We start from the raw sequence: 144,179 nt of genomic DNA on the forward strand, positions 1-144,179 counted from the left end.
TGCTGTAAAAAGAGTTAATCTGGATGTAAATAATAACTGATGATACGTTGACAACTCCTGTCTTGTGCCGAGGAGCTGTTTCTCAATCGGCACTGCACTCCTCTCCTACCCAGTTCCTGAGAATGTCGCATGAGGCTGGGTCTGCAATGCACGGTTTGCCTGAGGATGCATGAGATGTAGTTCGCTGATTTGTATTCCTCTGCATAGACACACTTTGCTCCTGTCCGCTAGGGGACTGCGGCTCTTGGTGAAGCAGGGCTGCCCCCACTCTGAAGCAGCTCCTCCAGCAGCAATGGGCAGGTATACAGCGCCACTTCAAGCGAACTCCGGGCTGGGGTTCACAAAGCAGCCGCTCTGAGGCATGATCGTCTCCAAGGGGCGGAAACCAGGCAGCAGCATCTTCTGTGAGTTTAAGTTACTCCATTTCAGTGCGAGCTGGTTTAGTTGTGGGTCCAGTGTATTGACAGCTACAGAAGACCCCTATTCACTGTGGGAGGAGGTAGGGCTGAGTTCATGTTAACGGAGTTCACGATAATGTTGCCCTTTTTTCTAGCGAGGAAGCGCCAGGATTGTGCGATTCTCCTTAAATCGTTTGGAAAATCTCAGTTTACTGGCGAGTTTTGCATCTGAGTTCTTAATTTCACGGATTCTCCTGGGATCCTGCTCTGAGCTACTGTCTCTTGTAATCATTTGCCCTTTCCAGTAAATGCTGCCATTCCCCTGCACTCCCTTCCAACTTTCTCCCTGTCCCAAATGAGCTCAGATTTTAAGTGAGATCTTTTGTTGAGAATGTATTCATCTCTGGCCAAGTGAACAGGGTCTGCTGAGCTCTCCTGAAATTTGTATCCGAACCCCAATTAGAAAGATCTGTGAGAGGCTTTATCATTAATTTTCTCTATCTCTGGTTTTCCTCTGTGTTCCATTTCTGACAGTGAGACTTGTAGCATTAAACAAAAATAATATTTAATCAGGACTATTCATTTCTCTAATTAATAAACAGTTCCAAATACCAATTGCAGTTTTGTAGTAAATGCTACTGTAAGCGTAGGGAGCACAGAAGAAGCATTTTCTCTCACTGTGCTTATAATTTACTGAACTCAAAATGAGGCCAGCAAAGTGATTGTCCATAACCCCGTTTCTAGTCCCCTGAATTGCTGGATGCTACAGATGTCCATGCATTGTAATAGTGCTGCTCGGGGGCAGACTGAGCTTCTGTGACCTGCAGCGAAACAAATTCAGTGTTCTCTCCACCTACGCTATCCATCCCACCTCTTTGTCCTTCCGCCCTTGTGCTGTTCTCTCTAATCACTCGCTCCACACCCAATATTGGTCTCAAGTTCTACGTTGTCTTTTTGTTAAGCTCCACAGTTGTGTTGCTACATTACCACTCTCTGTCAACACAGATGGTGTTGGCCAGTTGTCAGGGCAGAACAGAATCAATTGGGAACATTCAAGTGCTGGAGACAGCCCTCTCCCCTGTGAAGGGTTGATTTGAATTTGTGCCAAGTACAGCACAACTATTCTGGAACCTCCCTGTTTCAGTGGGAATGTCATTTTGGGGTTTGTAGTGAAAGTAATTTTCACCATTGCAATGTTGTGCGGAGTTGTTGCATTGATTAGTTTTGGTGCAGTCTACTTTATGATGTGAATTGGAACAATCTGTCTGATAGTGCGTGTTTCTCCTCCCATCCATCAGTGCACCTTCCTACTGTTTCTTCCTTTCAGATTAAAAAAAAGCAACTTCTCATTAAGCTGCTCAGAGAATTTGCACACCTTTAGAGAAGGCAGGACTTGAACCCAGGACTCCTGGCTCAGAGGTAGGGACACCAACATTATGCCACAACAGCCTCATATTAATTAACCTGCTTGTTCAAATATTTTATTAAGACCCCCTTTAACTCCTTAAGACCACAGGAACTAGGATCAGAAGGAGGTCATTTAGCGTCTCAAGCCCATTGTGCCATTCAACAGGATCATGGCTGATCCAACATGCTTCATGTCCACTTTTCTGCCTTTTTCCCATAATCCTTGATTCCCTACTGATCAAGAATTTATCTTCCTCAGCCTTGAATATTGAGTCTTAATAGCCTTTTGTAGTAACAGACATTCTAATAACCTTTGGTCTGAAACGTCCTTCAAACCTCCCCTCCAGGCTTCTCCTCCCCTAATTTAGCGGCTGCCTTTTTACTTGATACCATGTATTCTTTCATCACCCACCCCCTAAAACCCACAGACATCCCAAGAACAAAAAATTTCATGACTTATGACCAAGAAAGGTGTTTTCTAACACAGGAGAAAGGAAATTCCAACAAGAGTGGCAGAGATTCCTACTCAGCCCTGCTTCATGTGTCATGGTACCCCTCCAGGTAGAGGCTAGTGACCTGTTACAGGAAAATGTGGCTGTGGAAACACTTTGTAAACACACCCACTATCTTCCTTATGCACAAATTGATAAGTGAAATGAAATCTCTGTGTATATTGCCTACAATTTCCACAATTTTTGTCTACAATTTCAGCTTTCTGCCTTATTTCCCTATAGCCCTACTTTTAACAAACTTTATAACACAATCCCTAAATCTCTATTCCTTTGAAAATGCTTATGTATAATTTAGCTCTTCTCTTGTTTTCCCGTTTATCTACATCGTGCTGTTTAAGCCCACTAATTGCCTCCTGTCCTATCCTATCGAGCCTCTCCTGTGGTATTCTTTCTCAGAGTTGATCCCCTGATTTTTGTCGTTTGTAATATTCCTTCCATATCTACATGCCAGCCATTTATGTTTAGGGAAAGCACATGGGTCCTAGCAGATTCTTTCGATAACTTTGCAATCATCCATTTCCTTCATTTCTCTGCCTTTTCATGTTCTAACATTCTATTATCCAAGCTACCTTGGGCCTTTAATTCCACTGTAAACCTCTTGCTGGTATTTCAGCACATTTTAAGAAAGTTCATGTCTACATTAAATTGTGTTCCCTTGACCATGTACCCAAGTAATTGTGTCAATAGTTATCATAACCTGATTTATCTTGAACTCGCCTGACAGTTCAGTCTTGAATGCAAAATCCACAGTGTATCTGATCCAAGGAAATCTATCTTCCTATCTATGTTGAGATCAGATCAGCTTTAGTTCCTGCTGGGTGGAGAGAAAATAGTAAAACCTACTCCTGGTTGCTACCCTGTGGGCACTGCTGCAATGTCATTGTGGACCTTTGGGACTGGTTAAAATTGAGTGTTAACGATCAGGTTTTGAATGAGTTCCAGTCAGGCCTGTGGTGCTAAATGAATCAGGTTCAGCTGAAATGTCTATTTGGAAGAATCATTATTTTGCTTGAGCCTCATTTATGAGTCGTGGTTTTTGAGGATGAGCTCGCTGCCTGTGGTATTATACCAGATGCCAGTCAGTGCCATCAATAAAGGAGAATAAAAGAATCAAAGGGGAGAAGGGAAAAGCATTATGAGTAGCTGGAAAAAAGACTGTGGACAGTGTTGATTGGTTGGCATGTGAACTCTGATTGGTGGAGGCATTGCCATGAGGAATGCAGTAGTTAATGATGATTCAGAGCACTGCAGTAGTTTAGACCAGGGAACAGGGTGGTGTGTTGAAGTGGCAGGAAACTGAAAACACAGGATTCATTTTTACAGACACAGCATAGATGTTCCACAAAGCAATCATCCAGTGTGTGTTTCATCTTCCCAGTGCAGAGGAGCCCACATTGTGAGCAGTCCATAAATAGACTAGATTGAGTGAAGTACAGGTAAATCATTGCTTTACCTGAGCCTGGATAATGACAAGGGAGGAGTTGTTACACTTTCTGTGATTCCATGGGAAGTGCAGTGGGGAAGGTGCTGGGAATGGAGGAGGAGTGGATCAGGTTGACCTGGAGAGAATAGTCCCTGTGAAATTCTGACAAGGGAGAGGAGGAGACGATGTGTCCAGTCATGGCATCCCACTGGAGGTGACAGAATTGGCAGCTCATGGTGCGGAAGCTGGTGGGTGGAATGTGAGGAGCAGGGGGTCTCTATGGGTGTGGGACAGAAGAGAAGGGATGAGGGCTAGTGCAGGAGATGGATTGCACACAGCTAAGAGCCCTGTCGATTATTGAACCCACACTATATGAATATACTTCAATCAACTTCTCATTTTTCTTATTTTACTGCAAGTGCTCCTCGTACAAATGCGAGAGTTCACAGCCATTGAGTCTTTTCATCCAAGATCCCCAATTACAGGAATGGTTTAAATGACACCTTCTTGTTTTAAGCTCACCTGCTGATTTACCTTCAAATAAACTGTAACACTGAGAGCTGGAAAGATACCAGGGACTGTTAACTAAGCTCAGCATGTGCATACTTAAATAAATTTGTTTTATATAGCAATAAACAAGGGTTTTATTGCAGATCTCCTGAGCGAGGGAAAATAGCAATTCTGAATATTTGACTTGGTAAATGATGGCGAGACTTCATTTGTTCAGGGTGTGGTCACTCCGACTGGTAATAAAGTAATAACACTGTACAAATAAAACAACATAAGGGGGTTATTTAGACCGGAAACATTCAACAAACAAATAATTTTCAAATTCCGGCCATCTGTCTGATATGTGATATTAAATCTGGACCACTTATCAGGCGGAATAACCTGTGGGAAATCACTGTGCCAATTAATCTCTTTGAGGAAGTTTCTATGATTCAATCTTTTTCCTTTCTCTGCAAGTTTAGGTAATGACCATTTCTATTCCATAGCTGAAAGGCCAGCGGTGTCAGTGACAGTGTCTGTTGATGATGCTCACTCTCTGAGTTCAGGAAGCTGTAGGTTAGAGTTTAATTCCTGAGGCAAAAAGCTCCAGCTCGACACTCCTGGTCCAATACTGAAGGACTGCTATGGGAGCAATCAAATATGAGCAATCAAACTCCCTTTAAAGGGGAAATGTAAAAGTTTCCACAGTATATTTCCAAAATGGAGTTCATCCAGAGGTCAATATTTATCCCTCAGTCAAATTAGCTGGTCATTATCACATTAGTGTTTGTGGGAGCTTGCTGTGCTTGAATTGGCTGTTGTGTTTACTGTAGTATCCCAGATTAGTAGCTTGGTTTGTGGGAATAATGGACTGGAACATGTATCCTGCTAGTCCACAAAGCTGTGCCCTAGGGATATTGGGCAAAGCTTTATGGAAAACCATTACATTTAATTTTAATTGTTGTACACTGTGTTATTTTCAGATAGTTGATGCAAAGAAGACATACTTGTTGTGAAATAGAAAATAGAAATTAAAGAGCTTCAAACAATATCCACTCAGCAACTTGTATATTCCATGGCATTCCCATTGTGTGAATGGTTTTATTTTAGCAGCTGTCTGTCTAAGGGAGTGTGGAGAGGTGTTTGGGATGATTTCTATCTTCACAATGGGAAACGGTTCAATAAGAGCATTGAAACCCGAAGAAACTACCACATCCCCCACTCTGGAGATTGTGAAGAAGCTCAGAAAGAAGATTCACAGCCTCGAGGAGGAACTGAGGAGAAAGGATGATCAACTGAAGCAAAAATCAGAGAAAATAAAGTTCCTGGAGAAAGAGCTGAAAGGAAAACTTTCCCAAATCGACAAACTGCAGGATGCGATTGGATATAACACAACTCCCCTGGCTCCCACTGTCAGCCAGCATCAGAAACTAGTCAGTGTCATAAATGAGGGGCCAAAACGGTTCGCACAAGTGGCAACAGAGATTCACCGACGGCTCAAGGCCAAAGAGGGGGTGTCTGCAGAGCCAACCTCTCGGAATTATTACTGTCACAACGTTCAGAAATTCTCCATTGAACAGGTTCGGGTACGGAAGGACTCCAGGTGAGCAAACTCCGGGGAGCACATGCTCACTAAGCACTCAGACCTGGGTTTGGTGCACGCTCCCTATTTAAATCCTACTCTGTTCATGTCTAAACCACCTTATCAATTTACCCCATTTATAATCTCAACCCAATTGTAGTCAGTGGTCAATACTTGAGGATATGGCAGAGGGTTGTCCTGGAAAGCATTCATCACTCAACCCGCATGATGAAAACACATTGTCTGTATTTGATAGATTGCTGCTTGGAGGAGCTTGCTGTAGGCATTTGGCTGCTATGTTTTCTGCATGACAGTGTGTGACAACATTTCAACAAGTATTTCATTAGCTGTGAAGCACTCTGGGGTGTCCAAGGTTGTGACTCACTGTAGAACAGAAAAGGGAAAGAAGGAGCTTGAATTTCTAAAGTGTCTGTCACAACCTCAAGACATCCACAACAACAATTTTCCAGCCAATGTGATGGCCGACAGAGTGAACACTCATTCAGTGTGTTTGCAAATGATGAATGTTGGGCTGTTTCCTTCCAGGAATGTATAACAGGAATACCATGGGTTTACACTGGTCACCATCTCTCTTCCCACATCAGTATGAGTTAGTAAAGAACCTCCACCCCACATTGCATCAGGGACAGGAGAAAGGGGAGATAGAGTCAGTTACTAGCTGCCCCCACCTGACTGGCAGTCTGGGAACAAATCTTCAGTTCCCTCTCTAAGCTGACAGTGAGTCAAGGTGCAATCGAATGAAATTCTCCAGCTAAAAGAAAGAAACATGCTGGAGGTTAAGGATCAACCCAACAGAATAATGTAGCCTGTGTGTTGTGACAAAGTGTTGAACTGATCTGCACAGCAAAGATTAAGAGACAGGTGGTTCAGTGGGTGCTGCCCTTTCTATTGAATCACAGGCTTCTGACTTCAAGTTTCTCTCCGATGCTTCAGGTCAAAAATCCATGCTGTGTTCTGATCCCAGCTGATGTTACGACTGGACAAGTCAGATCCCACAATACAATCTAGCTCGATGCACCGTATTTCCTTGTTATTTAGGTTGGTGGTGATTCTCTGAAATATGGAGGAAAGGGCTTTAGATTTTCTTTAACCATTGTAAGAAATTAAAACAAGCTATTGAAATAAGAACAGTTTGAAAGATCTTAGCTCCCACGCTCAATAAAAAATGTCAGTTATTCCATAATATCATCACTTTATAACAATTCACATCCAGGAAAATTATCCTTCCGTGACAAAATTTTAGGGTAAACTGTACTGTTTCTCTCCAGTTCCATCCTGTCACTATGAAGCCTTCTTATCTGAATATTCACAAGATTTTCCCAATCTTTTAATAATCTGCAGATTTCTAATTCGCTACACTTTATGTTGAAGTTCTACACCAAGATAAGCATGCTTTACCTGTGCTGACCTAACCTTCATTTTAGGAAATAAACTATATTTTCCTCCATTCTGACTCAGGTCTCCTTGAAATCTGTCCGAAAAGCTTTCAGCCTCCGGATTTTCTAAGCTAACTTTGGAAGCAAAAACAAGATAAAGCCTTTCAATGTTTATACTCCTTGTCATAAATCCAACACTTTAAACAATTTTCCATTGACACATGAAGAATTTTGAGGTCATCTGCTCTCTGACACATATTGGATTAGTTGACAGGTCTGGAAAGGACTCTGTCTTTTTAAAGCCCTTCACTAAAGCCACAGCACACATATGCCACTAGTTTCAAAACCCAACTTTGAAGATAATGTCAATTAATATTTAAGTAACACACTGCCTGCATTGCAGCTGGCATTCCATTGCAGTAGTGGGGGTTGGCTGCATTGTCAGAGATGATGTCTTCTGGAAGAGATGTTAAGTTGAGGGCCCAGCTGTTTCCTCCAGTGGATGTAAAAGATTCCATTGCCATATTCCAAAAAAGAGCAGAGGGAAGCCATGGTATCCTGTTCTTCAACCCTTAATCAACATCCCAAAACAAAAGTGATCTGGTCACTATCACATACAACAAGGTGTAGAGCTGGATGAACACAGCAGGCCAAGCAGCATCAGAGGAGCAGGAAGGCTGACATTTCAGGCCTAGACCCTTCTGTTGCTGGGCCTGCTGTGTTCATCCAGCTCTACAGCTTGATATTTCAGAATCTCCAGCATCTGCAGTTATTACTATCTCTGGTCACTATCAAATTGCTGTTTATGGGAATTTTCTGTGTGCATTTCAGCTGCCACATTTCCTACCTGATAAGTGTCATTGGCTGGAAAGTGCTTCGAGATGTGCGTTGGTCATGAAAAGTGCTGTATAAATGCAAGTCTGTCTTTTCTGATAATCAGAATGGTGATATGTTTGGCAGCCTAAAGAAACTGATCACGGATGCAATAATGCGCAATGACTTCCTGAAGAAGCTGGAGTCCCAGCACGTGCGGGAGATTGTAGAATGTATGTACGAGAGGAGCTACCAGCAAACAGACCTTGTCATCCAGGAGGGGGAGCCAGGAAACCACCTGTATGTTCTGGCAGGTGGGTGTGAATGTACTGGTGATCGGGCCATTCAGGTGTACCCTGTATCTGGTGGCTCCTCGAGGGAACATGTGAGCAGGTTCCAGCTGATGTGGTGGAAATGAGAAACACTTTCATCTGTGTTTCTTCATGAAGAGCAACTCACAGTTCGGCAGACTGAGTAAAGGGAGTGAGGAATTCCTGATGAAAGGGTAATAAGGCTTCTCCTACAGGAGGGTCCACACTGTGTTATTCCCTTCTCCCCACCCCCTCATCCCCTCTTCCTATCCCCCTCCCCTTCTCCCCTTTCTCCTTGAGTAAGCAATTATCCTGCTCACAATGTGTCAAGTGAATTGCAACGTGAACATTCGGACTGAGTTCTTTTTGAAAACTGCTGGTAGTAGCTGAAAAATATGAGACTGCTTCCCACTGCAAAATATTTCTGTGCAGCCAGGACTAATTCAGCAGTGGTGTGGGAAGTGGCAGAGATTATTGGAGAAGATTCTTAATGTGCACACATTACAAGGAGAGGTAAATTACTGGGTGGGGTCACAGTAAGGGGTGAACTAATGAAGTCTAATTCAGGCTGGCAATGAGGAGCGAGCTGTTTTCTGGACTGAGAAAAGTGGAGAGGTGCAGAGAAGATGTTTTCAAGTGTAAACAAGAGCAGAATTAGAGGTTATCACTAGCTCTTGATACATCCAATATGGAATCCTGGAGAAGTGTCTTTATACAGAGAGGGGAATGGGAAAGAACATGGAATTTGCCTGTCTGGTGTGTTGGGTGGATAGTGCTGATACATTTATAAACAGATAGGAGGAAATCCCTGAGTGATGAGTGGAAGGATATGTGGAAGAGAGCTAGGGAGAGGCTCCTCTAGAGTGTAAAACACCAGCATGGAGCTGAATGGCCTCTTGCTATGCTGGGAGATTGTGCGTCAACACATGATATGCCATTATTTAGTGCCAGGGTCCTAGGTTCGATTGCAACCTTGGGCGACTGTCTGTCTGGAGTTTGCACATTCTCCCTGTGTCTGTGTGGCTTTCCTCTGGTGTTGTGGTGCCACAGTCCAAAGATATGCAGGTTAGATGGATTGGCCATGAGAAATTGCCCATAGTGTCCAGGGATATGCAGACTACGTGGATTAGCCATGGGAAATGTAGCATTACAGGGATAGGATGAGAAGGGTTGGTCTGCATAGGATGCAGATCAGATATGTGGATTAAATGGGCTGAATGTCCTGCTTCTACACTGTCAGAATTCTATGATCATTACTTTTTGACAAGAATAACCAAATTCCAATATTGCTAGGTGGTTTCAGGTGCATCCAAAAAAACTACAATAAAAGCAAATAAAGAAATCATGGGGCTTCCACACCCACTTTCCTCTCTCAGTCTAGTGTGCGGTGATCAGTGCTTAATAAAGTCAAGGTGTTTTGTTGTGAATGAATTTTCACTTTGTTTTTTCAGATGGGATTTTGGAAGTTATGCAAAATGGCAAACTATTGGGACAGATGCAACCTGGGACAGCCTTTGGGGAGCTCGCAATCCTGTACAACTGCAAGAGGACAGCTACAGTTAAAGGTAATAACAACTGCTCCCGAAAAGGGTTTGTCTTTCTGTCACCCCATCGATCTCTCCGCCTGAACATTCACCAGTGGACTGTAGTTACCGAATACAAACCAACTGTTCTGAGTTTCTCAAATATCCAATTGCAATTTCAGCACCAAAGACCAAACAGAAATGTTTTTGTGAGGCTGAAAAGCTGATCCCAACCTCAACAATGTGTGTGTGTGTGTGTGTGTGTCTGTGTGTGTGTGTGTGTGTGTGTCTGTGTGTGTGTGTCTGTGTGTCTGTGTGTCTGTGTGTGTGTGTGTGTGTCTGTGTGTCTGTGTGTGTGTGTGTCTGTGTGTGTGAGTGAGAGTGTGTGTGTGTCTGTGTGTCTGTGTGTGTGTGTGTGTGTGTGTCTGTGTGTGTGTGTCTGTGTGTCTGTGTGTGTGTGTCTGTGTGTGTGAGTGAGAGTGTGTGTATGTGTATGAGAGAGATTCCTACATATCTGAATCTTTATTTAAATATCTGTCCATAAATGACATCGCTTTTTCATGAACGGTACACAACAATGTAAATTTCTCACTCCCTGAGTTTTCCCAGCAGTGCTAGTGATTGAATTCTCACCAAAACAAAGTTAAAATTGCAATTGTCCCCTGGTTACCTTCATTGAGAGAGTTCTCCCTGTGCTTGAGTAGAATATTGACTTCATTCTGAAGAAATGCCATCTCAAGGTGACAAATTGACTTAACTGAGCTTTTTTGTGTCTCCATCACTGGGGACAGACTGAAGTCATTTTGTCTTGGAATAGTGATAGGAAGGGATGTAAGGATTCCTTTCCCAGTACTATCACTGAACACCACAACCTTGTGTGAAACCCCACACAAGGTTTGTCTTTTATATGTAAAAGTGGAGGCTCAGCGCAGATATTTTGGGCCAAATGGCCTCTTTCTGCACTGGAATGATGCTGTCTTTCTGTGAAGTGTAAGCTGGTCCAGACCTGTGTGATTTTTTTCAGCTGTGACAGAGTCTTGGATTTGGGTCCTGGATCGCCAGGTTTTCCAGAGCATCATGATGGAGACAGCGCAGGCGAGAAACAAGAAATATTTCAACTTTCTCAGCAGGTGAGGACACTGAGCCAACCAGGTTACTGATGCCATGAGGCCGGTATTGGTTGAGATTGGGTGCTGGTCCCACCATTAAACTGGTATAGATTGTGCACTGGATGCAATGACTATTACCTTATATACTCTGTAGATAGCTATAGATGCCTGTAAACATCTGTTGATACCTTCAAATACCCATAGATAGCTGTAGATACTTACAGATACCTGTATGTAGCTGCACTTAGCTGTAGAACCTGCATATACCCGTATAGAACTTGCATGTACCTTTAGATACCTGTAGATTTCTTTAGATACCTGTAGATGGCTCTAGATAACTGTAGATGCCTATCCATACATTTTGATACTTGTAGCCATTTGTCAATTCCTGTAGATAGCTATATATAGCTGTAGACAACCGTAGATGGCTGCAGTTGGCTGTAGATCTCTGTAGATATCTGTAGATGGCAGTACTCCTTCTTCCTGAGGACTTTGAAAGCAGCAGAAACTCTATTTGGACTTCACTAGTGCAAACTGAAGACAGAAAACTGATGGAACCTTCAAAGACTACAACTGCCTTGTTCACAAATTGGCCAAGCTGTCACAAGGTCCAATAACAAAGAGCTAAGTATCTTATTCTCCATCCTTGGTGGTCCCTGAGCAGGGAGCAGAGTTTGTGTTTATGCATGAGGTGAAAGAACTCCATGCTGACTGTTACAGTATGAGCCAGTGCAGGCCCTGAGCAGTTTCTGATGAAGTAGCTTCTAAAACAAAAATGTGCTCTCTTTCTCACCCAGTGTTTCCCTACTGAAGGATCTGCCTGAAGAGAAATTGTCCAAAATTGTAGATTGTCTGGAAGTTGTGAGTACTTTGTAAATGTATTTTCCTAAATTAGATAATGCCTCAGAACACATTTTGTTACAGAACTCAGTGTGATTGAATGGTTGTGCATGATTAAAATTACAGTTCCTCTCATTTGATCTGTCAAGGGACAACCTGATGGCGAGACAGTAATCTGAGATTTTAATTGACTAGGTGCCTGTTTTATTCATGTCCTCTGAAAGTAGGAGGATGCTATTGGAAAGATAAGAATTTCACTGTTGACTGTCTACTGTCCTTTTCAAACCCAGAGACCACGGGCTTGATCTGAAATCTGTGTAACTGGGTGGATTTGGAGTCATTTCAGGCTGTGGCATTATCTTTCCTGACATCAGCTGGGAGTTGTAGGACTTTTGTTGGGCTTTTGAGTCTTGTGTTACTGTCACAACAGGACGGCATATTTGGATGACTGAACTGATCAGAGAACTGATGGGATCAGAATCGTTTTAGTTTCAGTTTTGCTCGGATCGTCACTAAAACTGCATAACATCAGGGGCGCAACTGCCTATCTGTAGATGGATCATTGGCCGTTTTTAATGCATTGGGAACACAGTTTATTTTTGATTAAGATCTGTTAAATCTTATTGTTAATGTCTGTTGGGTTTCCCAGTTGCCATCAGAGCACCCAAGAGGTCAAGTGCAGCATCTGGTCTCCATTCATTCTGCCTGTGTTTACAAAGCGCTGAGAGCCACAGACGCTTGTTTTGCATCTCTCAGTTTGACAAATCATTAAATCATCATTAATTTATGTCACAGTAGCATCACATGCCTACAGGTAACAGCACAGCATTATAGTAATGGCTGCTTCCAATGTCAAGCCAACAACTTGACTTGGTGAAGAAATTTAAACTCATTCCTCTTTTTCGTAAATATGATCATGGGATGAGGGCAGCATTGGCTAAGCCAGCATTTATTGCCGGTCCCTAATTACCCAGAGGCCAGTTAAAAATCAACCACATTGCTCTAGATTTGGAGTTACCTGTAGGCCAGACCAGATAAAGCAGGCAGATTTCTCTCCCTAATGGACATGAGTGAACCAGATGGGTTTTTACCACAATTGACGTGGGTATATGATCACCACCAGACCAGCTGTTTAATTCCAGACTTTTAGTGGATCCAAATTTCACTGTCTGCACTCGTGGTTTTGAAGACATGACCCCGGAAATCAGCCTGGGACTCTTGATTGTGAATTCAGCAATAATGCAGTAATCCTCTCTGGAAGCTGTAATCAGGTGAAGAAAGTACACCAGGCAAAGTGGAAAGGTGCAGCAGGAAGATCAGAAAATTATCAAGCAGGTATTCAATAAACTTGTTGCTGGACAGCATGGTGGCTCAGTGGTTAGCCCTGCTGGCTCACAGTGCAAAGTCTCCAAGTTTGATTGCATCCCAGGGTGACTGATTGTGTGGAGTTTGCACATTCTCCCTGTGTCTGTGTGGGTTTCCTCTGGGTGATCTGGTTTCCTCCTGCAGTCCAAAGATGTGCAGGTTAGGTTGATTGGCCATGCTCAATTACCTTTGGTGTTCAAGAATTTGTAGGTAAAGTGGGTCACGCATGTGGGGGTCTGGTACGGGGCTAGGTTAGGGTGGAACGCTGTTTAGAGGATTGGTGTGAGCTGAATGGCCTCCTTCTACACAGAGGAAACAAACAGCATCAAATGCCGCCCCTTTTTTCAAACACCATTAGAAAACAATAACACAAATGAAGTCTCCATCAGTTACTTACCATCGGTGTGAAACTTGTCAGTCAGAGATTTGTTTACCAATCAGAGATTTATTTACCAATCAGAGATTTATTTATCTTCATTACATGGCTTTCAGTTTAAAGCTTATTTTCAATGTCTGATCCCAGTGTGCAACCTCTGTGTCTCTGATAGGATTATTACGATAAAGGAGATTATATCATTCGTGAAGGAGAACAAGGCAACACCTTCTTCATCATTGCGAAAGGAAAGGTAGGGAGCTTGTTGACAGTTACCAGTCAAGTTTCAGAGTTTCCTACAGTGATGTTGCTTCAAGCATTGGTAACAAGATGTGGAGCTGGATGAACACAGCAGGCCAAGCAGCATCTTCGGAGCAGGAAAGTTGAAGTTTCGGGTCTAGACCCTATCTCTGATTGAAGTTGCCTGAAGCACTTCCTAGTAATCCTAAACAGGTCTGACAGGTTTGTGAAGATTGCTGTCCTGATTAAAGTGCTCTCTGTGCTTGGAAGTTGAAATCACACTCTACAATTTTGGTCCCGACCCGAAATATCAGCTTTCCTGCTCCTCTGATGCTGCTTGGCCTGCTGTGTTCATCCAGCTCTACACCTTGTTATTGCTATTTACAATATTAGTGTCAGTGTGATCCTGTGGGTAACACTCTTGTCTAAGTCTGAAGGTCACGAGTTCTAAGCTGACAGTGGTGTAGGATTGAGGGGGATTTCTGTATCCCTGAAGACTGTTGCTTTACAACCAGGTCAGTTCACTCCAGTGTCCTGACCCAATATCCATCCCTCAGCTAACATCACAAAATGAGACCTTTATTCATTAATTTAGAAGAATGAGGAGCAATCTTAGTGAAATATACAGATTTCCGATGGGCTTGAAGGGCAGATGTTGAGAAGACATTTCTGATAGCAGGAGAATCTTGAACTAGGGACATATTTGCAGAGAAAGGGAAGACTCATTCAAAACTGAGATGTGAAGAAATTTCTTCTCCCAGAGCGTAGTGAATGTCAAACCCCAGAGAGTTATGGCGGTTACATCATTGAAAGTATTTAAAGAGGAGGTAGATAGATTTTCAAAATTTTGAGTGATCAACTGCCATAATGAACCTGTGTAAAAGTGGACATGAGGCCTACAGCAGGTCATCCATGATATTGTTTAATGGTGGGCTAGGCTTGAGGGGCTGAATGGTCTATTCTGCTCCAATTTTTTTAGATCCATACAATCTTACCCCAGTAATTTGCAGTTTCCCATTCTCCCACCCATCGGATTGAGACTAGATGCCAAAAATGTCTGACCTAGAGGCCAGAGCTAAACTTTGCTCGGTTAATTTGACACCTACAGTGTGTATCAGCTGTGCAGGCACCAGCACACACTGCACGTGTGACAACAGACTGGCTGTGTCTCAGTATCTAAGGGAGGTGGTCTCACACCAAGTCAGGAAGATAGCCGTCAGTCACAGGGTCAAGAAATCAGGGGCATGGGCACGGTCAGTCCAGGGAGCTGTGGGAAAATGGTCGGTAACTGCATAGATATTGGTCAGTGATCAGGGGTCTGACCATTCATTGTTTGCCCTTCTAAGTTGCTCAATGAGTTGGGCCATGGTGAGTCCTCGTGGTTGGTCCACTTACTCCATACAAGACTTGGTCAACACTCCTCCTTGACACTAAGCCTCCTAAACAAACAGGTTGATGTTATTATTCAATTTACTGCCTTTATTTTAATCAATCTCACCACGCATAATCAGCTGTGACACGTGTAAATGTAACAATGACAGAAATCCTTTGGAGGTGAAGTGTCACACTGTCTTAGGGATGTGATAAGTTGTTCTAAAGGTGCAATTTTTTTTAATGTGTGACATTGTCCCTATCTCTGTTTTAACAATTAAAGCATTGACATAGTTTGTTGATCCGGTACAGGTCCGTGTGACACAGACAAGGGAAAGAGGTGAAGACCCACAAGAAATCAAGACATTAGGAGCTGGAGAGTACTTTGGAGAGAAAGCATTAATTAGGTACAGGATTGAGAAGCACACAAAACGATAGCGGCTAAACAAGAAGGAGGCAGATTGCAAGTGTCGCATTTAATCAGTGAAAGGCCGAATCGTTTTTTAAATTACTTTATTCATGGAACTAAAGCATCGCTGGCTAGGCCTTTGAGAAGGTGTTGGATAGCTGCCTTCTTGAAATGCTGCAGAGTGTAGGGACTCTTCCAATGCTGTTAGAGAGGGAATACCAGGATTTTAATTCAGCAAATAAAGCATTCTGGAATGTATGTTAACCATTCAGCTTCTCATTCATTATATGGGTTTTGGGAATCAAACAAAACCCTTCCCAGAGAGAAAATGCAGTAAAAAAATTAACAGTAATATTTGAAAATTAACGTACTGGTCATTTATTTTGAAGTATACAAGACCCATTGGACCAGAATGTCTCTGTTCTAGAATAAATGAGGGGTTGCGACTTGAATTTGTATTCTTGTGAAATGCAACATGAAAATCTTCAGGTAAAAATGTATTTTTTCAGCAACACGATTAACTACAGATGTTAATGTGACGAGTTCTTTTCGACAAACAAGAAATGAAACATATTGAATTAAGGGTGACACAGTGGCTCAGTGGGTATCACTGTTGCCTCATAGCACCAGAGACTCGGGTTTGATTCCACCCTTGGGTGACTGTGTGGAGTTTGCACGTTCTCCTCCCTGTGCATGTGCGAGTTTCTGCCCACAGTCTCCTCCTCCCACAGTCCAACAATGTGCAAGCTAGGTGGATTGGCTGTGCAAAATTGTCCATAGCGTTCAGGGATGTGCCGGCTAGGTGGGCTAGCCATGGGAAATGCCGGGTTACAGGAATAGGGCAGGGGGATGAGTCTGCATAGGACACTCTTAAGAGGATCAGTGTGGATTTATTGGGCCAAAAGGCCTGTTTATACACTGTAGGGATTCCATGATTCTAATTGGTGTAGAATTACAAATTATCTGAGACTGCACCAGAAAGAAATCAAGACTGCCAGAGCTTCATTTCTGTTCGAAGAGGATGTGTGCAAGGTAGGGATTGGCAAACAGATTAATTTTTTTTTATTCAGTCATGGGATGTGGGTATCCCTGGCTGGCCCAACATTTATTACCCTTGATAAGCTGGTGGTGAGTTACTTTCTTGAATTGCTGCAGTCCATTGACCCACAATTGACCCTTAGGGATGGAATACCAGGATTTTGACCCAGCTTCAGTGAAGGAACGGCAATATATTTCCACTCTGATAACTTTATTCAGATTAGGTATTGACTATATATTGCTAACTGCCATGTAGCATATGTAAACAATAATGTTCATTAAAAATCAACAATGTGTAAAGTGTATTGAGTTTAATTTAGTATGATAATATTTTATCTCTGAAATAGAGGACACAGCGTTTGAACAGTCAGATTAAAGAATGATTTTGCCTTGATCTGACTTTGTTTCAGAATTTACCATATTTCTTTCTTCACATAGGGAGGAACTTCGTTCTGCAAATATCATCGCAGATGAAGATGATACCCAGTGCTTGGTCATAGATCGCGAGTAAGTTTCTTGTCAAAGATGCACTTTCCACTAATGTGGGCTATTGAGTTCAGAGGAACTCAGAAGCCATATCGTTTTACCTTCTGTACAATGATATAGACCATTCGGCCCATTGTCCCTGTGTTATGTCTTTCTGAATTTCTTTCCTAAAGTTACTGTTGAATGCCCTTCCATCACCCCTTCGGGCAATGCCTTTCAAATCACAACAATTCACTGGGTACAAACATTTTCCTTCATCAACCTCTGGTTCATTTGCTAATTACCTGAAAGCTGTAACTTCTGAGCACTGAGCTCCTGCTAGTGAACATGGTTTCTCCCTCTCAATGAACATCCATTGTCATTCGAACATCTCAGTAAAGTCTCCCCTTAACCTTCTCTGCCAAAGTTTCATTTCAAGACACTTATTCTGTGCAGTGATTAAATATGAAAGTGTGAATCGTTCAAAATCTACATTGATAAATAGCCCAGTGGTGGAATGAATGGAGAGTTGTTGATACCAGACAAACAAATTGGGTGCAGCCTTGACCGATCCAGGAATCTAGTTTAGAGATCCACTGTCCATATCACAACACAGAATCATCTTCAGCTAACTTTCCATTTTTGGCAAGAAAATAAATAAGTTTTCAATCTTAAACTTTCCATTGTCTCCTTTCCCTTTTCTAACAATTATTGTGCTTTTGAACATATATTTGTACTGAAATATGTAGAGTACAATTACAAGAACATCACCTTTTACACTGTTTTCCAGTAGTGAGTGGGAGGGATGGAGATGTAGTTTCTGTGAAACTATCATGGACAGGCTAACGCAGGATTTGGATTTCTATATTGATTCATGTGTCTGTGCTTCACCTGAAGTGAGCGAGGCTCACACGTATATTAAAAAAAAGTGATCACCAGTGATACTTTGACAGAAAGGCTTCAGCTGTGTCTTTAATATTTCATATTGTGGCTCATGGGCCACATTGAGAATGGTTTTTCTAGGTGTGAATTATAATATCTTTCAACTGGAAAATTGTTACACAACTTTGTTGTAATTTTATGAGAAAATATGACCACATTTGGCTTTACTTTATGATGTAGCGTTCTGAACACCTAAACATGTTTGAAATTGTGTCCACAGCATCTTTAACCAGACGGTTGGTACCTATGAGGAGCTGCAGAGCTACCTGAAGGAATATGTGGAACAGTTGTCCCGCAGCGATAAGGACAGAAATGCAATGTCAGTATTCTCTGAATATGTGAATTATTTATCATTGTCCCACTGTAATGGCCAGGTTGGACAGAGCTTTGAGATAACAAAGTGTAGAGCTGGATGAACACAGCAGGCCAGGCAGCGTCTTAGGAGCAGAAAAGCTGACGTTTCGGATCTAGACCCTTCATGGGTCTAGGCCCAAAACGTCAGCCTTCCTGCTCCTAAGATGCTGCTTGGCCTGCTGTGTTCATCCAGCTCTACACTTTGTTATCTTGAATTCTCCAGCAAAGAGTGACACTGCAGTGCCGTAGTGAGGGAGTGAGTGTTGCACTCTCGGACGTGCCATTGTTGAGCTGAGATGTAAAACTGAAGCTCGGTTTGCTCACAGGTGCAAGAGAAAGACTTCGGGTGTACTATTTGAAGACAAATTTGGGGGATGCCCATAGGATCCCAGCTTTAGTCCCTTAAAACCTCAAAATATTTCATTAAAGTCTCACACCTCTGTAAAAGCTTTCTTAAAACATGACCATAATTAGATTCTGACAGGGATTGACAGGTTCATTGCTGAGAAATTGTTAGTCTTGCTTGGGGAATCTAAAACACTAGGGCAGAGTCTCAGGATAAGGGCACGATCATTTAGGACGAGATCAAAGAGTGATGAACCTTTGAAAGGCCTGTACTTGTTCTATCATTGAATATCTTTAAGGCTGCGATAGACAGACTTTCAGTCTTGCAGAAAACCAGCAATCATAGAAGAGGACAGGAGAGTGCAATTCAGGCAGAGATTAACCAGGATCATACAGAACAATGGAGCAGATTTGAGAGGCCGAATGGCCTACTCCTGCTCCTGGGTTCCTATTCCACTGTCATTCCCTGCGAGCACTCACAGCTGATATATAGCAATACAACTAGAGTATGTAGAATCATAGAATCCTCACAATGTTCAAGCAAGTCATTCAGCTCATCAAGTCCACACCCCTGTCTCCCTTTCCCTGCAACCCTGCATTTCCCATGGCCACTCCACCTAACCTGCACACCTTTGGACTGTGGGAGGAAACCTACACAGACACGGGGAGAATGTGCAAACTCCACACTGACAGTGGCCTGAGGCTGGAATCAAACCCAGGCCCCCGGTGCTGTGAGGCAGCAGTGTTAACCACTGAGCCACTGTGCCTGTCAAAATGCCATTTTAACAAACTTGTAACTGCGAGTAAGATATTTCCAAAACATATTTTCAATTAACATAAAATTTTCCACTGATTTTACTTTAGTTCCTGTCTGAGACAAGTTTCTTTCCCTATTATAAGAAAACTTGTAAAGATTTCAGACTGAGAATTAAGTATTTTTTCTTATGTTAAATTATTTTCAACGATGAATACTGGTAAGGATAGTTAATGTTTAATATAACGGAAAATAATAATGAGGCATTTATACTTGTTCTGAAGAACCATTTACAAACTGTAAGCAAGCAGAGGTTTGTTTATTCATTTGTGCGATGTGTCGCATTATTGGCTGAGGCAGTGTTTAATGCCCATCCCTAATTGCCCTTCAGAGGGTGGTGATGAGCTCCCTACTTGAACTGTTGTAGTTCATTCATTGTAAGTAGGGCAGGAGACATTTATTTTCTGACCTGCGGGGATAATAACTGTTGATAGTTTTTGCTGTATGCTGATATCTGATGTACTATGGGCTTATCAGTGATAGGCAACATGGTTTTGTACAGGGAAGGTCATGTCTTACCAACTTAATAGAATTCTTTGAGGACGTGACAAAGTTGATTGATGAGGGAAAGGCTGTAGATGTCATATACTGGACTTCAGTAAGGCGTTTGATAAGGTTCCCCATGGCAGGCTGATGGAGAAAGTGAAGTCACATGGGGTCCAGGGTGTGCTAGCTAGATGGATAAAAAACTGGCTGGGCAACAGGTAGTAGTAGAAGGGAGTTTCTCAAATTGGAGACCTGTAACCAGTGGTGTTCCACAGGGATCTGTGCTGGGACCACTGTTGTTTGTGATATATGTAAATGATCTGGAGGAAGGTGTAGGTGGTGTGATCAGCAAGTTTACTGATGACACTAAGATTGGTGGCGTAGCTGATAGTGAAGGGGACTGTCAGAAATTACAGCAGAATATAGATAGACTGGAGAGTTGGACAGATAAATGGCAGATGGAGTTCAATCCGGGCAAATGCGAGGTGATGCATTTTGGAAGATCAAATTCAAGGGCAAACTATACAGTAAATGGAAAAGTCCTAGGGAAAATTGATGAACAGAGAGATCTAGGTGTTCAGGTCCATTGTTTCCTGAAGGTGACAACGCAGGTCAATAGGGTGGTCAAGAAGGCATATGGCATGCTTTCCTTCATTGGGCGGGGTATTGAGTACAAGAGTTGGCAGGTCATGTTGCAGTTGTATAGGACTTTGGTTCGGCCACATTTGGAATACTGTGTACAGTTCTGGTCACCACATTGCCAAAAGGATGTGGATGCTTTGGAGAGGGTGCAGAGGAGGTTCACCAGGATGTTGCCTGGTATGGAGGGTGCTAGCTATGAAAAGAGGTTGAATAGATTAGGATTATTTTCATTAGAAAGACGGAGATTAAGAGGGGACCTGATTGAGGTCTACAAAATCATGAGGGGTATAGACAGGGTGGATAGCAAAAAGCTTTTTCCCCAGAGTGGGGGACTCAATTACTAGGGGTCATGAGTTCAAAGTGAGAGGAGGAAAGTTTAAGGGAGATAGAACATAGAACATAGAACAGTACAGCACAGAACAGGCCCTTCAGCCCACGATGTTGTGCCGACCATTGATCCTCATGTATGCACCCTCAAATTTCTGTAACCATATGCATGTCCAGCAGTCTCTTAAATGTTCCCAATGACCTTGCTTCCACAACTGCTGCTGGCAATGCATTCCATGCTCTCACAACTCTCTGTGTAAAGAACCTGCCTCTGATATCCCCTCTGTACTTTCCTCCAACCAGCTTAAAACTATGACCCCTCGTGTTAGCCATTTCTGCCCTAGGAAATAGTCTCTGGCTATCAACTCTATCTATGCCTCTTATTATCTTGTATACCTCAATTAGGTCCCCTCTCCTCCTCGTCTTCTCCAATGAAAAAAGTCCGAGCTCAGTCAACCTCTCTTCATAAGATAAGCCCTCCAGTCCAGGCAGCATCCTGGGAAACCTCCTCTGAACCCTCTCCAAAGCATCCACATCTTTCCTATAATAGGCCCACCAGAACTGGACGCAGTATTCCAAGTGCAGTCTAACCAAAGTCTTATAGAGCTGCAACAAGATCTCACGACTCTTAAACTCAATCCCCCTGCTAATGAAAGCCAAAACACCATATGCTTTCTTAACAACCCTGTTCACTTGGGTGGCCATTTTAAGGGATCTATGTATCTGCACACCAAGATCCCTCTGTTCCTCCACACTGCCAAGAATCCTATCCTTAATCCTGTACTCAGCTTTCAAATTCGACCTTCCAAAATGCATCACCTCGCATTTATCCAGGTTGAACTCCATCTGCCAGCTCTCAGCCCATCTCTGCATCCTGTCAATGTCCCGCTGCAGCCTACAACAGCCCTCTATACTGTCAACGACACCTCCGACCTTTGTGTCGTCTGCAAACTTGCTGACCCATCCTTCAATCCCCTCATCCAAGTCATTAATAAAAATTACAAACAGTAGAGGCCCAAGGACAGAGCCCTGTGGAACTCCACTCACCACTGACTTCCAGGCAGAATATTTTCCTTCTACTACCACTCGCTGTTGAGATATGCGTGGAAAGTTCTTTACACAGAGGGTGGTGGGTGCCTGGAACGCGTTGCCAGCGGAGGTGGTAGACGCAGACACGTTAGCATCTTTTAAGATACATTTGGACAGGTACATGGATGGGCAGGGAGCAAATGGACACAGACCCTGAGAAAATAGATGACAGGTTAGACAGAGGATCTTGATCGGCGCAGGCTTGGAGGGCCGAAGGGCCTGTTCCTGTGCTGTAGGTTTCTTTGTTTCTTTGTTTACTAATTGACATTGATTGCTCTTTATTCCAAAGATTACACTGCCCATTGGTTGTCTAGTTCCCTTGCTTTTCTGTTGCTGAGTGTTAATCAAACTCTTTTCATTCCTACACCCCAATTTCCTCCACCTCCCTCAGGCCACTCACGTTTGCCTCCGAGTGCAAGGAGACCTTACAGCTCCGGGAAAAGGTTGCCAAGTTTTCCGGTTCATCCCCTTTCAAAAACTTTGACATTGTTGCCACTCTGGGCATGGGAGGCTTTGGGCGTGTGGAGCTGGTAAGTCAGATTGGGAGAAAGGTGATATGGAATGATGGAGAATGGATGTTTGATGACCAGTATGGACACAATGGGCTGAAGGGCCTTTTCCCAAGCTATAAAAAAATCTGAGATGTTAATGAATAAATAGAAACATGTTGCTAACACTATTACTCAGCCTAACAGGCAAGGTTTTAACAGAAATTTATAATTAAGGGAAAACAATGCACGATTATACGGTGTCCTTGTATATGAATCATACACCACCATTTCAGCTTTAAAATCCATGACATATTTTTCCACTAACATGCATCCTATCTTAATATAAAGAGACATTTGCATTCAAATTTCTTAGACTTTTTTTTGGATTTTTGGTAACTGTAAGGAAACCACTTTTTGTTATTTCAGGCAATGTTTTCATACAGTTAATTGCTGAATTTGTTCCTCAGTTTAGTCATTATATGAACATTTAACAGTGTTCCTGTGTTAAGCAATGCAGCTTCTTAGTAATTCATCCCCAGTGTGACATTTTGTTTGAACTTAGGTTTAGCTGCCGGTTGATTTCTAATGTAAGGTATAATTGGGTATAATTGTTGTGGCATGTTTACTAACATACCATGTAGTTAATGAATAAAGAAAATCACAAGCCACTGCTTTGCCTCAATTACAAAATCAGCCATTAAATTGTGTTGCAATGTATTTGGGTAACTCCAGGTGAAACTGAAGAATGAAGACACCACTTTTGCCTTGAAATGCATTAAAAAGAAACACATTGTCGACACTCGACAACAAGAGCACGTGTACTCAGAAAAGAACATCCTGCTTCAGACTAAGTCCCCATTCGTTGTGAGGTACGTAAAGCTTTACACACAGCACACAGTCACTAGGGGAGATGGCGCTGTGGTTGGTAATCACTGGATTAGTAATCCAGAACCAGGTTAAATTCCTGGAGACATAAATTTGAATCCTGTTACGGTAGATGGTGAGATTTGAATTCTATTTTTGTCTTACATACTCTGGAGTTAAGAAACTATTTCAGTTCTGCAAAAACCATCTGGTTCACTAATATCCTTTAGATAAAGAAACCTGCCATCCTTACCTGGGTCTGGGCGACATGTGAGTCTGGACCCACAGCAATGTGGTTGACTGTTAACCACACTCTGGATAATTAGGGACAGGAAGTAAATGCTGGCCTATGTAGGTGTGTCTGTTTGTAGGTTTGTGTCCATATGTAGACGTATATCTACATGCAAGTCTCTGTTATTTGAACGTGTGTGTCTGTCCGTGTAGATGAGTATCCATATGTAGGTGCGCGTCTATTATGTAACTGTGCGGAGGTGTGTGTTTATGTGTCTATATGTAAGTGTGTGGCTATATGTAGATGTGTGTCTACTTGTAAGTATGTGCCTATTTGAAGGTGTGTGTCCATATGTCAGCACGTGTCTATGTGCGGGTTTGGTTAAATCTGTATCATTTTGGAAATAGTCTTCCAGATGTGGACATGTTTCACTAATGACTGAGACCAAGTCATATCCAGATGCCTGATACAATGTAGCTTGATTGATATTCAATCACAGCATTAGACTGAGGGGCAGGAATCAATTACACAGCATTTGCAAATATCGTAATTCTCCATTTGGTCAGGTCAGGCTGTGTTTGTGGAGAAACAGAGTTAATGTTTCAGGTCAATTCTGATTGTTACAGGTTTTATGTAAGTTCAGAGGGAAAGCAGGAGTGGGAAATTGAAACAAAAAGGGAAGATCTATGACAAAGTGAGTGGGAGGAGGGATTAAATGATGAAACAAAATGTTGTTTAAGGTATAAAGAGATAGGAAAGAAGCAAGAAATGTGTGTATGATTATGGCTGGTTAGAAGCTCAGGATTAGGCTTACAGAATGAACAGAGGTTTTCATAGAATCCCTACAATGTGGGAAGAGGCCATTTGGCCCACCAGATCTGCATCAACCTGCCACCCTATCCCTATAATGCATTTACCATGGCAGATCCAGCTAACCTGCACGTCTTTGGACTGTGGGAGGAAACCAGAAACACACACAGACACAGAGAGAGTGTACAAACTTCACAGAGTCACCTGAGGCTGGAATTGAACCCAGGTCCCCAGTGCTGTGAAGCAACAGTGCTAACCACTGAGCCACCAATTCTTCACAAAACGTTCATCCCATTAAAGGGCCAATCCAGAATATTTGATTTGCTGTGTGTGGCTGGGGAACTACATTTATGGATTTGCCAGACAAATTATTCTTGACAGCGAGTTCACTGTTTCATGACATTTCAGAATAGTCCACTTCCGTGCAAGACTTTTAAAAACTAATTGTTTTTCCCCTGTCCTCCTCTTCCAACTCACTCTTTAGTTTTGGTAAACACCCTGAAATTAACTCATTCCCTCTCCTCCCTGATTAATGCTTCAGTTTTTTAGTGATTAAAGTGATGACAGTCACCTTCTGGCTAGGATCCTGCTTCAAGCTCCAGCTGAGTTGTGCGATTAAGATGATTGTTGTTCAAATGATAAAAATTGGAGCATGTCATTTTCAGATGTCATCAAAAATCAAGAATTTCTGATAGAAATGAATGGTCTGTCCAGGTGGCCCAGGAAAAATGAATTGATTTTTATTGGATTGCTTGGCAGACGACAAAACCGTCTGTTGCAGCTACCTTGAGAGGAGTAGATAGCATTCTTTAATCATAGAATATTTCAGAATAATTTAAATCTAAAAGACTTTGCTGCAAAGTGCATTGTTAGTACGTATTATTATGGAAAGAGAGAGGCATCATTCATATTGATGTATTTTGAACTGCACCCTATCAATCCATAATGGATGTTCCAGTCTTTTGGCAATATTTCAGTCAGAAACAAAAAACCTGTTTTTGTGCAGAACCTTTCAGTGTGAACAATTCGTAGGGACTGTGCCGAGGATTTGAAAGAAAATTTACATTGGTGATGTTTTCACGCGTTTGCCTCAGTCAAAGAGTTCCATAGGTTTGGAATGTTATCTGATTTACATCAATAATATGGACGTGCCAATGCTGGATTGGGGTGGTCAAAATCAGAAGTGGCATGATGCCAGATTATGGTCCAACAGATTTCTTTGAAATCACAGGCTTTTGGAGTGCTGCAAACGTTTGTGATTTCAAATAAACCTGTTGGACTATAACCTAGTGTCGAACAATTCCTATCGACTCAAAGATTCTTGAGACACTTACACTTTCTTTGAGCCACTTGCTCCTTCCTTACAGCTGAGTGTATTCCTTTACCAAATATATTACTGGATTCAAACTTCTGAATCTAATGACATTCGAGAAGCTACAATTTTCAGACTGACTGGGTCTGGTTATTCCTAGCCATTGACCTGATGCCTGTTATACTGGATAATGGGGAATGAGAGGTAACCTCACTGAAACTTACAAAATGTTTACAGGGTGTAACAGGGTGGATGTGGGTGAGCTGCTTTCCCTGGCTCGTTAAACTACAACCAGTTGTCATTACTCAGGCTAAGAAGGAGGCCATTTAAGATTGAGATGAGGAGGAATTTCCTAACTAAAAGCATAGTGAATCTCTGGAGAGTTGTGGAAACTTAATCATTGAGCGTGTTCAAGACAGAAATTGATAGGTTTTGGGAGAGTAATGACATCAACAGATACAGAGCTGATGCTGGAAAATGGCATTGAGGAGATGATTGAATTCAATCAGGCTAATGGACTAAATGGTCTACTCTGTTCCTATAGAACATAGAACATTACAGCACAGTACAGGCCCTTCGGCCCTCGATGTTGTGCCGACCTGTCATACCGATCTCAAGCCCATCTAACCTACACTATTCCATGTACGTCCATATGCTTATCCAATGACGACTTAAATGTACCTAAAGTTGGCGAATCTACTACCGTTGCAGGCAAAGCGTTCCATTCCCTTACTACTCTCTGAGTAAAGAAACTACCTCTGACATCTGTCCTATATCTTTCACCCCTCAATTTAAAGCTATGCCCCCTCGTGCTCGCCGTCACCATCCTAGGAAAAAGGCTCTCCCTATCCACCCTATCTAACCCTCTGATTATTTTATATGTTTCAATTAAGTCACCTCTCAACCTTCTTCTCTCTAATGAAAGCAGCCTCAAGTCCCTCAGCCTTTCCTCGTAAGACCTTCCCTCCATACCAGGCAACATCCTAGTAAATCTCCTCTGCACCCTTTCCAAAGCTTCCACATCCTTCTCATAATGCGGTGACCAGAACTGTACACAATACTCCAAGTGCGGCCGCACCAGAGTTTTGTACAGCTTCACCATAACCTCTTGGTTCCGGAACTCGGTCCCTCTATTAATAAAAGCTAAAACACTGTATGCCTTCTTAACAGCCCTGTCAACCTGGGTGGCAACTTTCAAGGATCTGTGTACATGAACACTGAGATCTCTCTGCTCATCTACACTGCTAAGAATCTCACCATTAGCCCTGTACTTTGCCTTCCGGTTACTCCTGCCAAAGTGCATCACCTCATCCTTGTCTGCATTAAACTCCATTTGCCACCTCTCAGCCCAGCTCTGCAGCTTATCTCTGTCTCTCTGCAACCTACAGCATCCTTCGTCACTATCCACAACTCCATCGACCTTAGTGTCGTCTGCAAATTTACTAACCCATCCTTCTACGCCCTCATCCAGATCATTTATAAAAATGACAAACAGCAGTGGACCCAACACCGACCCTTGCGGTACACCACTAGTAACTGGTCTCCAGGATGAACATTTCCCATCAACTACCACCCTCTGTCTTCTTTCAGCAAGCCAATTTCCGATCCAAACTGCTATATCTCCCACAATTCCATTCCTCCGCATTTTGTACAATAGCCTATTGTGGGGAACCTTATCGAACGTCTTGCTTAAAGTAATGGTTCTTAAGTAATGGTTGATGAGCAGTGAACTCAAGCATTTATCTGAAAGCAGTAGGTCTAATTAATATTGACACAGTGGTCACAGGCAGCAGTTGTGCTGAATATTGGCAATGTCTGATAAAGGTATTATATAGAGTTGTCCTAATCAGTGGCAGCTCCATTTCTGTCTTTTGTGTTTTCCTGCATTTTCACCTTGTTGCTGAAATAAGAACAAGTTCATAATTGTTTTAGTTCTGTTGAATTGGACCAGTCTGGTGGAGTTGGGAATTTGTTGGGCTGAGGGTATAACTAATTCTACTTTCTGGCAGACGACATCAATAATGTGCATTTGTGTGGCTAGGCGGCTGGTTTGTGATGCCAACAGCATGGGTTTAGTTCCTGCACCAGCTGATGTCACCATGAAGGACTCTCCTTCCCAATGTCCTCCCTCACCTGTGGCCTGGTGACCCTTAGGTTAAACCACCACAATGTCATATCTGTCTAATCAGAGCACAATTCTATGGTCTGGTAAGTAAAGTTGCCATTGTCTTACCAAGCCTTAGGGATGCTCTCTCATTACAGAGGTGGCTGGTGGTGGTTTAACATGGGTATCACCATGACTCAGGTGAGCAGAGAGATTGAGAAGGAAAGTCCTTCATGATAATGTGAGCTGACGTGGCCCTGGCATCTTTACCTTGCATGAAAACATTTAAAATGTAGTGTTTCACAGGAGTGTAATCAGAGAGAAACTGACACTAAACCCCGTTGAAGTAAAAATTAGGAGGGGTGACAGGATGGGCTTTTAACAGGATTTTAAATGTGAAGAGATGAGAATTAAGTTGAGAGGCAGCATAGGAAGAGGGGACACAATGATTCAGTCCCTGACCCAAGAGGTGCCAAAACTCCAGGAAACAGCCAATATCCAGACTGAGAGAGAGCAGGGGAAGGCACTAGACAAACCCTACCTTCTCTGACTGTCAGAATGTCATTTTGTCAGTCTGTCAGCACCAAAGGACGGAGGTACACAGCTCATGTTTCTTCTTCTCTGAAGAAGTGTTACTCAAAAGTAGAGCTCCTGAGTTTCTCCATCATTTTCTGTGTTTCTTTTACATTCCCAGCATCTGTAGTAAATTGCTTTTACAAAGGAACAATGAACAGGAGTAGGCCACTTGACCCTTCAAGCATGCTGTGCTGCTCAGTAAGATTAGATTAGATTCCCTACAGTGTGGAAACAGGCCTTCCGCCCAACAAGTCTACACTGCCCTTTGGAGCATCCCACCCAGACCCATCCCCTATCACCCACACACCCCTGAACACCACGGGCAATTTAGCATGGCCGATCCACCTAGCCTGCACATCTTTGGACTGAGGGAGGAAACCGGAGCACCCGGAGGAAACCCACACAGACAGATGGAGAATGTGCAAACTCCGCGCAGACAGTTGCCCGAAGGTGGAATCAAACCCAGGTCCCTGGCGCTGTGAGGCTGCAGTGCTAACCACTGAGCCACCGTGCCGCCCCTAATGATCATGGGTCCTCCGACCTTAACCTTAGTTCTGCATATCCCCCAACATTCTTTCATTTGCTGGATCATCAAGAATGTATCCACCACTTCTTTCAAAAGGTTTAAAGCCTCTGTGTCTACTGCCTTTTGGGGAAACAATTTGAAAGAATCACAACCCTCTGAAAGTGAAAAAAAATTTTCTTCATCACTGTTTCAAATGAGTGATGCCTTATTTTCAATACTACCCAGATTGTCCCACAAGGTGAATTCACCCAGTCAAGTCACTTCAGGATCTGTTTATCCAACTTCATTTTGTATCTTTATTCCTTCATGGGAATAGGTGTGGTCAGCAAGGCTAGTCTTTGTTGCTCATCCCGAACTGCACTGATTTTGTTTACTCAGGCCTTTTCAGTTAAGGGTCAACATGGTTGCTGAGGGTCTGGAGGCCAGACCTGGTAAGGAATGTGGGATTCCCTTCCTAAAGGACGGTACGGGTCAGACAGGTCACTCAATAATCGAGGACCATTTCGTGGTCACCATCACTGAGACCAGCTGTACATTGATGAAAGCAAAAGTACCAGCGATCTAAAAAAACACAAAGAATGCTGAAGAAACTCAGCAGGTTTGGCAGCCTCTGTGGACAGAGAAAGACAGTTGACATTTCGAGCTCCATATTCAAAATCCTAGCATTATATTTTGGTCATATTAATTGAGTGTAAATTCCACCAGCTACTTTGGTCAAATTTAACCCTTTGAACCCAGAGCATTAGCCTGGGATTCAGGATAGCTAGTTCAGGGCTATGTTACCTTCACTGTCACTGGCTCAAAATCCTGGAATTTCCTCTCTAAGGGCGTTGTGGGTTAACCTACAGCACATGAACTGCAACGGTTTGAGGAGGCAGCTCACCTCCACCTTCTCAAGGATAACTAGAGACAGGCAGTAAATGCTGGCCTAGATCCAACAACAGAATATTAAGAAAAACCACGACTCCGTTGTCTCCCCTTAATCTCTGACACAGATCAATAGAGGATGAAACTAGTTGCTGAAATTCACAGAGAAAAGAGTGGGCTTTGATGTAAGGCATTTGCAAAATGTGTGTATGGAGATTGTCTGACCCGCAGTCTGCTGTCTCTTGTAGGTTGTACCGAACTTTCCGAGACTCCAAGTACGTGTACATGCTCCTGGAGGTGTGTCTGGGGGGCGAGCTGTGGAGCATCCTCCGTGACATGTGAGTGTGGGTCATTTCCATGTTCACATTTTTATTGCGTGTGCAATGCCTTGTATATCAGCACCAACAACGTGGATTTGAGAAACTCTAAGATGTTGGAGGAGAAACCAAGGCCAGATGGCAGCTGGAACACACAGGAGCTAAAGCTCAAGCTTCATTTGTTCATGGCCCTGATCTGAGTCCATTCAGATTCAACACATCGAGTTCTGGGCACTTCACCTCCAGAAGGATATATTTGCCTTGGAGTGCTGTAAGATTCACTGGAATGATTATGAGATTTAAAGGATTACATTAGGACGACAGCCCAGATAAACTTGGATTAAAACCCTTCTAGAGTTTAGCAGGTTCAGGGCTACTCAGGTGTTTAAAATGATTTAACAGGATTGGATGAAGAGAGACTGGTCACTATGGGAAGAGGAGATCAGAATGAGGGATCGTAGCCTTAAAATGAGGGGCATGCTCTTCAAGAGGGAAGTGAGGAAGTTCCTTTCATACCAACAGTGCTGAAATTCTGAGCTTCCCTTCCTGCACAGAGCCTGCAGATGCTGCAGAGGATAGTTGCAATGTCCAAAACTCAATAGATTTCCTTTGGGCTGATGTTATTAGTATCTGGTCAGCTGATGTTTAGATTACCCCTCCCCCACTGTACGGGAACAGCAGAGAAAAGCCAGGGGCATCATGCTGTCCAGGGGCACTTTGCTGTTAAACAGAATTTGAAGGCAGTGGGGACTGAAATGAGTGGTAATGGATTTAACAGTTCCAAGCCTCTTAAGGCAAGACACCAAGATGCTCCAACGCACTCACATGGGGCAAAGCCTCAAACAGTCAGTTTGAGGAATCTAAGACTTGCCAAGCTGACACTGAGCACCACCTGAACGCAAAACTGTAGAGCTAGAGAAGGAGAGGCAGCCAGTGATTGGCCATCAGTCCCTCAGTAACCATCATGAAATGCTGTGGTGTTTGTCAGGGCGCTGACCATGTTCTATTACCAGGTAGGTTGGAGCAGTAGAGCCAGATAAACACACCAAAGGCACTGTAACTGTAAGTGAGTGGGTGGAATTGTGTTGTACTGTGTAGTCATCAGGAAATATTTAATCACAAAACTGTCACAGTGCAGAAAGAAGCCACTTGGCCCATCATGTCTATGCCACTTCTCCAAATAGGCATCTCACCTAGTGCCACTTCACCTGCCTTCTCCCCATAACTCTGCACATTGACCTGTTTCACATTAAGATTAGGCATGAAGATATTGACAAGGAATGAATGCTATCATTTACATTAGGTTGAAGATTCCTTTGCCTGCCCATTCCTTCATCCTAGGAGGCCTCCTTGCCCAAAAGATACTTCTCTTTTCCCCAGAGAGGGTCCATTGGAGTGCTGCAATTGCCATTCCTCACTGTCACCAGCTCCTCCTGGAGGTCCCAGCACATTGCATTGAGCTCCCCTGCTCTGTGTCTCCCTCACCATTGCCACCTGCTGCTGGTGACCTGGCACAACAGCTCACGTTCCCCTGCTCAGTGCCTTCCCTCACCATCACCACCTGCACAGCGCAGGGGAGCTCAACCCAATGTGCTGGGACCTCCAGCAGGAGCTGGTGACAGTGAGGAATGGCAGTTGCAGTACTCCCATGGACCCTCTCTGGGGAAAAGAAGATACAGAAACCTGAACACACACACCAGCAGGTCAGGAAGAGGCTGTAGGAGTTCATTACCGGACTGCAATGGGACTTTGATGATTTTGGCCACTTTTCTGCAGCAGCAAGCTGTATAAATAGAGTCCACGGATGGAAGGTTGGCCTCTGTGACGGTCTGGGCTGTGCACACCACCTTCTGGAGTTTCTTACGGTCCTGGGCAGAGCAGTTACCATACCAGGCCGTTAAACACCCGGGCAGTTTGCCTTCAATGGTGCATCTGTAGAAGTTGGTGAGGGACCTTATGGACATGCCCAATTTCCTGAGCAGCCTGAGGAAGAAGAGGCATTGTTGTACCTTCTTGACCGTTGCATCTACCTGGGAAGCTCAGTCCAGTGGTTATCATCACTCTGAGGAACTTGATGCTCTTCACCTTCTCAACTGCAGTTCCATTGATGTAGATGGGGATGTGTTCTCCTTCTTTCTTTCTGAAGTCAATGATCAGTTCTTTAGTTTTGCCAACATTGACAGACACATTGTTTTCATTGCATCACATCACCAAGCCCTCTATCGCTCTTCTGTATTTTGACTCGTTGTTCTTAGATATCGGCCCCACTATGGTGGTGTCATTAGCAAACTTATAAATGACTTTTTTACTGTAGGTTTCCCTCCGTGCAATATCCCAGACACTCTTTACAGCCAACTGACATGTTTTCAAAGTGGAATCGCAGTTGTAATGTTGGAAACACAGCAGCTAATTTGTGCACAGCAAGATCCCGCAAACTCCAATGAAAAAATGACCAAGGCATTTGTTTTAACAATCTAGGTCAAAGGATGAACTAGTTGAATGTTTACTTCACAAAGATTGGGATCCAGTTGAATAATTTCTGTAAAGTAATTGTCACTGGTTCTGCTGAATACTTATTGAAGCTGTTTAGGATTTTGGGATGTACATTTCTGAGATGATAAACTGACTTCCCAGCAACCAAACTATGAATAGGTAAATGGGCAGTGATAATGGGTACTGCAGATGCTGGAGAATCCAAGATAATAAAATGTGAGGCTGGATGAACACAGCAGGCCCAGCAGCATCTCAGGAGCACAAAAGCTGACGTTTCGGGCCTAGACCCTTCAACCAGGATGAAGGGTCTAGGCCCGAAACGTCAGCTTTTGTGCTCCTGAGATACTGCTGGGCCTGCTGTGTTCATCCAGCCTCACATTTTATTATCTAGGTAAATGGGCATGCGAGTTCACTTTCCCACACCTTTTGTATTTTGAACTGGGACTCCATGAGGCTAGTGTACCCTTGAAACTGTCAGAAGGGTTAAATCCCTGTTAGACTGTCAGACAGGTCCTGATTGATGGATGCTGCTGCTCAGTAATTCCTTCCAGACATATGTTAAATACTAAACAAACAAAGCCTCTACAGGGGGAGAATTAACAGTCTCCACACACATTACACCTTTTTTTTCACCATTCAAACTGACAAATCATTCAGAGTTAACAAGCCTTCCAATGTCCACTGCTAGATACTGTAGGCAGAGACAGACTCGTTAGCAATGACAGACAGATGCAAAGCAGCTACAATAATGGCTTGTATTTATATAGCACCTTTCACATAGTAAAACATCCCAAGGTAACTCTTGGGAGCAATTGCCAAAAAAAATGTTCAACTTGCTGCCAAAGCAGAATTTGTACGTTCATTTACAGGTGCTACTTTGATGAGTCGACGGCTCGGTTTTGTGTGGGCTGTGTGCTCGAAGCCTTTGATTATTTGCACAATCGAGGAATCATTTACCGGGATCTCAAGCCAGAGAACTTGTTGTTGGATAAAGATGGATATGTGAAAATGGTATGTCTGGTGGAGTCTACCTCCCTCTGAACACAATATTCATCCATCTGAGCTGAGGAAATAGGAGCATGAGTAGGCCATTCTGCCCTTGTGTGTGCTGTACCATTCAATAAGATCTTTTGCACCATCTTCACTTTCCCACCCGGTCCCATATTGTTTCATTCCCTGAGAGACCCAACATTTGTCTATCAAACAATATCAATGTCCTTCAGTCACACATATCTGGAGGGATCTTTTCTGAACACAAACTTGAGGAAAAGGGTCTTTTGAAGTTAGAGTTCCCAAACCTGATTGGTTGTACTTGAGGAATTTTGACCACATCACCACAGCCATGACCAACCAGCAGCTTCCCCCACCTCTGATATATTAAGTGTCAATAGAGAATGAGCAAAACCATTTTTTTTGTTCTCTATCCTTATGATATTTCTCTTTGGTTGGCTCACCTCAGTAATGTGCGAGGCTTGTCTTCAATTATTTCTGAATGTTAACAAACATTCCAAGTGTGTTGGTAGCCCATGCATTTTCAGATGTGAGCAGACCTCCCTGACAGCAAGAGACAATCATGTTCACTTTCCATTCGCAGGGCAGGCACTCATTTCCCAAGGGATTGAAATCTACTTTTGAAATGTGTCCATGAGTTTCCAGGTAACCTTTGGTCATCTGTGGTGCTGAGTTTGATTCTATTCTGGGTTTTTAACCAGATGTAGTGGGAAGCCCAAATGAAGTGCCTGTGTTTTTGATTCATTTGTGGGATGTGAGGACTGCTGACTGGGCCACCATTTATACTTGTCCCTAGTTACCCTGGAGAAGGTGGTGGTGAGCTGCCTTCTTGCACTGCTGCAACCTTTAAGGTGCAGTGCTGTTACGGAGGGAGTCCCAGGATTTTGACACTGTGATAGTGAAGAAATGGCAATATATTTCCAAGCCAGTACACAGTGATTGGCTTGGAGGGGAACTTGCAGGTGGTGTTCCCATGTATCTGCTGCCCTTGTCCATTCAGTTGGAAATGGCTGTGGGTCTAACAAGTGCTGTCTAAGGAGCCTTGGTGAATACCTCTGTTTGTCACTTTAAGGAGATTTGTTATTACATCATCCAGTGAAGTGTCTGGACCCATGAGCAGAATCACAGTATCATACAGAAACAGTGGAATATTTACAAAAGTCTCGATTTGTTTGTCCTTTCACCTGATGTTTCAGAGAATCAGTCATGCCTGCACAAGCAACTGTCAGCTTCACAGTAGCAAGTTCTGTGGGCAGTGAGCAGACCACAAGAGATTCTTTTTAAATAGAAAGCCTGAAATCCACATTGTAAACAAGAACACAGAAGCTTTCATCACACAAACAATACAGCAAGTGAATATTAAAACTGCACACACTGCAGAAATCCCATTGTAATACCAAATCAGTCTTTGTTTCGGAATTGTGAAGTGTTTTGAAGGCAGATATAAAGAGGACCTGTTTCCAACAGCAGAAGCGTGGGAAGCCAGCAAATGCAGATTGAGGTTCATTGGCAGAATAAGCAGGTGTGGAGATTCTGAGGTCAGTGTTTCAATACCTCAACAAGTCACACTGTGGTCTGACAGGTGGAGGGCTGTGGATTTGTTTGACTCAATGGTTAGCACTGCAGCCTCTCAGCACCAGGGACCCAGGTTCAGTTCCAAACCCGGGCGACTGTCAGTGCGGAGTTTGCACATTCTCCCCATGCCTGTGTGGGTTTGCTCCGGGTGCTCCGGTTTCCTCCCACAGTCCAAACATGTGCAGGCTGGGTGGATTGTCCATGCTAAATTGCCTGTAGTGTTCAGGGATGTGTAGATTAGGTGGGTTACAGGAGGATGGGTCTGGGTGGGATGTTGCAAGGGTTGGTGTGGACTTGTTAGGCCGAAGGGCCTGTTTCCACACTGTAGGGATTCTATGATCTATGGATGTGCCACAGGAAACTCACAGCCACCTCTTGAACGTGCTGCTAAACAGAGGCAAAACCAGAAATTGCTGGAAAAGATTGGCAGGCCCAGCAGAATCTGAGGAGGGAAATCAAAGTTAACGTTTCGGGTCCAGTGACCCTTTGACAGAGGCTATGGATGTAACTGATGCTATGTCACTAACTGGCAGAAAGCTTCTCTCCTCCTCCCCACTCAGTAGGCTGTGACTCTGTCGGTGAATTCTATCCTCCACCGAGCTGTGAAGTCTCTGTCATTTGATAGTTTGAAGGCTGGCACAGAAAGGATTGTTGGTTTCTTAGAGAATGGAAGGATATGAAGAGCAGACGGGAGAGTGTGGAGGCAGTAGATCAACCAAAGTCACATTGGATAATGGTACAGGCTAGGTGGGGCTGAGTGGCTTTCTCCAGCTTATAGCTATCATATTGTAATGTCTCTCTCTCTGCCACCTCCCCTCCCGCCCCGGCTTTCTCTCCCTGTTTTTTCCCTTTCCTGACTCCTGTCTCTTGTCTCTTTCCTTCTCTGTTCTGCCCTTCCATGGTCCCTTTGCTTTTCTCTCTCTCCCCAATTTTCTGTGTCTCTCACTCTCTCAACCCTATATCTCCAAATTTGTTCTGTTTTACTCTCACTCTCCATCCCTTCCTTTTTATATCTCTCTTTGACCCTTCTCTTCCCCCTTTCTGTTTTCTCCCCATTTTCCTCTCTCTCTGTCTCTCTCCCTCTCTCACACTCACTCCCCCACCCTCCGTCTCTCCTCCTTTTAGGCTGATTTTGGTTTTGCGAAGCGGATTGGTTTTGGCAAGAAAACGTGGACATTTTGTGGAACCCCGGAGTATGTTGCCCCTGAGATCATCATGAACAGAGGCCATGACTTTGGGGCAGACTACTGGTCTCTGGGGATCCTAGTCTTTGAGCTGCTGACTGGAAAGTGAGTAATGAGACACTAAGCAGAACCTTCTGGGCCCTGCCAGACTGTTTAGGAGGGTGAAGGCAGGCTAACTGAATTGGGCGGGAGGTGAAAGTTCGGTTTCACAGTGGCACCTTCAGGTTTTGCCATTAATTGCTCCGAACCTATTGGTGGTTTTCCTTTTCCACCCTACATGACCAGGAACCCCTTTTATACTCATTTTCATGAACCATACTCATTAACATCCCAACCTGCTGAAACCATCTGTTCACGGGCATAATCTCCTTCAGTCAAAGCTGGGAAACACATTTGTTCACAAACTTGACAGTATCAATGAGGGTCTATGGGGCAACATGGATGTCTTCCTCTGAGCTCCAGTGGGCACAAACCTCTTTAGTATCTGGATGAGACAGGGCATAATAAACTATGGACCAAATGCAAGTAAATGGGATTAATGTAATTTGGCGTTTGTTAGTCAGCATAGACATGGCAGGCCGAAGGACCTGTTTCTATGCTGTATAACTCTATAACTCTTCCATTACTCAGCTTCTTCAGGACTGAACTCTGACTCTGTAAACCTGTGCCCAGTGAGAAGTGTGAAGCCTCTCAGGATTAACAGGCCGTAACATGGGTGAACACTCAAAACAACAAAACTGAAACAGAAATCACTGGAGAAACTTAGCAGGTCTGGCAGCATCTGTGGAGAGAGAGCAGAGTTAACATTTTGGGTCCAGTGATCCATCTTTAGTTTTAAAGAAGAGACACTGGACCCAAAATGCTAAATGTGCATTCTTCCCATGGATGCAGCCAGACCTGCTAAGTTTTTCCAGCAATTTCTGTTCTTGTTTCAGATTTCAAGCATTCCCAGTTCTTTGTCAGAGCTATGGGCTGATTTTGGGCCCAGAGACATCTGGGAATGTTTGGTTTATAACTTTAGAACATTTGGCCGCTTTGTTTAGCACAGGCTGTGAGTTAGTTTGAGTCCTTTTTAAGAGTCATAGTCATACAGTATGGAAACAGACCCTTCGGTTCAACCAGTCCATGCTGAACATAATCCCAGACTAAATTATCCCACCTGCCTGCTCCTGGCCCATACCTTTCCTATTCATATCTCCACCCAAATGTCTTGTAAACATTGTAATTGTAGCTGCATCCACCACTTCCTCAGGAAGTTCATGCCACATGCGAACCACCCTCTGTGTAAAAAAGTTGCATCTTATGGCTTTTCTAAATCTCTCTCCTCTCACCTGAAAAGGTGCCCCCTAGTCTTGAAATCCCCCATCGTGGGGAAAAGACAACTCCCATCCACTCTATCTGTACCTCTCATTATTTTATAAACTTTTATCAGGTCACCTCTCAACCTCCTACACTCCAGTAAAAAAAAGTGTCCCAGCCTGCCCAGCCTTTCCTTTGGCTCGGTCCCCCCAAGCCAGCCACAGGTCCTTAACGACCTTCAGAGTCACCTCTGGCCTGTTGCCTTTGTCATTTGAGATGGCCCCTAGTTGCCATTTTTAGGGAAATTAACTTCCCTCCTCTCCTGGTGACCTTCCATGGAACCTCTCAGGCGGTGTCTCTGAACAGTGCTTCTTGTTGGGATTCTGAGATCTCCAGGGGCAGGTGGGTGGGGGTTAAAGAGCAGAAGCTTAGTGATGTCCACAGGCTGCACTGAGTGATATGTTGTCCTGGTACCTACCACAGATGGAGGCTGTGCCCTGAAAGGTCCCTGTGCTGTGGGGGCAATGGGCTGGGAGCCTGGATGAAGGACCAGGAAATATTCCTGGCCACTTGCTCTCAAAATTTGTGAGCACAAAAGCTGATGTTTCAGGCCTAGACCCTTCATCAGAGAGGGGGATGGGGTGAGGGTTCTGGAATAAATAGGGAGAGAGGGGGAGGCGGACCGAAGATGGAGAGAAAAGAAGATAGGTGGAGAGGAGAGTATAGGTGGGGAGGTAGAGAGGGGATAGGTCAGTCCAGGGAAGACGGACATGCCAAGGAGGTGGGATGAGGTTAGTAGGTAGGAGATGGAGGTGCGGCTTGGGGTGGGAGGAAGGGATGGGTGAGAGGAAGAACAGGTCAGGGAGGCAGAGACAGGTTGGGTTGGTTTTGGGATGCAGTGGGGGGGAGGGGAAGAGCTGGGCTGGTTTTGGGATGCGGTGGGGGAAGGGGAGATTTTGAAGCTGGTGAAGTCCTCATTGATACCATTAGGCTGCAGGGTTCCCAAGCGGAACATGAGTTGCTGTTCCCGCAACCTTCGGGTGGCATCATTGTGGCACTGCAGGAGGCCCATGATGGACATGTCATCTAAAGAATGGGAGGGGGTGTGGAAATGGTTTGCGACTGGGAGGTGCAGTTGTTTATTGTGAACTGAGCGGAGGTGTTCTGCAAAGCGGTCCCCAAGCCTCCGCTTGATTTCCCCAATGTAGAGGAAGCCACGCCGGTACAGTGGATGCAGTACACCACATTGGCAGATGTGCAGGTGAACACCTGCTTAATATGGAAAGTCATCTTGGGGCCTGGGATAGGGGTGAGGGAGGAGGTGTGGGGGCAAGTGTAGCATTTCCTGCGGTTGCAGGGGAAGGTGCCGGGCGTGGTGGGATTGGAGGGCAGTGTGGAGCAAACAAGGGAGTCACGGAGAGCGTGGTCTCTCCGGAAAGCAGACAGGGGTGGGGATGGAAAAATGTCTTGGGTGTTGGGGTCAGATTTTAGATGGCGGAAGTGTCGGAGGATGATGCGTTGTATCCGGAGGTTGGTGGGGTGGTATGTGAGAACAAGGGGGATCCTCTTTGGGCGTTTGTGGCGGGGGCGGGGTGTGAAGGATGTGTTGCGGGAAATGTGGGAGACGCGGTCAAGGGCGTTCTCGACCACTGTGGGGGGAATGTTGCGGTCCTTGAAGAACTTGGACATCTGGGATGTGCGGGAGTGGAATGCCTCATCGTGGGAGCAGATGCGGCGGAGGCAGAGGAATTGGGAATAGGGGATGGAATTTTTGCAGGAGGGTGGGTGGGAGGAGGTGTATCCTAGGTAGCTGTGGGAGTCGGTGGGCTTGAAATGGACATCAGTTACAAGCTGGTTGCCTGAGATGGAGACTGAGAGATCCAGGAAGATGAGGGATGTGCTGGAGATGGCCCAGGTGAACTGAAGGTTGGGGTGGAAGGTGTTGGTGAAGTGGATGAACTGTTTGAGCTCCTCTGGGGAGCAAGAGGTGGCGCCGATACAGTCATCAATGTAACGGAGGAAGAGGTGGGGTTTGGGGCCTGTGTAGGTGCGGAGGAGGGACTGTTCCACGTAACCTACAAAGAGGCAGGCATAGCTGGGGCCCATGCGGGTGCCCATGGCCACCCCCTTAGTCTGTAGGAAGTGGGAGGAATCGAAAGAGAATCGAACAGTTCATCCACTTCACCAACACCTTCCACCCCAACCTTCAGTTCACCTGGGCCATCTCCAGCACATCCCTCACCTTCCTGGATCTCTCAGTCTCCATCTCAGGCAACCAGCTTGTAACTGATGTCCATTTCAAGCCCACCGACTCCCACAGCTACCTAGAATACACCTCCTCCCACCCACCCTCCTGCTAAAATTCCATCCCCTATTTCCAATTCCTCCGCCTCCGCCGCATCTGCTCCCACGATGAGGCATTCCACTCCCGCACATCCCAGATGTCCAAGTTCTTCAAGGACCGCAACTTTCCCCCCACAGTGGTCGAGAACGCCCTTGACCGCGTCTCCCACATTTCCCGCAACACATCCCTCACACCCCGCCCCCGCCACAAACGCCCAAAGAGGATCCCCCTCGTTCTCACACACCACCCCACCAACCTCCGGATACAATGCATCATCCTCCGACACTTCCGCCATCTACAATCCGACCCCAACACCCAAGACATTTTTCCATCCCCACCCCTGTCTGCTTTCCAGAGAGACCACGCTCTCCGTGACTCCCTTGTTCGCTCCACACTGCCCTCCAACCCCACCACACCCGGCACCTTCCCCTGCAACCGCAGGAAATGCTACACTTGCCCCCACACCTCCTCCCTCACCCCTATCCCAGGCCCCAAGATGACTTTCCACATTAAGCAGAGGTTCACCTGCACATCTGCCAATGTGGTGTACTGCATCCATTGTACCCGGTGTGGCTCCCTCTACATTGGGGAAACCAAGCGGAGGCTTGGAGACCGCTTTGCAGTACACCTCCGCTCGGTTCGCAATAAGCAACTGCACCTCCCAGTCGCAAACCATTTCCACTCCCCCTCCCATTCTTTAGATGACATGTCCATCATGGGCCTCCTGCAGTGCCACAATGATGCCACCCGAAGGTTGCAGGAACAGCAACTCATATTCCACTTGGGAACCCTGCAGCCCAATGGTATCAATGTGGACTTCACCAGCTTCAAAATCTCCCCTTCCCCCACCGCATCCCAAAACCACCCCAGTTCATCCCCTTCCCACACTGCACCACACAACCAGCCCAGCTCTTCCCCTCCACGCACTGCATCCCAAAACCAGTCCAACCTGTCTCTGCCTCCCTAACCTGTTCTTCCTCTCACCCATCCCTTCCTCCCACCCCAAGCTGCACCTCCATCTCCTACGTACTAACCTCATCCCACCTCCTTGACCTGTCCGTCTCCCCTGGACTGACCTATCCCCTGCCTACCTCCCCACCTATCTTCTTTTCTCTCCATCTTCGGTCCGCCTCCCCCTCTGTCCCTATTTATTCCAGAACACTCACCCCATCTCCCTCTCTGATGAAGGGTCTAGGCCCGAAACGTCAGCTTTTGTGCTCCTGAGATGCTGCTGGGCCTGCTGTGTTCATCCAGCCTCACATTTTATTATCTTTGATTCTCCAGCACTGCAGGTCCCATTATCACTGCTCTCAACATTTGTCATTTTATCCACATGTGAATATCTGATGAGCCAAAAAGAAGTCAGTCATATGAAAACCCAATCCCGGAGCTGAGTTTGGCCACTCTTTGAAATCTGTCTCCGTTGTCAGTTTCAAAAATACAAGAGTATTTCCCAGCATTAGCACAGATCTTGACATAGACGGGCATTCTACACTTTGTGTGACGGTAGAAAAGATGGGAATTTTCATCCTGTTTACTTCATACCAGAGAATGGTGGAATCTTACCGCACAGAAGGAGACCATTTGGCCCACCATGTCTTTGCTGGCTCCCTCAGAAAAAGCTGCCCAACCTTTTCCCTATCACCCTGTACGTGTGCACTTTATCATCATCACACTCTCAGGTCACAGATCTCACTTCCACTGTTCGCAAAAAGAAACAGGTCAGATTAGGTCATTGTTCCAACAGCAAATCATCAGTTTCTGATCAGAGAGGGATTTGCCGTTTATAATTATGTGCAGGGAAGAGTCCAATCACTGGGCTGCCATCATCAACCCACTAGCAGATCACTAACAAGATTGTGTTGAGAAAGTGTATTTGTTTAGAAACAGCTCTCCCATGGCAATCATTGCTTCACAATGGGATCCAGATGTGTCTTTTGTTGGTAAAATGATGTACAGAATGAATCAGGCACCTGTGTACAAAAGTACCGCTTTTCCAAGGCTCCTTCAGCAAGCCCTCCATCTGATAATTGACTTTCTGTATTTTAATGAAGTGGGTGATAAATTATTCATTTTCTGAAAGCTGCCCCTCTTTCATGGCCCTCAGATTCTAACACTGAGGTGTGATATTAATGAGGCCAGCTTAGGGTTTTGGGAAGTGGCTGAACATTGTGGTTACACTGGGATTTGATTCTGCAAGGATTGAGAATTGTTCTGATCGCAGCAGTTCCTCAGTGAAAACCCTTGTGAAAGGTTACATTGATTTGGATAAACATTGTTCCCTCTTTAACTGGCAGCTGTCATTAATTACACAGCAAAATTCACAAAAAGCACCTGACCAATGGCCATTGTCCATGCGAACAGGGTGTGCCAACCTGTGTTGAAACAGGCCACTCAGCCCGTCAATTCTGTTCTGGGTTTTCTGCTCTGTATGAATCTTGTCCGTAACCACCATCTCCTTTGCATGTCAACTGGAAAAGTCAGGGGGCCAAAGGTAGCCTAGACAATAGACAATGCATACAGGAGATGACTAGACCTTGTGCACTGAAACAGGATTAGTAGTGAAGGTGCACCGGGGTGGCAATGGCCATAACATGATTGAATTTTATTTTCAGTTTGAGGGAGAGAGGAGTGGATCTGTAACCTTTCCTTTAACTATAAATAAAAACAAATATATGGTCATTAAAGGAGAGTTGGCTGAAGGGAATTGACAAATTAGCCGAAAGGGTTTGTCACTAGAGATGCAGTGGGATATATTTAAGGGGGTATTTCAAAATGTGCAGAACTAATACACTATAAGAAAATTTCCAAAAGACGAACATACCATCCTCAGATGTCATAGATTAACAATATCTTAGAATCCCTACAGTGCAGAAGGAGAAAGCATGTATTCGTACAAAGACAGGTGATAAATTAGGAGATTGGACAGAATATAAAAACAGCAAAGAATGACTAAAAAATTAATAAAGAGTAGAAAATTAGAAGGCAAGAGAGAGATAGCCAGAAAAATAAAAAAAAAACAAATAGCAAGCGTTTTTATAATTATCTAGGAAGTAGAAAAGTTATCAAAGTGAGAATGGGTTCTATGGAAAGTGAGACTGGTGAATTGATAATTAAGAATAAGGAAATGGCAGATGAACTGAACAGGTTTTTCGCATCAGTCTTCACTGTAGAGGACACCAATAACATCCCAGAGGCAGCAATTAAACCCGGAAATGGGAGGGAATTCAGAGAAGGTTTTCTAGGCCAATACTTGGAATGGGCGGGTTATCCGAGTTAGTGGTAGGATTGCCAGGCACTATGTTTGAATTGGATGAGGCCACATGGCCATCATTATTCTCCTGCTCATTATGTGACTAAAAATGCGAACACACATGGTGTTTGCTCCAAAGAGCAGCTCAGTTGTGGAGGTTTGCCTGCTGACCATCAAATGGAATCAGTAGGAAGCGTCACTGAAGATCTTTCCTTCCTGCTTTGTACAGTGAAGATTGGGACAATGGTTTTTGAACTGAGATTCCCCATTCCCAAACCACATTCTCTGACATTCCAGGTTATATTCTCATGGCAAAGAGAGAGGGCTTGATACTGATAAATGACCTTACCTTCTTTCAAAGAATGAAGAGCAACATGTCAGCTATTCTATCCGACGTGAAATTCTCAGCTGTATCCTCTCCTGTAGATATTGGTACATTTTCCATGTTTTTCCCAATAGATCCAGTACTTTCTTTCTTAATTATCCTTACTGCTGGTGTGGCCTGGTGATCTGTGTTAATCAGGAACTTTATTGATGCTTCCTGTGTTTCTCAGTTTGAGCGATTTCCTACATTTGCCTCAGCAAAGATTGTGCTCAGTTGAATACTCTGTGATACACACAGACCCAGGTTGCCATGATGTAGAGATGCTGGTGTTGGACTGGGGTGGACAAAGTTCGAAAGCTTGCAATTTCAAATAAACCTGTTGGACCATAACCTGCTGTCGTGTGACTTCTGACCTGGACCTGGGTTGAGTATTGATCCAGCCTCTCTCTTTCTTTCTTTGTAGCCCTCCTTTTACAGGACCTGATCCAATTCAAATTTACAACATGATTTTGAGAGGAATGGAGAAAGTGGACTTTCCGAAGCGAATTTCCAAGCGACCTGAGGATCTGATCAGGAAACTCTGCAAGTGAGTAAACATGATCCTTTACTACAAAATGATGGTCAGAAACAGCAGCTGCAGCGTAGCTTTTCCCAAAGAGACCCAACGAATGCACAAACCTTTTAATCCTTCATATTTTTATTGAGCGTGCTGTTTATTTTTTTATATATCTGAGCCAGATTAACTTCATTTTCTCTTCCTTGACACTGGTGTCTCTGGCAAGGCCAGTACTTATTGCCTATCCCTAATTGCCCTTAAACTGAGTGGCTTGCTGGGTCATTTCCGAGGTTAGTTAAGAATCAAGCATATTCCTATGGGCTGAGAATCACATGCAGGTCATGTATGTCTCACAGTCAATAGCTCACTCTGGGAGTTGGTTAGCACAGTTGGCTGAATGGCTGGTTTGACATGGAGAATGATGCCAACAGCCTGTATTCAATTCCTGCACTGACTTGAGACTACATGAAGTCATATCTTCTCAGTCTCTCCCCTTGCCTGAAGTGTGGTGACCCTCAGGTTAAACTGGTTGTCTCTGTAATGGAAGAGCAGCCCTCTGGGACTATGGTATCTCAATTATACTTTTAAGAGACATGTTCATCATATCATTACTGCATCATAACATGTGACTTGAGGTCATAAAGATCTCAGACTCCTTCTTAAGCTCAAACACTTGAAGCATGACCCACTGATGAGCTGAGAATGTAATGTCTTGTACATATTAATTTCTTATGTTACAAAGGATAACGTAAGCATTGCCATTTCAAGTAAAAGATACCCTGCTACAGACAAACACACATCAGCCCAGAGCAACAGAATTCGTTCCCTAAAGGGCAGTAGCAATCAGATAGGTTTTTACAACAATTAATGGCAATGTTAGGCAAGGATAGTAGTGGTAAGTTGTGTGTGGAGTCAGATGAGATAGGGGAAGCGCTAAATGAATATTTTTCAACAGTATTCACTCTAGAAAACGACAATGTTGTCGAGGAGAATACTGAGATACAGGCTACTAGACCAAGTGGGATTGAGGTTCACAAGGAAGAGGTATTAGAAATCCTTCAGAGGGTCAAGATAGATAAGTCCCCTAGGAAGACCGGGAGGAGATTGCCGAGCCTTTGGCATTGATCTTTAACTCATCATAGTCTACAGGAATAGTGCCAGATGACTGGAGGATAGCAAATGTGGTTCCCCTGTTCAAGAAGGGGAGTAGAGACAACCCTGGTAATTATAGACCAGTCAGCCTTACCTCAGTTGTTGGTAAAGTATTGGAAAAGGTTATAAGGGATAGGATTTATAATCATCTAGAAAAGAATAAATTGATTAGGGACAGTCAGCACGGTTTTGTTAAGGGAAGGTCGTGCCTCACAAACCTTATTGAGTTCTTTGAGAAGGTGACCAAACAGGTAGATGAGAGTAAACCAGTTGATGTGGTGTATATGGATTTCAGCAAGGCGTTCGATAAGGTTCCCCACAATAGGCTATTGTACAAAATGCAGAGGAATGGAATTGTGGGAGATAAAGCAGTTTGGATTGGAAATTGGCTTGCTGAAAGAAGACAGAGGGTGGTAGTTGATGGGAAATGTTCATCCTGGAGACCAGTTACTGGTGGTGTACTGCAAGGGTCGGTGTTGGGTCCACTGCTGTTTGTCGTTTTTATAAATGACCTGGATGAGGGCGTAGAAGGATGGGTTAGTAAATTTGCAGACGACACTAAGGTCGGTGGAGTTGTGGATAGTGACAAAGGATGCTGTAGGTTGCAAAGAGACATAGATAAGTTGCAGAGCTGGGCTGAGAGGTGGCAAATGGAGTTTAATGCAGACAAGTGTGAGGTGATGCACTTTGGTGGGAGTAACCGGAAGGCAAAGTACAGGGCTAATGGTAAGATTCTTAGCAGTGTAGATGAACAGAGAGATCTCGGGTCCATGTACACAGATCCTTGAAAGTTGCCACCCAGTTTGACAGGGCTGTTAAGAAGGCATACAGTGTTTTAGCTTTTATTAATAGAGGGATCGAGTTCCGGAACCAAGAGGTTATGGTGAAGCTGTACAAAACTCTGGTACGGCCGCACTTGGAGTATTGTGTACAGTTCTGGTCACCGCATTATAAGAAGGATGTGGAAGCTTTGGAAAGGGTGCAGAGGAGATTTACTAGGATGTTGCCTGGTATGGAGGGAAGGTCTTACGAGGAAAGGCTGAGGGACTTGAGGCTGTTTTCATTAGGGAGAAGAAGGTTGAGAGGTGACTTAATTGAAACATATAAAATAATCAGAGGGTTAGATAGGGTGGATAGGGAGACCCTTTTTCCTAGGATGGTGACGCCGAGCACGAGGGGACATAGCTTTAAATTGACGGGTGAAAGATATAGGACAGATGTCAGAGGTAGTTTCTTTGCTCAGAGAGTAGTAAGGGAATGGAACGCTTTGCCTGCAACGGTAGTAGATTCACCAACTTTAGGTACATTTAAGTCGTCATTGGACAAGCATATGGACGTACATGGAATAGTGTAGGTTAGATGGGCTTCAGATCGGTATGACAGGTCGGCACAACATCGAGGGCTGAAGGGCCTGTACTGTGCTGTAATGTTCTATGTTCTATGTTACTGAAAGTAGCTTTTGGCTGTAGGATTTGAATCTGAAAGCCAACAGCTGCTCTGGGAGGGTTTGAACCAGTGACCCCCATAACATTAGCCTAGGCCTCTAGATTAGCTGGCTGTCAACATTACCACTAGTCCAGCAGCCCATCCTCTTAGAGTCCACATTCTTTCCTTTGTGAAGGCTAATGTGAAGAATTCATTTAAACCATCTGCCATACCTTCGATATGTTCCTAATCAAACTGTTCAGAAATATTATTACACACCTCTGGAACAGATGGGATTTGTACCTGGGCCTCCTGTCTCAGAGGGATATACACTACCACTGCACCCCAAGTGCCTTCCTCTGCTGCTTTGATTTTCATGATGCATTCATTCAATTTATCACTAATGAACTACCTTTTATCTTTCCACTGGGTCCTTACTCCTTTCCACCAATGTCTTCAATTAATTACTAAATTATGGCCTTCTGTTTTCTAACTTTTTTCAATCATCTTCAAATGTTGCATTGATTTCAATCCTTGTGATTTTGAAAGTCCTTTTCTGCTTGTTCTCTTAAGTTTCATCAGGTCTCACAACCTAACGGCAGTTTGCACATTATCTCTTAAGTTAACCTGAAACATGATTCCATCTGTCCTCTTGCTATGATTTTCCAGCGAATTTATCCTGAGGAATTTCATGTAACTGCAAGATTTTCTTACATGGGATTGATCCTCAATTTCAGCCTAAATTCTTAACACATGCATCAGTCCAAGGGAACCAGTTGCCAGGAGTTAAGAGCCACTTTTAATAAATGTGTCAGTCTCCATCAGAATGAGTCATTTCAGTTTTGACGAAAATACTTTTAAACTTTCCAGAGATTATCCAACCTGCTGCTTATTTCCAATATTTTAAGAATCACATGGAACTTTTGCTTCATGTTTCAAAGAGAAGTTTGTCATTTAATTATGGTATGTTTGCTGAACAGATTACAGATTTGAAACTGATTTTTGCACCATGTTCATATTTTAACCAGTCTGTTTAATAATTGTGCAGAGCTAATCCAACGGAGAGATTAGGAAACAAGAAGAATGGAATAAACGATATTCGCAAACACAAGTAAGTAATTGAATAGTTAAATGGAAATTCGATGAACAGAGCTGTGATCTTTGCGTAGCAATGAGGGTGTTGGTGGGAGCTTGAGGAGAAAAGGAGGAGTAAGCTGAAATGATGTGGTGCAAAAAAGCAGAATTTCATAGACTGGAAGAGTGGCTGTCTAAAAAAAATCAGTAAAAGGCTAGGAGCCTGTTGAAAATTTCAGTTCTGAGCATGATCAATTTTTGAGGAGAGAAGGGTGGCAAGTCTTTTAGAGCCACAGCCAGTAACTGGAATTAAGATACAGATCAGGTATGATCGCATTGGATGATGGACTAAACAGGAGGGACTGATTGGTCTCCTCCTGTTCCTGCAAACAAGGTTGCGAACAAAAAGCACTCCGCTATACTGGGCTGCACTGCCAAACTCGTCTGCTGATGTTCACCACATTCTCAGTCAGAGTCACCACTGTGCTGTATGCAAGGCAGCCACACCTGACCTCTCAGACTGGTAACATCCCCATGCCATCAACAGCAAATCCCCAGACACTGCATGGCCAGGTTTGTGAACTGAGTGGCTGTGGGCCACATTCACACCAGCAGTGCAGAACCTGCTCTGTCAGCTTCGCTGGGTCTGCACTGGGAATGAATGGGAGCAATGTCCTTAATAGTAATCTTCTCCTTGATCAACACAAAATTCATTGTAAAAACGACTCAAATATAAAACAAAACAGCTGTAACTGCGCCAGTGAGGTGGCATAGTCTCTGTAGATAACTCCTGTTAGGATACCAGGAGAAACTCTTTACCCAAGAACAGGGAAAATGTGGAACTCGCTCCCACAGGGTGTGGTTGAGTGTTGATACAAACATATATAACAGGAACAGAAGCAGGAGTAGGCCATTCGGCTGTTTGAGTCTGCTGTATTATTTTGATCTGATTGTAACTTCAAATTGATAAAAACATGAGAAATAGGAGCAGGAACAGGCCATCTGGCCCTTTGTGCCTGCTCCACCATTCAATAAGATCATGGCTGATTTTTTAGGGGCCTCAGCTCCACTTTCCTGCCCATTCACTGCAACCCTTAATTCCTTTACTGTTCAAAAATCTATCTGTGTCTTAAAAACATTCAACAAGGCAGCTTCAACTGCTAATATAACAAGGTGTAGAGCTGGATGAACACAGCAGGCCAAGCAGCATCATAGGAGCAGGAAAGCTGATGTTTCGAGCCTACACCCTTCTTCAGAAATGGGAGAGGGGAAGGAGGTTCTCAAAAATAGATAGGGAGAGAGGGCGAGTTTCAGAACTTCCTTCTCCTCCCCGATTTCTGAAGAAGGGTCTAGGTCCGAAACGTTAGCTTTTCTGCTCCCCTAATGCTGCTTGGCCTGCTGTGTTCATCCAGCTCTACACGTTGTTATCTCAGATTCTCCAGCATCTGCAGTTGCTACTATCTCAGCCTCTACTGCTTCACAGGGCAGAGAATTCCACAGATTTGCAATCCTTTGGGTGAAGAAATTCTTCCTCAACTCAGTCCTAAATCTTCTCCTCCTTGTTCTGAGGCTATGCCCTATTCCCACCTACTGCTGATAACCTTTCAACTCCTTGCTTACATTTTAGGAGGAAGCTGGATAAATGCTGAGGAAGATACGAGTGGTATGATCTACAGAGGCACAGAGAATGGTCCAGTTGGGCTGACTGTGGTTCTGTTCTGTACAAACTGATACAGAGAAGGTGATCAGAAACTTTGAATTAACAGTGAAAAAATTCAACGAGAAAGCAGCCACCACTATACCATGAGCAGAATCTAGTTAATAAGTTTCAATGAGTAATTAATGAGTTCTGACAGAGGGTCACTGGACCCAAAATGTTAACTTGTTTCTTTGTCTCTTCAGATGCTGCCAAACTTTCTGAGTTTCTCCAGCACTTTCTATTTCTTGTTTTTAATTCATGGATCTTCCAATAACATCACATCTGGGCCACATAGGTCCAGGAGAAAGGAAGAGAGAGAGAAAGAAAGGAATGTTGGAACAAAGACTGTTATTGAGAGGAACATGTTGTTGATGCTGGGGCACATGCTAAATGATGGGAAACAAGCCATTGATTTGCGAACGCCAACCAGGCAGTTAGTGAGAGGGAGACTTTGAAGGAGTAAAGATGACTTTTATTCCCATTTTCATTCCATTCTGCTCCTTTCCCAAGTGTTTGAGATTCTGATCTTTGAGCTCAGTTTGCCGTAGAAAACCTCTGTCAAAAATAATTACAGCTGTGAGGCGTTCAGACACATTTGCGTGGGTGAGGCGCTTTATAAATGCAAAGCATGCAGGAAAGATCAAGGTAAAAATTGAAGCACTTTGCACTGTTCAGTTATTGGGCAACAAAAGCTTTGATCTTCAGTGGAAGAAAGCCATTGTCCTTGCTTTCTGAATCGGCATATTGTTCTCAGAGAGGGTGCGAGCTGCCAGTTTCTCATTGGCAGTTGCTACTTCATGTGAATGATCTTTGCAGAATTAATTACTTTTGAGCCTAATAATCAGCACCAATTCACCGTGGGCATCGTTCATTCTGTACTAGGTGGTTTCAAGGCTTTGACTGGGAAGGACTCAGGAGTCGGAAGATGAAGTCTGCTCTTCAAAGAGAGGTAAATGTTGGCTTCACACTGGCTCTGAGTTGGGCATACCCTTAATGTTGCTCTTCTCATTTCTGAAATAAGGAAAATATTTGTGAAAATGCAGGGAAATTTCAAGCCTATCAAACCCACTCCAACATTTATTGCGATCTCAGCTGATCAAACACTAAACCCATTATTTACCCACTCTAACTCCATTGGTAAGCAGAAATCTTTTCATCTCTTCTTTAACTATCCTAAGCTTCCACAGTCGTTTGGGGCAGAGAATTCCGAAGATCCACCACCTCTGATTAAAATATATTCTCCTATTCTTATCTGTAGTAGATTCCTCCTTACTTTTAAATTGCACCCCTGGTTCTAGATTCCTCAGACATCTTACTGTCTATTTTTTAATGTGTTTTTTATATGAGCACTAACAAAGATTGTCAGTGTCAACAAGTTAAATTTCTTCACTTCTCCCTTCAAATTCCAAAACAATTTACAAGGGGAAGAAACTAAAAACAAAGAGAGAACAGAATAAATGTCGGCTTCACATTCCTCCTTGATTGAATCCACTTTGTTTTCCTTGAGCAGATTTGAATTGTCAGTAAATTCCTCCTGGATTCTCTGGCTTCTCTACTGAACTCAGCTAATCTCCCCTGTCAGTAATTCTCCATCTTTTTGTTCAGTCTGTTGCCCTCACCATCTCCTCCCATTACCTGCCTGTTTCCTGAGTGAAAAATCACCAGACTCTGCCACGGCCTCATTTTACAGTCTGTTCCAGTCAGGGGCCTTCAACAGGAACACTGTCAGAGTCCCAGCCACAATGGCCCATATCAATACATGCTAATCCCAAGGTTTCTCTTACATTTCCCTTCCCATTCTACAGGCTACGATGGCTTGTAACTTTCCAGCGATCTGCCCTTTCCTTTATCTCAGATCCCAATAACGTTTGGGCAGCAAGCATTGCTGGTCAGCCAAGTTCTGTCAATATCCTGAGGGTTAGCATTGACTCAAAACTGAGCCAGAATAGCCATATAAATATTGTGACTACAAGAGCAGGTCAGAGACTAGGAATCCTGTAGCAAGTAACTCTCCTTCTATCTCACCAAAGATGGTCCACCAGCTACAAGGCACATTGATGGAATACTCCCCACTTGCCTGGATGGGTGTAGCTCCAACAATGCTTAAGAAGCTTGATACCATCCAGGACAAAGCAGCCCACTTGATTGGCACCACATCCACTCCTGCCGCCACTAACACTCAGTAGTAGCAGTGTATACCACCTACAAGATGCACTGCAGAAATTCATCAAGGTTCCTTTACAATGCCTTCCAAACTCACGACCATCAAAATGGTAAAAGTTACCATAGTCCTATTCTCTCAGTGGGCAGAGTGTGGACTGGAGGTGAGTTTAACCTAAGGGTCACTATGCCTCAGGTGAGGGATGAGGTGGAGTAAGTAGGACCTATCATGGTAGCCTCAGTGAGTTCAGAAATTGAACCTATACTGTTGACCTCACTCTGAATTACAAACCATCTATTCAACCAAGTGGGGTAACCAGACCCACATCAAGAAGGCCAAGTGCAGCAGAATGCCATTGGGAACACCACCCCCTGCAAGCTCCCCTCCAAGTCACTGACTATCTTGACTTGGAAATATATCGCTGTTCCTTCAGTGTCACTGGGTTAAAATCCTATAATTCCCTCCCTAATGGCATTGAAGGGTTACCTACAGCAGACAGACTGCAGCAGTTCCAAAAGGAACCTCACCATCACATTCTCCAGGACAGTTAGAGATGGGCAATAATTGCTGGTCCAGCCAATGACACCCATATTCCTTGAATTAATACATTGGAGCCTCTCTCACTATCAATAGTTCCAGATTACAACATTCAGATCAAAGAGTATGTTGCCATAGCTATTCAGCATCCCCAATGACCCTGAGTAAATGTAACAATCTATTAATCCTTTCATTATATTTAACAATTCAATTAGAGTCCCTCAGTTTTTTCAATGCTCAGGAATGCAAGCTTAGTCTGTGCAGCTTATCCTCCTGCTATAACCCCTTTTAGCCCCAGTATCATTCTCTCATAACATTTTCCTGATCCTTTTCCTTAAGTTGAAAGGACCAGTGGATCACAGCAACTTTGACAGCTTCACTCCAGAGACGGAAGAGCCCATGGATGAGTTCTCTGGTTGGGATGAAGACTTTTGAGGAGGGCTCCCCGCACCCTGGGATGAATGAGCTGAAGAAGGAAAACTCCAGGAACCAGAGACAGAATCAAACAATGATCTCTGATAAGCTTTCCCTTAAAGAAACAACTCCTTTCCAGTCTGGTCATTTTCTTTTTGAGACTGAATGTGCCAGCAGTTTGCAAGTGTCTCTATCTCATTTGGGGTGCGGTGAGTGGGTGTAAGTGAAGGCAGTGGGTTTAAGATGCAAGGGGAGCTGCTGACTGGCCGCAGTTCCACATTACACTTGGAACACCTTCACATGGTTTGTGAGTTGACTTCACCAATGGAACAAAGCTGAGTTTTGTCATTAGCTTCCTGTTTGAGGGACAATGAGCAGGAAATGAACAGGACACCTGGGCTATAAGCATGTGACAGGTTCTGGTGGGCTTTACTGCCATTGCGTAATTATCCTTGGGCAGGAACTGACTAAAACCCCATCAAAAATACCAATAGCCTATCACTGTTGTAAGGGCCTTTCTTGCCTATAGTCAGGTAGTTATTGCAAAGCTTCAACGGTAAAGTTACAATGTAACACTTTTAAGTAAGAAAGAGAAATCAATGAGGCACACTTGAATGGTAATAGAACAGGTGGAGATTATTCAGCCCGTCAGTCTCTTCTGCTGTTCAGTTTGATTATAGCTGACTTTTTTCTTAATTTAATCAAGCAGCCTTGATTCTGTAATCTATAATATTTTTCCCCAAAAAGTACAAACAACCTCATTCCTGACATTTTCACTTGAATCAACAGCTTTAGAAAGAGTGATTCCCCAATAAATTTACTTCCTCAAAATTGGTTCAGTCTTGTACAATATGCATATTTTGCATACATTTTGTTAAAGGTGCAAATTATTAGACACATTGAAATTTGTGTAAATCAAACCTCAGTCCTTGGCAGTAACATTTTGCGTGCAATCAGGGAGAATTGCTGACATCAACTCAAGACTTCTGTGTTGTTTTATTTAATCAACCATTGGCTGTGTGATATAAATTATTATAATATTTAAAATGTTGTTAGGAACAAGTAAAAATTAAACCAATGAAGATTTCTCACAATCGTGACTGATTACAGAATGTTTTGGGCAGAAAAGGTTTACAAAGATATCACTCCACTTGGAGGGTTTAAGCTATCGGGAGAAGCTGAATAGGCTGGGGATATTTTCCCACGCGTGTCCAAGGATGAGGGGTGACCTTATTGAGGTTGATAAAATCATGAGGGACATGGATAAGGGGAATAGTGAAGGTCTTTCACCCACGGTAGGGAGTCGAAAACTAGAGGGCATAGGTTAAAGGTGGGAGGGGTAAGATTTAAAAGGGACCTAAGGGACAACCTTTTCGTGCAGAGGGTGATGCATGAATGAAATGAGCTGCCAGAGGAAGTGGTGGGTTGTGATAAGATTACAACATTTAAAAGGCATCTGGATGGTACATGAATAGGAAGGATTTGGGGAATGTGGGCCGAATGCTGGCAAATGGGACTAGGTTAATTTAGGATAATGGGAACTGCAGATGCTGGAGAATCCAAGATAATGAAGTGTGAGGCTGGATGAACACAGCAGGCCCAGCAGCATCTCAGGAGCACAAAAGCTGACGTTTCAGGCCTAGACCCTTCATCAGAGAGGGGGATGGGGTGAGGGTTCTGGAATAAATAGGGAGAGAGGGGGAGGTGGACCGAAGATGGAGAGAAAAGAAGATAGGTGGAGAGGAGAGTATAGGTGGGGAGGTAGGGAGGGTATAGGTCAGTCCAGGGAAGACGGACAGGTCAAGGAGGAGGGATGAGGTTAGTAGGTAGGAGATGGAGGTGCGGCTTGGGGTGGGAGGAAGGGATGGGTGAGAGGAAGAACAGGTTAGGGAGGCAGAGACAGGTTGGACTGGTTTTGGGATGCAGTGGGTGGAGGGGAAGGGCTGGGCTGGTTGTGTGGTGCAGTGGGGGGAGGGGACGAACTGGGCTGGTTTTGGGATGCGGTGGGGGAAGGGGAGATTTTGAAGCTGGTGAAGTCCACATTGATACCATTGGGCTGCAGGGTTCCCAAGTGGAATATGAGTTGCTGTTCCTGCAACCTTCGGGTGGCATCATTGTGGCACTGCAGGAGGCCCATGATGGACATGTCATCTAAAGAATGGGAGGGGGAGTGGAAATGGTTTGCGACTGGGAGGTGCAGTTGTTTATTGCGAACCGAGCGGAGGTGTTCTGCAAAGCGGTCCCCAAGCCTCCGCTTGGTTTCCCCAATGTAGAGGATGCCACACCGACTTTCCACATTAAGCAGAGGTTCACCTGCACATCTGCCAATGTGGTGTACTGCATCCACTGTACCGGTGTGGCTCACTCTACATTGGGGAAACCAAGCGGAGGCTTGGGGACCGCTTTGCAGAACACCTCCGCTCAGTTAACAATAAACAACTGCACCTCCCAGTCGCAAACCATTTCCACTCCCCCTCCCATTCTTTAGATGACATGTCCATCATGGGCCTCCTGCAGTGCCACAATGATGCCACCCGAAGGTTGCAGGAACAGCAACTCATATTCCGCTTGGGAACCCTGCAGCCCAATGGTATCAATGTGGACTTCACCAGCTTCAAAATCTCCCCTTCCCCCACCGCATCCAAAAACCAGCCCAGTTCATCCCCTCCCCCCACTGCACCACACAACCAGCCCAGCCCTTCCCCTCCACCCACTGCATCCCAAAACCAGTCCAACCTGTCTCTGCCTCCCTAACCTGTTCTTCCTCTCACCAATCCCTTCCTCCCACCCCAAGCCGCACCTCCATCTCCTACCTACTAACCTCATCCCTCCTCCTTGACCTGTCCGTCTTCCCTGGACTGACCTATACCCTCCCTGCCTCCCCACCTATACTCTCCTCTCCACCTATCTTCTTTTCTCTCCATCTTCGGTCCACCTCCCCCTCTCTCCCTATTTATTCCAGAACCCTCACCCCATCCCCCTCTCTGATGAAGGGTTTAGGCCCGAAACGTCAGCTTTTGTGTTCCTGAGATGCTGCTGGGCCTGCTGTGTTCATCCAGCCTCACATTTCATTATCTTTAATTTAGGATATCTGGTTGACATGGACAAGTTGGACTGAAGGGTCTGTTTCCAGCTGTCCAGCTGTATGAGTGTATGCCTGTTGAGAAGGAGTGTCCATCTTGTGTGCGCACTGAACATAGTCTCAGCGTAGCCTCTGTCTGCACTTTGTCCAAGAATCTGTATCTCGAACCTGCTGAAAGAAATGGTATTTTCTCAAACACACAGTAGGATAAATCTGGGTCTAGCCTACTGCAATGAACAGACCTAGATGACCCAGACTATCACCAGGACGAGGAACCTCTCTATCTTGCCAAATATGCCGAAAATCCTCAAGAGTTGAAATTCCCATCTTTTTGAGGTGACGGGTTTTGTGACAGTTTGGGATGCAGGTATCCTTGGTCCCTGGAAACAACTGGCCATTTCAATCACCAGCTGCCCCACCATTTAAATCCATTTTGTTGATCCCACTGTCTGAAACCGGAAATGTACAGAATAGACCAAATCAACGCAGATCATTTTAAGGTCAGTTATTTTAGACAACCAGGGTTTCTGTTTGGAGAGTTGCTGGTAAAATAGTGGATATGGTCCCAGGACATCTTTGCTGGTAGGGTAGAGTCGGGGGGAGGAAGCTTGTTCACTTACACTTTGGGCTTGTTAATAGTTGAGATGATTGTTCCTAAAAGCACTTGGAACTGTCAAACCTGTCAAGAAGCAGAATGTTGTGGGAAGTAAGGGAGGTAATTGTGAGACCCCTTGCAAAAATATTAGCATCATCAATAACTACGGGTGAGGATCCTGATGACTGGAGGGTGGTTAATGTTACACTTATGTTTAAGAAAGTTTGTAAGGAGAAACTGGGAGCCATAGTCCCTTGAGTCTGACTTCAGTTGTGGGTAAATTGTTGGAGGTGATTATAAGAGGTAGGATTTGTGGATATTTAGAGATGCAAAAATTGATTGGGATAGTCAGCATGGTTTTGTGCAAGGAAGGTTGTGTCTCACAAACTTGATTGAGTTTTTTGAGGAAGTTACCAAAACAATTGACAGTGGCAGAGCAATAGACGTTGTTTGTTTGGATTTTGGTAAGGCGTTTGACAAGATTCTGCATGGCAGACTAATTAGTAAAGTTAGATCACATGGGATTCAGGGTGAGCTTGTCAATTTGATACAAAATTAGTTTAATGGCAGGAGACAGAGTAGTGGTGGAGGGTTATTTTTTGTACTGGAGGCCTGTAACCAGTGGTGTTCCACAGGGATTGGTTCTGGGTCCTCTTTTGTTCGACATTTATATAAATGATTTGGATGAGAATAGTGAAGGCATGGTTAGTAAGTTTGTTGACGAAACCAAAATTGGTGGCATTGTGGATAGTGTAGAAGGTTTTCTAAGATTGCAAAGGGATCTTGATCAAATGGGTCAATGGACTGGAAAATGGCAGATGGAGTTCAATCTGGATGAATGCAAGGTATTGTATTTTGGTACAATAAACAAGGGTAGGATTTATAGAGTTAATGGTAGGGCCTTGGGTAGTTTTGTAGGGGTGCAGCTACATAATGCTTTAAAGGCTGTGTCACACATAGTTGGATGGTTAAAAAGGCATTTGGCATGTTTGTCTTCATTCGTCGGTCCTTTGAATGCAGGAATTGGGAGTCATGTTGAAGTACTTTAGGACGTTGAGGCCACTTCTGGAGTACTGTGTCCAGTACTGGTTGTCCAGTTAAGGGAAGGATATTTTAAAGCTGGACAGGTTTTAGAATGATGTTGCCAGGAATGGTAGGTTTGTGTTATAAAGAAAGACTGGATAGGCTGGAACCTTTTGGACTGGAGCGTAGGAGGTTAACCTGATAGAAGTTTATAAAATAATGAGAGGTATAGATGGAGTTAATGGTAGTTGGCTTTTCCCTAGGATGGGGGATTTCAAGACTAGGGGGAACATTTTTAAGGTGAGGGAAGAGAGATTTAAAAAAAGACCCTGAGGTAAATTTTTACACAGAGGCTGGATCATGTGTGGAATGAACTTCCTGAGGAAGTGGTGGACGTGGGTACAATTACAATGTTTAAAAGGCATTTGGATAAGTAGATGAATAGGAAAGGTTTGGGGGGTGATGGGCCAGGAGCAGGCAGATGGGACTTGTTTAGTTTGGGAGTATGGTCAGCATGGACTGGTTGGACCGAGCGATCTGTTTCTGTGCTGTATGACTCTATTACTCAATAAGTGTCAACCTTGTCAACACCTGTCAAACTGGGCTTGTATGGCCGAGAGTGCTTTTCTCAACAGAGTGAAATGTGCTGACTGGATCTTTAAGTCTCAGAAATTTACTTTCTTTCCTGTGAGTATGGGTACTTAGTGATACTCGGTGAGTTGGCACAGGAGGTGAAGGGGAAAAGGCTGTTTGATGGATTGGAACTAAATTGGGGCGATGAGGGGTTATCGGAGATAAGGTAACATGGGCAGTTGAGGAGCCATGAGGGCTGGGTGAATGGGCATAGAGCAATATGGGGGAGTATGAGATGGCTAGGGAGCTTTGGATGGTATGGATGAGGAATGGGAGAATGTGGGGATTTGAAGGGAGCTCAATAACCAACTCAGCTGTTCCTGGGCAGCTGCTGGGACTACACATGTCGATCGACATGTCAATCTCACACCCTATGCCCCTCAGGAATCAGCATACACTTCTACATGCCTGCTATAACTCTGGAGCTTTGGGTAGTGATGGCAGAAGACCATTCCTGTGAAAGCCGTACTTTCTTGGAACAAGAGATCCAGGAGTTGGGAGTAGAACCTGGAATCTAGAGCTCAAAGACAGGGACACCACACACTCTTCACTGAAGACTGAAATTGATCATCAAGTCAATGGAAAAATAGAAGTAGAGTGTGAGGAACAGAGGTGGGGCAAGAAGGGTAGAGAAATCAAAAGACAGAGAACAGCAGAAATACAGAAAGAGCTCAATGAGACTGAAAATGTAAATATCTCAATTCAATGATAATTTATTTTGTTATAGTGTTGAAACAAATTGATTGAGCTGATTGTCATTTGAAATTTATTTAGAGTATAAAGGTTGGATTATTCCATATTCTGAAGTATGATGGGGTCTCCTTAGCGAGTAGTGTTTCTATAGCAATGTGTTACCAGCAGAAAAAATGACAAAAGGCTATGTATGCTGGTGCCATGGCGACAGCATTATAACCCAACGTTTGCAACCAAGCTCAGAACACGTCGACAACTAAATTGCCGAATTCGGAATTTCCAGGAACTGCATCATCCCAACATTCAGGGACTTGGGCAAGAGAACACCATTCACTCCTGAAACCTACTAGATCGTGCTCGATCTTTTCCAGTAACACAATATTTCCACTCCATCCCCCTATCCCATGATGTCTTTTCATATTAAACACACTGAATAACCGAGAGTCCACATTTCCCTGGGGTGGAGACTTCCAAAGGTTCACCACCCTCTTAGTGAGGAAATGCATCCTCATCTCAGTCCTAACGGGTTGGCCCCCAATGATGCTGCTTGGCCTGTTGTGTTCATCCAGCTCCACACTTTATTATCTTGGATTCTCCAGCATCTGCAGTTCCCATTATCTTTGTTTAGAATTAAAGATTTGCATTTAAATAACACCTTTCACAACCTCGAGGTGTCTCTTACGCGTCACTTCTCTCCATCTTTGGTCCGCCTCCCCCTCTCTCCCTATTTATTCCAGTTCCCTCTCCCCATCCCCCTCTCTGATGAAGGGTCTAGGCCCGAAACGTCAGCTTTTGTGCTCCTGAGATGCTGCTGGGCCTGCTGTGTTCATCCAGCCTCACACTTTATTATCTTCTACTCTCGATGCTCTGCCCTGGTTCCACCGTTCTCACATCAGGAAGTATTTAGCCAATTGGCATACTGCAGCCTCCCTTCATATTACCTAGTTAATAGTCATAACATTATTTACTGTGTAACAAACTAACCAAAACTGAAGGGAAAAAAGTGAAATTAAAATTCATCGTCAGAGATCTTCTTTATTCGATGTCCCTGCCTACAAAGTAAATAATTCAATTTGATGATAATACCTTCAGTTCATTGCACAGGGTCTTCTGGCCATTCCTCACTACTTCAAACAGATTTGTTTTAATGTTGAAGATTAAAGGAAATTTTTTTTAAGTATTCAGTGCTTTTAATCAGCGATTGCTTTCAAAAATATTTTTTAAAGCACAAAGAACCAAACAGGTTCATAAAACTGCCTTTTGATCGAAATAAGGGAACTTGCCGACTGTTTGTTACTGAGCTGCGATCTCCACCTGCTGGTTACTAGCGGTCCTGCAAGGTGAAACCAACATCCGAAAATGTTAGGGAGCAGCTGGGTTAGACTTCACAATACTTCAACAAAAACTTCAGTCCTTCCCTCTTGTGATGGTATCTCTTCAGTCTGACCACATTCCTGCATTCCCTCTGTTTTCAGTGTAAGGAAAAATTCTTTCATAACGTGAACATCGATAGAGGAATATTGTTCAATGCTATTGGGAAAATGTCAGAAATCACATGACACACCAGGTTACTGTCCAATAGGTTTACTTAAAAACACAAGCTTTCGTAACCTCGCTCCTCCTTCGGGTGATAGTGAGAAAGGTGCAATCAGACACAGAAGTTATAAGTTAAAAAAAAATCAAAGGATCACATCGTTGATGAGGATGTTTTAAACCTAAGACGCTGTTAAACCTTTAATCAGTTAGGTTTTAATTGATTAATATGTGTGTGTAAATCCCCAAATTTCTTTCATGTCACTGTCCTGGTTTTATTTCTAAAATAGGAATTTATAAAATGCCACATTGACTGACTACCTATCAATTATGTGCTTTTTGAACAAAATAGAATGTACCTGCAAATACAAATTCACCCCATAGATTTATGTGTGTGTCTGAAGGGGGAAGAGAGTGAGAGAGAGACAGTGTGTGTGTGTGAGGGAGGGGGGAGGGAGAGAGAGTCAGTATGTGTGCAAGTGTGTGTACAAGAGAGAGAAAGACTCTGGGTACGTGTGTGTGTGTGCTCCTAAGATGCTGCCTGGCCTGCTGTGTTCATCCAGCTTCACACTTTGTTATGCAGGAGAGAGTGTGTGTGTTTGTGAGGGAGAAACCGCATGTATTTGAGGGAGAGTGTGTGTGTATACACTCTACCTCTCTCTCACACACACACACTCTCTCTCTCTCACCCCTCCCCACACACATACAGACACACACACACACACACACACACACACACACACACTCTCTCACATGCACTGACACACACACACACGTGTGCATACTCACCCTCTCTCTTAACCCTCACACACAGACACACACTCATTCTCTGTCTCCCCCCTCTCTCACAGACTCTCTCTCTCCCCCCCACCTACACCTATACACACACACACGCTCCCCCCACCAACATGCACGCACACACACACACACACACCCACTCTCTCTCTCCCTCACTGTCTCTCTCTCACTCACACACACACGTAAATCTATGGAGTGAATTTGAATTTGCAGATACATTTTATTTTTTTCAAAAAGAGCACAATTTATATATAGTCAATGTGGCATTTTATAAATTCCTATTTTAAAAATGAAACCAGTCTGACTCCAAGCCAAAACACAAACATATTCTAAACAACAACACCTAACATGCAGAGATAATAGGAACTGCAGATGCTGGAGAATCCGAGATAACAAGGTGTAGAGCTAGATGAGCAGCATCTTAAGAGCAGGAAAGCTGACGTTTCGGGCCTAGAGCCTCCATCAGAAATGGGGGAGGGAAAGAGGCTTCTGAAATAAATAGGAGGGGGGGAGGTGAATCAAAGATGGATAGAGGAGAAGATAGGTGGAGAGGAGACAGACAATTTCACAAGCATTAAAATCTCCCCTCCCTCACCGCATCCTAAAACCAGCCCAGCTCGTCCCCGACATCCCTAACCAGTTCTTCCTCTCACCTATCCCCTCCTCCCACCTCAAGCCCCACCCCAATTTCCTACCTACTAACCTCATCCCGCTCCTTTGACCTGTCCATCCTCCCTGGACTGACCTACCTCCTCCCTAACCCCCCTACCTACACTCACCTTTACTGGCTCCATCTCCAGGCTCTTTAACTTGTCTGTCTCCTCTCCACCTATCTTGTCCTCTATCCATCTTTAATCCACCTCCCCCTCTCTCCCTATTTATTTCAGAACCCTCTTCCCTTCCCACAGTTCTGATGAAGGGTCTAGGCCCAAAACGTCAGCTTTTGTGCTCCTAAGATGCTGCTTGGCCTGCTGTGTTCATTCAGCTCCACACCTTGTTATCTCTAACACCTAACATGCATTGTCTGACCTAAAATATCACCTCTTCTTTACACTGATAAAACCTCTAGTTCTCTCAGGGCAGTGACTTGAAAGAAGTTTGGGGATTTACACATACATATTAATCAATTAAAACCTCTAACTGATTTAAGGATTTAACAGACCTTAGGTTTGTTTAATACATCTCTATCAGCAATGTGACCCTTTGATTTTTTACTTGTAAATTCTGTGTCTGACACTACCTCTCTTACTAACACCTGAAGGAGGAGTGAGGCTTCAAAAGCTTGTGTTTTCAAATGAACCTGTTGGACCATAGCCTGGTGTCATGTGATTTCTGACCTTATCTACCGCAGTCCAACATTGGCACCTCCACATCATTGTGGACATGCTATGTCTTTTGAATTTATTCCAACTATATGCTATCGTCTCCCATGGATAGGTCCCTTTCTATTTCTAATAACCTTCTCCAGCTCCAACAGTAACCTTTAACCCTAACTGTAACTCTAATCCTAATCATAAACTCTGACTCCAATCTGAATGTCAAACAGGGTGCAAAAACAAAGTTGCTGGAAAAGCTCAGCAGGTCTGGCAGCATCTGTGGAGGAGAAAACAGAGTTAACGTTTTGGGTCAGGTGACCCTTCCTCAGAACAGGATGATTTGACAAAGATGCCATAAGCCAAGGTCATTACAAAGTTCATTATAAATACCCATCATTTCTAAGTGAAAATGAAAAAGACATAGTTATAAGATTTAAATGTACAACAGTGGAAAGACACAACAATGCAAAATAAATAATTTATTTTAAGCTTAGAATAAAGCTTGCTGCTGAGGCGCTTTGAATTGGAACAAATGACTTTAAGGATATCTAAAGAAACACACCTCACATTTATAATATTTGGATTTCAGAAATAAGAAAATGCAACAACTCTGTCCATGAGAATTTACACACAATCTCCTGTAATACAAAATTACTGACAGCTAAAACTGTGCTACATAATTAATTGGTTTTACTTTCCTTATTGAGTTGAAAACCTAATAGGCTGTGGGTGGGGGTCAATCTCCTAATTACTTCAAATCAGCATCGTCTTCACTCATCCATAGTGATTTATCATAACTGAACTGAAAATATTGGTTGGGAAGCTGGAGAGGACACCCTTGCTGTGTTTTTTTTTAAGCAGTGCCTTTAGCTATTTTTACGTAGGTTTAATATCTTATCCAAAGAATGGCATGCCTCAGTACCGCATTTGTATGTTAGCCAGAATATTCTGCCTAAATCTGCGGAGCAGGAGTTATCTCCACGCCTTCTGAGTAGGGAGTGAAAGTTGGAAATACCGTGTTGTATCCATTACATTGTGAGACAACCGAGATTTTATACAAAGAATAACGTGAGCCCACAGCGCACACAGGCTGCCGAACAATATGTATCTGCCATAGGAGAAACTACAGGTACACATATTTCCCTGTGTTCCTTGAGGCACCTCACAGACTGAGTTATGAGAGATGTTGTGCTGTAACATAGAGTCATCTGTGCTGGTTGAAAGCAACCAACAATTCTAATTCCACTTTCCAGCACTTGACTCATTAACTTGTATGCTTTGGTATTGCAAGTGCACATCTAAATATTCCTTCAATGTTATGAGGGTTTCTGCCTCCAATATCCTTACATGCAGTGAGTTCCAAGTTCCCACCACTCTCTGGGTGAAAATTGCTTTTCCTCACATTCTCTCTGAACCTACTTCCCCTTGTTTTAAATCTTTGCACCCCACCAGCATGGAGAAAGGTCAACCTGTCTACATCTAATTTTATATAGTCGTCACAGTGTGTAATGAAGCCATTCAGCCCATTGAGTCTGCACTGACCCCCTGAAGAGCATCCCACCCAGACCCAGACCTCCCTACCCACTTCCTGTAACCCCATATTTAGCATGGCTAATGCATCTAACCTGCACGTTTGGACTGTGAGAGGAAACCCACGCAGACACGAGAAGAACATGCAACCTCCACACAGACAGTCGCATGAGGGTGGAATCAAACCCGGGTCCCTGGTGCAGTAGTGCTAACCACTGAGCCACCAGTCATATCCCCCTCAATCTCCTCTGCTCCAAGGACAACAAACCCAATCTGTCCAATCTCTCTTCATAACTGAAAGTCTCCAGCCCAGGCAACATCCTGGTAAATCTCCTCTTTACTCTGTCCAGTGTTATTAACAGTGTGATTAATTGGCTGTTATTAATGAGTGTTACAGAGTAAGTGTTACAGGAAATGAAGACAGCACTGGCAATAAAGTGCAGGTTCTAACTATTGATCACTGCAGGAAAATAAGCATCAGAGATTAATACTCCAGTTATTCAATGCTGTCGATTTTATTAATAATTAGAAAAAGCTTTAAAATTATGAAGATGTGTCACTGGACCCAAAACGTTAATTCTGCTTGCTCCCAGATGCTTCCAAACCCTGCTGAGCTTTTCCAGAAATTTCTGGTACTGTTTAAAATTATGAACATCGGCTTCATTTGCAGACTGCAGCTGGTGATAAGAACAATATTTCACATTGTGAGAACCTGATCATTTTAAATGGATCTTCTCCAAACGAAATTTGCTTCACGTAAGTAACTTTCCACCCTGGACGAAAGCTCCCAATCTCCTGATGCAGCTAATAAAATGTGAGGCTGGATGAACACAGCAGGCCAAGCAGCATCTCAGGAGCACAAAAGCTGACGTTTCGGGCCTAGACCCTTCATCAGAGAGGGGGATGGGGGGAGGGAACTGGAATAAATAGGGAGAGAGGGGGAGGCGGACCGAAGATGGAGAGCAAAGAAGATAGGTGGAGAGGGTGTAGGTGGGGAGGTAGGGAGGGGATAGGTCAGTCCAGGGAAGACGGACAGGTCAAGGAGGTGGGATGAGGTTAGTAGGTAGCTGGGGGTGCGGCTGGGGGTGGGAGGAAGGGATGGGTGAGAGGAAGAACCGGTTAGGGAGGCAGAGACAGGTTGGACTGGTTTTGGGATGCAGTGGGTGGGGGGGAAGAGCTGGGCTGGTTGTGTGGTGCAGTGGGGGGAGGGGATGAACTGGGCTGGTTTAGGGATGCAGTGGGGGAAGGGGAGATTTTGAAACTGGTGAAGTCCACATTGATACCATATGGCTGCAGGGTGTCCTACTCCTGATGCAGCTGTTCATGCATTTCAGGAGCACCTTTTTTTCTGATGAAGGGTCTTGGCCCGAAGCGTCAGCTTTTGTGCTCCTGTGATGCTGCTTGGCCTGCTGTGTTCATCCAGCTTCACACTTTGTTATCTTGGATTCTCCAGCATCTGCAGTTCCTATTATCTCTGCTCATGCATTTCATATCAGTTCAGTGCAGACTGGAACCACTCAGAGACCACAAGGTGGCAGTCATTTTCAACAGAAAAGCTTCCAGCCCTCCAGCTTCTGCCAGTCGCGTCATTTGAACTTGTAACGAAATTGCCCCTACATCAGCCCCCTCCCAGCACCTCCGACCATACTTTAGTACACCTTTTCCATTCACAGCCAGAGACAGGGGTGGTTCTGAACTCCCTGCTATTTCAGAATCATTGAAATTCCCAACACAGCGCAAAGCCTGTCCTTTGTAATTTGCTGTTGAATTTTGTAATCACTTTGTTGCTACAGTTTTGAAACCTACAACTGCTTTCGACACTCTTCATTAACTGAATTGAGAAGAGTTATCCTTATGAATTAAAATGACGGAAGAGATGAAAGTGACTGTGCAGCGTGGATTGAGGGAGAGCGGTACATGCGCTGTCTTTTAGATGTGGTTCCATGTGTCCTTTTAAACGGATGTGAAAAAAAAATCTCTGGTCAATCCTTTGGGAGTGAGCATGTGGAGATCTCCCGACTGCACTAGCCAACATTTATCTGATCATTGCTATGATGAGATTTGTGGGAGATTTCTGTGTACAAAATGGTGGCCAGATTCCAATGTTACAGCAGTGAGTATATTTTAAAACTATTTCATTGGCTGTAAATGTTTTGGAATATCCTACATCATGAAAAGCACTATCTAAATAAAACAAAGTGATATCATCACAAAGATCTGAAGTTTCGAAAAAGACCATTCTGCCCATCGAGTCTGTGCTGGGCAAAAACCACCTCACTATTCTAATCCCATTTCCAGCACTTAGCTCAATGTTTTGTATGCTTCAGCATTGCAAGTGCACATCTAAATATTTCTACATAGGAGTGTTTCTCCCTGTGCCACCCTTGCAGGCAGTGAGTTCCACATTCCCACTACTCACTGGCTGAAAAAGCTTTTCGTCACATCTCCTTTCACCCTTGTGCCTCTTATCATAAAACTATGCCCTGGACATTGATGCTGCCACCAAGGAGAAAGGTCTCTTCCTGTTTATCCTACCTATGACCCTTGTAATTTTAGTCATCTCAATCATACCCCCACCCCCTTAATCTCCTCTACCTGAGGAAAACAACCCCAGGCTGTTAAATCTCTTTTCATAACTGAAGTTCTCCAGTCCAGGTAACATCCTGGTAAAACCCCTCTGCACTGTCTAGTCTGCTGTCACACCCCTCCTAGGCTATGGATTCCAGAATTGCACACACCTCCCTGCTCTTAAACCCCGCGACTTGGCTAATAAAAGCCGAACCACATTATTCACCTGTTCTGAAACCTTAAGGGACAGGCAGACATTCACCTGTCTAGTCGAATAAGACCAGAGTAGAAAACCCACACATGGAAATATTAATTCATTCTTTCGGTGCTGAAAGACCATTTTCTACATGTTGGATTTCAGGCAATCAGCTGAATTGTTACAAATATTTCAGATTCTAGAAGTAAATATTGGTTTATCACGGGTTGTTTGAAGGGTTGATTCAGTTGCGTGCTGCGATTCAGTGGGATCTTGCCTGATCGTTACCCTGAGACCTTCCTGCTTCCGAGTGAGTGAAGGGGGCTTTGGGACGATGTGCTGTGGCACTGAGTGGAAATCGATGCAGGAGGGTTCCATTCATACAAAGCTAATCACATTTGTAGATTGTTGCTGTAGCCCGGGCTGAATAAACCCTTATCGCAGAAAAGGTGTCCTGACCACATCGTGACAAACCGGATCTGTGGGCCCAGGAAAATTGTACTGAGCAACAATAAAGCTCGTGTACAACTCAGGGTCTTCGCTGCCTCCTGTTCAAGTGTCACTCTAAATTTTCAGCATGGCTGCGCAGGAGAAGGTCCAGACTTAACCCCCAGTGACATCGAGAGGAGGCCACACTGAATAGGAATTCACAAGTCTATACAGCTCGACAAACTGAAGCACATGTGTGTCGAGGAGCCGTCTCCAGCTGCCCCCCATAGTTACACGGCCAACTCCAAGAAGTTTAATGCCTGGCCAAAGAAACCATTTCTTTCTAACGAGATCTAATTCGGTCTGGATAGAGTCACCGATATATATGACATTTTCATTGCAAACTAACAAGTGAAGAAATTCAATTATAGCTGAAAGCTCCTTTCTTATAGCTCATTCACTTAGTTTGTCTCCAAATTAGTTTGCATATAAAAGCCACCCGATCATCCATCAGCGGACAAAAAGCAGAGAAAATATTTTTTATCGTTTAAAAAAAACACAAAAAAGGGTTGAACAATGTGACCAGAATTCAGGATCGGACAAAGGAGCTGCTCGTCTCCTGCACGTTTGAGGTCTTCACTCAGTGAGGTCGAGAGCCGTTACCTTTTATATAGTGTTAGAGTCAGATAATGTCTCTTCAACAAAGTGACAGTGTGGGCCCAGCAACCGTCACTACATAAAACATGAGGCTACAAATCAGCAACAAAGCACCACAGTTTCTTTCACAAATAAGGTCGCCTCGGAAAAATGTTTTTTTTATTTCAGTTGTCCGGAGCACATTGCGATACTTTTTCAGTGATGCTCACTTCACAGTCTGAGGAGATGGGGTAGACCATTTAAGACTGAGATGAGGCGAATGATGTTTTTATCCAGGGAGTAGGGAGCCGGCGGAATTCTCTGCCACAAAAAGCGGTTAAGACCAAAAGATTGGATGTTTTCAAAAAGGAATTAGATTTAGTTCTTCGGGCTAAAGGGATCAAAGAGTATGGAGTAGAGGGGGGTGCAGGGACTGAGTTAGGTGATTCGCTATGAACATATTGAATGGCAGAACAGGCTCAAAGGACTGAATACTCTACTGCTATTCCTAGTCTAAGTTTTTATGTTTCATTGAGGCAGTATCACTAACTAGATGTTAGATCTGAGAAATTCTAGAGTTCTGAGGAAGGGTCAACCTGAAACATTAACTCTGATTTCTCTCTACTGATCCTGCTAGACCTGCTGAGCTTTTCCAGCAATATCTGTGTTTTGGGGGGTATTTTATCAGAGCTTATGGTTTTATGGGATCTTGCTGTGCAGAATTCAGCTGCCATTCAAGCTGTCACTGTGTAAACTCCACACTGACAGTCACCTGAGGGTGGAATGAAACCCAGGTCGCTGATGCTGTGAGGCAGAAGTGCTACCCACTGGCTCAGACTGGGTAAGGATGGCAGATTTCCTTACCTGAAGGACAGTCATGAACTAAACATGAAATGAAATTGGATAGACCACCTGGCATTGACCTTAGCATTGGAATCAACAATGACAAACTCTGCCCTGTTGACTCTGTACAATTCTCCTTACTGACATAACGCTACAACAAACCCAGGGTGGAAATGTTAGTATTGGAGCAGGTTTATTGAAATGCCAAGAAACTGGAAGGTGAGGGTTATTTTTACAGACAGAGTGGAGGTGTTCATCCAGTCTGCATTTAGTCTTTCCAACGTCAGGGAGACCACATTGTGAGCAGTGAATGTGGTGGACTGGATTGAAAGAGTAACAAGTAAGAGATCACTCCACTTGGAAGCTGGGCTGTTGGACAGTGTGGAGGGGAGAGGTGAAAGGATAAGAGTCACACCTACTTCAGTTGCATGGGAAAGGGTGTCAAGGGTGGAGATCAGTAGTATTAAGAGTGATGGAGGAGTGGACCTGGGTGTCACAGAGGGAATGCTCCCTATGGAATGCTGACAGTGGAGGGGAGGGGAGGGAGGACTAGGGGACGATCATTGATCTGTGAGGGAATGAAAAGGCCGAGGGCAGAACTGCAGGGTGTGGGTCAGGCATGAAAGAAGTCTCTGTCAACCACAATGTTTGGGAGGGGCTGTGGGGAAGCCCCTCTCAGTTGAGGACACAGAAGGGCAAGTTGAGGTAACCTGTTCACAGGTGTATTAACTTGACAGATGTGACTGAGGCAGTGAAACTGGGAGAATGGAACGGAGTCCTTACAGGAAGCAGGGTGTGAGGATGCATAGTCCAGGTGGCTGTGGAAGTCAGTCGATTTGTAATAGACATCAGTGTCCACCTTAACCTTGCAAATAGAAACAGTGAAGTCAAGGAAGCAAAGAGTCAGAGTGAAGGTGTGAGACTTATTGAAATCGGAAGCAAACTTGATTGATATTTTCAGTTCTAGATGAGAGCAGGAAACAGTATTAATGAAATCATCAATGTATCTGCAGTTATATTGGGTACTGGTGAAGCCATACCTGGAGTACTGTGTACAGTTTTGGTCTCCTTACTTGAGAAAGGATGTACTGGCACTGGAGAGGGAGCAGAGAAGGTTCACTTGGTTGATTCTGGAGTTGACAGAATTTGCTTTTACGGAGAGACTGAGTTGACTGGGATTATATTCACTGAAATTTAGAAGAATGAGGGGGGATCTTAGAAATGTATAAAATTATGAAGGGAGTAGATAAGGTGGAAGCAGGGGAGTTGTTTTCAACTGGGTGGGTGAAACGAGAGAAAATAGGAACTGCAGATGCTGGAGAATCCAAGATAGCAAGGTGTGGAGCTGGATGAACACAGCTGATGAAGGGTCTAGTCCCGAAATGTCAGCTTTTGTGCTCCTGAGATGCTGCTTGGCCTGCTGTGTTCATCCAGCTCCACAACTTGTTATCTGGCTGAAACTGGAACTAGGGCTGAGTTGGGAAACTACTTCACCCAAAGGGTTATGAATCCATGGAACTCTTGGCCCAGTGAACCAGTTGAGGCTGCCTCATTGATAGATAGATTATTGAACAGTAAAGGAATTAAGGGTTATGGTAAGTGAATGGGTAAGTGGATCTGAGGCCACCAAAAGATCAGACATGATCTTATTGAATGGAGTAGCAGGCTCATTGGGCCAGTTGGCCCACTCCTGCTCCTATTTCTTATACATCAGAGAAAGAGTGTCCTTCTTGTCCTGACACAACCTGCCCATCTGTCTCCCACCTATCCACCTCTTCCACGTCACTGACCAATCCCCACCACTCCCTACCTTCATTCACCTATCACCATGCCACCCACATTCCCCAGCCCCACCCCTCCTCTCTACTTACTTCCCAACTCTCTTCCCCCTTCCCATTTCTGAAAAAGGGTCCCAATCCAAAATGTCAGTTTCCTGCTCCCCCGATGCTGCCTGGCCTGCTGTGTTCATGCAGCTCTACACCTTGTTATCACAGATTCCAGCATCAGCAGTTCCTACTATCTCTCACAATTAAAGGGATCCTCCTTCCAAAAAAGTAACATCACCAACAGCTTTTCAGTAAAGGTATCATATTTTAGGATGGGGCATAATAATTGTAGGGTCTGAGATCTGAACAAGTGCCTCTCCTTTGGAACCCTATAAAGGAGTCATGACCCTAAATTGTTTATAGGTTAGATTGTATAATAAGCACCAAAAACAATTGGTACTGCTTATAGAGATGACAAGGTGTAGAGCTGGTTGAACACAGCAGGCCAAGCAGCATCTTAGGAGCAAGAAGGCTGATGTTTCAGGCCTAGACCCTTCGAAACATCAGCCTTCCTGCTCCTCTGATGCTGCCTGGCCTGCTGTGTTCACCCAGCTCCACACTGTGTCTGACTCCAGCATCTGCAGTTCTTACTATATCTAAGAAATATGTCCTAAGAATATATCCTTGAACGTTGCCACCCAGGTTGACAGGGCTGTTAAGAAGGCATACAGTGTTTTGGCTTTTAATAATAGCAGGATCGAGTTCTGGAACCAAGAGGTTATGGTGAAGCTGTACAAAACTCTGGTGTGGCCGCACTTGGAGTATTGTGTACAGTTCTGGTCACCGCATTATAAGAAAGATGTGGAAGCTTTGGAAAGGGTGCAGAGGAGATTTACTAGGATGTTGCCTGGTATGGAGGGAAGGTCCTACGAGGTAAGGCTGAGGGACTTGAGGCTGTTTTCATTAGAGAGAAGAAAGTTAAGAGATGACTTAATTGAGACATAGAAAAGTATAGCACAGTACAGGCCCTTCGGCCCACCATGTTGTGCCGTGGAATAATCCCAATCCAAAAATAACCTAACCTAATTTACATTCACCTCAATTCACTGCTGTTCATGTGCATGTCCAGCAGTTGCTTAAATGTCACTAATGGCTCTGCTTCCACCATTACCACTGGCAAAGTATTCCATGCACTCACAACTCTCTGGGTGAAGAACCTCCCTCTGACATCTCCTCTATACCTTCCTCCTAACACCTTAAAACTATGCCTCGCGGCAGTCAATCCTGCCCTGGGGAAAAGTCTCTGGCTATCGACTCTATCCATTCCTCTCATTACCTTGTATACCTTGAGCAGGTCACCTCTCTTCCTCCTTCTCTCCAGAGAGCAAAGTCCAAGCTCAGTCAACCTTCTCAACCTGGTAAACCTCCTTTGCACCCTCTCCAAAGCCTCCACATCTTTCCTATAATAGGGCAACCGGAACTGGACACAATATTCCAGTGTGGTCTCACCAGGGTTTTGTAGAGCTACAGCATAACCTCGCGGCACTTAAACTCGATCCCCCTGTTAATGAAAGCCAAAACACCATATGCTTTCTTAACAACCTTATCCACTTGTGTGGCAACTTTGAGGGAGCTATGCACTTGAACACCAAGATTCCGCTGTTCCTATACACTGCCGAGCATCTGCCTTTAATCCTAGATTCAGCATCTAAATTCGACCTTCCAAAATGCATCACCTCGCATTTATCCAGGTTGAACTCCATCTGCCATTTCTCAGCCCACCTCTGCATACTGTCAATGTCTCGCTGAAGCCTGCAATTAATCAAAGGGTTAGATAGGGTGGATAGGGAGAGCCTTTTTCTTGGATGGTGACGGCGAGCTTGAGGGGGCATAGCTTTAATTGAGGGGTGAAAGATATAGGACAGACGTCAGAGGTAGTTTCTTTACTCAGAGAGTAGTAAGGGTATGGAATGCTTTGCCTGCAACGGTAGTAGATTCGCCAACTTTAGGTACATTTAAGTCGTCATTGGACGAGCATATGGACGTACATGGAATAGTGTAGGTTAGATGGGTTTCAGATTGGTATGACAGGTTGGCACAACATCGAGGGCTGAAGGGCCTGTACTGTGCTGTAATGTTCTATGTTCTATGTAAGAGTGTGGGTGTGACTTGAGTAAGGTTGGATCAAGGAATGTTCCACATACCCCACAAAGATACATGTATAACTGAGGCCCGTAGCATCTTTAACTTGGAGAAAGTGAAAGGAGTTGAAGGAGAAGGTGTTCAGGGTGAGAACGAGCTTAGCCGGATGGAGGAGCATGGTCCTGGATTGGGATGGTTCAGGCTTTTCTTCCAGGAAGAAGCGGACAGCCCTGACAGCATCCTGACATAGAACCACATCAAACGTCAGGAAGAATCAGGAATGTAAGCAGGACGAAATGGAATGCGGGGTGTAAATATACAGTCAAGGTCAGAAGTACAATGTCCAGTCGGACAAGAACAGGCTGAAACAATGGGTCTTCCAGGGCAGACCTGTTTGTGAATTTTGAGGGGCTGAGTGGGGTTGGGGAACTATGAGGTGAGAAGTTATGAGGTGAGAAGTTATGATGGCAGCCCCCAGAGAAGGTGAGGTCAGTAACAGTCCTGCAACTGACAGCCTGATGTACAGGGCTGGGAGGATGGTCCAGGGGCAGAAAAAAGGAAGTGACTGAGAGTTGGCACTCAACCACTTCCAGGTAGAGGTTGAAACACCAGAGGAACACAGCGCCATGGCTGCTCACCACAACACTCAAGAACCTTGACCCCATCCAGGACAAAGCAGCCTGCTTGATTGGCACCATATCCACTAACATCCACAGTAGCCCAAAATCCTGGAATTCCCTCCCTTAAGTACATTCTGTGCACCCTGAAGAATACAGAGGTTTAAAAAAAAGCTCATCACCCCCTTCTCAAGGGCAATTAAGGGTGATCAATGAGTGATTAGCCATCCAATAGCATCCACACCCCAAGAACAAATCATCTTGACTGTTAGTGGGGCTGTACAATCCCCTTCATTCCTTGGATATGGGCATTGCTGGCTAGGTCTCATGTACTGTCTGTACTGAGTTGCCCTTGAGAAGGTGGGGGTGGGGGGATTGAGATGCCTTCTGGAACTGTTGCAGTCTGTTGGTACAGGTGCCTCAAAACTGTAGTTCAGGATCTAGCGACAGTGAAAGGACTGTCACACAGGGGGCATGTTATTCCAAAATCACAATGATTCCCAACTCAAAATTTTCCGCAAATCCCTGGTGAGAGGAGAAGGTTTCAAAGGGGCCTGCGGGTAATTTTTTTATATTTTGGCTGGTTCCTGTGTTATTCCAAAATCACAATGACTCCCAACTCAAAATGTTCCACAAATCCCTGGTGAGAGGAGAAGGTTTCAAAGGGGCCTGCGGGTAATTTTTTTATATTTTGGCTGGTTCCTGTGTTATTCCAAAATCACAATGACTCCCAACTCAAAATGTTCCACAAATCCCTGGTGAGAGGAGAAGGTTTCAAAGGGGCCTGCGGGTAATTTTTTTATATTTTGGCTGGTTCCTGTGTGGAATGAACTGCCACAGGAAGTGGCAGATGCAAGTACGGTTGCAATATTTAAAGCAGGTGCATGTATAGGAGAGGTTTAGAGGGATATGGGCCAAATGCAGGCAAATGAAGAAGGCTTCCGACCTGAAATGCCAACTTTCCTGCTCCTTTGATGCTGCCTGGCCGGCTGTGTTCCTCCCGCTCCATACTGTGTTCCTCCAGCTCCACACTGTGTTCCTCCCGCTCCATACTGTGTACCTCCCGCTCCACACTGTGTTCCTCCAGCTCCACAGTGTTTCTCCAGCCCCATGCTGTGTTCCTCCTGCCCTACACTGTGTTCCTCCAGCTCCATACTGTGTTCCTCCAGCTCCACACTGTGTTCCTCCCGCTCCACACTGTGTTCCTCCCGCTCCACACTGTGTTCCTCCAGCTCCACAGTGTTTCTCCAGCCCCATGCTGTGTTCCTCCTGCCCTACACTGTGTTCCTCCAGCTCCATACTGTGTTCCTCCAGCTCCACACTGTGTTCCTCCCGCTCCACACTGTGTTCCTCCCGCTCCACACTGTGTTTCTCCAGCTCCACACTGTGTTCCTCCAGCTCCACACTGTGTTCCTCCCGCTCCATACTGTGTACCTCCCGCTCCACACTGTGTTCCTCCAGCTCCACAGTGTTTCTCCAGCCCCATGCTGTGTTCCTCCTGCCCTACACTGTGTTCCTCCAGCTCCATACTGTGTTCCTCCAGCTCCACACTGTGTTCCTCCCGCTCCACACTGTGTTCCTCCCGCTCCACACTGTGTTTCTCCAGCTCCACACTGTGTTCCTCCAGCTCCACACTGTGTTCCTCCTGCTCCACACTGTGTTCCTCCAGCTCCACACTGTGTTCCTCCAGCTCCACGCTGTGTTCCTCCAGCTCCACGCTGTGTTCCTCCCGCTCCACACTGTGTTCCTCCAGCTCCACACTGTGTTCCTCCTGCTCCACACTGTGTTCCTCCAGCTTTACACTGTGTTCCTCCAGCTCCACACTGTGTTCCTTCAGCTCCACACTGTGTTCCTCCAGCTCCACACTGTGTTCCTCCCGCTGCACACTGTGTTCCTCCAGCTCCACACTGTGTTCCTCCTGCTCCACACTGTGTTCCTCCAGCTTTACACTGTGTTCCTCCAGCTCCACACTGTGTTCCTTCAGCTCCACACTGTGTTCCTCCAGCTCCACACTGTGCTCCTCCAGCTCCACACTGTGTTGCCCCTGACTTCAGCATCTGTTATTCTTGCTGTCTGCAGGCAAATGGAACTAGTTTAGTTTTGGAAACTTGGTGGGCATGGATGAATTGGGGTCTGTTTCTGTGCTATATGACTCAATATGACTTTTCTTAGACTCCCTTCTCTCACTCACACACACATCCCAATCGATACAATGCAAACTCTTGCCGGCACAAAAGAATACCGTGAACTGTATACACGGCCTGAGAAAGTGTTGCTGTGATTGTATCTTTGATTTGTAATGTTTAAACGGTAGATGGAAGCTGAACAGCGGGGCTGGGGACAATTTGGGGTGACAGGGCTGGATCTGGGAGGGTGGGGAAGAGAAGGATGTCTTTCTGCAGGGCGGTCACATTGAGCAGCACCGCAGTTGCGGAGCGGGTTGTTGAGAGGAAAGGACAGGAGTTGATTCACTGTAACACTGCTGACTGTTATTTCCTCCCGGGTGTTACTGTGTGCACACAGAGAGAGAGGGGACACAAAGTGGCCTGAGGGTGGGGAGATTAGCACCAGGCAAGCCTGGGGAGGGGGAGGGGGATTTGTGTGCAATCCCCTGGTGCCCCCTATACTTTACAGTGTGCCTCTCCTCCTCTGGCTTTGAGCTGGGCCTTTACCCATTGAGGAAAATGGTTCGCATTCTCGCCAACGGAGAGATCGTGCAGAATGATGATCCCCGCGTTCGCACAGCGCCGCAGAGACGGGAGGATCTGAACAGACCCCGGCAGGTAGGGGTCAATCCCACCCTGCCCAGACACACTAACCCCACACCCACACCCCCTCCCCCCCCCCCCCCCCACACACACACACACACACATATTAAGCCACCCATACAAAACTCCCCCATACAGTCGACCCACCCATACACACACACTACACACTCACCCACCCACCCACACACACACACACACACACACACACACCCATCCACACACTCCACCCACCCATACACACACACTACACACTCACCCACCCACCCACACACACACACACACACACACACCCATCCACACACTCCACCCACCCATACACACACACTACACTCACACATCCACCCACACACTCCACCCAACCCCCCCCACACACACACTCCAACCACACACACTCACCCACCCACACACACTCTACCCACCCCCAAACACACACACGCACTCCAACCACACACACAGACACACACTACACACTCACCCACCCACACAACACCCACACACTCCACCCACTCCCCTTCCACACACACACACACACTCCACCCATCCCCCACACACACACACACAGACACACATACGCACTCTCCCACCCACACACACACACACACACACACACACACTCCACCCACACACACAGACACACATACACACCCAGCGCCCTCCACACACACACACACACACACACACACACACACGCTCCACCTCAGGAGTGGCAGGGACCATGGGAGGGGCGGGTGGTGTCACAGACCCTACATCCCAGGAGGGGGACGGGCCAGGAGCAGGGTCTGAGGGGGTATGGCTGAGAGGTTTCCCAGGAAGTCCCAGGGAGTTGAGGATTTAACAGCAGGCTGGCAATGTGCTGCTCATCCACTTTCCCCAGCTCACAGCTCATGTGGGAGGGGTTCCCTTGAGTTTAGACACATTGTCTCCCCCTCTACTTCACCAGCAACCCCTGTACCTGCTGGGATCTTGCTGTGCTCCCTCCCAAGCCCAAGGGCCCGTAGAGTGGCTGCCCTCTCGGAAATTCCCACCGTGTGGAACCACCCAGTTGTCTCTGGGCCTGTCAGTCAGCCCCCTCTCTATGGAGGAGCTGGGGCGGTGGGTGCTGAGGTTGGACTGGACACAGTCCCTGCCACATTTTCATCTCTACAGAATGAAGCAGTGCAGAAGGAGGCCATTTGGTCCATTCTGCGTGTGCTGGCTCTTTGGTGGATGAGTCAATTCAGTTCCTTGCCCTCCTTGACCCTCCCCGTCACTTTTCAATGAAGTTTATTTGTTACAAATCAAAATGCTTTCAATGCACCACATTCCACATCTCAGCCATGAGTATCTAAAAGGTTCTCTTGATGATTGTTAAACATCTTCAGTAATTTGAAGTGAAAGGTGAATAGGTGTTGTGCATTGACTAGTTATTTACACTGGCCTGTGTATTATCTTACATTAATCTAGTTTGATTCGGTCAAATTTAGATTATTAAAATGAGTACTGGGGTGTGAATATACAAGATCGTCACCCAGCACTGGGACATGGATTATTTTACATAAAAGCATCAGAAATAGGAGCTGGAGCAGACCATTCAGCCCTTCAGACTTGCCCCCTGTTCAATAAGATCATGGACAAACTGTTCCAGACTTAACGCCTCTGTAAATAGAATCTCTACAGTGTGGAAGCAGGCTATTTGGTCTGTCAAGTGCACACAGACCCTCTGAAGAGCATCCCATCCAGACCCACCCCATTCCTGTAACCATGCATTTCCCATGGCTAATCCACCTAACCTGTCCATCTTTGGACTGTGGGAGGAAACCGGAGCACCCGGAAGAAACCCACACAGACACAGGGAGAATGTGCAAACTCCACACAGACAGTCGCCAGAGGGTGGAATCATTTTGGTGAAACGAACAAGGGCAGGATTTGTACAGCCAGTGGTATTGTTCTAGATCATTTTGTCGAACTGAGAAATCTAGGCATTCGGGTACATAGTTCTTTGAAAGATGCGTTGCGGATAGACAGGGTGGTTAAGAAGGCATTTAGCAAGCATGCCTTCATTGCTCAGACCATTGAATATAGGAGTTAGGACGTCATGTAGTTATACAGGACACAAGCCACTTTGGAGTAGTCGTCCTGCTTTAGGAAAAGTATTATTAAATTGGAGACGCTTCAGAAAAGATTTGCCAGGATGTTGATGGGAATGGAAGGTTTGAGTTAAAAGGAGAGGCGGGATAGACTGGGACTTTTTTCACTGGAGTGTAGGAGTTGAGGGGTGACCTGAGAGGTTTATAAAATCATGAGGGGCATAGATAAGGTCTTTTCTCTAGGGAGGGGTGTTCAAAACAAGGGGCATGTTTTTAAGATGTCAGGAGAAAAATTTACAAGGGACCTCAAAAACTTGCCTGACACATGGGTGTTTGTGCCAGAGAAAGTGGTAGATGCAGGTACATTTACAACATTAAAAAGTCTTTTGAACAGGTACATGAATAGGAAAGGTTTAGGGAACAATATGAGCCAAATGCAGGCAAATGGGACTAGTTTATCATCTTGAATAGCATCATTGAATCCCTACAGTGTGGAAACAGGCCCTTCGGCCCAACAAGTCCACATCGATCCTTGGAGCATCCCACCCTGACCCATCCCCCTATAACCCACCTAATCAAACATCCCTGAACACTATGGGCAATTTAGTATGGCCAATCCACTTGGACTGTGGGAGGAAACCGGAGCACTCGGAGGAAACCCACGCAGACACGGGGAGAATGTGCAAACTCCACGCAGACAGTCGCCTGAGGGTGGAATCAAACCTGTCTCCCTGACACTGCAAGGCAGAGTGCTAGCCACTAAGATGCCCCTTTTAAATGCAGCCTTAAGTATTCAATATTTAATTGATCATTTAAAAATAAATCCACACAAGGAGTAGGAGTCGGCTATGACTGATTTTGTTGTGACCTCAGCACCATTCTCCTGTCTGCCCTGACCTTGTCTCTCTCAATGATCAAAAATCTGTCTAACTCAGCCCTCAAAATCTCCTGTGAACCATCCTCCAGGGCCCTCAGAAAGAAAATTTCACAAGCCCAACATCTTCCAAGGGAAAAAAAATCTCCTCATCTCTGTCTTAAATGGGAGATGTTATTTCTAATCAGTGTGCCCGTTTAAAAATCTACTGGTACTGTACAAAACTGTAAGGACTGTCAAAAACATTCAACTGTTCTTTAGAGAAGAATATCTACTGTATGAGGCCAACTGGATCTGTATGTGTTTCCAGACCTACTCCAGCATTGTTGCGTCTTCATTGCACGTGGTCAATCAAGGCAGCTAGGGTTCAGATATACATCCCTATGACTAATTTATTCTTTTAAAAAGAAATTAAAGGGCAATGGAAATTTGTTTTTTTTATTCTTATTCTCCCATTTCTTCCCTCCAGGGATATGTTCATAACTCTGAAAATGCAAACCAATTTTATCAGGGACAAACCAATCAAGGTCACTCGCTGTTTGCCAATCTGAACCAACAACTGATTAACATGGGATTTCCACGTTGGAATCTGGGAAATCAAGTCATTGAGCCACTCATCTCTGTCCTCTTGATCCTATTGCTAATGATGTTCGGAATGCGCGGTCTTCTCCTCATTGGTGGGCTGTACTTCTTTTCCCAATTTTACTGAGCGGTAATTCAGTCAGTTGCAGAGGCTTTTTTTATTTGACTCTGTACAAGTCTACATGAATTTTTTTTTTCTTTTTCTTCCTAATTATAAAACTGGTGATCTGATAATACTTACAGTTGACTACATATAAAAAAAGAAGAGGGTTTGTTTAAATGCCAGTTGTCTGGGATTTCTGCTGATCTTTCCTCTTTGGATTCTCTTCGAACAACTCTTGCACAAAAGTGGACTCTGGGAACAACATTATTCCTTGTTTATATTGTTTTAATCGCAACTACATTGTTGAATCTGTCGTTTGCTGAGTTTGTTCAAGTTCACCAGTCAGAAAAATTGAAGTTGGTACGCTGGTGGACATGGTGTTCACACGTGTCCTGTAGGGAAGCACTTCCTTACAAATTTCCTTATCATTGGCTACAAGTTGCCATCCAGGAACCCCAACACCTTGATGTGAAACAATATCACCATTCTTTCACTGAAGCTGAGTCAAATTCCTCCCTAACATCAGTATGGACTACAATGGTTCAAGAAGACATATCACCATCACCTTCTTGAGGGGCTACAAGGAATGGTAATATGTGATGGTGAGCCAGCAACATCCCATGAGAGAATAACCTTTTAAAACCCCAGCCTGACATACAAGTGACTCCAGTCCCTTACCAATTTTTTGAATTCTGACTAATTCTGAAAAGGTTCCCACACATTGTTTCCCACTCAGTGGACCACTGCATCATCTCATTGTTCCCAATGCTCAGAATTCATGATAGGCTTCAGAGCTGGATATTCAAATTCCAACTGAGGGAAACCCTGGATAAAAGCTCCTGACATACTGCAGGATAGTTGGTGGTAACAAAGTTAGCGTTTCATAATCAAATCTTTGGACTTGCATCAAACTTGCTGATGAACAAATGTCATTTTTCTGGCACTGAAAATTTGATGAATTTCCTGGGAATTAACTGGATAAAATTTCACCCATTTTCACTTTTGGTCCATTTTAATTGAAACTCCGTCTGTAATTTCAACCCCTGCCTCTTGCTCGATTTTCTTTCGAGTATGTCACCAGAAACCCTGCCCTCCCTCAACGGTAACTTAATTTTCTTACAAAGTTTCTAAGTACAATTTCCAACCCCCCTCACTAACCCCTGCCTTTGCTGATTCCGTTCTGAATTGGAGCCTGATGACTGACCCCAGGAAAGCCTCTAACTTCTGCTTACGCCCTCACGAAGATCTCAGCCTACCCAGCTCCTACAGTGTTGAGGAGAATCACCCACATTACCTCCTGCTCCAATATGTTGCAAGGAAGTCCCAACTACATCCGACACTCTGTTCGCATTGTGAGGTGTAGTGACAGCCCCAGCGCAAGATGTGTGGATTCCACCTGACAATTTTTGCAAACTGTTGGGGTGGTTCCCTGACTGAGTGGCCGGGGTAGAGACCGGACTGTACCTTTCCCAACCACTGTTAGGCTTGCAACAGAGCCACCCAACCTCATCAGACGAGATGCAAACTCTGGTACAGCATCTTCACAGTACTGTGCATTTGGACATCACCGAGCTGCACAGTTGCCCTCGGGAAGTCTCTCTGCTGGGCTGCAAAAGTCCAGAGTTTTCCTTCATATTCCCAATGTGTCCCCCGTGCGCTTGGCTGTATGGTGCCAGTTTCAGTTGAGCCAGTGGAGAAATGAAATGAAGGTTGATTAGTCCTCATTCAGTTGAATTGCATGTTCATTAATTCGGACCTCTCCTCAGGGTGATGGGTGCCTTTGCTTCACCAAAAATTTCCTCCTTTCACCCAACTCTGATCAAAAGTCACATGATACCAGATTATAGTCCAACAGATTTATTTAAAATCACATTTGTCACTTGAGAAACGAACTGCACTCTGAAAGCTTGTGATTTTAAATAAACCTGTTGGACTATAACCTGGTGGCATGTGACAATTGGCTTTGTCCACCCCAGTCCATCACCAGTATCTCCACATCAAGCCAACTTTGATGAACTAGAACGGTACAAAGATTCGTAGACTGAATATGAGTGGGAAATCTTTACAAACAACAGTTTATAAATTACAGAAGACCAACAATTTTAGTATTGCTAAATTAAGATGCAATTTCTTGAACTTTTCGTCTGGCACATTCAGGACATTTTACAAGAATACAAATTCAAGGGGAAAATCAACATTGTACACTGCATGAGAGTAAAGGGCTCATTTGTTGGCAAATGAATTCTGGTTGGTAGAGGCATTGCTGATGTGCTGATTGACAGACAATCGCCAGGCTTTATTAAATTTGAGTTTGAATTTTTATTTTTGTGAAATGCCCTGATTGCGAGAGGAAACACTTTCTCAAAATGTGTCTTTTGTCAGCAGTAGCAAGTTTTCGTTTTACCAGGTGACTATTAAAAGACAAACAAATAAATCTTATTGTATCCTTTATAATATAAACAATGCACAGTATGATTGTATATCTGATTTGTATGACACTTTAAAAACTTACATTTTGGAACATGTCTCTGATGAATTTAGGTATGTGCTGCTTTTTCTCAAAGAGTCGAGTGATTTTTGGCTTCTTGTTTTGAATACACTTCACAGGGGTGTGGGGGGGCGTGGTTTTGCAGAGCAGAATTTTTCAAGAATGGATAGGAATTAGAGAACTAACTAATTATTGAATAAAAGTCTTTCTGATTCTTCAGTCTTTCCTGTCAGTGTTTCATACTGTGGTGCGTTGGGGCTTCTTGAAGTAACTTAAGGATAATAAAAGTAGTACTTCGCTTTGGAACATAAGAATATTTGTATGCAACTGAGGTAGAATCTTTCAGCTTTACAATATAGGGGCAAGGCTAATCAGCCCATCATTTCTGTTCTCGTTGCAAGAGCCACCATTCAGGTCCCCTTTTCCATAGCCTTTTCAAATTGTCTTATTGTTTACATATTTAACATGCCTGCAGTTCGTGAAAAACATATTTTCATTAGAAAATAAAAACAAATAAATATTAAAGAGTTCTAGAGTCATAGAGTTGTACAGCATGGAATCAGACCCTTCGGTCCAATTCATCCATAGTGACCAGATATCCTAAATTAATCTAGTTCCATTTGTCAGCATTTGACCCAGATTCCTCTAAATCCTTCCTATTCATTGACCCATCCAGATGCCTTTTAAATGTTGTAATTGTACCAGCCCCCACCACTTGCCCTGGCAGCTCATTCCATACATGTAACATTCTCTTAGGTCTCTTTTAAAGCTTTCCCCTCTCACCTTAAACCTAAGCCCTGTAGGTTTGGACTCCTCTACCCTGGGGAAAAGACCTTGGCTATTCATCCTATCCACAGCATTCATGTTAAGAGTGAAGCAAATGAAAACATACCAGCAAACTGAGTTGAGGGGAGTGTAGACGGGGATGTTGGTAATAGTCAAAGAATATTTTAATCAGAAGTTAGCAATTGAAATCCTATTTTAAATTGTGCTCGTTGGTTCCTGTAGAAAGACCTGTTGGTCTATCTGCATCTTTAACAAGGAATAGGTCACTTATTTGTCAGCAAATGTTGTACTGATTACTGGCTGGAATCTGGTTACAGATTCTGAGGATCCAACTTGACATTTGGTATTACCATGCTCCAGAACTTTTGAAAATATCTCTTCACTATAAATACCCACATGCCCCATCACCTTATACTTGCTAAATAAAAACCGAAAGAACTGCGGATGCTGTAAATCAGGAACAAAAACAGAAGTTGCTGGAAAAGCTCAGTAGGTCTGGCAGCATCTGTGAAGAGAAATCAGAGTTAACGTTTTGGTTCCAGTGACCCTTCCTCGGAAGGACCTTTCCAGCTGTGAGGAAGTATTACTTGACCTGAAACGTTAACTCTGATTTCTCTCCACAGATGCTGCCAGACCTACTAAGCTTTTCCAGCAATTTCTGTTTTGGCACCTTATAGAGCCGTTAGGTTGCTGGAATTATGAGAACAGAAATCTATCTCTGGATATGAATCCTGCCTCATTTGCACACCAACTTCGTCGCCATCATCTTTGGGCTTAACCCATTTGACCCCCACATTGATTGACACCAATACCGATTGGAATCGATCTACCTATTACACTTTTCCTTCAGCTCCCAGTTCTGTGTCTCGTGTGCAGACTCCTCTGACTTACATTCATTTTTTACAAAACCAGCTTCCGGATGATTTCTTTGTTAAGCGTGCTGGGTTTGGCAGTGGTGAATTTCACAGTCACTTTGCCAGTAGTGCACATAACTTAGGAATAAAGACAAGTTTAAGAAAAGGTTTTAAAGTTTAAGCTGTTATTAGGATTGTGTTCCTTCTCCTCTCAATAAGGTTTTGCCAGTGTTGTAGAATTGAGTCTATTGTGGAGAGGAAGACTCACTGGAGTATAATCTGGTCCCAAAACCAGCAGACCTGCAATGTACTCAGCTATTGCCTGGGACTCAAAGCATACAAAGGATAAACAACTGTGAAGACAAAAGCTACCAAACCTGCACTCTGCACATTAAGCAGCAGTGACAATTTACAACGACTGTGCTTTCAATCAACAGATTAGAGTTTGTTCAGGTCTATAAACTACAATTGCAAACAAAGATCAGGACATTGATGCTGTGTGAAATGTTGATGTTTCAAATTTAAGTTCAGCTCACTGTTTTGTTATTTTCATGAATGCTCCCTTGTGCCTCTCCCCCACCAACACCCACAAAACCTTCTTTGGAATTTTAATTTAATTTAAAGTAGGGCTCCAATTGTCAGCTCCTGACTGAAATATTCCTAGATTGCTACTAACATGACTGCTCTGAAACTTATCCACCCTCCCCCTCCTGCATCTATCCTATCCCCACCTCCCCTCCTCCCCCGCAGCATCCTGCTCCTTTTACACTTGCTTCACTTTTAACTCAATTTGGGAATGTGATTGGGATTGTTTCAGGCTCCATGGCATTGCACTAAAACAACCCCACTGTTCGCTGAGCCCAGGGTTTCACTCTGAAGTTAATTCAGTTACTTCCCAATTTTTACATCAGCAAAACTTTCAAACATGTGAGAAAATCAATAATAAATCAGTCCCTGGAGTCTCCCATCTTTAAAACTTGGCAAAACATTGTTCATTGATCAAAAGGTAGCTATTTTAGAATTTGAGGTTGGCTGGCTCGCCGAGCGGGTTTGTTGTTCCGCAGACGTTTCGTTACTGTGCTGGATAACATCCTCAGTGCAGCCTCTGATGAAGCGTCGGTGTGTTTTCCTGTCTGGCTTTTAAGCTCTGCGGTCCGTTGCGATGGACTGCCTACTATTGGGTTTCCTCCGTACTGGAATTTAAAAGCCAGACAGGAAAGGACACCGACGCTTCATCAGAGGCTACACAGAGGATGTTACCCAGCACAGTAACGAAACGTCTGCGGAACAAACCAGCTCGGGGAGCCAGCCAACCTCAACACCCACAACCCGAGCTACAGATCTACTCCAAAACCTTATTTTAGAATTTCTTTTAAATGACCATTAGACTTTAGAAGTATACTACCACAAGAATTCCCCCACAGTGCTATGAGTATGTACATCTCAGCCAATGTACATTTTGCAGTGAAGAAGGGTGAGAAATGACTTGATAGAAGTGTACAAGATGATGAGAGGCATAGAAAGAGTGGATAGTCAGAGACATTTTCCCAGGGCGGAAATAACTTATGAGGGGGCATAATTTTAAGGTGACTGGAGGAAGGTGTAGGGAGATGTCAGAGGTAGGTTCTTCACACACAGAGAGTGGTGAGTGTGTGGAATGCACTGCTGGCAGTGGTAGTGGAGTCAGACACTTCAGAGACTTTTAAGCAACTCTTGGATAGGCACGTGGAGGATAGTAAAATGTAGGGTATGCAGGGTAGGTTGATCTTAGTAGGATAATAGCACAACATTGTGGGCTGAAGGGCCTGTTCTGTGCTGTACTGTTCTATATTCTATTGTAATATTTGTAAATTGACCAATGTCAGCAGAGTGGAGACAATTTGTGAGGAAGCAGAATGGGGTATACATAGTGGAGAACTTGTGCCTTTATCCTACACGAGTCAGTTTGATTGTTCAAGTGGATTATATGCTGAAGACAGATCTCGTCATATTGCTAAATATTGTTGGTGAGGAACAAGATGATGTGAGTATTTAAACTATCATATTATAGAGTCTGCACTGACCAGTCAACACTAATCCCACTTTTCAGAACTTGGCTCATATCCTTGAATGTTACAACATTTCTATTGCATATCCAAGTACTGTTTGAAGGTTATGAGGTTTCTCACCTCAGCTATCCTCCCAGGCAGGGCATTAGACACCCACCACCCTCTGGGTGAAAAACACTTTCCTCAAATTTGCCCTAAACCTCCCACCCTTCAACTTAAAATTATGCCCCCTCATCGACTCAAGAGAAACAGCTGCTTCCTATCCATAATGTCCATGTCAGTCCTAATCTTACACACCTCGATCAAGTGCCCCCCTCAGCCCTCTCTGCTCTAAAGGAAACAACGTGAGCTTATCCAGCCTCTCTTCATTGATTAAATACTCCATCCCAGGCGACATCCTGGTTAATATCCTCTACACCCCCTCCAGTGCAATCACATCCTTCCTATAGATGGTGCACACAGTACTCAGCTGTGGCCTTAACAAAGTTTTGCAGAGGTCCAGTATAACTGCTGTACAATCGATGCGAGAATTAATAAAGGCCAGTGCCACCCTAGAAAGAATAATCATTAGGATCTCAAGTGCCTTTGCAAATAGTTTAATGGGTTTGTAATTGTGCCACAATCCTTCAGTTAACTGTGAGGTCTAACTTAACAGGAACCTCTGCTCATTGACATGCAACAACTTCGCTCTAAGGGTATGACTCAGATTTCAGAAAGGTTGCTGCAAGTCTTTCATTGATTGACAGGCCCTTCATCGCAAATAGTTTTTCAGATACCATCAGAACTGATGTACTCTATCACAGTCGCACTGAGTCATATAAAGCACGGCTATCCTCCAATTTACACATCTCTGAGTTATAGGTTTGAGTCTCAAGTGCCAATTTAATCAAATTTCATGGTGGATTTTGTGAGGCCTAGTGAGTTTTCTTGTGTTATTTTCTTAAACTCATCTCAATAAGTAACTACCTGCCTCTGTGATGGCCCACTTGTCTGATGCTAGCCCGATTCTCCCACTTATTGCAGTCAGAAGAACTCACCACTGCTGGAATATCCAGAATGGACCAGCACCCCTGGCATAGCGCCAAATTTAAAATGTGGACCAGTGTCTGGAGTTATCCTGTGTGGTTCGTGATGATTGCCCTGAATGTGGCCTGTAGGAGAAGTGTGAAGCCTCACTTTGCAGACAAGGGTCTGGAGATCCTGCTGGACAGGATTGTATGTAAGAGGGTTGTCCTCTTCCCCAGGGACCAGCTGAGAAGGTCTCAACACCAGACCTAGCTTGGGCTGGTCTGAGGGTGCCACCCCGTGCAGTGTGGATCTGAGCCATCTGGAGGAACACTCAACTGTGGAAGGAGGTCAGTAACCTTCTCCACTCAGCCAAAGGGTAATGCTACTACCTTGTTTCTGCTCCCTCACCCTCAATCTGTCTCTACTACTGCATCCACCTCTCACAAGGCTCATGCTCTACCACTCTCACTACCAATGGAACATCTTGCCCACTCAGCCCCAGCTCCCTCAAACCCACATACTGCTAACTCTGCATTGTCTCTGTGTTACCTACTGATTCACCCAGGACACCACACCACATTTCTCCTGCATACTCCAGCATTAACAGCTGTGTGATCCACTTTCATCACTTTTAATACCTGCCCCATCTCTTCCTCATTCCAGAAGAAAATAGCCCACAATCGGACAGAAAGTGTCAGGACATTTGGTGGTCAGCCTGACATTCAGGTTCCTACGTGTCTCTGACAGTCCTGATTTTGCTGAGAATTTTTAGTTTCTAGTTTCCTTGCAATTGGTGTAGGAAAGGAAGCTGTATATTAAGGAGCTAAGATCAGCAGTTAATGAGGCTGACACCCTGTTAATAGGCCTTTCAATTTAGTTTTAACATCCAGTAATCTGTTGGAAAATGCAGAGTTAGTAGGAACTGCCAATGCTGGAGAATCTGAGATAACACGGTGTGAAGCTTGATGAACACAGCAGGCCAAGCAGCATCAGAGGAGCAGGAAAGTTGACGTTTCAGGTCCAGACCCTTCTTCAGAAATGGGGAAGGGGAAGGGGATTCTGGAATAAATAGGGAGAGCGGGGGAGGTGGATAGAAGATGGATAGAGGAGAAGATAGCTGGAGAGGTGACAGACAGGTGAGAGAGGTGGGGTTAGAGCCAGTAAAGGTGAGTGTAGTTAGGGAGTTAGGGAGGAGATAGGTCAGTCCAGGGAGGACGGACAGGTCAAGGAGGTGAGATGAGGTTAGTGGGTAGGAGATGGGGGTGGGGCTTGAGGTGGGAGGAATGGTTAGGGAGGCAGGGACTGGCTGGGCTGGTTTTGGGATGCAGTCGAGGGAGGGAAGATTTTGAAGCTTGTGAAGTCCACATTGATACCCTTCGGCTGCAGAGTTCCCAAGCAAATTATGAGATGCTGTTCCTGCATCTTTCCGGTGCATCATTGTGGCACTGCAGGAGGCCCAGGATGGACATGTCGTCCGAGGAGTTGGGGGGATGGGGGAGTGTTGAAATGGTTCGCGACTGGGAGGTGCAGTTGTTTGTTGTGAACTGAGCGGAGGTGTTTCACAAATGCAACTCTGCTCCTGATGTTGAGAAAGGCCTGTTGAACTTCTCATCCAATTTGCCCAGATTTCTCACCTTAGCCCATGCTGTTTAGGCCACTATAAGATTCCTCCCTGGATGTTAACCCTGCAATCACAGAATCCTTACAAGGTGGGAACAAGCCATTTGGCCCAAAAGGTCCACACAAACTCTCTGAAGTGCATCCCACCCAGACTCACCTCCCTGCACTCTAAAAACTGAAGGAACTGTGGATACTGTAAATCAGGAACAAAAACAAAGTTGCTGTAAAAGCTCAGCAGGTCTGGCAGCATCTGTGAAGTAAAAAATCAGAGTTAGCATTTCAGGTCTGATGACCCTCCACTACAACCCTGCATTTCCCATGGCTAATCCACATAACCATGGACACTATAGGTAATTTAGCATGGCCAGTCCACATAACCTGCACAGGTCTGGACTGTGGGAGGCAACCAGAGGTCCCGGAGGAAACCCACTCAAACACAGGGGAAACATGCAAAACCCACACAAACACCCAAGGCTGGGATTGAACCCAGGTCACTAGCACTATGAGGTAGCAGTGCGAACACTAAGCCATCGTACTGCCTATGAAAGATCTATATGTGGATGTCATCTTTGGAAATTGGATTTTCAAATGGAAGTAGAATGATTTAGTCAGTTTTGTGGAAAAAAAAATTTAAAAAGATAGAACATCATTTAGACAGTGACCTAAATACATAATTTCTATGAACCTTACTTAAGTCAGTTGCCTCGTGTGGTTAGTGGATAAAATGCTTATCCAGCTTGGTTTAGGACAGGCAGAGTGAACAGAACAAAGCCATTTGATACATTCTGCTGCAAATCAGGAACAAAAACAAAGTTGCTGGAGAAGCTCAGCAGATCTGGCAGCATCTGTGGAGGAGAAAACAGAGTTAACGTTTTAGATCTGGTGACCCTTCCTCAGAATTGTTAGAATTGAGAAAGTTTAGACCTGCAGAATTGTGTCCACAGACTCAGAAAGGAATTGTACAACTGTCACCACAGTTCATGGAAAGAAAACTGGAAGGACCCAGCTCAGTAGAAACTGAAAACATTGAAATAGGAGGATAATCTCTCTGGATTTAAGATGGTAATGGATAATGGATTGAAACAAGTTGAAAATTTATTTTGCTGTTTTTGATAAGTTCTTTCTGAACTATCTTCTATACCTATATTGACTGTGTTTTTTCTCTCCTCTGCAATAAACTTGCACTCTGTTGTTAGAGAATATCAGCAGCCTCATGAATATGTTTCATTAATTAACATTAGCGAACTAAAATAGAATAAACATAGGGTCTATCAAGCCATGTTTAATTCTGGGATCTGACTTGTTCAGGAGAACTATCTGCTGGGATCATAACAATTCCTTTTTCAAAATTATTTTGAAATAAAACTTTGATTTAAGACATGAAGCAACAGTCTTCAGTGTGAGCATAATCAGGTGCTTAATTAATCTTGAGCGTATTATAATTCCATTTGTCCACTAGGAGGCAGCATTTTCTTCAAACTGCCAAATTATTTCTACAAACTGGAAATAAACCAAAATGTAAGTTGTTTCTTCAACAGAATTGTATCTGACCAGTTTACTTACAGTTAGCTATCATTAACTATTTATTTAAACGATCACTCCAGATCTGTTTGATTCCAGAATACAAAACAATGCACAAAATTCTAGAAATGGCAAAGTGTTAGTCTTTCAAAGCTAAAGCAAAACATGGTTAAGCAAATCATAGAAGTTGATTCCCATGTTATCGGTTTATCTTAAAATATGCATGAACAGTTATATTTGCTGAACCAGGGTATAGAGTTGGGGGACTGGGGTGTCACACGTGAGGGTGTGGGTTGGAGGTACAGCGATAGGGGCCTGGTAGGGATTAAAGGATTCGAGAATGAGGAGAAGATAGAAGTGGAAGGTAGGAGGCTTGAGGCTAGGAGTTTAGAGGGAATTAGTAACAGAAGATTTGAAAAGGGATTTCTGATGCTGCTCTGAGAGTTCAATATAGCACCAGCAGCATTGCCTCCAGTTGGCATCTTTCTTCAAAGAGTAAGACAAATTGTAATAGAAAGTGTTGCATTTATATAGCGCTTCTCATCATCTGAGGATGTCTTAGAATGTTTTAAACATCCATTAATGTTAATAAAAGTAATATATTCTGCCAATATAACAGTACAGGGACAGGCTGTAGTGATTCATGAATAAATATAGATAAAGATAGGATCGAAAAACAGAAGTTGCCAGAAAAGCTCAGCAGGTCTGGCAGCATCTGTGAAGAAAGAAATTAGAGTTAACATTTTGGGTCCGGTGACACTTCCTCATTTCTGATTTACGGTATGTGCAGTTCTTTCATTTTTTGTAGATAAAGATAGCCCTAGCTGTGAAGAAACACATTTGTATAAGTCCATGAATAGAAAAGGTTTGAAGAGATATGGGCCAGGATCAGGCAGGTGGGACTAGTTTAGTTTGAGAACATGGTAAGCATGGACTGGTTGGACCGAAGGGTCTGTCTCCATGCTGTATGATTCTGATTCTATAAAACACTGAGAAGAAGCAATACAAAACTAACTGCTACAATTACATATTGTTATAGGGAATTGGGAACTTTAGAGTTAACATTCACAAATTTTTGAGGATGGGACAGGTTTAGAAGGTTGTTAAAAAAAGAAACACACAGCACCCTTTATAGAGACACAGAATACAAAAGCAGAGAGATTTACTTGGATAGTACCAGAATTCAGAGTCTTCAGTTATACAGAGAGACTTCAGGTACTGGGACTGATTTTCTTAGAGCAGAGTAGGATTGTGGTGGATTTAACTGATGTGTACGTAATTATGAAGACTTTTGTCAAATAGATAGACCAAAGAAACAGCAACAGGAGTAGGCCATTCAGCCCTTTGAGCCTGCTCTGCCATTCAATAGGATCATGGCTGAACTGACCTTCCTCACATCCATTTTCCTTTATTTTCCCCAGAACCCTCACTTCCCTGACTGATCAAGAATCTATCTCAGCCTTAAATATACACAGGGACTCTATCCCCACAGCGGTCTTTAGCAAGGAATTCCAAAGAATCACAACTCTCTGAGAGAAGACAGAGATTGGGAGAGGTAGGAGAACACGATCTCCACAGCCAGCAGAGATTATTAACCCTAGGGTACAGATTTCAGAGGAAAGATTAAAAAAAAAACTTACCCTGCGGTTATAACTTCAAGAATTGTTTGAAACTGATTCAATAGGAGCTTTCAAACAAGAATTAAACAATTACTTGAAGAGAAAATGTCCATTGGGATGGAAGTGAGAGGAATTCGGTCTTTCAAAAAGCCAGTGCAAGCTTGATGGGCCTAATGGCCCCCTCATGTGCTGTATGATTGAATGATCTATTAAAGTTATCACAGTTTTTGTCAATGGAGGGCACTGTGGAATACAACTGCATAATTGCACAAAAAAAAAGTTGCTGGAAAAGCCCTGCAGGTCTGGCAGCATCTGTGGAGGGGAAAACAGAGTTAACGTTTCGGGTCCGGTAACGCTTCCCCAGAACTCAGAACTCACATGCACACTCTCAACCTCTCTCTCCAAAGGCATCGTAACACACTGGCTCAGGGCTGCACCACTCCGCAGCTCCACTTCATCCTCCGGCTCATTTGTCATGTAGGTATTTGCATAATTGTACATATTCACAATGACATAATAGACTCTCGTGGTTGATTTTAATAAAAAAAAGGAGAGGTTCTGTTCCCTGTATTACTTGTACACAAAAGAAGAAATATTGGGTAGAATTTGTAGCACAATCCTGGTGTGAGATAGTTATCATGATCTAGTCTGCTACAACAAGCTCAATGAAAAGCGTATTAAAGTTTGTCTGAACCCATTTTTATTCTAAGTATATTTAAATTAAAATCTTTTCAGATGAATTTATACAGGCAGAAAATCCCTAGTGGGGCTTAGAGCAAAGGTGCCAGTATCTTGTGGCATTTAGAGTGCAGCCTCCCATAATACAACAAAAAGTATGTTGATAGCAAACTAACACTTGCAAACTCTTTTCAGTAAGTAGCAACAGAATTATGCACAATAGCCATGTGCACTGGCCATTTCCTCACACCTTTCAAAGCTTTTGAGTTTATCCTGCTTTCTGAATGTCTGAGAATTACCATAATTATCTGCACCTCCTGGTCTGGGAGCACCATTATCACATGACTCAACAGAGGATTATTCCAATTAGCTGAAGTGGTCCTTTACCCCACTGTCCTTTTAATGATGGATTGGATGCCAGGGGTGATGATTTGAATAAAATCAACAGATCAGAACTTGCAACGTTCCTTTCACAGACAGAAACAGTAGAGAGTCTTGAAACAAAGGGACGGTTTGAGTTCAGCTTCACCAGCTCAGCAGCAAGAGAACATCTACCTTGACCCTTGATTGTTTTGTTTTCTATTCAGATTATATTCTTCAAGGACTGAGAGGATTTATTAGCCATTTTGAACCCTGCCTAATAAGTGTTCTCCTTTGCGGACAGTGAAAACAAATCCCCCTTCAATCCCTTTGCAATGGGTGGACCACCAGTAACTCTCACATGCAGATGTCTGCTCAATTTACCAATGAACGCATGCAACGGTCCATCTGTTACAGCCCAGGATTTAACTCCAGTCATCTACTGGTCCCAGATTAAATCCTCATCAAAAAACAATGCTCCTCCTGATATCATTCTCAGCCCTACACCCCTAAAGTACTTGTTCAGACGCACAGTGAAGTGATTAGAAATCTCTTGCTGCTATAATAGGGCTGGAGAGTGGGACTAGTTGGGTAGCTCTTTCGGGAGCCAGTACAGCTATGATGGGCCGAATGGCCTCCTGTACTGTAAAGTTCTATAATTCTATGATTCTGAATCCAACCATCCCTCCCTCTTCTTGTCCACAGATTCTACTTGTGGAACTGTTTCTTCAGATTTTTTTCCATAAACAGAAGAGTTACGAAGGAAGTAATTGATAGACAGGAAAGATAATGTTGTTTTTGCACACAAGTATAAAGGATTTAGACAGGTTTTCTCATATAGTACAACTTGTTTTGGCATTCATGTGATGGTGTTCTGATAATTGCAAGATGACAAGCTCCGACAGTGCATCTCTTTCTTCAGCAATAGTCAAGTTCAGTACAATCAAGAGACAAAGTTGGTTGAATTTGCTTGAAATAAAATCCTAAGAAACGATCACATCATAAACTTGCACGAATGTAAGAAACTTCAGGACAGCTCAGCCCTTTGGTTCATTAGTAATGCTCTTGTGTACAATTACTAATGGTTTAATTCCAGTTCTAGATACTTGTATTTATAATTTAATTAGCTATGCCAGTGTAGTACTGAGGGAGCACTACACCCAGAGAGCGGTGAGAATCCAGAACTCACTGCCTGTAAGACAGAAACATTTATAACAGGAGCATTGGAGGCTGGGGTGGAGTGGGGGGGTGACCTTATACAAATTTATAAAATCGCGCGGGACAAGGATAGGGTGAATAGCCATGGTCTTTTTCCTAAGGTGGGGTGGGGGGTCCCAAGCTTGAGGACATAGGTTTAAGATGACAACAGAAATATTCAAAATTGACCTGAGGGCTAGCCTTCACACACAGAGAATGGTGTGTGTGTGGACTGATCTGCCAGAAGGAGTGGATGGGTACATGAATAAGAAGGGTTTGGAGGGATATGAGTCAAATGCTGGCAAACAGGATTAGGTCAAATTGGGGATCTGATCAGCACGGACAAAGGGTCAAGTTCCATGCTGTATAACTCTATGGCTGTAAGTATATATATATATGTCCACTTGTGACGCCAAAGTGTACAAGGCTATGGGTCATGTACTTGAAAATGGGATTAGTACAAATAGTTAGTTAGCTGGTAGAGTTAGGTGGCTGTCTCTGACTGGCCGAAGGAGCGAAGGGCCATTTTCCGCACTGGAAACCTTGATGACCCTACATAGTCGGAGGTGTTAGGTGTCCCAGCTGGGAGATTAGACCAGGTCACTTCTTGCTCTCTCGGATAGATGATCAGTGTACAGTATTGCTTGTAGAGCAAGGAAGCAACCCCCCCCACATCATTATTTATTCTTCAACCAAAGTCATTGACATTGAATATCTGATCATTAGCTGATGCCTTTTATGAGAGCTTGCTCTGAGCAAACATGCTGCCAGTTTTCCTGACCTATCAATGACCACACTTCATTGGCTCAAAAGCATCTTACAGCAAACTAAGACGTGAAAGCTGCTGGATATAAACAAGTCTTTTTGTTATTTCTTTCTATTTAAACCACGAGCAGTACAAGCCATTGTAATGTAGAGAATTACACACTGTTGTATAACTGATGATGAGCTGTTTCCCATTGATATACTTGGGATTGTTTACCTGCTTGCAGTGAAAATTTCCTCCAATCCTGAGACACTGGTTTTGTGTTAAGATGCAATTTCCTGGGTAGCTTTCTCATTGTCATTCTCAAGTTATGAACCTGATCATTAGAAATCAATGGATTGCAGCACTATTTGAGAAATTGTCTTCAATTCTGACTTGGTTCATCATCCTGGTGTGCGCCTCATGCTGATGAAAGGGGGTCCACTCTATAGGAAGAATCGGAGAGTTTTTTTTTAATCATTCAAAGGATGTGAGTATCAATGGCTGAGCCAGCATGTTCTGTAGAAGAAAACCAAAAACCTGCAGATGCTAGAAATCAAAAACAAAAACAGAAACTGCTGGAGAAACTCAGCAGATCTGGCAGCATTTTTGCAGACAAAGCAGAGTTAATGTTTCAGGTTCAGTGACTCTTCCTCAGAACAGTTCTGAACTGGTCCTGAAACGTTAATTCTGCTTTCTCTTCACAGCTGCTGCCGGACCAGCTGGGTTTTTCCAGCTATTTCTGTTCTGAAGAAGGGTCAATGGACTCCAACAGTTTTCTCTTCACAGATGCTGTTGGACCAGCATTTATTGCCCTGAAACTGAGTGGCTCACTGGGCCATTTCAGAGGATAGTTAAGGCGTACCTGAAAATGAGGTGTCATCCTGGTAAAGCTAGCAATCAGGATTACTTGCATGCCAAACTGCAAAACCAGCAAGTAATAGACAGAGCTAAGCGATCCCACAACCAACAGATCAGATCTAAGCTCTGCAGTCCTGCCACATCCAGTCATGAATGGCAGTGGACAATTAAACTGCTCACTGGAAGTGGGTACTCAGCAAATATCCACATCCTCAATGAGCCCAGCACATCAGTGCAAAAGATTAGGCTGAAGTTTTCGCAGCAAACTTCAGCCAGAGGTGCTGAGTGGATGATCCATCTTGGCCTCCTCCAGTGGTCCCCAGCATTACAGATACCAGTCTCTAGCCAATTCAGTTCCTTCCATGTGATATCAAGTAACTGTTGGAGACAAAGTATACTGCAAAAGCTACAGGCCTGACAATATGGCACAATGGCTCAGCGGTTAGCACTGCTGCCTCACAGCACCAGGGACCCAGGTTCAATTCCACCCTCCAGCAACTGTCCCTGTAGGGTTTTCACATTCTCCCCGTGTCTGCATGGATTTCCTCTGGGTGCTCCAGTTTCCTCCCACAGTCCAAAGATGTGCAGGCTAGGTGGATTGGCATTGCTAAATTTCCCATTGTATTCAGGCATGTGTGGCTTTGTTGGGTTATAGGGGGATGGGTCTGGGTGGGCTGCTCCAAGGGTTGGTGTGGATTTTTTGGGCCGAAGGGCCTGTTTGCACACTGTAGGGATTCCATGGATGTAAAAATAGTACCAAAGACATATGCTGCAGAACTTGCCGCTCCCCTAGCCAAGCTGTTCCAGTACAGTTACAACGCTGGTATCTATCCGACAATGTGGAAAATTGCCCAAGTATGTCCTGTAACAAAAGCAGGACAAATCCAACCTGGTCAAATATTGCCACATCAGTTTGCTCTCAGTCATCAAGTGATGGAAGGTGTTATCAACAATGCTGTCAAGCAGCCCCTGCTCAGTGACGCCCAGTTTGGGTTCTGCCAGGGCCACTCAGCTACTGACCTCATTACAGCCTTGGTTCAAACATAGACAAAAGAGCTGAATTCCAGGGGTGAGGTGAGGGTGACAGGCCTTGACACCAAGGCTGCATTTTATAGGATTGGCATCAAGGAGCCCTAGCAAAATTGGAATCAATGGGCATTAGAGAATGACCTCTCCGGTGTTTGGAGTCATACTTGACATGTAGGAAGATGGCCGTGGTTGTTGAATGTCAATCATCTCGGCTCCAGGACATCTCTGCAAAGGGTCCTCAGGTAGTGTCCTCAACCCAACCATCTTTGGTTGTGTCATCAATGACCTTCCCTCCATCATAAGGTCAGAAGTGGGGATGTTAGCCAATATTCAGCACCATTTGTGAATTCTCAGACACAGAAGCAGTTCTTGTTCAAATGCAACATGATCTGGACAATATCCAAGCTTGGGATGACAAGTCGCAAGTAACATTCATGCCACACAAATTCCAGGCTATGTCCATCATCAATAAGAGACAATATAACCATCTCCCCTAAGCATTCAACAGTGTTACCATCACTGAATCTCCCACTATCAACATCTTGGGGGATGTCATTGACCAGAAACTCAACTAAACTTACCACAGAAGCATAGATGCTACAACGGCAGGTCAGAGGCTAGGAACATTATGGTAAGTAACTCACTTCCTAACTCCTCAAAGTTTGACCACCATCTACAAGGCTCAGATGAGGTGTGTAATGGAATGCTTCCCACTTGCCTGGATGGGTGCAGCCCCAATAATATTCAAGAAGCTTAACACCATCCAGGACAAAGCAGGCGCTTGACTGGCACTACAAGCGTCCACTCTCTCCACCATCGACGCTTAGTAGCAGCAGTGTGAACTATCTGCAAGCTGCGCTGCAGGAATTCACCAAAACCCCCAGACAGCACCTTCAAAATGAACGATCACTTCCATCTAGAAGGACAAGGGCAGCAGATACATGGGAACACCAAGTCACTCACCATCCTGACTTGGAAATATATCGCTATTCCTTCACTGTTGCTGGGGCAAAATCCTGGAATTCCTTCCCTATTAACATTGTGGGCCAACCCACAGCAGATGAACTGCTGCAATTCAAGAAGGCAGCTCACCACCACCTTCTCGAGGGCAACTAGGGACAGGCAATAAATGCTGGCCCAGTCAGCGATGGCCACATCCCTCAAATGAATTTAACAAACTGAAACACATTGCTGTAGGTTTGGTGTTACATGTAGGGGAGGATGGCAAATTTCTTTACCTAAAGGATATTGTCTAATCAGATGGGTTTTTCTGAAAGTCAACAAATTAAACTGACTTCCAATTACAGATACTTCTTAAATTAAATTCTAATCTCACTACCTGCCCTGGTGGATTTGAAACACCTGCTCCCAGAACATTAGTCTGGGACTCCGATTAGTTACTGCTAAATCATTACCTTCCCAAAAAGAGGTTTGTGAGAATATGAGTTCCTTCAGGTATGAAGGAAAATCAAGAAGTTGGAACTATTTTCCTTGGAGAGGAAAAGGCTGAGGAAATGTGATGGAAATGTTCACAATCACAAGCAGTCTGGATAGAGCTGAGAGGGAAAAACTGTCCTTGCTCGTACAGGATGAAGAATGAGAAGGTACAAGTTTAAAGGGGTTTGCAAAAGAAACAAATGCAAACTGAGAAAGAAAAGTCACATAGCAAGTGATTCAGGACTGGACGCCCACAGTGTGGTAGAGACAGGGTCAACTGAGGTATTGAAGAGCAGGGGTACTTAAAGAGAACCAATGTCTGGGTTATAGCAGAAAAGATAGGAATGTTGCACTAAGTTTTGATGCTGATGTGATGGGCTGAATGGCCTCCTGCTGTGTAACAGACCTGTGATTCATCTCAAAAGGTGCAATTATCACTCCAAAGCAGAATGTCCGAGATTGTCAAATCCACCGTAGAAAATGGACTGAGCATTCAAACTCTCCTAATCAGAGTGACTCAGTGACTAATCCATTGTCAGGATCAGTCTATTATCTTTGCACTGGACAATTTGAAGCATAGTTTCAGTTTCAAAGAAAACTTGAAACACTCTGATCTAAAATCTCCCCATGCATATCAGGGAAAAAAAAATTACGAAATCAGATTCTTGCTTTCATTTCCTTCATTGGGATGTTCCTAATGATCAGGGAGTCCAGAACCAGGAGTCACCATTAAATGAAACAGGATAGGACTGAGTTGAGGAGAAATGTCTTCACCCAGAGGGTGGTAAGTCTGTAGAATTCTCTGCCACAGAAAACAAATGAGGCTAGAATGTTCAATGATTTCAAGGAGTTAAATTTTGTTCTTGGAGCTAACGGGATCAAAGGGCATGGGGAGAAGGCAGGAACAGATTTGGATGATAAGCCATGATAACAATGTGTGAAGCTGGATGAACACAGCAGGCCAAACAGCATCTCAGGAGCACAAAAGCTGACGTTTCAGGCCTAGACCCTTCATCAGAGAGCATTGTTTTCTGATGAAGGGTCTAGGCCCGAAACGTCAGCTTTTGTGCTCCTGAGATGCTGCTTGGCCTGCTGTGTTCATCCAGCTACACACTTTGTTATCTTGGATTCTCCAGCATCTGCAGTTCCCATTATCTCTAAATAAACCATGATTGTATTGAATAGCAGAGCAGCTTGAAGGTCAGAATGGCCTACTCCAGCTCCTTTTCTTCTGTTTCTGTGTTTCTGTTATATCTAAAATGATTAAAACACAATTTTTAAGGATGTGGTGAACGCAGCCACATTGAACCACTCTCTTCAGTTTACTGATAATAAAATGTGAGGCTGGATGAACACAGCAGGCCAAGCAGCATCTCAGGAGCATGCTCCTGAGATGCTGCTTGGCCTGCTGTGTTCATCCAGCCTCACATTTTATTATCTTGGAATTCTCCAGCATCTGCAGTTCCCATTATCTCTTCAGTTTACTGGCCAGTTAACTAACATGCTTTCAAAATGAGCTTTTAAACTTTTGAATGAGAACTTTTATGTTTAAGTCACTTGGTCTTAATTTTATTAGATGCCCTACACTGTTAATACTTCCCAGAAACCAGTTGATGAGATGTGGTGACACTGAACTTCGCCACAATGTGAAGAGAATAAAATAGATATTTGTAACGTATTCTTGTCTCATTTAATTTAAACACTGAGTTGTTTCTTTGTTAAAAAGAGTCATTAAGTAAGAAGGATCCCTTCCGAGTGAGTGAAGGGGGCTTTGGGACGATGTGCTGTGGCACTGAGTGGAAATCGATGCAGGAGGGTTCCATTCATACAAAGCTAATCACATTTGTAGATTGTTGCTGTAGCCCGGGCTGAATAAACCCTTATCGCAGAAAAGGTGTCCTGACCACATCGTGACAAACCGGATCTGTGGGCCCAGGAAAATGGTACTGAGCAACAATAAAGCTCGTGTACAACTCAGGGTCTTCGCTGCCTCCTGTTCAAGTGTCACTCTAAATTTTCAGCATGGCTGCGCAGGAGAAGGTCCAGACTTAACCCCCAGTGACATCGAGAGGAGGCCACACTGAATAGGAATTCACAAGTCTATACAGCTCGACAAACTGAAGCACATGTGTGTCGAGGAGCCGTCTCCAGCTGCCCCCCATAGTTACACGGCCAACTCCAAGAAGTTTAACGCCTGGCCAAAGAAACCATTTCTTTCTAACGAGATCTAATTCGGTCTGAATAGAGTCACCGATATATATGACATTTTCATTGCAAACTAACAAGTGAAGAAATTCAATTATAGCTGAAAGCTCCTTTCTAACAGGGTTTGTCTGCAGACATTTTTGCATATAAAAGCCACTCGACCATCCATCAGAGATCACAGAGCGTAAAGGAAGATATTTTAAATTCTCCACATGAGAAACCACAAAGCTAAACACCAAATAAAAGGTTTAAACCTTTTCACAATTATTTTCTACATGTGCAAGTGGATTTGGCATTCTACAGCTCACAGTTTCAATAATAATACATTTTCCATTTTCAGCAAGGAGTTTCTGTAAAAAAAATCAATTTCTGTACAGAAAAGTAACTGACTTTTCTCTGGAAGTGGGAAGTAGTGCGATAGTGCCAATAAGTTAACCCAAACTAATTACCAGCATGGTTTAGCAAATGCAACTTCTTCCTTTAATTTAACTTCATGTTTGAATTAACCTTAAAGACAATGGATAAACATTTTTTTGTTTATGTAAAGATGTTTTTAAAGTTGGGAATTTTCAGTAATTCAATCTTGCTCCGAACAAGTGCAGTTTAGGTAAATGATCAGTTCACTATATCCCCAGGGATAGGATTTTCACTACATTGGATGGTGAATCTGGTCAGAGAGCTTTTAACTCTGCTCACCCAGCCCTCACATCACACAAACCTACAGTACATTCGGCCCATTCTGAGGAAGGGTCAGCAGGCCGGAAATGTTAACTTGGATTTTTTCTTCACAGATGCTGCCAGACCTGCTGAGCTTTTCCAGCAACTTCCTTTCTTCAGCCCATTGTGTTCATATTGGCCGAAAGGCAACACAATCTCACTTTGCAGCTTTTAGTTTGTTGCTTTGTGAATTTTATACCCAAACACGTTTTGCAAATGCAACAAGGATTTCTGCCTCTACCACAATCTCAGGAAATGAGATCCAAATCCCCAATGCCCTCTGGATGTAAAATAATTTCCTCTCAAATCTGTTCAAAGCTTCTTCCATGTAATTTTTATCCCCTGCTTATGTACCCTTAGTTTACTGAAATAGCACCTTCCTTTCTACCCTACACAAGTCTTTGTATCCCGCCTCCACCCTGGGTAGATGCCCTGTAAGGTTTCAGAGAAACCATAATTGAGATCTTTACCAACTATTCAATCAGAAAGGAGAAGCTTTAAGAAACACGACAAATTACTGCAAGAATAAAAAGTCCAACTAAGTTTACATTCCCCTTTTCTCCCTTCTAGCAATGTCCAAGGTTGCCATCTCCGACTGGACATGAGGGGAGCTTACCTAACATGACGTCCTGCATCCAATCGCCCAGGCCCTACTCTCATATTATTGGTCACATAACATCTCCATTGTCAGTGTCCTGCCTTCCCACAGCCAGTCAGAAATGTACATTTTCATTGTCCAATTGGATGATCATGGGCCACCAAACCGAAATTTTTATCCCCACCCTTCCTAATATTTTTAAAACCAAACTAAATATTTGATGCGAATGAAAAAAATACTTTTGATGATTTTCCTCCTCAATTTTGCTCACAGCAATGTTTTCGGAATTGACCTACAGTCCCTTGGAGACTTGTGGACAAGCCAATGGGTTGGTAACTCTAAACTGACTCCTCTCTCTCAACTCTGAAATCCAGGTTTAAAGAGCATTGCCAACATAACTTGCTGACCAGATGGAGGAATTGCATCCCTACCAGTTACCAAAGCATTTTGTGGACAGAAAGTTCCCATTAGTTAATTTTTGGTTGGAATTCAAGTTGTCATCCATCTTCGTAAAAGCAAAAAAAAAGCAGATTCTGCAAATCTGAAATAAAAACAGAAAGTGCTGGAGAAACTTGGCGAGTCTGACAGTGGAGGGAGAGACGGTCTGAGATGAAACTTTTTCAGATCTTGAGTTCTGAACTTTGCTTCAAAGAACTGTTCTATTGGACTTGAAGTGTTAACTCTGTTTCTCTCTCCACAATGCTGCCTGACCTGTTGGGTTTCTCCAGAGCATTTTGTTGTCATTTGTACTTAGAGAGCAGTATTCAGTCTGTAACAACTGAACAGAGTTTGCTTGTCAATGGACACAAGTGAGGACTGCCCCATGGTTTTCATCTACTCAACTGAGGCCAAAGTTTTTCGTTTGAAATTCTGGAAAATTCTCACAAAAATGTCATCAATTGCTCACTTCAGGTTTAAAATTAGAATAATTGATTGATACCACATGTTTGCTAATGCATCATTAAAATTTCCTTTTGTCTGCTATTTTAACAGAGGTGCTCCCTTGTTTTGAAAGTGTTAACATTTGCTCAAATAGCGACAAAGGAATTTCATACACATATGCTAATCTCTGTTAATGGGAAGGCCCTGATTTTGAACATTCAGTTCTGTACCTGAACATTAACCCCATGAATCCCATTAATGTTGTCTGCAGCTTCACACTTCACTCCACACAGTCTCTTCGATCTGAATCGGGAATGGCCTTTTGTACAGCCTCAATTTGTCAACAATTAGTTCAGTATAAAGATGGTAATCAAGGACGCGTCCTTTTTGAGTCATGCCAAGTGTGGGAGGCCTCTGAGACGGGGGTTGGAGAATTTATTTCTTGCTCTGTTACGACTGTGGAAATGCAGTTGTTTCATGAAAGGGACCATATTCAAATTGGTGAGGATTGACTTGCTTTTCACTCTTTTATAAACAGTCAGTGGTCTAGCCAAAGACAAAACATCCTTGTGCTTGGCACCATAGTGTAGGCAACAGGCACATTTAACTGCACCCGAGTCCCTGCTGGTGAGTGGCAGAACGTTACTGCTAAGCACTGACCCTTCACTGCCCTCTGGAGCATGGATCATCCATCATATGGAATCTTGAAAGCAAAGCCGATACATTCAGAACAGAGGCAGCTCAATTAGTTCAGTCGTCTATGAGGTGAAAAGACAATGCAATAATTCAAAATGCTTGTGATCATCCTGTCCTGGCCTCCTTTGAAGTGCTGATTTGCTCAGCATAGGGAGAGGCAAGCAAATGCAAATTTACCTGTAAAAGTGTTTTTAAAGGGATCTAGTTTGGGAGTGGATGGCTCGGTGACCAAGCTGAATAGTTAGGGAAAAGGTCTAATTAGTGTGAGAGAGGAGAATAGATTCAGCTGCAGTCTGAGTTTCAGCTCCTCCCTCCTCACCAGGCTGGCTCGCTATTCTGAACATACTCTCCTCTGGCTTTGTCTCTGAGTCAGACTGTTGTTCAAGCTTTTTGCACAATTGGTCAGAGAAGAAGAATTGAATTACAATAAAGATCATAATTTTGTTATTTTAGTGCAGAACAACAAAACTCTCTCATTTAACTTCACACTTTCGAGATCTAAAAAGATTAAACTCTTCATTGTAATTTGTACAGAGCAATTTAAACTTGAAGAAATTTCCTATGGTGCCTTTATAAAGCGTTACGTAAACATTCTAGGATTCTCTAGACATTTAGTTAATAGACTCTACATGTCCCTGACTCAGCTGTGAAATACTTCAGGTATATTATTTTATATAAGATTACATAAAGACGGTATCTTTTCTTTCTGTCTTTCTTATTGTTACTGAAAAGGGGAAAGGACTGTTTTAAAACCATGTATGTGGAAGGGATTTTTCCTTTTTCTTCATTCATCCATGGGATGTGGGCATCACTGGCCAGGCCAGCACTGCCCATCACTAATTGCCCAGAGGGCAGTTAAGAGTCAACCACTTGCTGTAGGTCTGGAGTCACATGTAGGCCAGACCAGGTAAGGATTGCAGTTTTCTTCCCTAAAGGATATTAGTGAACCAGATGGGTTTTTTTCCTGACAATCAACAATGAATTCACGGTCATCATTAGATTGTTAATTCCAGATATTTATTGAATTCAAATTCCACCAGATGCCATGGCAAGATTTGAACCCAAGTCCCCAGAACATTGTCTGGGTCACTGGATTAACTTTTTAACCAATAAATCAGAGACTTTCAATTTGAGAACCACTTCACTGTGTTCCTCCCGCAAGGAAGTGAAAAGGAGAGGAGGGATTGAAATGCAGCAAGCCCTGACAGGAAAAACAGGATAATATCACCAAACCTTGTGCAAAGGGATTACTGAAATACCTTCCCACTTCCTTTCTTTCCCTCCAACTGGATGACGAGAGCGGTGGAGCTTCTTGTGAAAAGGAAGAAGGTAGCTTACATAAGGTGGAGGAAGCTAGGGTCAAGTTCAGCTAGACAGGATTACATGCAGGCAAGGAAGGAGCTCAAAAATGGTCCGAGGAGAGCCAGGAGGGGGCACGAGAAAGGCTTGGCAGAAGAAATCAGGGAAAACACAAAGGCATTTTACACTTACGTGAGGAATAAGAGAATGGTCAAAGAAAGAGTAGGGCCGATCAGGGATAGCATAGGGAACTTGTGTGTGGAGTCTGAGGAGGTAGGGGAAGCCCTAAATGAGTTTTTTGCTTCTGTCTTTACGAAAGAAACGAACTTTGTAGTGAATGAAGCCTTTGAAGAGCAGGTGTGCATGCTGGAATGGATAGAGATAGACGAAGCTGATGTGCTGAAAATTTTGTCAAACATTAAGATTGACAAGTCGCCAGGCCCAGACCAGATTTGTCCTCGGCTGATTTGGGAAGCGAGAAGTGCAATTGCTTCGCCACTTGCGAAGATCTTTGCATCCTCGCTCTCCACTGGAGTCGTACCTGAGGACTGGAGAGAGGCAAATATAATTCCTCTCTTCAAAAAAGGAAATAGGGAAATCCCCGGCAATTACAGACCAGTAAGTCTCATGTCTGTCATCTGCAAGGTGTTAGAAAGGATTCTGAGGGATAGGATTTATGACCATCTGGAAGAGCATGGCTTGATCAAATACAGTCAACACAGCTTTGTGAGGGGTAGGTCATGCCTCACAAACCTTATCGAGTTTTTTGAGGATGTGACTAGAAAAGTTGATGAGGGTCGAGCTGTGGATGTGGTGTATATGGACTTCAGTAAGGCATTTGATAAGGTTCCCCATGGTCGGCTCATTCAGAAGGTCAGGAGGAATGGGATACAGGGGAACTTAGCTGCCTGGATACAGAATTGGTTGGCCAACAGAAGACAGCGAGTGGTAGTAGGAGGAAAATATTCTGCCTGGAAGTCAGTGGTGAGTGGTGTTCCACAGGGCTCTGTCCTTGGGCCTCTACTGTTTGTAATTTTTATTAATGACTTGGATGAGGGTATTGAAGGATGGGTCAGCAAGTTTGCAGACGACACAAAGGTCGGAGGTGTCGTTGACAGTATAGAGGGCTGTTGTAGGCTGCAGCGGGACATTGACAGGATGCAGAGATGGGCTGAGAGCTGGCAGATGGAGTTCAACCTGGATAAATGCGAGGTGATGCATTTTGGAAGGTCGAATTTGAAAGCTGAGTACAGGATTAAGGATAGGATTCTTGGCAGTGTGGAGGATCAGAGGGATCTTGGTGTGCAGATACATAGATCCCTTAAAATGGCCACCCAAGTGGACAGTGTTGTTAAGAAAGCACATGGTGTTTTGGCTTTCATTAACAGGGGGATTGAGTTTAAGAGTCGTGAGATCTTGTTGCAGCTCTATAAAACTTTGGTTAGACTGCACTTGGAATACTGCGTCCAGTTCTGGTCGCCCTATTATAGGAAAGATGTGGATGCTTTGGAGAGGGTTCAGAGGAGGTTTACCAGGATGCTGCCTGGACTGGAGGGCTTATCTTATGAAGAGAGGTTGACTGAGCTCGGACTTTTTTCATTGGAGAAAAGGAGGAGGAGAGGGGACCTAATTGAGATATACAAGATAATGAGAGGCATAGATAGAGTTGATAGCCAGAGACTATTTCCCAGGGCAGAAATGGCTAACACGAGGGGTCATAGTTTTAAGCTGGTTGGAGGAAAGTATAGAGGGGATGTCAGAGGCAGGTTCTTTACACAGAGAGTTGTGAGAGCATGGAATGCGTTGCCAGCAGCAGTTGTGGAAGCAAGGTCATTGGGGACATTTAAGAGACTGCTGGACATGCATATGGTCACAGAAATTTGAGGGTGCATACATGAGGATCAATGGTCGGCACAACATTGTGGGCTGAAGGCCCTGTTCTGTGCTGTACTGTTCTATGTTCTATAACACTGCTGTTTATTTTTCTTTGTCTGTGTGTTTGTGCAGTATAAATTTTATTGGGGGTTAGTGTTTTGATGAATACACTTATATGTCAACAGTTCATAAGTACTCACCTGTGGCTCAAATCTATTTATTTGTAATTAACAGTATTTCTTAAGTCTAGAAACCTGGTCTATTTTTTGTGTTTGCTAGGTCTAAACAGAGAGTAAATTAGGAAATGATTGCTTACTTTGTTAAAATTTATAATTTTTCTGACAAATTCTGGAACAGCAGAGATGGGTTTCCGGTGTGCAGTGAGAATGAGAACTCCAGCTGTTAGGGTTAGAGCATTAGCAGTTACCTTTAGGTTTATGATAGGGATGTTGGGGTTACAGTGTTAATGCAATGCTAGGGTTCAAATAATAGGGTTGGGTTAGAGCATTAGGGAAAGTAGTTTGGAATTTGGGGCATAACAATAGGAGTAAACCATTTGACCCTTCAAGTCTGCTCTGGGGAAGAGAGTTCCACACTCTATCTACCCTTTGGGAGAAAGAAAACCCCCATCTCTCTCTTAAAAATGTAACATCTCTTATTCTTAAATGGTTATCCCTTAGTTCCAGACTCCCCCACAACAAGGAATATCCTCCCAGTCAAATCCCCACAGGGTGATACATGTTTCAATAAACTCCTTCTCATTCCTTCAAACCCCAATGGAATAGGTTCAACATTTCCTCATCAGATAAGCCCTTCATCCCAGGAATGAGTTGAGTGAACCTCTTCCCGAACTGTTTCTAACCCAATTATGTTCTTTTTTCAAAAGCCATTTTCTGCTGATACTTGTCAACACTTGCAACCGCACCTTAGCACCAATGCAGAGATGCGCATGCTTGCAATTCAAGAATCATTGCATCATCACACAGAATTCCAAAGACACCACAGACAAAGGAATTGCAACCGAGCAGAAGAGGTGCTTCATTGAAACAGAGTTCAGTAGGATGGAGTGAGGGGGGAGTAAGGGCCGATTGGGAAGTAATTGGTGGGTAAATGAGTGAGGAAGATTGAGAGAGATTGAGAGAGAGAAGTTAATGAGCAGGTGTGAGGGGGTTGAGAATGTGAAGAAGTGAGGGTGGAGTAAGGGAGTGAAGAAGTGAGGGGAAGATTAATGGAGTGAAGATGGGGGCTGAGGATGTGGGAGAGTGAGAAATCGGAGATGGGGAGTGAGGGAATGAGGACAAGGAACGGGGGAGTGAGGGAGTGAAGATAAGGAATGAATGAGTGAAGATGTGGTCTAAGGGGGAGGGAGGAAGCCAGGACAGGAAGTGAGGACATGAGGGAATTGAAGCTGTGAAAGAGGGAGTTTGAACTGGGAGTGAGGAGACAGGAATGACGGATTAAGGATAAGAGTGAGGGAATGAGGCTGAGTGAGGGAGGATAGTGAAGGGGAAGGGCAGGGGTAGATTCATAGCACCCCTCTCTACCTCATCACTGTTTGTGTCTCAGACATAGCCTCATTTAGCCGTACCTTTTTGCATTAGTTTGTTATTTCGTCCACTTGATTGCACCATTTTTCAGACTGGCAATGCTCCCATTTAAGTGCACAAGCCCCAGTTCCAGTAAGATTTGTGCAGGAACTTTCTGTGCATAGCCTGCATAGTTGTAGTGTCTGTGGACCTAACTCTTTCAAATAAGAAGCCCAAAGCTATACACTGTCCTCCAGATGTAGTCTTACCAACACCCTGTACTGCTGCAGGGAAGCTCCTTGACTTTTATATGCCAGTACCTTGCAATAAACAACTGCATTCAATTTATTTTCCTAATCATTTGCTGTACCTGAACACGTTAACATTTTGTGACTCATGTAGCAAGACACCCAAATCCCTCTGCACCACAGTGCTCTGCAATCTGTATCCATTGAAATAATATATTGCATTTCCTTTCTTGCTGCCTCAGTGAACAAGTTCATATTTCCCCATATCTTCTAGGAGAATGAAGTGTAAAAACAAAATTTCACACATTATTCAAGCATTCCAAACTCATGAAAAAGCAATATTCACATTTACTAATTTATTGATATGCTTCATTAGCTTTCTTATTATTGCATAATTCCATATACCATTCGTATATGAGAATGTGAGAGATACAATTACTTTAAGACTCACAAAGCTCTCGGAGAAAGAATCCTATAAACTGTGAAATGCTTTAGAATATTTTGAGCCTGTGTGTTCACTCTTAAACATTCCAAATGTTTGGGTTAATGCAGGTTCGATGGACAAACAGCACAAACACTGGGTTGAAAAAGCTGTTTGTACTTGAATTGTTTCAGGAGGTGTAGCAAGAAATAAAGCTGTGGGAGATGGAAAAATTGCACTGCATCATAGCTAATGCAGAAATATGCAAAACAGGTGCACCAGATCAGAATACAAAAAAAGTCTTTGGGCCAAGGAGTGAGGTGTCCTGATATGTGCTCCATAACATTGGTCACCCGTAGAAGTGTGATTACATAATTTGTTGCAGCATCATAGGATCTGAAGATCATAGTTTTTCAAATTATGAAAGTGTTTAATCAGATTGATATTGAGAAAATGTTTTCAATTGTTGGAAAGATCAAATCTAATTGCCATTAGTACTAGACAGTCAGTATTAAGCATAATAAGGAATTTGGGAGAGGCTTTGTTCGCCTGACAGTGGTGAGAATTGGGACTACCCCAGGAATAGCTGATGTAATGACACACATGTATTTAAGGGGAAGCTAGACAACACATGAGAGAGAAAGAAAATGAAGATGATGATAGCGGGATGAGACACTTGGGGCCTGAATCCTAACACAGACTAATTGGGTCAAATCTCCGTGCATGAAGGACACACATAACCTGATACAACTCCAGCAGAGTTTTAAGAGAAAAACACACTGAAAGGGAGGACCTGGTCTCCATATCCCTGAAACTGCTTCGACTACGTCATCCTCCTGGATCCTCGTCCTCAAACAAACCAGATTCAGGCAGCTGAAGGACTGCCTTCTGGTCAAGATGGCAAGGAAGTGGGATGCTCCAATCAGAGCTCCTCTGTTCCTTCTGTTTATTTTGCTTTCTCTCTTTTTTGCCTTTTTGGTCTCTCAGTGGGTTTCTGCCTGGTCTCTCAGTGGTTCTTGGTGCATCCCAGCCTGGTCTCTCAGTGGTTCTCAGTGTATCCCAGCCTGGTCTCTCAGTGGTTCTTGGTGTATCCCTGCCTGGTCTCTCAGTGGTTCTTGGTGTATCCCAGCCTGGTCTCTCAGTGGTTATTGGCGTATCCCTGCCTGGTCTCTCAGTGGTTCTTGGTGTATCCCTGCCTGGTCTCTCAGTGGTTCATGCCAGTGTCCCAACTTGGCATGTGAGTGGATCCTGCCCAGATGTGTGCCCGAGGCACCAGGGAAGATCAGGGAGGTAGCAGTTTCAGTGATGGTGTCTGCAGTGGCATCATCGACAACAGAAAGCAGAGCATTATAAGCAGAGAACGCATCAATGACTGTTGAACTTGTATCTTATTCCTTTATTTTCCTAGTTTAAACTGTGAAAGACTTTAATGTAAACTATTATTTATTTATTCTTTACTTATTTTCATATTACTCTACGAAGTAATGCTTAACTTCTTAATTCTCGTTTCTTACCACTTGGTATCTAACCTTCTTCCGGACCTAGGCACCTTGGTACCTAAAATGGCACCATGTGTGGCAACATTATACACTTTTCACTGTACTCCTGCACTTGATTACGTGACGATAAAAACTAAAATCTAAAAACCTAGCAGAAACAGTGAGCGATGGGAACCCCCGAATGGGGTTGAGGAGGCTTGATAATGACAAATCTCAATTATTATTCTTTGATGCACAGATCATGGGGAAGGACTCCTAAGGCCAGAAACAAGGCCACAATCGGGGAGTGGACTATCAGTACAGAAGGGGATGTAGACCTCACACTGAAGAAGTAGGTAGAACTGATTGCTGAACAGCAAATACAGATCCAGACCTTGGTCTTGTATCCATACGGCAAGATACATGGCCAATCTCACATGAGATTCGCCAAAGAGGTGCTGGAATTATGAGACTGGGTGCTTCAAATAGCATTGCTATCATAACTATAGTCATCACTGCCATCAGGCACAGGGAGCCCAAAACAATGACCTTCCCTTCTCATCAGGCATTAAGCTTGTTAAGTCTCTAACAGAGTCAGCAACAGGGTCGGACACTTCAGAAGGAGACTGGGAAAGTCACAGACTTCCCACCTTCTATAATATTGGAAGCAAGACCTCCCTATTTTTAAATTTCATTCTCTTTTAAATAGAGATCAGCATTCTGGTTGCCTTCCCCATTTTCTGCTAAATGTGTATGCTAGCTTTTTATGACTTATCTACAAGGATTCCCAAATCTCACTGTACTGCAGCTTTCTGCAGACTTTCTCTATTTAATTAATATTCAGCTCCTCTGCAAAAATGTGTAACCTCACATTTTTACTCATTGTAGTTATTGTTCCAGACTTTCACCCACTCACTTGACCCGTGCAAATCCCTCTCTAGACTCTTTGTGTTATCATCGCTACTTGCCTTCCCACCATATTTTGTGTCATCAAATTTGGCAATAGTTAACTCACTTCCCTTACCAGAGTCATTAACATATATTGTAAATAATTGTGGTCCCTGCACTGATCCCTGTGGTGCTCCATTAGTTACAGATCACCACCTTACACCAACTTATCCCAACTCTGTCTCCTATAAATTAGCCAATCCTCTATCCAAACTAGTACTACACGTCAACACCTTGTGCTCTTACTAAGTCAGCTGATGTGTAGTACCTTATAAAATGCCTTTTGGAAATCTACTACTTCCTCTTTATCCTGCTTGTTACCTCCTCAAAGAATTCTAAAAAACCTGTCAGGCATAATTTCCCCTTCATGAGAAACCATGCTGAAACTGCTTGATCATCTTGTGAATGTTTAAATGTTCTGCTATTATATCCTTTAAAATAAACCCCAATCATTTCTAGCCTGTTTTTGTATCCTCCCCTTTTTTAATTAAGGTATTACATTGGCAGTTTCTCAATCTCAGGTATCTTTTCAGACTCTAAAGATTCCTGGAAGATTACAACAACCATCTCTGTAGCTATTGCCTTTAATACCCAAGATGCATCCAATCAGGTCTGTGGGATCTATTGGCCTTCAACCCCATTTGCCTTGTTAGTATGTTTTGCCTAGTGATCATTATTGTATTCATTTCCCCTCCTGCTTTTGCGCCTTGATTATTTAATAATTTTAGAATGCTATTACTGAAGATGTAAAGATTTCATTCAACTCCTCTGCCATTTCCCGATTCCCATTATTATGCCCACAGGATTGAGCTCGAAGGGGCTATTTTCACTTTGGCTTTTCGTTTCTTTACATTTAAAGAGGCTCATGCTGTTTGTTTTGATATTGTTTGCAATTTACCTTAAATTTTTTTTATTCCTCATTATTTTTTGGTCATTTTTGTTGGTTTTTGAAACTTTCCTAACCCTCTGTTTGCCGCTACTTATAGCCACATGGTGCTATCTTTTCCACCTTTATGTTATCCTTGACTTTGCTGGCTTACCATGGCTAGTTTGTCCTCTAGAATGCTTCTTTCTCACTGGGATATACCTTTGTTGAGAGTCATGAACTATTTTCTTAAACATCATCTACTTTCCTCGGTTGTCTTTCTTGTTAAAATCTTTCTCTGCCCACTCTAGCCAACTCTGTCCTCATTCATATATTGACATTTTTAAGACCTTTATTTAAGTTTAGAACAATTGTTTAAAACCCAAGTTCCCTCCTCTCAAATTGAATGTTAAATTGGACCCCATTATGGTCATTGTTTCCTGTGGGGTCTTTTACTCAAGGATCAACTTGCTTCATTATATATCACCAGAAAGAAAACAGTGTTATCTCTGATTGTAACCATACCATATTGCTTGATGAAACTGTCTCAAGTATATTTTATGGATTAGCCCTGCTCATGACCAGACATTCTATTTTGGTGAGGCTGATGATGAATTCCAGGCTTTTCACAAAATAGTGTCATGGATTGGTCATATGAGAGAACCAACGGGGCTTCACTTTAACATTGCCTCTGAAGATGGTACCTCTAGTCATGCTAAACTCCCTTAGTGCTGACCCTGCAAGAGTGCAGTGTTCCTTCAGCACTTACACTGCTACAACGCGGTGGTCCCTCAGCGCTGACCCTCCGACAGTGTGGCGCTCCCTCAGCGCTGACCCTCCGACGGAGCCGCACCCCCTCGGCACTGACCCTCCGACACTGCAGCACCCCCTCAGCACTGACCCTCGGACACTGCAGCACTCCCTCGGCACTGACCCTCCTCCCGCAGCACTCCCTCGGCACTGACCCTCCGACACTGCAGCACCCCCTCAGCACTGACCCTCAGACACTGCAGCACTCCCTCGGCACTGACCCTCCTCCCGCAGCACTCCCTCGGCACTGACCCTCCTCCCGCAGCACTCCCTCCGTACTGACCCTCCTCCCGCAGCACTGACCCTCCTCCTACAACACTTCCTCCTGCAGTTTTTTGAGAATGGCAAAGGGAGTTAAAGTGAAACCGTTGAAATTACATGTAATCGCTGATGAAATTGAGCTGGTTTTGTGATTTGACTTGTGTCTGGTGTCTCGCTTTGTAAATGTGAGACAGTGAAGACCATCGCAGTTTGCATCATTGCTTGACCGATTAGTGGGACAAGCGGAAACTCCGCCCAGCTACTCACTCTCGCTTCAAAATCAGCAAGAAGACGGTTTCAGCATTCGGTGTTTCTCGAGCACTCTCGCACTCTCCTTTTGCAAGGTCCATAGCAATCTGTCTATTCCCAACAGTTTTCCTGGGAAGCCAATCAGCTCCTGCCGATTACATCTCTAGTTTTGACCCGGGGTCCCAGCCTCTGCCGATGAGGATCGCCGACTTGCTCTTTTGACCCCAGCCTGTGTAACCAGGTTAATGGTTAGATCTCCTGCAGCAATGATTTGGGCCTGAATGTCCATCAGGCAGTCGGACTTGTTCTCACTTCCAGGCCCTGACCTTATCCAGGTGTGGGAAGTGTATTATTTCCTGTGTCTGAAACCGAGCCAGACACGGCACATGCTTTTTGAGTCCCTAGCACGCCTTTGAAAGTAAATGTCGAGTCTATTATCTGCCTAAGTACAGAGAAAGTCTGTGCATTGAACCCAGTGCCCGGAGAGGTCTCCAAAATAACATTTCTCATTAAGTGTATGTTTTTCAACATCCAGTTTAATTGCACCGTGAGGGGACAATTTTGCAAACAGGTCTTTGTGCGTTAAACACCTAACGCTTGTAAGTAATTCTTTAATCCCCCACACGCCACTCGCACGATTGATTGGGTCAGGTCCTGAAGCTGCGGCGCTCACTGAATATTCAGCGGCCCAGCGTGATAAAAGCTGGGTTAAAATCGGCAACGTCGCTCCAATAAATCTGATTGACTTTGGTAGTCTGTAATTCCTGGACAGACTTGGCAGGGAGAGAAATTAAAACACGCTGCACTCAGACATTTGGCTAACAGCTTTACACAGAGGAATGATTCGATTGCGTCTCTCTGAGTACAAGTTCCACAAAACTGCAAGAAAGAGGCGGAGAGGTTTGGGGGGAATTTAAACAGGGCTTAGGGCGGGGAAGTGTAAAATATTGCACAGTGCCAATGGCTAGTCTGCCTCAATGGAGAGCCTGCTATTATAATTTGGCTCCTTTAGTCGTCCGGAGGCATGCAAAAAAAATCAACGATTCCTTCAGCTACCTACAAAGCTGTTCTCCGCGCTAGGAACAGAAAGAGAAGATTTTACCCTTGTTAGACTTGTTACTTCAGAGATTGTAGGTGGGATTGACAATGACCGGCGCCGAGAAAGTAAACAGAAATGAACCCAGTATGAAACGTAACAAAAGACAGAAGTTGCTGGAAAAGTCCAGCAGGTCTGGCAGCACCCGCGAAACCAAGAGTTAACGTTTCGGATCCGTTGATCCTGCCTCAGAACAATATAAAAGGTAGCAGAGTGAAACAGTGATGTGCTGTTTGAGTTACAGATTTCAAAGTCTATGGGTTTGAAGTTATGGCCGCTTTTCATCCCATGCACCCGTCCTTCTCTCGCTTGTCTCCTTCACCTCCTATTCAAACTCACTCCCACCCCCGCCCATGATCCCCAACCCTCTTCTTCTGTCCTGTTACATGAGACCATCCGCTTTAGAGAAGGAGATCTTCTGTTACCAGCTCTGGCTGTAGCAATGTGGTTGACTCTTCACTGCCCTCTGGACAATTAGGGCAGGGCAATAAATGTTGGTCTGGTCAACAATATGTATTATGAACTGTGTCCTGTTTTATTCTCCATATTAAGGAATGCTTTACTTTAGAGTTGGTGTAGCAAGGGTTCATTAAATTAGTCCCTGGAGTAAGTTAGCCATCCTATGATGAGCGAATTGGATTAATATTCCGTGGAGTTTAGAAGAATGAGAGATGATTTCATTCAGACCGACTCGATTCTGAAAGGGCTTTACAGCGTCTGAGTGCTGAGAGATTGTTAACTGGCTGGGGAATTGAGAACGCATGAGCGCAGTCTCAAGACGAAGGGACAATCATTTAGGACGAAAATGAGGAGAAATTTATTTATTAAAGGGGTTGTGAATCTATGATATTCGCTCACCTCAAGAGTTGTGGATACTCTATCACCGAATATATTTAAGGTTGGACAAGATTTGGGGTCTTTCAATGAGTCAGAGAATATAGGGAGTGAGCAGGAAGGTGGAGCATGAACAGAAGATCAAACCTGATCATATTAAATGGCAGACTGAGCTCGAGGGGTGATTCCTGCTCCTGTTTCTTACGTTCTCTTCCCTGTTGTCCCTCCTGCTCCCTCTTCTGGTTCCCCTTGTTCTGTCCCTTCTCTTCCATGAAGGTTTAAACATTGGGATTGATTTTTTTCAAATTGACTTTCCCTTTCATGAATTCCTCAGAGTGAAAATGCAGATGAAGCTGCCGCCTGAGTGGTTGTCCCTACAATTTTTTTTTATTCTTGCATATGATGTGGACATTGCTGGTTATATTTGAACTCAGTGGTTGGCTTGACTGTTTCAGACGGTGACCCACACTGCTATGCGATCTGGGGTCATTTGTAAACCAGGTAAGGATGGCAGAATTCTCTTTTGAAAAGGGCATGAATGAACCAGATGGGGTTTTACAGCAATGGTTATATGGTCACCATGAGGCTAGCTGTTTGTTGCACGATTTTATCTGCCCTGTTGGGATTTTGAACACATACTCCCAAAACACTAACCCGGCAATTTGGATGCCAAACCTCACAATTATTACCACCATACAACTGCCTCCCCAGCTCTGAGTGTCTCCTCCTTGTCAGGGGATTGGGTGTGGTATATCTCCGGCTCTGAATTAGTTTCTGAGCCAGCCTGGGAGAGGTAAATGCTGTGATGAGGCAGAATTACCAGAGCCTGCAATACTTAATATCATGATCACAATTAGAAATGCCAACCCACTTGCATTCCCCTTGAGCCTCCAGGAATTAAGATACTCTCCAGGACACTAATTTCAAGGAGTCAGCAAGCAGAAAAATCATTGGTTTCTTAAGATAATTGTGCTGTTTCCTTTTCCTATGACCAGTTTTGTTTATTAGTTACAACATTTTGCTGATGGGAGGGAAAGCCTGAGCTACTTTCTAAGCTGAGTTCTAATATTGAAGGGGGAAAAAAGGACAGGTTCCAGAGCGTGTTACAGTCAAAAAGGTGCTTTGAAATGCAGTCAGTATTGTAATGTAAACAACTCAAGTACTACACCGTAAGATCCCACAAACAGCAATAATAACTACAGCCAGGAAGAACACCCAATTTTCTTCAAAATGGTATCAAGGAATCTTTTGCATTCGCCTGCCAGACACCAGTTTAACCTTTTAATATGGAAGATGGCACCTGCAAAACTGCAACACTCCATCAAACTGCACTACAGCACTTTCTACTTTATCTTCAAGCCTGTGGAGTGGGGCTTGAATCCTGACTCAAAGGTGAGATGCCACCCTCTCAGTCAAAGCTTATTTTTGTGGTGGACCCATCTTTTAATTGGGATACATTTAATTAACACCCCTTTCTTACATCCCATGTTTTAATTGATATTTTCTTTTCTGCAGCATCCTCAGTGCTGCTTGTTTGAGTCAGGAAGGAGACAAAACTTTGGGTAACAGCACAATCTCATAGCGTTAGAATTTAATGATGGAATTTCTGAAGATTTAATGTTGTTAACATGATAACTCTCATTGGCTTTTGGAATGGAGCAAGTTATTGAAGGTGAAATTGGATTAGACTCAATAGTGTAATGGAATCAAACCTGACTAGAACCAACAGGGAAAAAATGGAACTAAAAATTGATGACTGTAGTTTGCTGTAAAAAGTAAGAATGTTTTCAAACATGAGCTACCAGGAATAAGGGAACTCCTGAGTTTGGTGCTGGGTGTGAAACAGGGAATGAATTTGACCAACTGAAGTTGTTAGTTGAAACCTTAATTTTCATCTTCATTCTCCAAATAAAAGAGACAACACATTTAAAAAGAAACTATGATACAGAGCCACAAATCTGATCAATTGAAAATATCTCTTTAACAAGTTTTAATTAATAGAACTGCAATGATCTACTGAGAATATTATTAAAAAAGAGGTCAGAGCCTATGCCAAGACAAACTCACAAGAGATGGAATATTGAATGACATGTGATCAATAGGCTTGTTTAGCAACAGATGGTTGGACAGCAGCCAGGTGGAAGCTCTATTTAGGTCAGTATTTGGTTTAAGGAAATTTTAACACACAGTCATTAGCGACGGCAGAGTGCCATCTGCTGCTAGTCCACTGACTTATTTACAAACCTATGTGATAGTTGGTTAAATCATTAACAATGTACAAGGTCAGCCCTTGAGTCTGCATCAAGAATAAGCCTTGTAGCTGCCGGGGTTTCTAACCAACATTCAGGTACCTGCACTGATTAATAATTCTTAATTAAAAGAACCCAACCCAAAAGAAGGCCTAAGGTCTCTGTGACCTACTGTGATTCATAAACATTGAGATCGGACTCTCATGTTGATTGACTACAGATGGCAGGTGCAAAGGGGCAATGCAACAAATTGTTGCTTACATCCTTTAATCTGTGACATGAGAGTCTGGTTGATCACTTTCTAATGAATATTTATTGGGTTGATCCCAGGTGGATGCTTGATAACATTGCCAGACTAAAGATAGTTGTTGACTTTGATAGGAAATGGACAACTTACGAACATGTTTCATCATTACACTTATTATTCTCCAAATTTCCATAAAAATACAGAACCTCATTCCTGAGCCACCATTTATTAAAACCATATGCATAAAAACTATGTTCATAAAAAGAGGTTTTGACCATTGCCCTGCATTTGCTGATAATTTATTACAAAGTAGAAGTGTAAATTTGTTAAAGTACACTACAGCTCAGTGACAGTTTCATTTGCCATTACATTATTCATAAAGCAGAAAACTTTACAGCATTTAGAATGAAAAGAGTTTGGACAAAGGTCTTTTCCCAAGGATAGGGGAGTTCAAAACTACAGGACATAGATTTAAAGCGAAAGGGGAAACATTTAAAAGGAACATGAGGGGCAACTTTTTCCACACGGAGGGCTGTGCAGATATGTAATGAACGACCAGAGGAAGTGGTGGATTTGGGTACAGGTACAACATTTAAAAGACATTTGGACAAGGACATGAGTAGGAAAGGTTTAGAGGGATATGGGCCAAATGCAGGCAAATGGCACTTGTTTAGTTTGGGAAACCTGGCTGGCACGGACAAGTTGGACTGAAGGGTCTGTTTCTGTGTTGCATGACTCTGAGTCTGTATAACAATGAAGCATACTGTTGAAATTAATGAACAGATTTAAGCCATTGAAAATGTTATGATACAGCAGAAGGGGTCCCTCAACACAAGCTGGCTATACGAACTTTGATTCCAGCTTTTTCCATTTCATCTTACCAACAAATCTTTCTAGTCCTTCTTCCATTATTTGCTTATGCTGCTTCCCCTTAAACGTACTTATTTGCTCCAAATACACCTTGTGATGAGAAGATTCCCAATGCCTTCCACTCACTGAGAAAGCAGTCTCTCCTGATTTCTGTGTTGAATTTATTTATAACTATATCATACTCATAACATCAATATTTAGACACCCACACAAGCAGAAATATTTGTCTACGTAGAAGCATCTCAAGCATTTTGAATTCTCTCATTTTGTTCCCTAATGAAAAAGTGAATCAGTATAGTTGCCTTTGAATTTTCACTAACTTGTCCAAACTCTCAAATGCTCAACATCAATTAAAGTTTAGAACTTTAATCTCTGTGTAACTTTACACCAGCAACTGAGGCTTTGAATCAATTCTGGTAATATTGGTGAACTATGTTGGGTATCTTAGCTTGTGTCCAGAACTGGATAGAGTTGTTTGTCCAGGGGCAGATTTGGGTTTTCTTTTACTTGTGAGGTTATCTGTGAGAATGATAAATTATCTCTTTAGTAAGCTGTATTGCTGTCAAGTTAGACAGACGTAGAGGTTGTGGTTGTTGGGTGCAGGTCATATCTGACAGGCCCATGTGCCTTTACCTGTCTCTGTGCTTGTGCATATTCCTGTATATGTATCTTAATATGTTTGTTTGTGACTCTATCTGTGTATGTATATCTCAGTGTGCCTCTCTCTCTGTTGCTGTATTGTTGTTTGTGTATGTGTGTCTGACAGTCAGCGTTTGTGTATTTATCTATGTGTATCCGTGCATCTGAGTGAATTCGTCTTAGAAATTGACAATATATTTAAGTATTTGTGTTTGTATCTGTATGTGTATCTGCGTGTCGATGTATATGTGTTTGTAAATGCGTGTGAACTGATCTTTCTTTTAATATGTGTTTGTGCATCTTTTTTGCTATAGGTGTATATCTGTGCATATATCTGTGTACTTGTGTTATGTCTGCGTCTGTATCTGCATGTGTGTGTACCTGTCTATTTGTGTTCCTATGTGCCTCTGCATACCGACATGTCCGTCAGTCCGCGTGTACCTGTGAGCGTCTGTGTGCATATACCCCTTTGTGTCTGTGTGCTTACGTGCCTGTCTGTATTCCTACGTGTCTATGTGTACTTGTCTATCTGTGTGAATTTGTGTACCTGTGATTGTCTGTATATCTGTGTGTGTAAAAGGATTAGCGAGAGTCAAAATGTTGCTGTAAATTTTAGAACGGAACTCGAAGAATCTTCTATAAAATCAATATCTCAAATCAGTTTAAAGTATTATTGAAATAGGAGTTTCATATAGATGCTGAAGAAATCCATAAATTATAAATTTCAAACAATATTCTCCGACCAACTGAGAAGGCAAACATATTCAATATAAATTCAGGCTTTAAAATTCGTTCTGGTTAGGTACAGTTCCTCAGTGTCAGAAAAAGAGTGGGTTCGCTTAGGCTTTAGGTGAATTTCTTCTGCTAAAACTAAAATGAAGAAGATTCTGATGAAGAGCCTTCTAGACTTGAAACATTAGCTTGCTCCCTCTCTACGGATGCTGCAGGGATTCCCAACATTTTTTGCTTTAAAAATCATCTTTGTTTCTATCTTTCCAGAATGGAACAATAGGTAATTTCAAAGCAAACACGAATTACTCCAGAGAGATCCCAAATCTCTCAATCAAGACAACAAAGAACTGCAGATACTGGAGGTCTGAAACTAAAGCAGAAATTGCTGGAGAAATTCAGCAGGTCTGATAGCATCAGTGGAGAGACAGTTAACATTTCGGGTCCAGTGACCCTCTGGGATGTTGCTTTCTCTAATTTTATTCATAGAATCATATCACAGAATCCCTACAGTGCGGAAGCAGGCCATTCGGTCCAACGAGTCAACATCAATCCTCCGAAGAGCATCCCACCCAGACCCACCCCCTATCCTACACCTGTAACCCTGCATTTCCTGTATCTAACCCACCTCGCCGGTACATCTCTGGACAGGATGTGGTAATTTAGCATGACCAATCCACCCTAACCATTGATTGACAGAGGTTTAAAAAAATAGTGTGAATGTCTTTGAATTGTATAAAACACTCAAACTTTTACAAGCATTTCAAAATCTCCGGGACGCACAAGGGAATAAAACAGGTTTTAGCACAAGCACCTTCACCGTTCCACTGAAATTCCCTGGAGGTACTTCCGTCTTAACTTTAGCGGAACTCGCAAGGCAGTGCCGTACCCGTGGCTCTGCCGCCCGTTCCCAGCTGAACATCAGTGAGGTGCTAACTTGGGGTTTTAGCGATGCCTTGCACCTCTCAGTGTCTCTGTGCTGTAACCCAGGCGCACAGGCAGTTACATATGCGCCAACGCACAAACGTTCAACATTACTCCTGACAAAATTATCTCCGTCTGGAGTGAAAACATCATTATCATCTGGACAAAAACAAATAAACACAGCGAATGTGCAAACTGCTCGAACGTTTATTCTCCTTAGCAAAGAAAATTTTTAAAAAGCCTGCTCATTCTAGACTGAATTTAGCTACAAAGCAGAAGTACATGAATAGAGAAAGGTTTGGAGGGATATGGGCTTGGAACAGGCAGGTGGGATTCTGTTTAATTTGGGATTATGTTGGGCATGGACTGGTTGGACCGAAGGGTCTGTTTTTGTGCTGTATGGCTCTATGAGTCACCTCCAGTTCATTTCTGTTGGAAGATTACCTTCTGGGTTTAGTTTTCCGTCATTATATTTTAAACTACATCATCGAATGGAGTGAACCTGGATCAGCCAAATCCGCTTTCTCATTCTCGGTGTTCATGGAAATCCCGGAGTCAGTTAAGTAGGGAAGTTGGCTAAATCCTAACGAAGATCAAACTGGTTATCCTTTCCCTGAGCCTAGTCCCAGTAAAGAGCCGAGAGCAGAGTTTACACATGGCCAGCTGTACTGGCATTATTCACCATGAGGTTAGTGTAGCTGGGGGCTCTGGTGGGGCAGTGATAGTGTGGCCCAGAAGCTATGGGACCAAGACCCAGCTGTGTGTCATAGCAAGTTATAGCTGGGAGTGAGGTGCTGCAAACTACCAGTCAGCCTTCTTGGCATTTACTGTATGTTTCTGTTCCATTTACAGAGCTGTCTGATCTCATTCTCCTGTACCAATCAGAGGAAACCAACTGATGGGATTGGAAATCCCTTCATTTCATCTGGGAATGATCCCATAGTTTAAAAATAATGATCCTATAGTGTTTCTTTAATGTCCAGAGGGTCTGGTCAGGGACCTGCTGCACGCTCTCTCTCTCTCCCTGGGTGGGGGAAAACTGTGTCTAACTGGATACAGTTGGTGAAGACAGATTGTAACAGTGTGGAACCATGTTCGGTCACTGGGTACCACAGTCAGTGGTAGGAGAGTCAGATACATGAGGTACATTTAAGCGACTCTTGGATAGGCACACGGATGATAGTAAAATGTAAGGTATGCAGGTTAGTTTTGATCTTAGAGTAGGATAATAGGTCAGCACAACATCATGAGCCAAAGGGCCTGTACTGTGCTGTACTGTTCCCTGTTCTATTAAAGAATTAGCAGCATTCGTTAGATGTTCATTAATGTAATTAATGTACTCGAAAGAATACCCAGAAATAACATGAGATTAGGTTGTTATTACTTACTGACTGTGTCAAAGCATGTCTAATGAACGATGGCAACTTGAAAAGCGATGTGTTTCTGTGCTGTATGGCTCTGAGTCACCTCCAGTTCATTTCTGTTGGAAGATTACCTTCTGAGCTTAGTTTTTCGTCATTATGTTTTAAAGTATACTTTAAAACTTCCATGAAGGATGAAAGGAAGTATGTAGCTATTCGCCAAGTACAAAGTACACAGTACCAGCATGAAATATGAAAGATTAAAGGGAGGGTCATAAAGAAAATTCATGTCAAATGTTTCAGGAGAGTCTAAATCATTTCTGTTGAAATCAAGAAGATGGCTTGAATGTTTTTGCAATATTTACACATCCTTAACTGACCATTGACCCATATACAGGACGTGGGCATCGCTAAGGGAGCCAGCATTTATTGCCCATCTCTAGTTGCCCTTGAGAAGGTGGTGCTGAACTGCCTTCCTGAATGGCTGCATTTCATTTGGTGTTGGTAGATCCTGAAATGCTGTCAGAGATGAAAGCAGTCCATTCATGGGGGAGGCAATGGCCAGTGGTATTATTGCAGGACTGTAATTTGAGATTTGAATGACACTCTGGGGACCCAGATTCAAATCCCGCCATGGCCGACGGTAGAATTTGAATTCAACAAATTAGCTGGAATTAAGATTCTAATGATGACTGTGAATCCATTGTTGATTGTCGGAAAAACCCACCTGGTTCATTAATGTCCTTTAGGGAAGGAAACTGCCATCCATACCTGGTCTGGCCTACATGTGACTCTAGACCCACAGCAATGTGGTTCACTCTGAACTGTCCTCTGGGCAATTAGGGATGGACAATAAATGCAGCCCAGCCAGCAATGTCCTCATCTCGTTAAATATTTTTTAAAAAACCTGGTGTAGGGATTGGTGTTCTAAGTGTGGGCTGGATGTGGACTTGTTCTCTGTCATCATCAACAGCCAAAGGGGGCATTCTGCTTTATACAATCCACTCGTCTTTGGAACATCCAGCCTACGTACCTGGCATCACACTGGCACTGAAATTCATATACCATATGACTCACTGGCTGGCTGTTTCACACTGTAACTCAGCAGAAACAATTGGAGTGGTGTTAGCCAAGACCTGTAGCAGGGAGCTACCATCAATTCAAAAGATGTTCTGTCTGTTGCACTAAAGTGTGACTTATTTCAAGCTAGCACTCCTGTAATTTCCTGCTTTCTATCTCCTTCAGTGTTTAAATAAAGGCATTGCCTTTGCTTTCTTCCTACCTAAATGAAACATCACCTGATCAAGGGACTTGGGAAAATTCAAACCAATGCTAACTCTTCACTTCCTTTAGGACTCTAGAATAAAGCCTATTAGGACCCCTGTATTTAACAAACCACAGCTTCAACCATTTACCCTTCTCTGGTGATTGTAATTTTCCTGAGCTCCTCCCTCCCTTCCATTTCCCGATTTACCCTTGCTTCTGGGATGTTCAAAACATAGGGTCAGGCCATTCAAGCCATTATTCAATGAGATAATGGGTGAAACTGTGGCCTAACTACATGTATTTTACTGTATTCTCTACTCTGAAAACTGATGCATAATACCTGTTCAATTCATCTGGCATTCTCCTAATTCCTATTATTAATTCTCCAGCCTGACTTTGTATCGGACCCATGCTCACTTTGTTAATTCTTTTAAATGTATTTTAGATAGAAGTTTATGAAATAATGAGACTCATAGATAGAGTTAATGATAGCTGTCTTTTTCCTGAGGTGGGGAATTTCAAGACTAGGGGGCATGTTTTCAAGGTGAGAGGAGAGAGATTTAAAAAAGACTTAAAAAAAGAGGCAATTTTTTTTACACAGAGTGGTTTGTGTGTGGCATGAACTTCCTGAGGAAGTGGTGGATGTGGGCACAGCTACAGTGTTTTAAAAGACATTTGGATGGATATATGAATAGGAAAGGTTTGGAAGTATATGGACCAGGAGCCAGCAGGTGGGACTAATTTAGTGGGATTATTGTTTGGCATGGACCGGCTGGACCGAAGGATCTGTTTTTGTGCTGTATGACTATGATTCTGTCTGTTTTTATATTCCTGGCTAGCTTTCTTGTGTATTCTAATCTTTCCCTCCTTACTATTTTGTTCAATCATTCTTTGCTTTAATAAATAAAAATCCAGTCTTTTGACCTGTCAGCTGTTTACAATAATTATATGTTTTTTTTTCTTTTATGACTAAAGTACTTGGACGCTGGAAGTCTGAGACAAACAAAAACAGAATGTGCTAAAGAAACTCGGCAAGTCTGGCAGCTTTCGGAGAGAAAACAGGGACGATGTTTTGAACATTGTGAGCCTTCTCCAGAACAGAAAGATCATAAAATGAATTGTTGCCAAACTCTGACTTAAAATTGAGTAGTATGACAAACAATAGAAACGCAGTTTAGTGATGGTAACATTGGTGTCCCCTATTTAAATGGGACAAGGTGAAAGATGCATGTGAGATGGTGCAATATTGATGAGGTAGCACAGGGAAGCTGGTGCACTCCCAATTTCTCTTACTGTACTGACAGTTCATCCCTGTTGGATAAACCTGTATTTGACCTTCCAAAAGGAGATTTCCAGACAATTAGTCTCTCTGGGGGTAGGTTCACAATACATTGAGCTTCACCCTCTCAAACTTCATTCAAAATAAGATGCTTGAAAATTATTCCCATTCTCAAGTGTTTTCATCCAGTCATTTTGATGTCTCTAAACAATGCCAAGAATATTAAAATTCATTATTTCACAGCTAGTGTAATAATGACTACAAAAACACTTTAGTGCTCTTGGTGGGGGGGGTGAGAGTCCCTGAGGTTGAAACCATTAAATAAAAATCAATGCTTGTCCCCACTTCCCTTAAGCACCAATAGAAGCAGATTAATTATTGATGCTGCTAAGAATGAGCAGAAACCTTCATACAAACTATTTGCATGGAGCAGGACGGATATGCTGTTTAGTCCAAATGCTTAACAATTTAAAATTTTCAAATGACTGGAGTGAAATTTCTTACTAATTATTGTTGCATCCTATCATCACTTTTTCTGATTATGATGTTTATCTGATTTTAAAGCAATATCTTCATTCATTTCTCGTCACCTTCTTTTCTGCATCATAGATTTCTTGAATAATAACTTTTCAAACACATATACAATAATGTAATCATCTAACACCGCACAGTCCAATAATGAATGTATATACAATGTAAATAGATTCAAAATCTATTTATGTACATTTTAAACCTAATTCTCAGGCCCCCTGCCTCTTTTCATCAATGGCAGTCTAATCCATTTTAATGCAGGTCTCTTTATACTAATTCTGAATATACACAAGTGATAGCCACAGCTGGAGCCCAATGCTTAATGGGACCAGACTGGGGCTCAGCGTTCTAAGATCATTTACAATTGGTGGGTGGACACACAGGAAAAATTAACACTTTGCAGACTGGCCCCGATTGCTGCTGAGCTGGTGTGTCCACACTACCTTTGACTGCTAAACCCACAATCACATCATCAGACAATTGTATGTTCTGATTTAAACCTTCTTCAAATCTTCCTATTCACATCTGACGATTACAGGCAGTCTCTTTGACAGAGTCTGTACGTTAACCCAAACAAACTCCAAGGCAATAATCCGTCATCTCATCCTCAGCAGAAATGCCAGCTAAAGGACTGAATAAAATCACCCGTTAAATTTGGGTAGTAGCAGCGATTCAGTGAGTACCATTCTCATCTCTTAAGTCACATGACTAGTGGGTCCTGGTCCAGAGAACTGAGCACAAAATCCAAGATGTCACTCTAGCATAGTGAATACTGCACCATCTTTTAGATGGGACACTGAACTGACAACAATAGCCATTCCTAGTTCAGTATAAAAGATCCTCTGAAACTATTTTGGATAACAAGGATGTTCTCCCCCTAGTTCTGGACAAACTTGAAACACATTATTATTTCCTTGTACATGGAAGCTCATTGTACATAAATTGGTTAGCTATGTTCCACACATTACAAGAGTTCAAAAGTATTTAACTGACTGTAAAGTGCCTTGGGACATCCTGAAAACACTCCTTTAAATATAAATCATTGCAAGTATTATAAAGAATTAATGACATTTGTTTTGAGAGTGTAAATGAGTGATCAGGTCTCAGGATTATATTACAATTTTTAAATAATTAGGGTGTCATACTTAAAATGCTTAAATGCTATCACAAATTATTTTGTTTTGGTATCTGTTATTTTTATCCTATCTGAATGGGACTTGAAATTGGGACTTGACCTCAGTCTTAAAAGTTTATGCCTATGTGGATAACGACAACACCTTCCTTCATAAGGCATATATCTTAAGCACAATTTTTTAAAAAGTGTGTCTATTTAAACCCATCTATCATCTATGTGCCCACACTTTGATTACATTAACAGCTGAATGATCCGTGACTGCATTTTTGATATATTTAAACTACTTTGATTCAAAATGATTTAATTTGCTTTCCCTACTGATGGGTCTGCTATTATTTGCTTGATATCGCAACTAGCTAAATCAATTTGGAAAATAACATCTGGCCAACGTCTGACTTTGCAAATTATGGCAATCTGAATATTTAGCAGATTTTTACGTTCTTGAGCTATTGTAACACGAATTAAACAGCACAAGGCTAGCAAGAAAAAATAAAATACTTGTAGTTATGAATTCACTAAAATAGCCATTATCTAACTGGGAAGCAATTCTGGATGCAAGTGTGCAGAAAGTGATAGCATATTTTGACAGAAAGCTTAAGGGATTATTGAGTGAACAGTAATGTGATAAATTGTGTCTGGTATCCTAAACTAAACCAGATCTCGAACTCTCTCAAAAACAACTCATGCCTTGAACTCCAACACTTAATTAGGGGCAACAACAAAAGAATAGGATCTTGAATTCTTGGAGGAGATGCATTGGTAGGACTATACTGGCATTATACAGTGTGCTCTGAACGAACGTAAATTGGTGTGAGACAGCGCATCACATGGTCTCCTACATTTCAACAGTGATGATACTTCATTGGCGGTCAAGGACATTGAAATATCCTGAGATTGTGAAAGTCAGTATATAATTGCAAGTTTTTGTTCTGCAATGTTGAAGCTCTCATACATTTGTCTTGTACACTGCCATCCAATCACTGATCAGCTCCTGAAAACGCATTCCTTCAGTGAGCAGCAGGTCAGTAGCTCTACACCTAGTTGCCAGTGCGGATATGGTTAATACATTGTTTGAAAGCAGTTTTGAAAAGCAACAATAGGATGTTGATCTCCTGAAGGATTTTGCACACACAACAGGACCCAAGGACAATGGGACACTTTAGCTGTAAACTGAGAATGTGCATTTACACTTAAATCCACATGACTCTTCTCAACAGCTCTAAAGTTTCATGGAGGAAAAGAGTGAAAACTGTTTATTTAACTTTAGCATTATCTATCCTATTCCTTACACGCCCCCTAGGCAACCAATCTAATAAGTCTTAACGTTAGCAGCTGTCAAAGAAATGGGGTCAATTATTTCTGCTTTGAGAAAGAATAGCAGTGGATTTGTGTCTCCATAGCACGGTCCCTGCATATGGAGTTGGCTGGGATAAAGGCACTATTGATATTATCGCGGGAATTAGTGATTTTGATTTTATTACTGGGATTAGCGCCCTGTAATTTGTATTCTTGCCCTACAAAAGCTCCTATAGCAGTCTGAAGCAATCCCTGACTGTCAGGCTGGGTGAACACATGTCACACCTGCTAGGTCACTTGACCCCAGTTGGAGAGGGAGGGGGTGTCGGGGAAGGGGAGTGGATTCGATCCTGTCTTCCCCATGTAATTCAGGTCCAGTTATTACAGGGCATGTTGTGGGGTGAGGGAAGTGGTGCAGTAATTAAAACTAAAGTAGTAGTTAAAGACTAGGGGCCTGGCCTGTTCGTGCTGGATATCTGCATGAACAAGGCTGTTCAGCAGCTAAAACCCTACTGCCCCAGCGAGACTTTAGCAACCAGCTCAGCCATATGTAAAACAAGGAGAAGCAGTTCCAAAGTACAGTGAGGCGGAGGGAAATGTGAAACCACACCACCCCCACCCCCACCATCTGCCCAGGGATGATACTGCCCAGCTAGGTAGGACGAGGGCATTTTGCGAACTCCTCAGCATTCTGAGTCTGAAAGATGTGGCATGTGGCAGGAAGAATGAGACTCAAACCGCTTCAGCCTGTCAGAAGCATCGATCAATTCTTCCATGCATTTCCAACAAATCAGTACTCTCCTTTCACGCAGCACGAGTTTTCCCTTTTACACCAATGTCCTGACGAATGCAGAACTGAGAGAGAACACTGCCTGCTACATTAAGTCACTTTAAATCTGAAACACAAACAGAAAGTTCTGGACAAACCCAGCAGGTCTGGCAGCATTTGTAGAGAGAAGAGCAGGGTTAATGCTTCAAGTTCAGCGATCCTTCATCTGAACACCTTAAATCTGTGCTTTCTTGTTCTGGCCTTACTTCCATTCCTATGCCTTATGGTCTTATGGTCATTCCTTTTATGATTTGGAAAAAAAAATCTGTTATCTGCAAATCTGATCTCCCCTCAGCCTTCTCATCTCTAAGGAAAGCAGTCCCAAACTCTCCAATCTATCCTCATAACTGACATTTCTCAAGCCTGGGACCACTCTTGCAAATCTCTTCTGCATTCTCTCCAATGCATTCACATCATTCCTATCATGTTTCAATTTGCAGAAACTCAGAAGTGGGGTTGCAGAAACTGAGTTATTTTACTGAAAAGGCTGTCCTCATTCATTCTCATCAATTGGAAACAAGTTTCTTTGATGTTTGGAATAGAATGTTATTAAGCTAGAGAGAATCCAGAAGACAATTACCAGGATGTTGCCGAGTAGAGAAGGTTTGAGTATTAAAGAAAGGCTGAAGAGTCTGGGACTCCTTTGATTGGAGCGTAGGAGGCTGAGAGGCGATCTGATAGAGGTTTAGAAAAACATGAGGGTATAGGTAGATTTAATAGTAGATGTCTTGTCCTTAAGGCAGGGGGATTTCAAAACTAGGTGAGAGAAGAAAGATTTAAAAAAGACATTGGGACAATTTTTTTACATAGACGATGGTTCATGTGTGGAATGAACTTCCAGAGGTAATGTTGGATGTGGGCATAGTTACAATGTTTAAAAGGTACTCGGATAAATACATGAATAGTAAAGGTTTGGAGGGATATGGGGCAGAAGCAGGCAGGTGGGACGAGCTTATCTTGGGATCACCTCTGGCGTGGACTAGTCGACTGAACAGTCTGTTTCTGTGGTGCATGACTGTCTCTGTATCCATCACTTTGTACTGGCTGCATTGCTCCCCAGTTTAGCAATGCCTAATGTTTAAAAACCCACCCTTCTCTTCAAATGAATCCATGGCTTAGCCCTTCCTAACTGTGTGACTTCCACCAAGTACTCTGCATTCTTCCAATGTTCACCCCTTAAATATCCGAAATTTTCTTCACTCTGCCATTGGCAGCTGCGCCTTCAGTCGCCTGAGTCCTAAGCACTGGAATTCTCCCCTTCAATCCCTCGCCTCACTGTTTCCCTTTAAGTCATTCCTCAAATACTGTGTGCCTGTTTAAGGCATTGGTCATTTGCCTCTCATCTCTCCTAGCGCTGTTTAGTGTCACACTCTGTCTGGAATGTTTTATTGTATTCAAGATGCTACATAAATTCAAAATATTGTTGTCCTGCATGTACTGTAATGGAGTCGAGTTATCCTGCTGGCTGTGTAGGAAGTAAAATTGCCTGACTATTAATGAGATCAGTTCCAAGTAACTTTGCCCAAAAGAAATATCTGTTTTCAACAGCTACAAAGTTAAAGCCAGGCACATAGCTGTCATCAGGCAGAGGACTGTCCAGCTTAGAAACTTTGCTAATGCAGTAATTTGTGTCCACCAACAGAATGACAAATGGCTATTTTTATTAATTTGTATGATTTTCTTACCTGTTTACTGCATTATCCAAGTACTTAGGCAACCTCTGATGGTTTAAGCTGCGAATACTCATGATTTATGGACAGATAGTAATCTGTGGGAGGGTCCCTATAATTAAAGTTTCTAAATTGAAATCAGACAATTTACAGGATTGAAGTAGCCACAAAGTTGGGAAATTTTAAAAAGCGCACTGATAGTAGTCTATGACTGCTATTCTGAAATGGTCAATGCCATTCTTAAAAGTAACCTAAATATGGTAGATGGCCCAATAACAGAAACAACATTAAAGAGGCAAAAAAGAAAAAAAAATGGGATCACAACACTGCAAAAACAGATTCATTTCAGGCTAGGAAATGTGCTAATTAAATTAGCATAAGAATGAGAATAAACATCAAGGATATAAGGGAGTCCCAAATTAGGAAACAACATTACAGTCACTAACGTGTAAAATAATAAATTAATCTTGACAGGCACCTGGTAGAAGAACAGAATATTACAATAACTGGTAAGTCTGAAACATAATCATCACTGCGCAGATTAAAATCCGAAAACAAGCTATCCATTGCACTCAGTGCTGACCTGCGTTATTCATTAGATGGAGTTCAAGTCTTAATGGGTAATATATTTCCCAAGGAAGCTATAATTTCATGCTAAACATTGAAAACAGTCTCCTTTCAAACAGACCATGTGCTGGGGGAGGTGTTGGGTCCTGGGAGCACACGTGACTTCCACCATTCTCTCAAACTACGATGTCGTCATGTAGGTAAATTTATTAACTACTCAAATCATAGAATCTCACAGCAAAGGAAGATGCCAACTGGCGGTTTCTATCTTTGCTGATTCTTTGGAAGAGCCATCCTATTGATCCCACTTCATTGCTGTCTCTCCTCATGGTTGTGTGTTTCCCCCTTCTCAAGTATTTATCCAATTCTCCTTTTCAAAGTTGTCATTGAACTAGCTTCCACTGTCCATTCAGACACTATGTTCCAGATCACACCCATTCAGTGCATGAAAGTACCTTCCCTGTTGTTTGTTTAACTGTGAGTGCCCTGTGCTGTCATAAATCAATTAGACCATAAGATATAGGAGCAGGATTAGGCCCTATTTGAAATCACAGAGCAGAAAGGGCTGAGGGGAAACAGGAGCTTCTGTTAGTTTAGAACATGCTATAACAATAGCAGGAGAATGCTCTAAAGAAGACTATACTGCCTGGAGGTGGTTGACTCTTAACTACCCTCTGAAATAATCCACAGAGCTGATCATTTTAAGGGCTAGAATAGATGGGCAACAAATGACAGCCTTGCCTGTGATATCCTCATCCCATACAAGAATAAAGCTCAAAACACAGCTCAAAGGCTGTGTGCACGCATTATTAATTGAATGTCAAACGTTAATTCTGTGCTCAGCTCAACAGCCCTCATCAGAATGTGGTTGCAATCACAACAGTAGCTAAACACTGGAAGCAATATGCAGTGAGAGCTTTTCCTTTGATGAGAAGAGCCAATAGTTCATAATGTCTAAGCAAGTTAAATTTCCTTTCTAATACCAGTATTCTGCAATATTTCCAAGCTTCCCATTCTGGAATTCATCCATTTTCCCAGTGATTGATAGTTGTATGCTCAAGCAACAATGTCAGGAAGTTCTGAAGTTCACTCCCTAACTGACTCTGTCTCTCTCTCTCTCTCTCTCTCTCTACCTTTCTCTCTCCATCTTTAAGGCACTCCTTACAACTACAGACTAAGCTTCTAATCATCTGTCCTAATACCCCATTTTGTGGCTTAATATCAGATTCTGTGTGCTAACACTTCTGTGAAACAAGTGACGGTTGGTACATTTTATTGTGTTAAAGATGATACATAAATACAAATGTTGAGGTTATTTTAAAATAATTGGTTAAGCATTATCATTACTTTCTTGTGTAATAGATTTGTTGGAATAATTGTTCTAAAACTAATAAAACCTTAGTAAATTGTATGGAATGCAACAGTGTGACAAGATGAATTATTGATTCTGAAAGCATTAGCTAATTTATATACTTCATACTTTATTGCATCGCTCAGAAAACAAATCATAATGAATTATATGAAAATGAAATTACTGTCATTATGCAGACAAATGAGTCACATTTTGTACATAGAAAGATCCCACAAACACAAGTAAGATGAATCTGCAGCTAAAATGTTTTCAGTACTGTTAATAAGAGAACAGACTTGGAGAGAGAACTGGAGCAGTATCCTGCTCATCTGTCAGTAATACCATGAGAGTTTCATTTTCCTTTTAAATGGACAAATCAGGGCAAAGATTCCTACCTCAACTTAATAGACGGAGTTGAAGCTCGTACAGATCTGCAGCAATAAAAACGAAGATGGAAATCTCGAAGCTTGGAAAGACAGTTGAAGGGAAATGGAAAGAGAGATGAAAGTCCTACCAATAAAAACAAAGGACAGGAGGTAATTGAATATGGAAGTATTGTCGTTTATTATTCACCTGTTGAAGCCTGGGATGGAAAGGTCTTGCATTTTTATTTTTAATTTTCGTTTTAATTTGCATTCATATAGCACCACTCAATATCTCAGAATGTCTCTGTACAGCCAGTTGTGTATTTTGAAGTACAGCCATTGTTTTAGTGTAGGAAACTAAAATGTTGCCTCTAATTTTAGACTGGCCATGAAAGAAATATGACAACTAATACACACTCTTAAAAACCTCTGCAGCTTTTCCAAACAGTGTCAATAACTAAAATAAATACCGTTGCAGTTGTCTTTGATAATGTGCTGATGTAAGATCATAGGTGATATGTAAAACAGCACATCATGGGATAACAGGACATGCTGATTTTTCAAAAAACTATATGCCATTCATCATCTGCAATAACACTGTCTAGAATTGGAGAAGCAGAATCAGATAACACTGAAGGAAACTATTCAGTTCTTCAGTCCTGTACTTGCTCTTTGATAGAGCTGTTCAATTAGTGCCGCTTCCCCCACTCTTCCCCTTAGCCTCATTTTTTTTTAATTTTCAAGTGTAATTTCTTTTAAATATGATCATTGAAAGAGCAGTAGAAGCAGATGCAATCAGTTCATTTTAGATCACAACGTCTTGCTCCTGAAGTCTCTGATTCATTTGTCAATTCTCTTAAATCTACATCATCCAGGCACATGTACACAGATAATATACACCCCAAAAATAAAAGAGAGGAAACATCAACAGAGAAATTGAGGGGCAGATTCTGCTCCATCTCCTTGTCAGTGCCCTGATTCTTTGAGAGGAGCAATATGAGGTGACACTGGCAGTCTCTTATAACTGAGGCTGATCACATGGAAAATAAAAGGAGGTGATCTTTATGCTTGGAGTGAACTGAATCATTGCGGCATCTTTAAAAACCTATCAAGAACTCCTTGCATTTTCGACAGCCACCAAAAGCACTTTTCAATCTCATCCAAGTGAGAAAGACTATTTCATTCTTTCCCCCAAGGATTTTCAGATGATGCCCCTAATGCACCCACTTCAACCAGCACAGTGAACAGTAAATTCCTTCTTAAATATGATAGCATGTTAGGTGTAAGCACATAGTAGTGTGTGGGTGAACAGACTGTGAGAGTGTCTGTGGGCCTGGTGTGTAATAGGCATCTCTTAGTGGACTCAGAATCAAAATCGATGGTTCTGATGAACTTACGCTTACAGATGCAAAGAGGTGCAGTTTTTAACCAAAAGGCCAGAAAGAGAATCACAGCATAAAAGGTCAGAGGGGAATGAAAAGGGAGCATCAGGGACCCAATTATCCAATGGCCTTTCAACCTTTAACGTTTAATAATTATGCAGATCCCTAACTGCAGAGCCCTGTGCAACAAGTCCCCTCACTCATGCAAAAGTACATGACCACCACAGAAATGTTACCCATGTCCAAAAACATTTAATAAGAAAATATTTAATAATATTTAAACTGATACTGTAAAGGTCAAGATCTTCTGAATCTCAGTGATGATCCCTTGAGATCTCTGCATTCCTCCAATTCCGGCTCCTTGTGTATCCATGATTTTCATTGATCTGACATTGAGCCTTCAGCTTCCCAGGGCCCTAAGCTCTGGAACTGAATCGGCGAAAAGCTTGACTTTGCACTCTTCCTTTCAGAGGGTCTCAGTAGCACCTCTTTGACTGATCTTCTATCTCAGCTTTATTTTCCACTTTATCCCCATGCCTCTCCAAAAACCAAATTCCACCTTGAAGACATTGAATGACTGAACATCCACAGCTCTCCGGGGCAGAGAATTCAACAAAATTCACAAGCTTCCCAGGGAAGAAGTTTCTCGTCAACTTGGTTCTCCATTACAACATCTTCAAAGAATCACAGAATTGTGATGGTGCAGGAGACCCTTCAGCCCATTGTCTGCACCTACCGTCTGAAGTAAACTGTGTACCAATCTCTTACCTCTTCCCTGTCACCTTGTCACATTGTTTCTACTTAAATAACCATCCAATGCCCTTTTGAAAGCCTCAACTGACCCCGCCTCCACCACATTTCAGGCTGTTCATTCCACACCCTAACTACCCACTGTGTGAAAAAGACATTTTTCTCTTGCAAAACACATTAAAACCATTTCCTCTGGTTTTTTTACCTGTTTACAAGCAGGAATATTTTTCCCTATCTACATTGTCTGAATCCCTCATGATTTTGAAAACTTCCATCAAATCTCCTGCTAGCCTCCTCTTTGCCAAGGAAAACAGTCCCAACTTCCCCAATTCTTTTCTTCATAACTGAAGAAGCCATTTCTGCGCTCCTTCTGCATTCACATGCTTCCTATAGTGTGGCACCCAGAACTGTACACAAACAGTTCAATGCACTAGTCCAATGAAATGAACAGGAGTGCTTACCAGGAGCAGCACTGGGCATACTGAAAGATGAGGTGTTAACCTCGTAAAGTTATAACAGAGGACTACCCACACGTCAAACAGACCGATCAAGTCTAAGCCCAACAGTCCTGCCACATCTAGTCACCAATAGTGCTGGGCAATTAAACAACCAACAGGAGGTGAGGCTCCATAAACATTCCCATCCTTAATGGTGGGGCAGCCCCAAAATTTCAGTGCAAAGAACGAGGCTGAAAACCGTCTTCAGCCAGGTGCCAAGTGGATGATCCATCTCGGCCTCTTCCCGAGGTCCCCAACAACACACAGGGCAACCTTCAGCCAATTTGCTTCATGATGTGGCTGAAGACATTGGATATTGAAAAGGCTATGGGCCCTGACAATATTCCAGCAATAGTATTGAAGACTCGTGCTCCAGAATTAGCCGCTCCTACTGAGCTGTTCTGTTGCAACCATGACACTGGCATCTACCAGACAATGTGGAAAATTGTCAACGCATGTTCTGTGCACAAAAGACAGAACTAATCCAAATGGATCAATTACTGCCCCATCAGTCAATTCTCCCTCATCAGCAAAATGACTGAAAGAATTGTCGACTGTGCTATCAAGCAACACTTCTAAAGGAATCAACTGTTCATGTTGCTCAATGGAGTTCTGTCAGCTCCTGACTTCATTACAGCCTTAATCCAAACATTGGCAAAACAGCGGAATTCCAGAGGTGATGTGAGAATGAATGCCCTTGACATCAAGGCAGCATTTGACTGAATGTTGCATCAAGGAGCCCTAACAAAACTGGAGTCAACAGAAATCAGGGGATGATTGTGGTTGTTTGATATCAAACATGTCAGTCTAAGGACATCACTTCAGGAGTTCCTTAGGCTCATTTCCTAAACTCAACCACCTCCAGCTGCTTCATCAATGACCTTCCCTCCATCACAATGCCAGAACTGGAATATTTGCAGGTAATTGCACAATCTTCAGCACTATTCACAACTCGTCAGCTACTGCAACTGTCCCTGTCTAAATGCAGGGTTTGGGCTGACAAGTGACAAGTCACATGCATGCTACACATGTGACAGGCAATAACCGCTGCTGACAAGAAAGAATCTAATCATTACTCCATGACTTCCAATGTCATTACCATCACTGAATGCTCCACAGTCAATACCCTGGGAGTTAGCACTGACCAGAACCCGAGCTGGTCAAGCCAAATCAAAACATAGAAAATAACAGCAGGATTAGGCCATTCATCCCTTTGATCCTGTTCAAATTATGTTTATAGATTTCTGTGAGATTCCCCCTCATTCTTCTAACACCAGTGAATAATCCAGTCCTGTCATTCCAGGAATCAGTCTCATACCTCAGGAAGCGAACTGATAAGCATAAATACCACAGCTGCAAGAGCAGATCAGAGACTAGGAATCCTGCAGCAAGTAACTCACCTCCTGACTCCCAAAGCCTGTCCACCATCTATAGGTACAAGTCAGGAGTGTAATGGAGTACTCCCCAGTTGTCTGGATGACTGCAGCCCCAACAACACTCAAGAAACTTGTCACCCTCCAGAATAAAGCAGTCCACTTGATGGGCACCACATCCACCAATAATATCCACTCCCTCCACCACTGACAGTCAGTAGCAGCAGTGTGTACTATCTACAATATGCACTGCAGAAATTCACCAAAGATTCTTTCACTTTCCAAATCCATGACCACTTCCATCTGAAAGGACAAGGGCAGAAAATACATGGGCACCACCACCTGAAGGTTGCCCCCCAAGCCAGTCACCATTCTGACTGAAAATATATCGCTGTTCCTTCAGTGTCAATGGGTCAAAATTGTCCCAAACACACAACAGCTGTCCCTGTACTCCTAGGACTTCAATGCAGCTCACCACCACTTTCACAAGGGCAATTAGGAACAGGTAAACTGGGCCAGCCAACAAACCCCTCAACCTGTAAATGAAGGTAGACAAATGTGGCCAATTCTGTCACAACCTTAGCATGCCCACTGAACTCTGAACTTTTTTCCCCAGTGTGTTATATTGTATCTGAATATTAAGTTGCTGTAATTCTTGAAAAGCACAGAATAATGTGTGTCAAGTTGGCAGTATACAACACCAGCCTGAAGCAGGGACACCGGCAAACACCAAACCCTCAGGACAAAACATTGGAAACTTCAAACACATGAGAATGAGTGAAACATTTGCATATGTTGGACTGGTCTTTCAGATGCTTTAATCTACTTCCACCATTCTCCCAGTATCCAGGGTTAAACCAAATATCTTAAAACATTAATTTCTGATTAATATGCAGATTTCCCCAGATTCCTGAACTGATCCTAAATGACTGGAAATGACAATCAGATTCTTCCTCTTACCTGCCTCTGCTCCATCTAATTTCAGGACCTCCCAGATTGTAGATTTCATTCGAGAGTGAACTGTTTCTCAAGAACCTGCTTCACAGAGTAGTGGTAGCAAATTTTCTTTGTCCCAACTTTCAAATAAGCAACAAAAAAAAGTTTGCAGGAGATGAGTTTGGAGAAAATCCTTTTTGTTCTGTTGTTTCTCCTTCTCTCCGTTGATCAACTGTATTTTTTCTAGAGAACCTCCCATGCAGAGGGAGGATGACATTCAGCAGGTGTTTATGAATTCTGCGCATTTGAATTCTACATTTGGTAACTTATCCTCAATACTTTCTTCACTTTCCCAAATCTCAGTCCAATTCCTGCAAAATGGATTGAAAAGGGTGATTGCCAGAGGATTGCAGTGGGAAAGAACCTCTGAGGTTTGTCCAGAGGAAAGAGGGCAACTCCTTCAGGTGGGCATCCTTAGAAGTGGCTTCACAGTGCGGTTATAAATCACTCAGAGATAACAAGAACTGCAGATGCTGGAGTCAGAGACAAGGGTCCCGACCCGAACATCAACATTCCTGCTCCTCTGCTGCTGCCAGGCCTGCTGTGTTCATCCAGCCCCACACTGTGTTAATCTCTGATTCCAGCATCTGCTGTTCTTACTATCTTTGAAAAGGTTTGAGGTTCTTCTTTCCAAACCGATCCCGTGCTGGATGATAAAGATCGAACATTTCCCACTGAACCTGCCACCCACTCATGTCCCAAGTCCTCCACACCACCTCTAATACCTTCCATACCCCCACTGCCACCCCAAATGCATCCCTCATCCCACCCCCTTCTCACTTTCACCACCCTCCAATCTCTCTAGTCCATTCTCACATCCTCCCCATCTACACGCCTCAGAGCCTGCTGAGCTTTGCCTGTTGACTTGTGATTACAGAAATGTATATCATCTGTGTTGTGGGTTTGCTGAAACATGTCACTAAATCTGTTCCCAATATGAAGGGACCATATTTCTCCATTCTTTTACAAACAAATAATTCAGATACAATTAAAGCAGACAGCCCTGATGCCAAAATGAAACCACAAAGGAAACGTATGAAGTTAAATGAAAGTTACTTTTTTGTGCGATAATACACACCAGCCCCTGCGGTGCCCATCACTCACAGCAGGTCAAAAGTGTAAAGCCACCACCGTGCGTTACCGTTCTAAAGACACCCAGTCAGGGACGTAACTATAGCGAAAGGCTGAGAATCAACTTCCATGCTCACACTCCAGGTCCTGCTGTCTGCACCTCCTTGTCCAGGCCCAGGTGGAACCCATGAGAAGTCCTCCGCCTTGCCTGACTTTCTCAAAACCACGTGTACACAGATCGAGAGCAGGAGGCCGAATGCAACCAAAATTTTGAGTACAGTCCATTTTAGAAAATATCAGAGCGATCGGTGTCTTTAACAACATAAACATGGCTCACGGGGGTCCTCGAAGCCACAGAGATAACAGGCAGTCTGTAACTGACCTGACCTCTGATTGGGCGGACCTGAACCATATGTCTCTGACGGAAACGAGATCACTAACTCAAAGCACCAAGTTTAAAATGATGTAACAAAAATGCTAAAACGTCCATTGTGGTTGGAGGGTATCTCAGAATGGAATTCAATCACTTTCAATCTTGGATTTCACACAATTCTCAATGGCCCAAATTGGAACTTCGCCAGATTCCCTCACCCAGTGCCTATCTCCCTCACCCAGTGCCTGACTGCTTCTCCCAGTGCCTCTTCAAGTGCCTGACTCCCTTTCCCGGTTGCCTGACTCCTTTCCCGGTGCCTGACTCCCTTTCGCGGTGCTGAAACAACATCTGCCAGTGTGCAGCAGCTGATTCTCACTCTGGGGCCATTTCCAGTGGAGAAGGCAGTCTTTAAAAAGAGCTCACTGAGCTCAGAGTCCTCCTGTCATGAATCTCCCTGTGTGCAGGAGTTTGTGACATTTTAGCTGCAGAAAGAGCTGGCTCTGGAGCCAGTAGACAACTGCAAACACCACCTCATCAAGACAATATTTTTATTAAAACGTTAAAAAGCAGTCTGTCATTGTCCAATCACTCAACAGAATAATCTCTCATGTACAGAATATATATCTGGTAAGAATTTATCAATAAATATAAAAAATGCAGATTTGATCAATAAATTTATCATTTTAAAAATTAGTGGAAAATTCAGAGATAGAAGCACAATTTACTAGAGTTTGTAGAAAATGCAAAAGAAGCATGATTAGGTTTCTATGAGCCACAGAATCAAACATTGTTGATGAACTTGGTCCCAAAATGTCACAGCCCTCTTATCCTGAAGGAAAGTCCCTTTGACAAATAGATCCACATTGCTGATCGAGATTGGTGCAGCTTGAAGACAGTGCAGGTTTAGAGATGGTCCCAGGAGTAATCTTCATTCTTCAGTCATTGGAAACAGGCTGGGCCAGTATTTATTGCCCATTCCTAACTGCCCAGAGGACAGATAACAGTCAGCCGGTGGGTCTGGAGTCACACACAGGCCAGACTGGATAAAGACAGCAGATCCCCTTCTCTGAAGGACATTAGTGAACCAGATGGTGATTTTTTTTTTAACAATAATTGACTGTAGTTTCATGGTCACCATTAGACATAGACTTTAATTCCAGGCTTTTATTGAACACAAGTTTTACCACCTTCTAAAGTGGGGATTGAACCCTCATCCCTAGAATATTAGCCCAGGGATGTGTGGGTTTGGCGGGGGAGGCTTTGGCATTACTCACCCAGTGATATTACCATAACGTCCCCAGATCAAGACCTTTTAAAAAAAAACTAGAGAGACAGGGTATCATCAAAGGTTGCAGCTCTGCTGGGGAGGGAATGGAGGGTTGCATTGGAGAATGAGGGGAGAATCAGTTTCTCAAGGCAGTGACAAGCAATAGCACAGGAAGCCTCCGCTGGGGCCGCAGTCAGATGAGATCACTGAAGGAGGCACTGGGCTCCAGCAGGTGGTACACGAGCCCTCTCTGGGGAGAGTGCGGGGAATCACAGTCAGGGGATGAGGGTGAGTAAAGGCTCTGGGTGCTGCCCAGCTCCGACACAGACAACCCACTGGCACATTGCCCACGCCCCTGTTCTGCCAGCCGCAGTGTTTCTGTCAGCGCCCAGATGTAATTGTGGGCAAAGCGCAGTGTCTCAATCTTGGTCAACTTGGCATCATCTGGGAAGCTGGGCAGCACTGCCCGCAGGGCATCCAGGGCATCATTCAGGTGGTGCATACGGTTCCTCTCTCGATCATTGGCTTTCATCCGCCTGCTTCTCCTTTGCTTGCTGGCTGCTGCTTCACTTTTAACTCTGGCCCGGCCCTTGGGTCTTTTCCTCCGGACTGTGGTGGTGCCCGGGGCACCTTTGTAGGAGAGGGAATACCCCACCTCATCGCCAGAGCCAAACTGGCTGCTCAACTGCTCCGGACTCACAATGTCCCCAGAAGAATGGAAGGAGCTGCTCTCATCGTCAGAGAGTGGGTAATACTGCTCTGCATCGCTGCTGAATAACACAAGGGAGCAGTGAGTCTTCGGAGACATCCTACAAGAGATTGAGGGAGCGAGGAAGAAACACAGAGAGAGAGGTACAGTTAGAGAGAGACAGAAAGACAGAGGGGGAGAGGGCAAAACAGAGAGGAAGAAACAGAGAGAGGGGGAATGTCAGAGAGAAAAAGAAAGACAGAGTGGGAGAGGGAGAAATACAGACTGACACAGAGAGAAACAAAGAAAATGAGATAGAGAGGAACAAAAAGACGGGGGAGGAGAGATAGAGAGGGGGGAAAGAGAGAGAAAAAGAAAGAGGGGGAGAGGGAGAAACAGAGAAAAGGAAGGAAAAATGGGGGGAGGGAAAAATTGAAAGAGAGAGGGAGGAACAGCAGGGGCAAGAAAGAAAGGGACAGACAGAGAGAAGGAGGGAGAAACAAAAGGAAAGACAAAGAAAGAGAGAGTAAGAGGGGTTCAGAAAGACAGATGGAGGGAGAGATGGAAAGAGACAGAAACAGGAGGGGAGTAAAAGTGAGACAGTGTGAGACAGAAAGAGGACGAGAGTGAAGGGAGAAAGAGGGAGAAAGGGAGTGAAGAGAGACAGAGGGAGAAAGGAAGACAGGAAAATGACAGAGAGGATAAATATTAGTACCATAACTGTGTAAAGACAGGCCGAATAATTCAAATCTCAATCCACATCACAATCTCATCAGTAACATTTTGCAAAAGTTTAGACAGTTTAGAGACATCCCAAGGCAGTAAAGAATAATGAGACATTTTACAAAAAGTTAGAATTAACTATAGATTTGTTTAAGGTTCCACATCCCAAACTGTAATATCAAAGAATGCAACGCACACAGAGGGGAGACGGGGAGATGCTGCATTGGAGCTGGATAGTGGGTGCTGACTGAGGGTACGGGGTAGGTACAGGGTGGGGATGGGGGGGTGCAGGCGAGGGTAAAGGCTGGGAGCAGCTTGTGGCTGGGCAGGGTGCAGGAGGGAAGTGCAGTACGAGGGAGGAGGTAGGGATTGAGGGAGCGGGAGGGGGTTGTGCTGTGCCGGGGAGCGCGCTCCCAGAGTCGGTCACCAACCTGTGCTGCCCCCGGATCCTGGTTGGGCGGAAGCTGTCGGCGAAGCGGAGAGTGCGATCGATCCGGGAGCGGGGGCATTTATACAGGGACAATCAGCAACCGCTCTCCCCCCCCACCCCCCCCCAACAACCCAGCCCCGGCCGGGGGGAGGGGCGGGGGCACGGCCCACCGGCTCTTCCTCAATAACATGGAGCGCGTGTGCGGCTTGCGCGCCCCCGCGGGGGGAGGGGGCGGTGGCGTGCGCCGGGAACGTGGCCCGAATGATGGAAGATTTGGGGAGGGGCCGGGCGGTGTGTGTGTGTGTGTGTGAGGTTTGTCAATCCCGACTCATTGCCCCCACCCCCAGCCCCTGGGATCCAGCCTGAGCCGCCCCCGGAGTGCAGTCAGAATGTTGGGGGCGGGGGTCAGAGATCCCCAAATAACCGCCCGGGGGGAGGGTCCTGCAGCTCATGACCCGATTACACTGCGCTTCTCCCTGCGCTCAGACCCGGCTCACATTCCGCTTATACTGCGCTCAAACTCCTGTTACGCTGCGCTTCCCCTCCCTCTACCCTCCGCCAACATCCCGTCTCCAGACCCGCTTTCACTGCGCTGCCTGACTGCACCCCCTAACCCCCGCCCATTCCCCCCGGGGGGGGAAACTGTTCCCGTTTAATCATTTTAACCTTTACCCAGCTCCTTATGGAACTGGAAAAGTTAAAGGGCGACCAGAGATTTCCACAGCTCCTCCGAAAGGTCGATGTCCTTCCAACAGGAAATTCCAACATTGTCCGTCCCCAGGCTGGCATTGAATCAAACCCGCAGCATTGCTTTCCCTGAGAACTCCCTGCAGAGGCAGCGATTGATGGAGACGTTCATTGTTGGGGGAGGGGGTTTGTGCTGTCAGGCCGGTGGAGCAGGGGGTTGGGGGCCGCTAGACTGTGGACGGGAGACCCTGGGGAACACCACCAAAGTTTGAGCGCTTGTTCACATTAGCCAGTTCCTCATGGAGTCAGGACAGCACGGAAGTATACAGCCTTCGATCCAGCCAGTCCATGCCAAACATAATTCCAAACTAAACTAGTCCCACCTGCCTGCTCCTGGCCCATATTCCTCCAAGCCTTTCCTGCTCATGTATTTGTTCAAATGTCGTTTAAACGGTATAACGGTGCCCGTATCCACCACTTCCTCTGGCAGTTCATTCCACAGACGCACCGCCCCCTGAGGGTGAGGGGGAAGCAGAGACAGAGGCGGCCGGGCCAGGCACAGCTTGTGCTCTGGATGGAGACGGAGAGGGAGAGATCGGGATGGCGGTGTTTCCAAACCGGTGAGGGGGTAAGCCGGGTAGTGGGAAACAGAGAATCCGCAAGCAGGTTTAACAATAGGAATCTCATCCCCTCCCCAACACCCACACAACTCCCCACCACCCCTCCCCCCGGGGGGGAAAGACAGCTGAGGAGTTAGGACTGAGCCAGAGCCAGGCGCCGAAGCCTATGCGTCAGTGAGAGCGCACCATTTGAATGTGGTCCTTTGGCAGGTTGTAATGGCTGGTGTCTGTGACTAGCCGGTGTTAGGCAGCCCCTCACCATTTTTCTAAAGCTAAGACTTTTGTTTCCTTTTGCAGTATTCACCTAAACGTGAATCCTCCCCCTCCCCCCTCCCTTGCTGCTTTATTTATGAAGGGCAGTGTGACAGTTTTAAACACCGTCAACAAGGCTAAAAATCTGGTAAGCGAGTTTCCACAGCTCCTATTGGCCTCCTCAATCGTCCTTCAAACAAAAGCTAAACAGCGAATAAAGCCCCACCTGGTACCACTGTTTGCTAAAATAATAATAACTACATTTCCCTTAATAAATAATTCCAGGCGATGATAAAGGTGCAGGGTTGGGGATGCATTAATCACTCGGGCGAGGGGGAGCTATCACCTGCTGTGCTCCCGCACAGGTTTATTGTTAAACCACCTTCAGCCTCCCACTGTCTGATAACTCTCCCAATCCCACAGCAACTGCTGGCGTTTGTTTACTCACTCTACACAGAACAAGGACAATCTTACAGAGAGTCCGTGATAAAACCGGAGGCGAAAGGAATGGCTTTACACTCACACCTGTTTGGATTGCGCCTTTCAAATGCTTTAATGTTGAATTAACGTTGGATTATTTAAAAGCTTTTATTCGTCTCTGGTGAACTTCCATTCCTACCGTTTGTCTTTTTTTTGCATGGGGGGGAGCTATTGTTAACACACCATATGGACTGAGTAATTATTGCTGGATCCACAGTCCCTCGCTCATTGGCGATGTAAGGCCTGATCCTTTCAATAATGTGAAATTGCTAGAACAAGATACCGGTGTGACAGCGCACAGCACCGACCCCTTGAGCTAACGTAACAAAAGTCCTTTGCCCACAATCTCCCAACATGACGGAGCGATCCTGATGGTTTGTGGGTGCGACATCCTGGTCCCCTAAACAGGTAACAGGAGAGCGAAATCTGCCCGGGCTGACAGTGGCCAAGAATAGAAAGTAGCTGAGATTTTGTCTAACGTGGGAAAACAGCCACTTGGCCACATCTTTCATCAAAGATATAAAGCAAGCAGCCACCGTGGCTTTGTGAGAGAGTGCGCTGTTTG

The 144,179-nt window shown here is 43.7% G+C and overlaps 3 protein-coding genes across 5 annotated transcripts in view; 2 read left to right on the forward strand and 1 right to left on the reverse strand.

Moving 5' to 3' along the window:
* The first annotated feature begins 229 nt into the window (after positions 1-229).
* On the forward strand, positions 230-53,716 carry LOC125467563 (cGMP-dependent protein kinase 2). Of its 3 annotated transcripts, none has more exons than XM_048563588.2 (19): positions 230-404; positions 5,340-5,832; positions 8,169-8,335; positions 9,784-9,897; positions 10,880-10,985; positions 11,762-11,825; positions 13,718-13,795; positions 15,466-15,560; positions 17,039-17,107; positions 18,228-18,326; positions 22,456-22,594; positions 23,288-23,424; positions 30,095-30,184; positions 33,526-33,667; positions 36,368-36,531; positions 44,111-44,233; positions 47,829-47,891; positions 50,436-50,502; positions 52,591-53,716. In XM_048563588.2, the coding sequence occupies exons 1-19, from the start codon at positions 362-364 to the stop codon at positions 52,684-52,686; spliced, it is 2,349 nt and encodes a 782-aa protein (XP_048419545.1). In that variant the 5' UTR covers positions 230-361; the 3' UTR covers positions 52,687-53,716. The 3 variants fall into 3 exon arrangements, with proteins under 3 accessions (XP_048419545.1, XP_048419546.1, XP_048419547.1); XM_048563589.2 differs by having other exon boundaries at positions 5,343-5,832; XM_048563590.2 differs by lacking the exon at positions 230-404 and adding an exon at positions 1,779-1,817.
* Positions 53,717-75,479: 21,763 nt separating this feature from the next.
* On the forward strand, positions 75,480-82,168 carry LOC125467502 (protein FAM241B-like). The gene is made up of 2 exons (XM_048563445.2): positions 75,480-75,848; positions 79,243-82,168. The coding sequence occupies exons 1-2, from the start codon at positions 75,750-75,752 to the stop codon at positions 79,480-79,482; spliced, it is 339 nt and encodes a 112-aa protein (XP_048419402.1). The 5' UTR covers positions 75,480-75,749; the 3' UTR covers positions 79,483-82,168.
* A 57,001-nt stretch (positions 82,169-139,169) lies between these two features.
* LOC125467619 (neurogenin-3-like) overlaps positions 139,170-144,179 on the reverse strand; it is a 13,653-nt gene continuing 8,643 nt past the window's right edge. The window contains exon 2 of the mRNA XM_048563734.2: positions 139,170-140,543. Coding sequence (XP_048419691.1) covers positions 139,928-140,542 — 615 coding nt within the window. The 5' untranslated portion in view covers position 140,543 and the 3' untranslated portion in view covers positions 139,170-139,927. The remainder of the gene's footprint in view (positions 140,544-144,179) is intronic.

Source organism: Stegostoma tigrinum, chromosome 37 (genome assembly GCF_030684315.1).
Source record: "Stegostoma tigrinum isolate sSteTig4 chromosome 37, sSteTig4.hap1, whole genome shotgun sequence".
Lineage (NCBI taxonomy): Eukaryota > Metazoa > Chordata > Chondrichthyes > Orectolobiformes > Stegostomatidae > Stegostoma > Stegostoma tigrinum.

Bases quoted from the DNA above. Each gene is read 5' to 3' on its own strand.
- LOC125467563 (XM_048563588.2), top strand. From the start codon at position 362: ATGATCGTCTCCAAGGGGCGGAAACCAGGCAGCAGCATCTTCT. The intron at 30,185-33,525 runs GTGAGTGTGGGT...GTTCATTTACAG, and splicing joins TGGAGCATCCTCCGTGACAT to GTGCTACTTTGATGAGTCGA. The intron at 47,892-50,435 runs GTAAGTAATTGA...ATTCTGTACTAG, and splicing joins AACGATATTCGCAAACACAA to GTGGTTTCAAGGCTTTGACT.
- LOC125467502 (XM_048563445.2), top strand. From the start codon at position 75,750: ATGGTTCGCATTCTCGCCAACGGAGAGATCGTGCAGAATGATGATCCC. The intron at 75,849-79,242 runs GTAGGGGTCAAT...TCTTCCCTCCAG, and splicing joins ATCTGAACAGACCCCGGCAG to GGATATGTTCATAACTCTGA.